The sequence below is a fragment of the Apostichopus japonicus genome, chromosome 1 (genome assembly GCF_037975245.1).
Source record: "Apostichopus japonicus isolate 1M-3 chromosome 1, ASM3797524v1, whole genome shotgun sequence".
Taxonomy (NCBI): domain Eukaryota; kingdom Metazoa; phylum Echinodermata; class Holothuroidea; order Aspidochirotida; family Stichopodidae; genus Apostichopus; species Apostichopus japonicus.
The window spans coordinates 11,053,843-11,187,640 of record NC_092561.1 but is presented as its reverse complement, the minus strand read 5'-3'; the positions used below and the strand labels follow the sequence as shown (position 1 = coordinate 11,187,640).

General features: G+C 36.3%; 3 protein-coding genes and 1 long non-coding RNA gene across 7 annotated transcripts; 1 reads left to right on the top strand and 3 right to left on the bottom strand.

Annotated features, from left to right (window-relative positions):
• Nucleotides 1-8,610: 8,610 nt before the first annotated feature.
• Nucleotides 8,611-26,761, bottom strand: LOC139967493 (uncharacterized). Of its 4 annotated transcripts, none has more exons than XR_011793018.1 (7): nt 26,536-26,761; nt 19,808-24,900; nt 17,600-17,775; nt 16,396-16,548; nt 14,678-14,755; nt 13,619-13,788; nt 8,611-12,427 (listed from the first exon to the last, which is right to left on the bottom strand). It is a non-coding gene; the product is annotated as an uncharacterized lncRNA (long non-coding RNA). The 4 variants fall into 4 exon arrangements; XR_011793017.1 differs by having other exon boundaries at nt 17,600-21,122; nt 21,158-24,900; XR_011793015.1 differs by having other exon boundaries at nt 17,600-24,900.
• A 31,402-nt stretch (nt 26,762-58,163) lies between these two features.
• On the bottom strand, nt 58,164-91,330 carry LOC139967269 (protein kinase C-binding protein NELL2-like). The gene is made up of 17 exons (XM_071970873.1): nt 91,091-91,330; nt 76,412-76,552; nt 75,487-75,637; nt 74,045-74,315; nt 73,325-73,480; nt 71,527-71,655; nt 71,110-71,203; nt 70,316-70,410; nt 69,126-69,240; nt 68,135-68,389; nt 67,494-67,616; nt 66,708-66,803; nt 65,077-65,217; nt 64,538-64,722; nt 63,033-63,203; nt 62,049-62,282; nt 58,164-61,471 (listed from the first exon to the last, which is right to left on the bottom strand). Exons 1-17 carry the CDS (start codon nt 91,140-91,142, stop codon nt 61,421-61,423), a joined length of 2,460 nt encoding a protein of 819 aa, XP_071826974.1. The 5' UTR covers nt 91,143-91,330; the 3' UTR covers nt 58,164-61,420.
• Nucleotides 91,331-99,180: 7,850 nt separating this feature from the next.
• On the top strand, nt 99,181-125,499 carry LOC139967288 (uncharacterized). The gene is made up of 24 exons (XM_071970916.1): nt 99,181-99,339; nt 101,347-101,517; nt 101,837-102,175; nt 102,607-102,674; nt 103,606-103,738; nt 104,477-104,546; nt 105,940-106,013; nt 106,994-107,102; nt 107,527-107,651; nt 108,828-108,986; nt 110,239-110,355; nt 111,006-111,110; nt 111,775-111,878; nt 113,505-113,622; nt 114,126-114,278; nt 116,827-117,015; nt 117,447-117,509; nt 117,879-118,052; nt 118,293-118,385; nt 119,050-119,190; nt 119,815-119,968; nt 120,479-120,648; nt 121,456-121,638; nt 122,102-125,499. Exons 2-24 carry the CDS (start codon nt 101,362-101,364, stop codon nt 122,270-122,272), a joined length of 3,168 nt encoding a protein of 1,055 aa, XP_071827017.1. The 5' UTR covers nt 99,181-99,339; nt 101,347-101,361; the 3' UTR covers nt 122,273-125,499.
• Nucleotides 124,000-130,990, bottom strand: LOC139967364 (ciliary microtubule associated protein 1A-like). The gene is made up of 5 exons (XM_071971076.1): nt 130,830-130,990; nt 127,413-127,826; nt 126,580-126,842; nt 125,987-126,092; nt 124,000-125,559 (listed from the first exon to the last, which is right to left on the bottom strand). Exons 2-4 carry the CDS (start codon nt 127,810-127,812, stop codon nt 126,000-126,002), a joined length of 756 nt encoding a protein of 251 aa, XP_071827177.1. The 5' UTR covers nt 127,813-127,826; nt 130,830-130,990; the 3' UTR covers nt 124,000-125,559; nt 125,987-125,999.
• Between the last annotated feature and the right edge of the window lie 2,808 nt (nt 130,991-133,798).

Here is a 133,798-nt window from a genome sequence, read left to right as displayed (position 1 = left end):
TTAATGAGTCGAAGGCTAAAAACAACACTGCCAATCACTAGTCAACTTCTCAAGCCACAAATTCAAAACAGTGGCAACAATGTCATTGCCAAATTACAAGACCGACAAAACAAACAGAAATTGTATTACGACAGAAATACAAAACCTCTTTCAACACTGAATCCAGGTGATACAGTCAGAGTCAGAAATTCAAATGGCACTTGGGATCCAGCCAAGGTGCTTAGTCAATCAAAACAACCAAATTCATTCATTATTGAAACTCCAAACGGGGACCTTAGGCGAAATAGGCGGCATTTGATGAAGACAAAAGAGGCAAATGTTGTCTTACCTCAAAATGTGAATGAAGATGATTTGAGCTCATTTGAAACTCCCACTGATAACCCTCAGGAGCAGCTTCAGGGGACCAGTTCCAGGGGTAGAGTCATTAGTAAACCAAAAAGGTTTATTGAAGAGTACTAAGGTTGTTCAGTAGTGGCTGAGTTGGAAGTTTATCAGTTTATAGACTAACAGTCTATACTTTGTTTTCTTTTTACCATTAAATCTTCTGTAGTTTAGTTTTGTTATTACCATATCGTGTCACCATAACTATTTCATCACCATTCAACATATTATATTATTCACACCTTGATAAGGGAGATGTCACATATTGTACTAGCATAGCGCCATCCTTATGTTAATCTGTTAATATGTTATCACCGAGACCCCACCAAGACCTCAAGTTTTTTTCATCTCTCAAGACAAGTTATAATGTGGCAAGTTGCATTGCCTCGAGAAGTACGGTATTGCATGATACTACATGACAAGTGACGTACACGTAGAAAGCTGTGACGTAACCATCGAATGGGCGTAACCAAGCATGGACCTCACTGTACTTGCGCAACTGGGGTATTATTTTTACGGCGGCTTCTTCGAACGATTGTACCGTGATCACACAACAGCGTAAAACAGTGTGCCTTATTGGTAAAAATCGCCCGATTTCTGTTGTAAGTAACCAAAATACTCATGCCGTATCATCTGAACTAAAATAGCTAACTTAAAGTGGCATAGGCCTAAAGTCGAAGATAATAGTACTGCCTGGCCTAGTACTACTGAGTACTCTAGTAGCCTACTAATACTTTTACTATAGTTAATATAGTAAAGGCTTCATAATTGACGAACCTTCAAATATTACTAGGCCTACTGCTAGATTGTACCATAGCATTGATACAGCAGGCAACCTAAACCATTTTGCAGAGAAGCAGTTACATATTTCATGAGATTGAAATGTTGAATCCATTTCAGGGGCATATGCCACATGACGAACAAATTGTGTTTTCTTTAAAGCTTTTTCCACCTCCCCCCCCCCCCACTAATTTTGGCATTAATTCTAAAAGATATAGTTGATTTGGCCTTTGCTCCAGTTATTTCTGTTGAAATGCTAGCAGTACTAGATAGTACAATAGCTGATCACTTCTTACTTTTTAAGGAGTTATTCCCAGAGGAAAGGTTAAAGCCAAAGCAACACTACCTTTTGCATTATGCTGACCGGCCAATTAAAAGCAATCTGGTGTATGCGGTTTGAAGCAAAGCACCAAGAGCTGAAATCGTATGCCACTATTTCCAAGAATTTTAAAAATATTTGCTTAACAGTTGCAAGCAGAGTTCAAATAAAGCAGGCATGTTATCTGTTTGCTGAAAATTTCTTAAAGCCAGAACTTGAAATCAAAGTAGCTTCCAAAAATTGCTGCTTAGAAAAGGATATCACTCAATGGGTATCAATACAAGGTATAAAGGTTGATGACTTTGAAATTTGTCAGTCTATTAAGATTAGTGGTGTTGACTATCAAGCATATGGCAGTTGTTATGAATGGAGACAACAAGAACGATTTGACATTGGTCTAATCAGGGTGTTGCTGGCAATAGGAGAAGATATGTGGTTAATTGTTGAAAAGTATGCAGTCCAACATATTCAAAAACTGGTACAAAGGAAAGGTTTGTGCTTTGTAGGAATAGAAGATCTGAAAGTTTTTATCCTTTAAGCATTTACAATGTTTTTGGCCAGTGTTTTGTGGTCCTAAAACATAGAATATGCTTGGAGTAAATCAAAGTAAAATCTGACTAGAGAAATTTGTTCAAGAATTGACTTTCTGCTGGTATTTCATGAGGTGTCAGTTTGCCAAGGTATATTTCAAAATTTGGTGTTTTATTTTGTTTCCCAAAACAGGTGTTGGAGCTAAAACTATCACCACTTTAACATCACCCACCACCATGAAAATTCTTGTTGAGTATGGTCATTCTAGGAAAGTAATTGAACTAGAAAATGAAGATACACTGTTCTCTGAGTCATTATACAATACTCTCTGCATAATGATGAGTGTTCCATTTTCATCAGAAGAAACATTTTTTCCAGTACTTTGATGAGGATTTTAAGTCATGGGTTGACCTTGAGCTTCGAACCAAAGTTTCCTAGATTGGCCAAAAGTATCACCTTACTGGGAAGATGCTACCTCAAGAGTGTCAAGAATGGTAATAAACATGACAAGATCAAAGAAATTCTACACAGGTGTGACAGGTAAGTCTTCAACTTTAATTTCAGTCAGTTTAAATCTCTACCAGTGTTCTTGACCTACTAGGAGGCTTGGGTGCTTAGCCTTACGCCCCTTCAAAAGCTTTACGCTCCCAACGATCCCCACTCCAGTATGGACAGACTATACCCCCACAGACCCCAAGAAATCGTTCAAAGGTAAATAAATAGGAATGCGTAATAGAGTGTTCTTTTGTGTTCATTTTTATCTTTTAAATCACAAACAGATCTAGTACCTTTCAAAAAACCTATTATCCCTTATATAAAATATTAGTCCCCTAAGGGTGCAAAAATGTTTTTGTTTTGTTGCGATTGAGGAAATCCAAAACGTTTCAAACGCAAAGACCACATTTCTTTATTTCGTGGGCCGACCTGTTGCTATGTTCATTGCGTGTACTTATGACATTTTTTACCCTTCTTAAAATCATGAATCGTGTATCAAACGTAAATCTATGTATGACGCAAACTATCATATTGTGTTCTTCACCATTGTTATTATTCCAGGAATATAAGAAGCTCTGAGGTAGACAGAACAGAGGAATAGAATAAAGCAGGGTTACAGTTGCTACCATTGCTGCTACGGGAAAATGAAGAAGACTTTGTTTCCTTCACAAATGTAAGATCAAAGTTTGAAAAGAATATTTGTGATCTTGGCATGTTTGGTATCACCTGTTTTCATGTTCTGAGTAAAATAGCATATCTTATGCAGGTGTAGATTCAGGGTGTGATTAATCATCCAAAGCCCCTTCCACCTTCACATGCTGATGAAAATGCTTAAAATTTCATTATCCTGATTATGATTATGAGTCAGTATCCAGGAAATTGCATATAAAATGGGCTTCTTTAGTTTCAAAATTCTGGCAGAAGACTCACAGGACATAGATAACAGGCAAGTCTTCGGTGCTCTTTTGGCCACCCACCACTTTCTACAGAACCTGCCATGACGTGTGTCATGTCAAGTGTCATGTCATGCTTGTAGTTATAGGTGAAATCAAGTATGATGCATTAATGGATGCAGAATTTAATTTACAGGTTCATTTTAGGGCATGTTTAGTCTTATTGCATTTAATAGTTTTCAACATGAAATCTTTGAAGTATCTCAAACCTAAGCATATAGGCTTTATGCCAGTGTCAACTTTGTGCATCTGATGATATGTATAGGGTAGATGTACAGTGTTCTTTGTCAGCAGGGCTGAAAAAATATACCAGATTATACAAAAGTGTATATAACTTGAACACATGTACAGTATTGTAGTAGATGTCATTTGATCATTTGAGGTAACAATCTATCTTGTAGTGATGTTAGCTCAATATTACTCACTTAAGTGATCATCTTTATTTAATTATCTTATTTAGTTTATATTTAATATCCCAATGTATTGTGAATCTATTGATCGTTGAAGACTTCAACGCTGATTGGTAGAAAGCCCAGCTATGTTAATTTTGATTAGGCTGCCACTTGTTGTGCTGTTCCAGTGGTCTGCAGATGGTCTCTGCCACCTATTAAGAGCAGGCCTACTCAAATTGCCATTAGCAATTATCAAAGCAAACCAAACTGAATCTTTACAGAAGGGATTTTGTCTCTCATCTTATTCCTTACAGCGAGATGAGTTAGCAAGTAATATTTATGAGATTTATGTTTTGCAACTGTAGCCAATGTGTTGCTCCTGTTGTTATCAAAGATTACAATATACTTATTGCATCCATTGTAGTCAACTCCTCAAGGACTTAAAGTGTTTGTGTGTAAATCATAACCTTTCTTGTGTATTCTTTATTAATAGTCTTCCAGCATGACAACAAGAACAACATCCCATTTTATGATTAAAGTTTAGTTGGTTGTATATATCATTACTATGGGTAAAACTTACCATAGAAGCACCAATGAGTCATATAGGGATGCGCACATATAGGGTATGGGTTAGGACAATTGTCCACGCATGGATCAAATGTAATGCACTGCAAAGAGAAAGACATGTCTTATCCTGTCATTATAAACCTGTTGCATTATGACATTTTGTATGTATGTATTGTTTTTATTCATTTCAGACTTCAAACGAATTTCAAAAGATTGCAGAATCAGTGTCAACCCCAAAAATTCTAATCAGTGAAAGTACATGTGCCATTGCTGCTGAGTCCCAAAGTGGTCAAGGAAGGTGATTCTGTGGACAGTCTCATTCATCTCAGTAGTATGTTTTATTGTGTAAATATTGAATACCCGAGATCATGTAACTGTACATTTACATATGTACAAAAAGAGATTTTTGAAATCACTGACAACCAGGCGCGAAGCCAAGGGGGGGCGAACGGGGCAACCGCCCCCCCCCCTTGAGCATTTTTTTTTTTTTTAATGTTTTTATGATATCGCTAGTATATTCAAAAGAGAAATGCTAAGATGCAACTTCCATTCCTGGGAAGTGCCATATCCAGCGATCTGGGAGGCATTTTCAGCCAAAATTTTCCCAAGCGGTCTCACATGAACATGCAACATTAAGCAAATCCAGCACAGCTACTATACGATAGCAGGAAAGAGAATTAGCATGTAAAAGTGACTATACAAAAGCTTGGAAGCACAATCTAACTGCATGTTTTTCTTCAAAGAAAGTTTTTTTTAAAGTTTTGGAATTCTTTGCTAGGCCTGGTGTAGATTCAGCATTGTTCATTAGGTTGATAAAAAAGGACTGATAAAAAAGTAATGCATTGAAAAATGAAATTTTAAAACATTTTTTGAGGGGGTGAGAGGGTAGCAAATTTGTATTTTGTTGAAATATATTCCTCCAGGGGAAAAGCCCATTAATTGCAAAGTTATCATATAATGAACTGTGAGAAAAGAAAAAACTGTGGTCATTCATCAGGTTGCCCCCAGCTATTTGAAAATAATATATGATAGAGATGTGTAATACTATGGGCATAATTTAATTAAAACAGTTGATGAGACAACAAGAATATCCTGCACTTCGGTTTAATAAACCTTTTAGGTAGGGTGACATGATCAACATCTATCAATATCTGGGGCAGGGGTTTCACTCTTGGATCACTAGGAAAATCGTTGCTTGTCGACTGACAGTACACATGGGATGCTATGTGGTGTTGCGATTAATTATTTCAAATAATGGTGACATATAATATTTGTATATATTTTTAAATTGTAATTGACTGCTTGTTCTTGATTCATATGACACTTTGTTGTAAACACCTATTTTGTCTATGGGGAGAAGGTATAAGCTTGGTTAAATTAGGAAAATTGTTGCGAGTAGACAGGTGGTATTTAAAAGGTGTTCGGTGGTATTGTCATTTTTTCAGCTTTTCATTTTGTTTATTAATTAAATAATGCTTAACATATAATCTTTGTGAATGATTTAATTGTAATTGATTGTTTGTTCTTGCTTCAAATGATAGTGTTTGTTTATATGTAGCCTTGGGTAAATAAGAAAACAATTGTTGGTTAGGCATGACGTGCTATAGTAGGTGTTTAAATGTGAGATTTGCTTGTAATAAGGTGACCTGATATGAATCAATGTTATATATCGAGAAGCTCTTTTGAATTCTTGATTGTATGGTCACCGCATCCTACACCGCATTTTGAGAGATTTTTCATGCTGTATTTTTATTTTATATAATACTAGACATAAATGTTTGTATATTATTAAATTGAAATTGATTTATCTCTTCTTATCTTTATAATTTGTAGTTGATTATGTTTAACTTGTTTGAATTCGTTTTTTTTCTTTCTTTATGGGTGAGGGGTGTAATGCTAACAGTCCCTTCATTCTGACACTGCCAAGGCATGAAATGATGTCATTGGAACGATTTTACTCAGTCATGTATATAAGATGGGTGTTAGAGCTAAAGGTGGTCGGAGTTAAAATAAGGACAAAAGTATTGGAGACCAATTTTGTCAGTTTCAAACTCACTCTCTAAGTTTCACTTGTAAAAGCAGCCCACCCTTTACCACATATAGGTGCTTGTTTCATGTGTTGTTATCTTTAGTGATACATATACAATACTTAACTGTACATTTATAAATTTTCATTGATTATCTTTGCATGGTATTATTTGTTGGGTTTTAATAAATATTTCTTACTTTAAAATCAAGGTTGAATCATGTTCAGTCTCACAGCTCTTACTATTCATTGTTATTATTCTGTACATTAATCTTGAGAGGCAGAGAATTCCATCATATACATAATTTTCCACGTAAATATATGTACTGTGTAAATAGTATTCTGAACAGATAATTGAAAGATGATCCCTAAATTCTATAATTAGGAAGACTAAAACTGAATCCGTTGAAGGTAACTCCAAACGTGGTAATATTTCAGGAAACACTTGCGTTTTTAAGGAGAAAATACCGTTTACGGTTGCAGCAACTCGTGATGAAACACGCAAAACAGGATGAACGTTTAACCAAGATACGGTTAACATCTCATGGATTAACCTGAGGAAACCTCATGACTTTTGGTTGCAGCAACTTTAAACCATTTTGAAGTAAACGTTTACGATTTCTATTTAAAGTGTTCCGGATGAGGTGTTATTTGTTCGTTTTTGGAGACACCCCTACTTGGGTCCCTGCCCCCCCCCCCTCCAATGTTTTTTGCCCCTCACGTCCTAATGCAAAAATAAACTCCGTGTCGAGCGAGCACTACCAGATAAGATACACATTGCCCGTTTTTGCGACAATAGGGTTTTTGACCTAAAAAACCTTGCAGTTTTGGCCAAAATTGGCTAAAAAATATACTCGCCCAAATGACGTCACAGGGATTAATCGATTCCCAATCCGCAGCTCCCAGGTCCATTATCTGCTTCAGTTTAGTAGGTATGGGTCCCAAAGACCCCTGTAAACATACGTGTTCTATATTACGTGCAAATTCGGGAAACCCCCTCTTTTTGACCCCTCCTCCTGTCCCCTCTGAAAGACCCATCGACTTCCCAATTTCAGGTGGAGTAGAAGAGACGCATGTCTTTGATATTTACCAATTACGTGTCATTATCTGGTCAGGAAAGGTATTTTGTCTATACCATTTCTATTCACCCAAAAATAGGTGTTTTTGTATTGAAAACTATAAAAAAGTACTTCTTTTGGAACCCCCTCCTATCCACTGAGGGTATCTAACGGAGTTGCATTTTTCGTATGTGGTAGACTAGAGGTTCAGTTGGTTGTAGACACCTCATACAGTTACATTTAATTCTCGGGAAGGGGGTATAGCCTATACGTTTCCGAGGCTCCCCCCCCAAAAAAAATAGGTGTTTTCACCGGTAATACTGTTATCATATATGGTTAAAAGCCGACTTTTAAACTTTGGAGCATTACCATGGTTACTGGGGTGGTTCGATTACGCAGTTCTTTTCAGGGCACCACCGCTATGGTGTCTGTTTTCTATTAGCGGAAGTCCCGTTCCCATCGGGTCCCCCTGTCGATGTAGCGTGACATCAAAGTGACCGCCTTTTTCACATCTTTTCACTCATACCTCAGTAATGGATTCAGCATGTCCGAATCTATTAGGAACAATATTTTCATTGAGTTTGCGCGAGGTCGAATTTATGACGTCATCTGGCGGGGGCGCTATTTTCAGCTGGAAAAATAATTTAGCCAAGTTGCTTTAAATTAAAGATTTAGTTAGAACTGATAATAAGAGATTATGTAAAGGCTGTTTGAGCTGCTTCCGGTCTTTGGTTGGATTTTAATAAAAAAAATTAGTATTTTTTTATGAATATATAAGTTACGCCGCCATTTTGTCAAATGTAAAGGAACAAAATTAAAACTCAGAGAGTCGATTGGCAATGTCTAGAAGTAATTTTACTGCTATTTATGAGGTGATTGATGATTTAGTTTTGTAGAAATTAATAATAACGCTTATGATGGCGTCACTTCCGGCCAGAACAAATTGGCAAAAAAAAACGGCACATATTTTGTACATCATAACGTGATAAGTCTTCAGTGTAAGTTACAGGGTTATAACACATTCCTCCGCTCTCAAAAACGCACCCCTAGAACATTTTTTACAGCGCCCTCATTGCCAGAGTAAACGACTTGACACAAGTTTAAAGGTATCACGTAATAGTACGGATCAAGTTACATCACGACACCAATTTGTATCACGAAAAATTATTTCGTGTACACACAGGAGTCGGATATGCTAACCCTCAGCTAATCCTAGCTAACCCTAGGGTTAGGGTTAACTTTGAGTGGTCGCCATCTTGATTGGTATGACCTTATGTCAAAATGAAACTTTTTGACCGTTTTTGGAGGTCCGAATTATTATCTCCTATAAAAATTTGAATTGTTGGGGGACTTTCATTTTTTACCTCTGATTGACCTTTGAACCGATGACCTCATCGCCGAACTTTTTCACGTGACTGTTTCTTATGACGTCACACGTCATCGCTGCAAGTTTCGTGAAAATCGGTCACTCCTACGTGTTTTAACATATCTTTGAAAAAACGACACTTTTGACCTTTGACCCAATATAACTCCTGAACCGGAAGTCATATATACTTCCACTTTGGATATGTTAGTGCCTTATTGACCGTCAGTACCCAAAAAAAACTTGGAGGTCAAAGGTCAAAGGTTACGATTTTCGACCTTTTACTCTAGGTTAGTCAACTAAAAAATTAGATTTACAGGTAGTATAATAGTTCACATTCAGTTTTTTACTTTATAAAAAAAGTCATGTGACCGGAAGTGACCGAAACTGTTGGGGGAGTGTACAATAACATCAGACCCACCCCGGACAATATATTGGACCTCCCGACCCCCCAATTTTTGAGATTGCCATTCAAAATACACTTTGGACGTGAGACTATAGACAATCGTCTCATAACTAAATCTTGTTCCCCAATTTATTGTCTTTGTTACAGTATGTCATTTTTAGAAAAAAAAATCCAAACAGTTAGTCACTCCAACGAGGATGATACAGTTGCAGTTCCTTGTTTGTAAAACACATACCAAACTAAGTTGTAGCCTACTCTATAATACACAAGCACTGACTTGTTTAAAATTGCATATAACCCTGTATTTGAATAGTTCATTCCCTTTCATACATATAACAAGGCTATCATGAAAATATGATGACAGTAAAACTGCCAAAAATTAGGATTAACTTTCTGTAACATTTTGATTACAAAACACTGGTATTTACTTAAACACTTAAGATAACGATCTAACACGGATAGGGTTTCAATTAAGCTACTGTAAGGCTTTCTGATCCTTGGGTCTCTAAACTAAACTTGAACTGTTGATTTCGCATCTCTGAAATGGTAATTCTCGGCTGCCGTACATTAAAAACTCACTGCTATCCAATCAGAACGGATTTTAAGTAACCCCGCCCACGTTAACGCCCTCCCAATGCCGTGTTTTGGTCGGTACTAGCTTAGTGGTGTGACGTTTCAAACAATGTACAGAATCCTTTAACAAACTTTACTTGAAGATGTTCTCTCGAAAAGCAGGGACATGGTTATAATTTGGGCCCTACAAACTGAATTCTACATGTGGTACATCAAACAGTTCTTGTTGTCCTCAAAATTGTGGGTTTTAACTAAGATAAACCTTCTAAGATAAACTAAGATAAAGTCAATAATTGTTACTTTTTCTTCAATTTGAGAGGTGAAACTAAGCCGATTACTATATTATCAGAATGTTCTTTTTTAATATGGGTATTGGAATGTGATATCAATTGTGCCATATATGAACAGAAATCTTAGTGTGGTACACTGTTTCAACCCAAAATTGTGTTTTAAACTAAAATTAGTCTATGAAATCAAAATTAGTTAACTTTTTTTTCAAATTTGAGAGGTGAAACTAGCACAACTCACTATTAGCAAGTTCTATCAGATTGATGGAAACGGGATGTGATTTTGGCTTGTATTGAATATGTAAATCATAACCTTATTTTTCTTTTCTTAAATAATTACCTATTTTTTTCCCCTGAAATATATCTGTCGCACGATACTATTTTATTAAATTAGTATTGTTAACGTTGATCATTCTGCAGTTGGTTCCTCACAATGGATTGTATCAACATTGTTACTTATATTGTCTGTGGTTTTGTTCCATGATAACATCCAATACAGTCAGTCTTCACTCTACATGCTTCGCCATGTTTAGTCAGGATATCAGACCATTGATGGTCATCATTTGCATTTAATAGTGATAATAAATGAGAAACTCAAACACTGAAAAACAAATGCAAGTTGGCAGAGACAACCAATTCATATTGTGAAATAAACCTTGTGTGTTTAATCTGCTGAGAGTTTCATAAATATATGTTTGAATGATATGTTAAAAATTTGTAATAAATACAAATATGAAAGTCTGGCAAAGTATCGAGCTGCAATAATACATCAAAGGGCATAATATGTATTTATATCACTGAATTTAAAAATTGGACGGTAGTTCTGGATATAAACATAAATTTATATAACAGGCAGTACTCCTCAATTGTGTTGTAATATGAGGAAACCATGTAAAAGAATATAGTTCCATACCTGTATGAAAGAGCAAAATTAAATATGAAAGATTGGCAAGGTGTGTAACCACACTCCCATATCAAATGGCAAGAAAATAATATTCTAACAAACAAAGCAGCATTTTGCGTTTGGTCGCTGTTTTCTACTTTTTTTACATGTCTATCAAGTTTTATACATATATCAATCACAAAACAGCAAACTAAGATATTAGCCAAGTTTTTCCCTGCCAACAACGTTAATTTGCGAGTAATTAAGGATATTTGCAGATAATGAGAAGAGTGTCCACGACAAATTCCACAGTTAAAATTAATCACATACAGTTCCCGCAAAACCCATTAGTTTGAATTCAACCAATCAGAGATGCAGGTTTAGTAATGAGGCATTGCTAAAAATAGATTTAAGACTTTGTGTTGGTACAACCAGGGAGATGTATGGAGCTCCCTGGTACAACTGTCATATAGACTGTACACAAAGCATGGTGTTGTATTACATAGACCTATTGGTCAATGAAGTTCGTAGTTTTTAAATATTCATATTATGGGCGAGGTTTCTTGGGTTCTAACAGAAATATCTTGTGAAAAACAAAGTTTAAAGTTGCAATTTTTCGACTTTTATGCCACCATTTGAAGTAAGATTTAAATAGATAAGCTAGTTATATATGTCGTTATGGCATAGTGGAGTCAGTGAGGTTGAGAAAAATCATAGAAAAGGACGCAAAATGCTGCTTTAAGAAATGAGACCCTTTATGGACGATGAACTGACACTGTCGTACTGCACATTTGTTGAGAAAGGTCCAGGAGGATCAACATGTTCAATATATATTTTGTTTACTCCATAAATCAATTAAGTATGTATAAAACATATGTATAATATGTATAAAATGGATGGATGTTAATTTTGAAACATAATAGTAACAACAGTATAAATGAAAACCAATACTAAATACCTAAAGGAAAATATACCTTTACACTATAATAGATGACAAATTGGCAAGGTAAACATAGCATCAATCAATTATCAAATGGCAAGAAAAATTCTGGTTAGGCAATAATCTGCCTCTTAACATGCAGTAAGTGGCCAGGGGAGAAGATAGGTAGCTGAGGTAGGTAATTGTTGAGGTAAATGTATATATTTTTGTCTGCAGCTATAAAATTACACCTGTGTTTAAAAGGTTTCATTAATTTGAGCCCTAGTAACCAAATGTCCAATGACCTCCACAAAAGCAATAGGCTTCTTGTAATTAACATCTACCTAATAAATATGAGATTTGTCCATGCTCCTCTTTTTGAGATATCGTATTTATAGAACAATTAAAACTGGTGGCTGAATTTCCATGGACCTTAAACATATCTCTGGTACGATAATACAATCAATAGGACCCGTCCGGTTGTCCCTGGTGATCTGCACAGGTGGAGAAATGGAAATACAAATACAAATTTTCAATAATTTTGTTTAAGTAAAGTACTGAAATCATCACATTGCAAGGGCCATGCATACTAATTTTCATTCCTTTTATGTTAACATTGACACTAAAGAAATAATTCTAAATAAATGATGATATACATAACACCCATAAATATTTGAATACAATGTAAAACAAAGAATGAATATTTGTTTTTGCTAATTAGTTGCACTATTGTTTGATATTGAAATAATGTAAAAGCATGAGGTGGCAATAAGTCTTACTTAATCATAAGACTTAAACCTTACTGAAACAAAGCTGTGTACTTGTTTGTTGCAAATGTGTCCAAAATTATAACCCAATGAAACTCCATAGCATTAGCATATTATTAGAATATGGATTATTGTGGATATGCATAAAAAATGACATACTGTGCTCTTGAACACCAGCTTGTTGAATGCAATCAATTTTATAGGCTCCACATTTTCATACAGGAAACCAATGAAAAATCTCATATTATAGCCTATGACAGGGGTGGGCAACCTTTTTGAATGAATGGGCCAGATAGAAGGAGTAAACAATTGATTGGGCTGCACCTAACCAACAACCTGCTGTTGATTTCAAACCTTTGATTCCAAGGACTTTCAAGCAATAGGTGTGTGTATTTAATCTGTATTCACAAAAACTTAATGTCAATACAGTACTGTTGATAATTAATGGGGATAATAGGCTTACTTGACAGCCTTAGAGCCGATAAATTCTAAGCAGCTAGCTTTTTTTTTTGTGATGATGTAAGATAGATTGTTTTTTTTTTCTTGAGACATCTCACGGGCTGCAAAAAAATCACAGGCGGGCCAAATGTGGCCCGCGTGCCATAGGTTGTCCACTCCTGGCCTAGAAGGACACCACAACTGTTATTCAAATGGTTAATCAATATATTTGCAGATCCAAAATATGTGTAGAAGTTGCCTATAAAATACATGCGATGGGGAAGATGTAAAGGAGCTTAGAATGAGGGTAAATATATTTGAGCTTTTTGTAGTTCATTCTCAGTACAATTAATTCCAATAAATTAATGACAGTTTGTCAGATCTAATGTGACATCACCACAGCTTGCACATTATTTTTATGCAATTATGACTAGATATAACTTGAATCCTTACAGATCACATATAATAGCAGCAACTTACTAATAACACATCTAATCACATCTTGGCAGCATCAATTGCTCTTAGCTGCCTCGGTTCATAAGATGATGGATGTCTCAGTAAAAATCCTGGGGGCATCCCTTCCATTTTCACAATGCCTTGCGTCACCTTGGAGTAATGCATCCTTCTGCCACTTACTCCACATGCATCAGCTTCAAATATTATAAAGGAAAATGGTCATTATCAATTACAGTTCACGTTGTGACGTTCAGCTTTAATGAATGCTAACTTTTCAGTGTGCTAGTGTAAAAGCTGGCTTGGAGTGGTCAAATACAAAACAGTTTGTACAATTCATGCATCAAAAATTTATGTTCTGATTGATGTCATAAACTAATGGCAAACAAACCTCAATTGCATCACATTTTAATACTTAGCTTCTATTGCTTGTAAACTTAACAATATTTCATGCTTAACAAAGAACATAATCAAAGACCAACTGTTAAGTGGTTAGAGAAATTCTGAGCAAGATTAAACGGTATGCAAGAAAATTAAAATCTCATAAACCTAGAACGAGGCATAAAGAAAATAATATGAAGTTTCCATATTATGTGATATGTCATTTCATGCCATATTAAAATGTGTGCTGTAGCCATGTGCAAGTGATTTCAACAAACACAATTAATTTTACAATGTGATATCTGATTTTATTAATAAGGTAATTAACCTAAAGTACATCTGTCCATTATGCACTGATGTCATACGTAAAAAGCATTAAAAATCACGTTTTCTAGCACTGCAGTCTGCAGCCTAGGAGTAGTCAGTGTCCTTTCTAAGGAATTCATCAAGAACATAGGTGGTACACCTAAACAAGACACCAGCTGAGCAAACACCTGTCTAATTATGTATAATTTTGTGACAGACATGACTTGAGTATAAAACAATATAGCATATATATACTACTGACATGTCACTGTAACTCTCTTTGTTCAGAATTGAAACTATCAGTTATTTGATTAACATATTTTGTTGAAAATGAATGGCAAGATCACTTAGAAATAAGAATGTTCTAACAGTGTTTGTACAATCTCATAAGAAACTTACAATATTTCTCATTAAAAATTGGTTGGATGACACTGATTGTCACCTTTTCTGTTCCAAGAGCACTGGATGGAAAACCCTCTGTTTGGTAAAGAAAATCAAGAAACATGTGGAAATAGTTAATGGAAACAGCTGCAAGGTCGCTAATGAAAATTTAATTCTCTCGAAACACATCCACACAATACATGCATGTAAGGCAGCAACCCTTCTTGTTAAGTTCAATAATTGTGAAATTATATATGTGACCAAGGACAGAGGTTAATGTATGGACATACAACTCCAGTTCATAGCAAGTTTTGTGGTTTAACTAACAAAGTAATATTTTAGGAAATTGGTATGATTATGGCACAATTCCCAAGTACTATAATCAGTATTGTGTTTTTGAATAATAATAATGATAATAATCAGCAGTTATTTTTACGACGCTTAAGCGACCACAAATGTGGGAGAAACCCACAGGGGCTTATGGATTACAACTTAAACGTCGAGTGGTTTCCAATTCAACATTTTAACTAAAATTTGGAATTTTTTCAATTTAGAAAGTCATTTCAGATGGGTAAACCGTAGATTGCTCTTGGATGAAAAACCCACCATATGACCCAGCCGGGAATCGAACCCGAACCTCCCGATTGCTAAGCCTCATTGCTTCAAATGCCACCGCCTTTATCCATTCGGCCACAGCACCGGTCAATTTTAATAATTGTAATTTAAAGGTAGTCTGTGTTGGCCCCAAATTATAGCATGCTACAATTTCTAGAACTTTTAAAAAGTACTTTTCTGGAGGTCTTTACTTCCAAATTGTTCTCAGACATTCTACATGCACACACAAGATGACTGAATGCCCGGTGTGGTGAATTTCATCAAGGGTGGTAAAAAAAACAGTTAAGGAATTTTGATTAAAGGTGACCATATTTGAGAGTCTAGCATATTTGGGGCCAATGCAGCATTACATTAAATTTGCTATAGACCCAAAAAATCATAAAATAAGAAAAACTTCTCCAAGAACAGGTTACATTTCAATACTGTGGGGTCAAATGGAAAGGGAGGGGGGTTGGAGGGGTTGCTTGTTAACTAAGTTGACTGGACTACCTGGTGTTACATACTAAATGAGCTCTTCACAAACTAGGTGAAACTCAATGCAATAACTTTTACCTTTGTAGTCTTGAGTAACATATTTTAAATGCATTACAACTTGTCACAAAAATGAATGGTTTTGGAATCCTTCATTCTTTAGTCTGTTCAATTAAAGCTGGAAGAAAACTTCCGGTATCAGTAAGTAAAACTTATAAATGGATTCATACTTAAAAATAAATCTGCACTAATGAGATGATATCATTATCGTACTGGCGATATGACCCAGATTCCAACATATTCCAAAGTGAATGGTTTCAAACAAATCAGGTTTAAAAATCATTCAAATTCAACGTTTAAAGCAAATAAGTGATCCAAGACTGTCCTTTCAAACGGCATAACTATGTACAAATAGGTGGATTCTTGGATTTCACTGCATTTAATATTTAAATTCAGGGCATAATATGGTACCAATTATATTTGGTATAATTACATGTGTACATGCCAACAGTTACACTGCAAAGTTAATTTTCTTCCTTGTTCAATATCAATAGTGTACCTTGGTCCATCTGTACTCTTATCAAGCCTTCAAATATTGTGAGTGATGGACTTTGTCGCTACCCCAAATGCTTTCTCAATGTATCACTTACAATTAAGGAAGGCTCTGAATGACTCTTTGGCCAGTCCAGGGTACTCGTTAAGGAATATTGTTCCTTTTGATGTTCCGTAGGACATCATCTCACTTCCGGTACTCAGGACCAAATATCCCTCAGTGGTTGGTATATTTCCTTTAGTTTGTCAATCTGTAGTTCAATAAAATAATTGATATCTGATAATGTTCAATTTATGTTACATCTCATGAGATTTATAATTTTAGGAATTTCTGCACAAATATTGCAAGTAATATGACAGGGAAAGTAAAAGGCAAAATGCTTCATACAGTAGGATGAGCCCACCAATGTTTCTTTGGTAAGACTTCCATGAAATGCATTTGTCATACTTGCATGACTAATAATTACCATAATTTTCTTTTCATTTTGATCAGGAAGCAGAGCTCAGATTAAAAAGTATCCTGTTAACATGTTACAACTATGCTTAATTATAATTATAATAACCTATCCAATAACACATCTGCCAGCTGACTGTGGAGAATGGCTAGCCAATAGGCTGTATGATGCTTGTTGAGTACGTTGATATACATTGTACGTTGATAAACAAAGCCAATGAACTAAGCGAATTTTATCTTGAATTCTTATCTGACCTTATATTTAAATTTTATGTCATGTACAGTACAGTATGTAAATAGACCTGTCTGACATTATCTGTGTCAAGATGCAATATTTTCCTCTGCATGCATACATATTAGAATGTAGTCGTACATTTTCCCATTTGGGCTAAAACTTAAAGCAAGTTGAATGTATTGTATCCCACATTCTTGCCAAGGTGTTAAATACTTGAAGTTATCCAACAACTGTACAAGCCACAAATATAACATATTACGTGACACAGTTGCATTGCTTATATGGATTTTTTGAAGGGTACTGTATAATAGGTAAAATGGTAATGTGAAATGAAACAACAATTTGGAACTTGATTGGCTAACTTTGAATTATCACATTTTCACCAACATTTTTGGTGCATTGGACACAGTACAGGGATGTACTGATAAAGTTTTTATAGGGAGTGCAATGATAGTACAGCTAACACTACAGCTGCTGACACTATACCTAGGACACATTTCATTTATAAAGTAAACACAGTTTGAAGTACAAATCAGTAGTTTATGGCAATGGGATAAGATTTCTCATATTAAAATCGAGAATTTTTTGGCATATTGAAAGCATGAATATTTACCATTGATAGTATTTTTTTTGTGGTCTGCGTCCATTCTTTCTTCCTCCATTTCTGGTATGTGGGTATTGGGAGGCTTCTGGCCCTAGCTCTAAACAGCGCCCTCTGATCCTGACCTAAGGTCCTCCAGCTCTTTCCAAATCTCTGAAGCCTCTCGCTTCTGGTAAGGTGTTTAAACTCTTCAATAAATGTAAATGAAGAAGGGGACAAAATAAATTCAACCTTTAAAACAACGGTACCCAATTGTTCAATAAGTTTAAAGAACTTGATAAAATGACTGTACTTCACAATTTTGTGGTTGAAATATTTCACAATTGATTCTGTAATGTCAACAAAATTAAAGCTCTCTGATTTTACCCATCAATAATGACATTTGTTTAAAATCAATATTCCTTTCTTTCTACTTTTTCAGTACTCACAATGTTAATATGTTTTGGAAACACTGAAATCTTATATAGCGTGTAAGCCTAGGATACCATAAGCTTCCTTTGATGTAACTGTTTGTTTTGTTGGAACAGAAGAAAAAATATTTTGGGGTCATTTTATTTCTAAGATATACACAGAGCTTAAGTATGATTAACTGTCATTGATTTGATACACAAAATAAACAGGACACAATAGTTGAGGTAGTCATGCAATGCATTCAGAAATATAATGATGAATAGTGATTGGACAAGAAGATGACTGCAGTGCTTCAAATTCTGTTTCTGCTCACAAATCCATCAGGCTGGAACAGACCAGCTGTACTGCACAACTGGAACTATAGTTTAAGAAGAGGTCTATTACTTAATGCAGACCTAGCTAAAGAAAACTGGCCAATTTGGGCTACAATATATACAGATGGCATAGTCTTAGAACATACTGGCATCACATGTTCATTAAATGTCAACATAGGTTCTGGCTTTTTTTTTCTTTTCAAATTGAATGATGTAAAACCTGAAAATAATCAAAATACAGTCCAATCTTTTCCTTCAGCTTCACCAGCTCTTTTATTGGTTTGAGCAATGTAAATGTTGCACAAGTTCGTATTAATTTAACAATCAGGGACGATACTATGCCACAATCTGTCTACAGTAGGCCCGAGCCACTTTCCTGGTTGTGAGAAGACACTCCAACCAGAGGGGTTCCACTTCCTGAACATCTATGAGCTTGCATCAAAGTTTATGAAGATCAGTGCCCAATCCATATGCATGTGCCTCGTCCATGCCTATTCCTAGTCTTACTCTATAGGACCTCTAGGCCTAGAGTATTTAAAAGACTTGGGTTGAGTCATATGGCTCTAAAGGCCCATGCCACGAAAGTATCCATTAGCTATAGGTTGCATCCAAAAACCCGCCGTTTGTACTGAATGGCAGGTTTTTTCCAGTTGGTTAGCTGAGTGATCAGTCCCATCTTTTCGCACCTTAGTTGAGCTGCCTATATTCATCTATTATGCAACTCTTCACACAGCTAGTAGCCAAATCACTATCAGATTAAGGCAGACATGGCAAGGTGTGAACAAATCAACTCTTCCAAACTAACCAGTCTGTTTGCAGAAGACATAAAGTTTCAGTAAGTTGAGGTCAAGAGAGCTGAAAAATGCAACCTATGGTTAATGGACTTATTCTCGCCATGCTATAGCTGTTGCACTTTGCCAGTAAGGCTAGTGCATGACCTATAATTGGGATATAATGCTGCTATAGCAGTAATAATAGCACAGACTAAAATTGGTCATTACAGTCAGAATAGATAGCCTATATATGGCTGAAGTACAATTTACGTTATGAAGTTATGCTAGGCCCTATACTGACATCTGTTGAACACTTATCGAAAACAGAAGGCATGAATTACCCGATGTTCCTTCATGATCTAACACGGATAGGGTTTCAAATAAGCTACGTAATTTGGGGTCCTCTGCTATCCTTGGGTCTTTAAACTATTATTCGCAGGCTTAGTATCTACTTAAATAATAGAAGTAGCTCACATAGCCGGCATATAGGCTGGGCTGTAAATGTAATGTAGGCCTATGGCCCAGGCCTTAACTTAGTTAAACTAGCCTAGTATTACTTATTATAGTAATTACTTTCTTTTTACATTGACGTACTTTGCTCTTCAGTTTCCTAAATGAATTCTACCTTAGTTATTACTTTTCAATAAAAGTGATGGAACTATATTGAAAAGCTCTATAAATTCAAATTTTATCATGGCCAAAATATCAGACCTGTTGCTTACCTGGTTGTTTACACACGATATGGTTTGTGTACAACCTCCGTACCGCCGTACGAGTAATACCTCAAAAGTTCGCGGGGTTTCCCATGTCTACAAGATACGTCATCCATTGGGTAGTATCATACATGATAACATTTCTCGAGATACTAAACTGTGTGCAAAACGGTCTTCTTGAGAAATACTGTCACGTGAGGACTGGGTGGAGACCCAGAGGCAATACACGTGCAGTTATCTTAAGAACGTCTTCGTGTCTTGATTACATACTCGATACCACGAAATGAGTCACGGGAATGATAGAGGAGGAAGAATAATGAAGTATATGGTATCACTGTAATCATTTTTACTGCCCGCAAACTTGAAAAAAAAAGATAATAAAACTGTAGGCATATGCCCTAAGTTACGAAAAGGGAATATTATGTACGTATAATGTGGACCTAGGTTGTATGACATTCATAGTAGTAGCATATTACCTCCTAGTAAAGGCTGTTAGAAGGTCGGCTGAGGTTAGTTCCAAGGTGTTTCGACAACAGAGAAGTTGACCTGTGACGTACTTCCGTTTTCAAGAGCCCTCTCTAGTATTGCTATGGCAATGGCGCGAAATGGAAAGTGTAAATTACTTGTCCAAGTTGTTGATGACGGCTACTCAGGCTGAAGATTAACCTGAAGATGACGGCAACTGGGCAGCATGGGTTTGAAGCCTGGACGTAAAGATTAGACCTAAATGTATGCTCTTGACTTGAACTTTTAACGTTTGAGAAAATTATATGAGCCAGGCTTTGTTGCAGGTTGTAGCTGCCACAGCTTAGGCCCCAAGACGTAGCCTAAGGTACTGTAGGCCTAACGGCATAACCGTTAGCCTAGTAATGGTTGGTGAATTACTCTGTTGAACAGCTATGTTTAAACGAAATTGGGGGTCGATGGGGGCAGGCATAAATTTTGATAAGGATTATATTTCTAGTGGAGGTGCTTATAGGTGTTTTGAAAGGAAGGAAAGTCATTTCTAATAATATCAGGAGGCATGCTAAGGAGTAAGGTACACCTAGGCCTAGGCCTAGTTACACTTACACTACAGGGGTAAGCTGAAGATTGTCTTTACCAATGCTAGAAGTATTTGTAAAATTTTTGCTGAATTTACTGTTCTTCTTGAGGATCTGCGAGGTCCGCGAGACCGAAAGTAAAAAGGTCCGCAACACCGAAGATCTTCGAGACCGAGGTCCGCAAGACCGAAACTATTACTAAATACTATGCCCCGCGAGACCTAAACTACTAGGCCTATAATATCACTTGGTAAGACAAATCTTACTACCGGTAATATTACCTTGATAAAGCGCATAATTTAAAAGAATTTACAACCATTTCTTTTCATAATGGATACCAGTGAGTTGCGCAAGGGGGCTGGGGCGGCTTGCATTGATACTAGGCCTCCACCAGTGGCGTAACCAGAGGGGGTTGCAGGGGGCAAAAGCCACCGCTCTCAAATGTCTAACCCCCCTGCTGTGTGTTTGTGCTACAAAGTGTACAAATTTTAGGAAGTAAATTAGACGTTTGGTTTATTATGAGGAAATTGTGTCAACTGTTACAGGCTAGAGGTTAAAAGTTGACCCCTAATTAATCCTGATTTCATAGTAAAGTGGGATAATAATGACAGTATCCGCTATAACAAGGGAACATGTTGCGGTTTTCGGTTCTACTTCTGTAAAGAGTCAAAATTCTTTAGACTACTCGAATTTCAAATAATATTTTTGTAATGTGACAATGTTAAAAAAGTGTTTTAAACTGGATTAAATCGCCCGTTTTCCCTTACCTCTTCAGATTTTAAGGGGGGGGGGGGCAGGGACGTCCACCAGTGAAGAATTTACAGTAGGGGGCATGCTGCATAGACCATCGGTCTCACGGACCATCGGTTCTCGGAAATTTGGTCTCGCAGACCTTCGGTCTCGTGGAATTCCCCTGGACGGGGTATGTTGTGTATTGTCAGGACAGGAGGGATACTCGTAATGGAATTGGTGGGTAAGCTTGCACGGTTTTGTGAAAACTTACAACGGTTTGCCTGAGAAAGTTGTACTTGCAAGAAGTGTGAATGGGTTAAGAATGCTTTGGACAAGCACTTTAAGCATTGTAATCTGGTCTGAGTGTTTATGTCTTCAGATTTTTCTCTCCTATAGGGTCCTTGGCAATTGAGTGCCCCTCCTGATCCTTATTTTCTACCAAACTAAACTAATAATAACAATAAATACGTTCAGATAGGCACTACGTTAGGTCTACAGAAGTCTGGTAGACCTAGCTAATTTCAGTATTCAAGGTGCCAGTGAACTGTCAATCTAAGTAACTTATTTCTTCTTGGTAATTTGTTTGGCCATAATAAAAGTCTGTTCAGGTGATGCAGAATTTATTCAGCAGGTGGTTCAAGTCCACCAACAGATAAGATTAAGCCACTCAGTTTCCAAGAAGAATTTGATCATTTGTGCATGTGACTTAATTGCTATGGAAAAAAAGGCTAATCCCATGATAGAAATTTTGTTTGGCAATTTGGCAAATCAATCAATGAATATTCTGACATTCCTTACAGAGGAGTTTTGTCTGTGAATGTGTGATATAATTTTTTTTGTTCATCTTGGTTCACCATACACTTCGAAGTGCAATTCCAGTACAAAAAGGTCTCTTAATTTACAGTTAACTTGATACAACAATGTAAAAAAAATTGTGTAAAATTCTTCAACAACACATAGGACAGTGCCCGCCTTTTTAAACAAGAAAACTGGGAGCTGATGTTGTTAAAGCTCACTACCAGCTGCTTTTGATTGGCAAGAAAACCTTGGGGGAGTGTGTACGTTAGGTCTAAAGAAAATTGCAGCAGCTCAGTCCAGCAAACTTGGAAGGATCAAAAACATTGCCCGCTTCAGGAAGGACAAAGAGTGTAGGAACTTCTAACAAGCAGATAAAACTTATTTATTTTATATTTCTTTGTTACACATACAATGCAAGAATCATAACATACTTAACAATGTGAAGTTTTTATCTGGTACACAAGGGGTACAAACAAACCCACTGACAGGAATCTGGGGGTTGGGGCAGGTGCACTCTATAAGGTCTTGTCCCACAGTTTCCCAGACCTTGAGCAAATTTTCAAATACACAACTAGAAATACAAATTTCCCAAAGGGGATGGGTGGGGGAGAAGCCCTTGTTCCCTCTCCCAGGTTTTCCTCAAAAACCATTACTTGGAAATAAGCTTACTAAAGCTTCACCATATTATGTATAGGGGCTTAATAAAACCACAATTTTCTCAAATGGACAGAGGCACCTCCCTTATTTTATTCTCACTGGTACCCACTTCAGACCCAACATCATGCTTCACTTGTAGAGCTGCATAATATCTAATTGTGAAGGGAGAAGAGGCCCTGTATAGCCCAGATGAACAAGCATCAGGCCACATATTCAAGAAACTGATCTAGGCTGGTAGAAGTGTTGTATAGGATCAAGTCACATTGTGACATTTGTAAAAAAAATTCAGTTTTTGCTATATTCATCGTGAAGTTAGGAACAAGATTATATCAGGAATTATGGAAAGACACTTGAGCATTTTGTCTATAATGAGCTTTGTCCTGACTCCAATCCTCTGAAACATGACAGGTGATATTTTCCCACAAATAGAACAATAAGAAACTACATACAGCTGGCACTATGTATAGGCAGGTTTTCACAATTTGACCAACTCAATCTAGAAGAAAAAGTGAAGGCATGGCAAAGTGAAGACAACCGAGATTGTTTTTTTTCTTCGCAAGTGCTCAGACAAGCCAAAACAAACAGCTATCTCAGATGTGCGGATCCATATGTAAATTTAGTGGTTTTCCATACTGGCGTGCCCTCCCAAAAGTATGATGACTCAGGGGAGAGAAGTTGCAAAGATAACGCAGAAACAAAAGATTAACGGTTTACTTGGATAATTTAATAACTCAACTGGAGCAACAGTTTACTTGAATAAATTAACAACTCAACTGGAGCAAACTAAATATAAAATATAAAGCATAATTTACTTACAAGTCACAAGCTCACTACATATGAATCAAACGTACTCACTCACTCACAAGTCTTGGCCGGTCAACCATCCGTACTCACCGCCTCATTCATAAGCTCTGCCAAACCTTTTCATACACAAGAAAGTTCTATCACACCACACGCACACACTCACACCAGATGCACGCACGCACCACAAAGAGCGCACCGCGCCCGATACATTTGAAACCTCTGTTACGTAATTAAACAGCGATGCGTCGCTTACAAGCGCACCATAGCCTAATGCTACACTATATACATGTACGCCCACACAAGAATACACCTATCGTTACAATCGCTCATTTACACATAGAAAGCCCAAAACACAAGGTATTGTCCAAGAAACAGATGATAGGGATGACATGGAAGATGACAGCTATGACACCAGAGAAAGCACTACTTTCCTGTTCATCCATCAGACCAGCCAGCAACAACTGCTTTTAAAGCGTTATGGAGACATGGTACTCATTGATGCCACCTACACGACCACAAAATATGCTCTGCCTGTTCTTGGTATTTGTGAGGACCAAGGTTGGTTATAGTCCTGTGGCTGAATTCATCACAGAGAATGAAACGACTGTTGCGATAACAGAGGCCCTTGACATCATCAAAGATGGAACCTTGATGAACCCCAACTTCTTCATGCTTGACTATTCCGAACAAGAATACCAAGCACTGCATGCAGTGTTTCCGGGTACACAGAAGTTTTTATATGCCTTTCACATGGAACAGGCATGGTTGCATTGGAGCAAGGAAAGTAAGTTCACTCAAACCTACACAAAGTTATTAGTACTTTTCTTTTAAATGTTTTTAGCAAAGCCGCACAGCAAGAGGTTCCTAGTTTGATTCCTGGTCAATGCACCTGTGTTATGTCCTTATGCAAAGCACTTATCTCTCTGCCGACAAAGTTGGTGAAGAGGGGACATAACACTGTTACTGTTCATCTGTTTATTTGTCTGTTGGTCCATTTGTCTCTCTGTATGTTCACACGTTAGCCGTCCTTCTGTATGTATATCTGTCAGATCAACCTCCACAAAGCGTCTGGAAAGAAGTAGAGAAAAACAATACTGTCAATAGAATAGAGTGGAAATATAATAGACTTTTATAACATTTGATTTGGTTAATAGGTAAGCCCTATTTGGTGTCTATGGGAAAAAAGTTGAGCATGTTTCTTTTAGAAACTTATGTCAGACTAAAATAAAGGCTAGGTGTGTTGAATTGCAATAGAGTGAGTAAAGGTTGTAATTAAGGTTGGACTGACTAAATGGTTAGAAGTATATTTGGTAGATCAGTGGATGGCAAAAGGTGGGTGGGGTTAGTAGGTGAAAGAATGGAGGTACAGTATGTGAATGGTGTGTTAGTTGAATTGCGTATGGTAGATTAATGGGGCATGGTGAGGAATAAAGATTGGGGATTAATGGAGCATGGGAAGTGAATGAATGATGACTTGGTATTGCATTCTGAGGGTTTCACTGAGATTAGTGTCAAGGTGTTTCGACAACACAGCTAGTTGAGGCTAGTGTCAAGGTGTTTCGACAACAAAACTTTGTATTGCATTCTGAGGGTTTCACTGAGGTTAGTGTCAAGGTGTTTCGACAACACAGCTAGTTGAGGACAGTTTCAAGGTGTTTCGACAACAATACTTGGTAACGCATTCTGAGGGTTTAATTGAGGTTAGTGTCAAGGTGTTTCGACAACAGAGCTACTGTAGCTCAGGCTAGGTTCAAGGTGTTTCGACAACAAAACTTGGTATTGCATTCTGAGGGTTTCACTGAGATTAGTGTCAAGGTGTTTCGACAACGCAGCTAGTTTAGGCTAGTTTTAGGGTGTTCCGACAACAAAGAGATTAGTGTCAAGGTGTTTCGACAGTGCAGCTAGTTTCAGGGTGTTTCGACAACGCAGCTAGTTGGTCAAGGTGTTTCGACAACGCAGCTAGTTGAGACTAGGTTCAAGGTGTTCCGACAACAAAGAGATTAGTGTCAAGGTGTTTCGACAACGCAGCTAGTTGAGGCTAGTTTGAAGGTGTTTGACAACAAAACTTGGTGTTGCATTCTGAGGGGTTTCACTGAGGTTAGTGTCAAGGTGTTTCGACAACACAGCTAGTTGAGACTAGTTTGAAGGTGTTTCGAAAAAAAAACTTGGTATTGCATTCTATGGGTTTCACTGAGATTGGTGTCAAGGTGTTTCGACAACGCATCTAGTTTAGGCTAGTTTTAGGGTGTTCCGAAAACAAAGAGATTAGTGTCAAGGTGTTTCGACAACGCTGCTAGTTTCAGGGTGTCTCGACAACGCAGCTAGTTGAGACTAGGTTCAAGGTGTTTCGACAACAAAGAGATTAGTGTCAAGGTGTTTCGACAACGCAGCTAGTTGAGGCTAGTTTGAAGGTGTTTGACAACAAAACTTGGTGTTGCATTCTGAGGGGTTTCAATGAGGTTAGTGTCAAGGTGTTTCGACAACACAGCGAGTTGAGGCTAGTTTCAGGGTGTTTCGACAACAAAACTTGGTATTGCATTCTGAGGGTTTCACTTACCAGGACACATTGATTCAAACACTTGGAATTCCATGCAGGGTGTTTCGAAACCACATCACAGACAGTGATTCAGACACCTGGTACAGCGCACTGAGTGTTTCGTGTACCATCTTTACCTAGGGCCTAGATCTGAGGGTTTCGCATACCTTAGTGATGCAAACAGTTAGTACCGCACACTGAATGTTTCGTTTTCCATCATTTGTTGACTTGATTTTATGCATTTCGTTTTAAAAATGCTCTAAAAGTAACTAGCATCTTCATCTCTATCCCCAACACATCCCAAAACTCCACAATACGATCAGCGAATCTGAAACGGAAGTGACGTTACAGGTCAACTAGCTGTGTTGTCGAAACACCTTGGAACTAACCTCAGCCGTTAGAGGTCAGTGCTCGTAACGTACACGGTACAGGTCCACTGGAATGATTAACGTTCTTTCGTAACAGAGGAAGCATTTGCATTCTCGGAGACAATTAAATATTTTCAAACCTCAATCATTCGGTACCAAAGAATTTTCGTGGAAAATGTCGGTAAATTTCGAGCTTTAGTATTTCGTTTCCGATAATGGTTGAAAGTTGCGTTGATGTTTACTATTTAGCGTAAGCCAGTCACGTATACCTAGGCCTAGTCCTGGTTCCGCGAAGTGGTTTAATTGTTAAAAAAATCACTCATCAAAGTTATTTCCATATTTAATACTCGTTAATTACATTAAAAATCACAAATTGCCAAACATTATCACATTAAATAAAATATTAGCTTCGTATCGTTCCTGTAGTCTGTTTTCCGTACGTCTCATTTCCAATTGTTTCAAATGTTTCATCTCCAATTGTTTCAATTGTTTCAATTGTTTCAAATGTTCCAAATTGTAGGGAAGATCATACGGAGTTGGGCGCAAAAGTTGGGGCGGCGCAAGGATGACACGCAAAATCGTGAAGCGTTCCATATTTTTCACCAATTTTTTTCACCCATAAACTAGGAATGACCTTTGACAAGCACCAACACAATAGCAACCATGAACTCACTTACAGGAACATACATACCTAGTACGAGGTTACACCCCCCCCCTCAAAAAAAAATTTGAACCTCAAAAATGTGGTGCCCCAATTGCCCCAAACAATCGGGCCCAAAGATTGTGTCCCAAAATGCATTTGAGGTGCAAATAACATTTGGGCCCACCCAGCACAAAAGTGGACCCGGGAGTTTTTGGGGCACTGATGGTCCCAAAAAAATTTGCCCTACAAGTAACAGCTATAAACCAACGACCATATACAAAGTTTGGCTACAATCTGACTTAAGGTTGCAGAGTTATTGCAATGTAAATATTGTTACGTTTTTTTACGGTGTATAAATTTAAGAAATTTGAAGTGGTTGTCCCCAGGACAACCAGCTCACCAATTTTTGGTTGTCCTGCTGAAATTTTGGTCGTCCTGTAAAGCTATAGTAATTTATCTTCAGAAAAAAACTTGTTTGGGACTCCTAAGAAACCATGAATGTTGAGCGATTTCATGTAATCTAGATCAAATTCTGTGTATATTTTCTAATAATGCTGAATGTAGCAAAGATTGTGAACATTAGTTAGGTACATGATGTTTTGCTGCAGGGCGTAACGATACAATAACCACGTGGTAAGCTGTAGGTGCGTCATAGTACTGGTCTAGTGTTTCAGTTTCAGTAATGTTACTAGCGAAAAAAAGTTTGCGTCCCAGCAAGCCCTCGAAAAAGTTTGCGTCCTGTAAAAGAAAGCTTGCGTCCCGATCGAGCACCAATTACGTTTATTGTATGACCTACTGTACTAATACTAGTGTAGTATCACTGCCTATACTTTGTGAATTATACACAATATTATAGGGCAGATGGTTCAGTGTCTTAGCTTCGGTGTTTGACAGGGGCGGCCCGGCCGACTCCTTCCGCCCACCCTGCCGTTTAAAAAAAATACCCCCAGCCCCCTCCTTCATCCGCCCTTGTACTTCCCTACTCGCCAACTCAGTAGTAGCTCCATGCTCTGACCTTGCAGCGCTTCCAACAGCCAAACTCTTCAAAATCACTGTACCTAGAGTGTGCATATCTCTCGCTAAATTCCACACTGTACTACTGCATTTACATAGGACTGTTCGAACTTCATTTTCAACTACAGTTGCGCAAATCTTTAAAATCTGATCCAACATTTATCCTGGGTTTTTTGCAAACAATCATCTGTGCGAAAATTACAGTAGGCCTATGTGAATAGATTTTTACGCAATAAAAACATCAAACTTCAATGTTCTAAAATACAGAAGTAAGTTTACACACGAATGTTGCTCCAAAATAAACTTTACTGAAGCACGTGGTCAATTGAGCCGCGAAAAAGTTTGCAACAGAAACTACTGTGGTATAAATGCACATTTCACATTAGCAACTCTTATTGCAGAGAAAAGATATTCTGTGAGATAAAATATCCTTTCCGGATCAGATATGTAAGCATCCCACAAAAGTCATAACATTTTCTGATCAAAACAATGATTAAAATATTAGTGATAGTCTCAGAAACAATTCAAGTGCATCTTCGTACCAGCAGTGATTGTTGTCAACATGTACGTTACAAATATGAGACAAGGCCTAACGTTATGATATTTGAGTGCACATATATTATAGCCCTTACTACAAACTTTGTTATCTCTACACAAGGGAAAGTTAACGTTGCAAGTAATTGTTGTTAAACAACTTACTTCTTGTTCATTGAGCACTGAAAATGCAAGAATGTTTGCAAACAATCGGTAGGGACTATTAGCCAATCAATCACGGGAATCTTGGTAAAGCGTCATTGTCTATTTTTAGCATGAAAATATCTGTAATGAAGTTTTGGTAACCCTGTACCTTGCAGTTGATTGTTATGATATATTTATTTTCAAACAAATTTAATGATCTGTAGGAGTAGGGAGAACTTTTGGTTCTTGTCAGAAGAAGTTGTGGTTTTTTGAAAAGAAATAATGAAAGATGTTCGTTCAAAAATGTGTTTTGTTATGTTTTCCGTTGACCTTGTTGTGAGTGTGTACTTGGTGTTCGTTTATCAAAAAAAAAAAATGGTGGATGGGCGGGGTCTTTGTCCGTGGGGGTAAACCTGAACTCTGATTGGCCTTTGTTGACAAACGGACGGAACAGAAAATACCATAAATGATAAAGCTTGGTTTGAGTGGTCCATGTCAATGTCAGGGCTTGGCCTTACTACGTATATTATTTATTAGATGAAGGCGGAGTTTGGAATGAGTTTCTTCCTATTTGAAATGTCATTTTAAGTTTTTGGTTTCACGCTCGTTTCCGTGTCTTTTTCCGTTTGTTTCACGGAACATTAACCAGCCTTTTTGAAAGTTTTTGGTTGTCCGCCGGGCAACCAGTACTTCACGATTTGACAAGTTTTGGTTGTCCGGCAGGTAATTTGGTCGTCTCGGACGACCGGACGACCGCTAAATTTACACACTGTTATCCTATAACCTCATTAATATTCATAAGGTCAGCGCCAGAAAACAAGAGGGCACATTTTCTCACTAAATACATCTACATAGCAAGTGTAACAAATATCCATCACTCCGTTGTTGAGTTATCGTGGACCCAAACAAGTGTCACAGGCTCAAACACACACGCCAACCTGACTGCATGGGTTCCTTTGTTTCCAGCAACAACAAAAAACAACCTGAAAACCAGTTAGCTTTGTGATTCCATGCCATACAATCTGCTCAAAATTCAAATAATTATCTGACTAATGTAGAGCAAGTGAGTTAAATTTGTTCAAGAATTAAGTGAGAACCAGAAAAGATATTTAGCAATCCCTTGTGGGCATCAACCATTAGGATTTTTACAGTTGAGAATTTTAAACCAAAATGTTTCCATATCCAGAAAGAACAATCTTCCTATGTGGAAATATAGACACATTTTGAGCTAGCAATCCCTAAGTTAACAATTGTTGAGAGTTACATGACATTGTTTATACATTGTGTCTGATTGTGAAATGTTTTTGAGAAAATGGCAATTTTTCTGCCATCTGAGGTAACCGTTTGACCCCTTGACTTGACTTCACCAAAAGATATTCATCGCGTTGGATAATTCACAGATGAGAGGCATTGAAGACTCGCCCCAAACCGCGTGCCGCCTCTGAAAAAAAAGTTAACTTTCCGTTCCTTGCTGGTGAAGTTTTTTTTTTGTCACTACAAAATGCAGACAGTAATGAAACGTGATACCTTGTTATCTTCTATCTGGACCTGAGATGTCCATCGCTGCTATGTACACTGTGTTGTGGGTACTGACCGTAGCTGCATGTATTGACTGTATACTAGTGTCTAATTAGTAATTAATTACCGACGGTAGCAAGCTGTGTGTAATTTCTGGGATCGATGGTGGTGTCTAACACTTCTGTTACACCTCATTAAAACTAGGTCAGATTACCGGCATCAGACGTTTCTTTGTGTGCGAGTCTTCACTCCATTTAAGGTCTCAGTACGTGTTTTTCAAATTTAAGCTTCGACCTTTCCAGCATACTGCACTAAGAGTTCAGTGAAAATGACACCGTTCTATGCAATTTTCATATCAATATTCATAAGTTTTATTAAGTTATCTGTCGTTAAAAATGTTGAGGTGACCAAAATTCGCGATATTTATGAACGAGTCCGTAGATTCTACAAACTTCAATTAACATTTGCAAGCCCCGCCCAACAGATCATGCGTCAATTAAATCTCTCTTTTCTATTTACGTCCGTTCGGCCTAGGCTTACTTTTAGTTTCGTGGCTTAGTTTTAGGTCCCTGCTCTCGTTTCTTTCTCTCGTTCTTAGCGATCGTGTCATTTCCTTCCATTATGATTGCAATGAATAAGCAGGTGTTATCACTTTTCAGACATTTCTTCCGTGGAATTGTAAAAAGTGGATGATACGAGTAGGTTATTGCCTATAGGACTGCGTTAAAATCTTGATCGGGCCGCATGTGTAGACTATTTTGTTTACATTTGTGTAATGAACATGCTGTCATGGGCGGTCGCAGTGATTTTACGGTAAATTGTTCGCGCCATAAGGGCAACAGAAAATAAATTTCTTTCTTTCGGATGCGACAACTTTTCTCCATTAAACCCACCTGGTCAGAGTGCATTTAGAATAAGAAATATTGAATCAACTTCGGAAAGTTTGTTTACCGAAATTCATCAGCAAACACGTATTGAGACTTTAATTGTAGCTACTAGCTTTGATTTTAAAGTTATCATGTTTATAACGGTTTTCAGACTTTCACGCCGGTTGACCTCGTGTGACCTTTGACCTCTACCCAATTTCAGTAGGATTCCTGTACTCACCAAGCTGGATCTTCATACTAAGTATAAAATTCAAGAAATATATGCTTCTTGTGTTGTCGTGTTTGCAAGATTTTCATGGCTTTCACTTTAATGTTGACCGCAAATGACCTCTGACCGCAACCAATTTCAAAAGGGTTCTTGTAACCAAACTTAGGCTAAATCTACACACCATGTATGAATTTCAAGATAGATGTAATCTAATTTGTGAGTTAATGTGTTCACAAAGTTTTCAGACTTTTACCTCTGTTGACCCCAAATAACCATTGAACTTCACTGAAAACAATAGGCTTCTTGTACTCAATAAGACGGATCCACATACCAAGTATGAAGTTAATCCAACAATTATTTATAAGTGTCACATAAATGTATACACAAACACGCCATCACCTCGACAATAAATCAAAAACTGGTATTAAAATAATTGGAATACTTACCGTAACAAAATTGTCATTCGCTGCTTTTTGTGTTCCAGAGTTATTCTTGCACGAATGATCGCATCACAAAACGTTAGAAATTTATCAGCGTTGGACGTTATGATCTCATCCACAAACCAGTTGTAATCTTAACACAGTATAGACTTGGTGTTCCCTTCCTATCTGTCTAACAGGGACCAATTCCACCGAAGTTTTGTGGATCAAGTGGATGTGAAGTGTTTGTCAACCGCACGGTTGCTAATCACTTTCGCTAGACAGAGTTCAAAGGTCCAGGGCAATGTGGCAAACCCTTCGAGAATTAGAAGAGAAAAGTCAAATAAATTGAAAGATTAATCACCACATTTCGACCACTAATGACGGCAAATATATATATATTATGACGATATCCAGCTGGTGCAAAGTTCTTCGCTGTGAGAACAAGGCTAATAGACTTCAGCTCTGATCTAAAAACTTCGACATAATGCATAGATTTGAGTCTACATATCAATGTGTTGATGTATACTTCTGTAACAAGGCTAATAGACTTCAGCTCTGATCTAAAACTTCGGCATAGATTTGAGTCTACATATGACTGCGTTGATGGATACTTCGTCTATTTAGACAATTGTTTACAAATTCGGTACACCTCTGCGTTGTGCGTGGTAGAATCATCTAGCATCCTGTTGAGTTTCGCAACAACCTGTACAAAGACTTCATATTTTTGTCACTTCTTAAATTAATACTTTGAGCAGTTTACCACCAATTAACACTACCGAAGGAAAATAATAAAGAACAAGCTAAGATGGGATAATTTATCATGTACTTTGTTGGTAACATGGGGAAAATATGTTATGATAAGAGTATTTCTTGTGAAGAGTGGGTGGGGGCGGGGGTGCAATTATGCATCAAGGTTGTGAGTGACTATTAGTCTAGTACACGTGAATGTACAGAAGAGTGCCTATACACATATGACGATCTGCATGCAGGGCGGATCAAGGATTTTCACAAGAGCAGGCACTACGGTTCCTTGCTTAGTGGAATCTTAAAGTCTTGTATGTCATCAACAAATATCATGATATTTATGCCCACTTGTAAAAGCTATTAACTAACAACTGTATTAAAATTTAAAAGTTTGGATACAACCTGATCGAAGGCCCCTCATCCAAAAAATTGTGGCCGATAACATTTTGTACCTAAATGGTCCCAAGAATATATGGCCCAAACAAAGTGAATTAAAAATTTGGGCTCACCCGGCCCAAAATGGGCCCAGATTTTGTTGGATCCAGATGGTCCCAAAAATTTAGGCCCGAAAAGTGCATTTGAGGTGGAAAATAAAAATCGCGCCTGGTATGTACAGATAGAACCACTGGGTATATGTGAGGTGTGTGATCATTGGCAGTTCACCTCTTTTAAACTCTCAATACGTGTTTGCTGAAGAATTTCGGAAAACAAACTTCCGAAGCAGATTCAATGTTTCTTATTCTAAATGCACTCTGATCAGGTGGGTTTAATGGAGAAAAGCTGTCGCAATATAAAGAAAGAAATGTATTTTCTGTTGCCCTTATGGCGCGAACGATTTACCGTAAAATCACTGCGACCGCCCATATAAGCATGACACAAATGTAACCTATATATATTCTTATCATCCACTTTTTTTTCACGGAGGAAACGTCTGAAAACATCTGTTTATTCCTTGCGATGGAAAGAAATGACACAATTTCGCAAGCTACATCAGTAAGACCGAAAGATAGATACTATTCAAGAGAATGGACCTAACACAGACTAGCCACGAAAGTGAAAGTATGTCCTAGGCCTAACGATCGTAAACAAAACAGAGAGATTTGATTGGCGCATGATCTGTTGGGCGAGGCTTGCACATATTAATTGAAGTTTGTAGAATCTACGGACTCGTTAAAAAATCTGGCGAATTGTCTTCATATCAAAATGTTTAAAGACAGATAACTCAATACAAATAATGATTATTAATTTGAATATCGCATACGGTGTTATTTTCACTGAGCTTTTAGGGCAGTAAGCTGGAAAGGTCGAAGTTAAAATTTGGCAACACACATTGAGACTTAAAGTGAAGAAACGATTTTCCAGTGTACTTTTCTTTTCCTATCAGAGCCTTATACCGATCCTTACGAAGGCCCAGTACAATGTATATGTATTAATTCTACTACCTCGTCAAATCCTATTTGAGCTCTATCAAACAGGTTTTTGCTTCATTCAAAGACGATCAGTCTGTAGGGAAATCGTTTAAGATACCCTCATGCTACCTTTTTGTCAACCCCCCCCCCCCAACCTTTGATTTGTACTCACTTCCTCCAGACTTCCCAGCTTACCCAGTTTCCACCTCCGTAGGTTATTTCAGTTACGGAAAACCTATGTGCCAAATATTACCCCATGTTTACCCTTGGCACTGTGGTTAAATTTCTAATGTTGAATATGGTCTAAGACCCCCTTTCCCTATCTTGTGATTCTAGCAAAGTCATTTACATATTCTACTGTGTTCTTTGTAAAGAGGGCGATTATGTAGGTGAAACAGGCTCTCGCTTCTGTTTTATAAGTCACATATAATCAATTCATGATTAGTTTGTAGGTTTCCCTGTTTCCGAACATTTTAATCTTCATAGACATTCTCTCACCAACTTAAAATGTATTTAATTTGCTTCTTACTTCAAAATCTGTAACTGAACGTAAACGGAAAGAAATCGATTGGATCTTGCGTATTAAGTATCACATCGGCGGTCTCAACAAAGACCTGGACCCCTTAACAAATACCAGTTCCACAAACAAATCCGTTCTTCCTATTCTTTGCTCCTTAATCCGCTTCCTGTATAGTCATCGTTTATTTGGTATACTATTCCGTCAATGCCACTTACATTTATATATAGCGTCACTGCGTCATACTTTCGTTGTGTTACATTTTGTACTTTCATATTGGGGCATCGAGGCTTACCGCAACCTCGATGCCAAATATGCCCCCATAATACCCCAGGCACCGAGGTCAAAATCCCCAACGTAAACCATAGTTCCCCTTCACTCTCTTGTGATTCTATTGATGTTATTTACATTTTCTATTGTATACTTTGCAAAGGGGGCAATAATGTAGGTGAAACAAGCTCCCGTTCCACTTACGGTTTATTGCAGGATTCCTGGTTCCCGAACATTTTAATCTTCAAAGTCATTCTCTCAAAACTTAAAATGTATTTTAATTGCCTCGAACTTCGAATCCGCTACTGAACGTAAACGTAAAGAAATCGATTGGACCTTTCGTATTAAAGGCATTGAAAACTCGCCAGATTACCGGCATGAGACGTTTCTTTGTGCGCGAGTCTTCACACCCTTTAAGTCTCACATCAGCGGCCTCAACAGAGACTTGGGACCCCCTTAACAACTATCAGTTCTTCAAAAATATGTAATCCGTTCTTTGCTCCTTAATCCGCTTCCTGTATAGTCATGGTTTATTTGGTTCTAATTCCATCAATGCAAATTACACTTATCTAGCGTCATTCTTTCTTTGTGTCACATTGTACATTTCAATCGACTGCCAAGTATTGCTGACGAAGGTCCCAGGGGGACCGAAAATTCCAATATATTTTCTAAAACATTACTCCTTATCTGTCAATTCTGAGTCATATTATTTCTCTGGTTTTCTCTAATAATATTTTCTTTTCGAGTTAACCTGGATTTTCTTTATAATACACACACACACACACATATATAAATATATATATATATATATCAAATACAGGTGTCAGCAGTTTCTGATGGCTGAACTTCAATTTGTAGTTGTTAATTCATATACAGATAGTTGACAGAATCTTGAATGGTGTTGCTTGAGTGAAATCAGCGCACAGAGTGTGATCTTTATTCTGTACTGTGTGCGGTCTTACCTGAGCCATCTCTCCAGATGTTGAAGAGTGACTGTAATTTATTGTTACCTCAGCATTGGAGTGACCTGGATCTAAAACGACGAGCTTATTTGTGGCTATTACGTAATACTAGGGTAAAGTAAACTCCGGGCTCGTGAGAAGTGGTCAAACTCTGAGGCTTGTTATATTCAATGACAAGTGGACATGATTGATAACCCTGCATTTGGCGTTCACGAAGCATGTTTCTATTAATAGTTATGTATTTATTTATGTGGGGAATATACGTTTGTTTTGTGTGTGATAGGACCTTTTCGTGTGATAGGACCTTTTTCTTAACATTTCATTAATATAACGGAGACAGGTGTCTACACTCTCACCATTTGATCGTACAATTCTTTGTAAATATCTTTGCTCTAATTTTAAAATACCAAGTATCCTTGGAAGGTATACGAACATCTCTATCGAGAATAGAATATGTCATTTATGTACAAGCAAAAAAACTGGAGACGAGTTTCATTATCTTTTTGAGTGTAAGGCTTTTGAAAATTACCGTACACTTTATATGAAGTCATATTTCTGGAATAGACCGAACACATTAAAATGGAGCAATTGCTTCAATCAAGTAACAGAACAACCATTTCCAACCTTGTTAAGCTTTGCAGAGAAATTTACTACAAATTTCAGTAGTTTCTTGCCATAGGCATTGTAAATTAGTTTTTTTCATTTCTTTCTTCTTTCTATTTTATTTTTCATCCACTTATATGCATGTGAAGCCATTTATTCTTTTCCATTTCGCATTTCCGTCCACATTTCTTTTTCTTCTTTATACCTCTGGGGCCTGGCGCCACCATTTTCCATGTATACATTTTTTTTTATTGTATACATATTTATATTTTTTCCTTTTAATTCTTTTTGTCAACGTTGTTGTCATATGAACTTTGTAAGCATATTTGTACTCTAAATACCTCACACGAGTGAGGTGCACAGAGATTGAATAAACTTGTAAACCCAGATCAGATGCTGATGGTCCATATTTAATGTACAATGGCTTATGACTTTGGCTGTTCCGAAGCATGTTAAGCTTCCTCCCTCCAGATAAAGCTCACTATACCATATAATATATCCACATTATCGAAGGGGTGAGAAATCTTAAAGACACGGGGAAATGATGAAAAAAAATTACCACTTCCCTTTATCCAAGCTGTAATTGCCGTCCCACTGTGGTACCTTCACTGCAAATTTCACAAAACTCAGCTAGCAATTATATAAGATTTCACATTCGTGGGTTGAGCTAATAGCGTAGCGCCAATGACGCAGTAGCTCAACTACAAAGTACCTGATGTCAACGAGACATTGTACATAGAATGGTATGGTTAATTGAACGCCAAGAATTAACAAATAATGATGTATTGCAAGAATACTGTTTTGTCTTACACTGGTTTCTCATGTAGTGAAGCTGGTATGTACATGTATGTTGTGAGTGGGAGTGTGTTAGTTGGTGACATGCTGGCTTGTCAAATCATTATCTGAAGATGGCTAACTACTGTTAGATTTAGTAACTGAACATGCAGAGTTGAGCCTGCTTTACAGTAACATCCAGACTCAGCTCAGGCATTGTGTCGACAGAAATCCTAGTTGAAAACCTCAGTTCAGTTACAAAGACATGTACTCAGTAGGACCTAGTTGACAGGAGTCTCAGTTGAGAAACTAGTTGGGCCCAGTTGAGAAGGAAACCTAATTGAGAAACCCAGCTAGTGATGCTCCAAAACACACACTGACCACATTTGACCACATCTTTGTAAATGTTTCTGGGCAGTACTTGGAATCACTCAGATGACCTTTGACCATCTTACAAATTAATAACTATTTGGGCCCATTAAATGATCGTCCCCATGGCCCAATAAAATTACAATAACACAAAAACTGTCAGAGGAGTAGGTTTGATATTAAATTCACATTTTGACCTCATGTGACCTCCGCTGACCTTTGACATCAAAAGTAAGAACAAATTTCATGACCAATCACCAAGTGTACACTCTGACCAAGTGAGATAAATATTAAAAATTAACCCAAGATAAGCTTTTGCGTGATTTCACTGTTGACCCCAAATGACGTTTGACCTGCTTTTTGCTAGCATGAGTATCAACATGTTGATATGCGTCATTACCTCACCCAGTTTGACAAGAAACGATCAAACAGCATGCACACGGTGCCTTCCAACAATTGTTGACAGACGCATTGCCAAGACAAAAGCTCAATTAGTTGAGCTAAAACTAATAATCCATAAGTTTGGTCTGTAAAAGAGGAACATACTATGCAATGTCCTCGTAAATTTTTCAAACATGCCGTTTGCTATGTAGGTGCATTTGAGGTTAATAAGCTTAGTACGAAACTTGAACATAATACAGGTAGACCTTCACCTCACGACGTGTTCAAAACACCTATATGTATGGTAAACATAGGCGTACGAGGCGGGGGGGGGGCAGGGGGGCAGACTGCCCCCAAATTTCCAGAGGACAAGAAATTCGGGCAAAAGTCCTGGAAAATTCGGGCAGCATAAGTGGAAAATATATATATATATATATATATATATATATATATATATATATATATATATATATATATATGTATATATCACCGAAAGTGACCATGCACTGAAGAAGAGCTAGTTTTGCTCGAAAGCTCTGCAAAAACCAAACATTGGCTGTTTCACTTCCAATCACTTACCTAATTCAATTATTGTATCTCACTCGATCCAGCCTTTCTCTAAATGCAGCATAGTTGTTTAACAGTTTTTCCGTTATTCCTATATATATATATATATATATATATATATATATATATATATATATATATATATATATATATATAAATATATATACTACTATAGTATAAGCTACTGCATACAAATATGCAGTAGCTTGCCCGAATCTTTTTCAAATTTTTGCCCGACAATTCATTGATTTTCTCTATTTAGCATCATGATGCCCGAATATTTCCGTGTAACACCACCGTAAGCGCAGCTCACCTGGGCTACCACGCTTTTTGCACGATCAATTTTTTTTTTCTAACTAGTCAACTGTATACCTGGACATCTCCGACATGAGTGTGTATAAGAAACATTTTCTTTTTGATGGAATGGATGGTGGGGGGGGGGGGGGGAGTGCCTACAAGCCTAGAAGTACAGGTTTATCATATTCTTTGTTACATTTTATACTGATTTGTGAGACAAATTGCAGTCTCACCCGACACAGCGACATAATCCCGCCTACGTGTCGTTGAACAATGTATACGTTTTTCTGGAGGTAGCTGAGTACTGTGTTAAAATAATAAATACGGTAACTAAATATGAGCTTAAAAAATATACTGTCCTAATTTTCCCCTTCAAAGTGATGTAGCCATTTTTTCTTCTTCTAATTTACCAAATTTTTGGGGAAGTGTAAATTTCTAAAACGTGAGATTATAAAATAAAGAATGTTTAGATGCAACTTGCAAGGCCTCAGATGTGCCGTTTCCGGCAATCTGAGAGGCATTTTTTGCCAAAAATTTTCTTGTACGCTACGCGCCAAACTGATGGTGGCGCTCCGCTTAGATAGTGTCACGGGAACTTCCGGGCACAAAAATTTCTGCCCCCCCCCAAAACTGAAATGGTCCCGTTGTATTGTATTCCACTTAAGTGGAATTCATATTAGCTTAAGTTCAAACGGTTTTTGTCTACATCGTATTTTACTTAAGTAAAATACAATTCTACTTAAGTAAAATACAATTCTGCTTAAGTAAAATTCAATTCTACTTAAGTAAAATTTAATTCTGCTTAAGTAAAATTCAATTCTACTTAAGTAAAATGCTATTCTACTTAAGTAAAATGGCTTTTCAATTTCACTTAAGCTAAATTGCATTTTACTTAAGTGAAATAGAATTACGCTTAAGTGAAATGTGATTGGTCAATCTATTTCACTTAAGTAAAATGCAATTTAGCTTAAGTAAAATGTGAGTGGTCAATCAGTATATGCTACTCATTGCGGTACGGTACTTGCTGCGAAGTCCGACTCTGTATACAATTTTAGGTACCTCACCATATGGCAAGCCGTTTTAACATTTACCTCGCAATTCGACTTAAGTCGAATACATTTCACTTAAGTGGAATTCAATTTCACTTAAGCAGAATACTATTAAACTTAAGTGGAATTCTATTTCACTTAAGTGGAATACCATTCCACTTAAGCTTAATTGTATTTTAATTAAGCTGAATTCATCAACTTGTCACTGCATTTTACTTAAGCTAAATTCTATTTCACTTAAGTGGAATTGCATTCCACTTAAGTGGAATTGTATTTCACTTAAGTGGAAATGCATTTCAATTAAGTGGAATTGTATTCTACTTAAGTGGAATACAATTCCACTTAAGTGGAAATGCATTCCACTTAAGTGAAATGTGATTGGATAGTCTATTTCACTTAAGTGGAATGTGATTGGCTAGTCTATTCCACGTAAGTGGAATGTGATTGGCTAGTACATTTACCGCCAAACTTTGCCCCATGCCTTTGCGCGCCATTATAAACAACTTGCCGCGATACGTGTACGTAAGCACGTGATGTCGATATGTGCACAATGAATATCGGCTGTCCATCAGGATCCAGCTAGCACTTAACATCCGTGCAAGGTGTGTACGTACGTACCTGACCTGGTACCTGACGAATACCATTACCAAAATAAAGCCATGGCAAATACATTATAAGTGGTTGGAGCTACAGCCGAAAACGCATTGACAAGGGCAAGAAAACGTTTTACTTTTTGTGGATTTTGGGTTTTGGATAGAATCTTTTATTTCGTCAAAAGTTACCTATCTAAAAAGTTAGGAATTCTGCCTATGTTACTTAAACAAGATGTAAGTCGCCTCTGTTGTGCATCATACTGATTGTTCCCCTGTGCAAGTGAGGAAACAACACTTCTCAATTGTGTCTCTAACAACAACAATTATTTGATCGCATTCTTGCAATGTTAGATGTGAATGATTAGCCGTAGCCATGATGTACACGTGCAACGAGGATCGACTAAATCATCATATGTGATGAGCAATTGAATGCGTTACGACGAACATTACCCTAAATTGTATTTATATGTAAGCCACATATCAACATTTCCACTTAAGTGGAATTGTATTTTACTTAAGCAGAATAGAATTCCACTTAAGTAAAATTGACGCCCAAAAGATGTTATTCCACTTAAGTGAAATTGTATTCTACTTAAGTGGAATACAATTTCACTTAAGTGGAAATGCATTCCACTTAAGTGGAATTGTATTCCACTTAAGTGAAATAGATAGGCTATTTAGCTTAAGTGGAATACAATTCCACTTAAGTGGAAATGTATTCCACTTAAGTGAAATACAATTCCACTTAAGTGAAACAGAAATGTCCATTTCTACTTAAGTGAAATTGAATTCCACTTAAGTGAAATTGAATTCCACTTCAGTGGAATACATTTCACTTAAGTGGAATTCCATTTCACTTAAGTAGAATGTATTCCACTTAAGTGAAATGTATTCGACTTAAGTCTAATTGCGAGGCAAATGTTAAAACGGCTTGCCATATCACCACGTGTTCATATGGCAAGCCGTTTTAACATTTACCTCGCAATTCGACTTAAGTCGAATACATTTCACTTAAGTGGAATTCAATTTCACTTAAGCAGAATACTATTTAACTTAAGTGGAATTCTATTTCACTTAAGTGGAATACCATTCCACTTAAGCTTAATTGTATTTTACTTAAGCTGAATTCATCAACTTGTCACTGCATTTTACTTAAGCTAAATTCTATTTCACTTAAGTGGAATTGCATTCCACTTAAGTGGAATTGTATTCCACTTAAGTGGAAATGCATTTCACTTAAGTGGAATTGTATTCTACTTAAGTGGAATACAATTCCACTTAAGTGGAATTTCCTGTCTATTTCACTTAAGTGGAATACAATTCCATTTAAGTGGAAATGCATTCCACTTAAGTGAAATGTGATTGGATAGTCTATTTCACTTAAGTGAAATGTGATTGGCTAGTCTATTCCACTTAAGTGGAATGTGATTGGCTAGTACATTTACCGCCAAACTTTGCCCATGCCTTTGCGCGCCATTATAAACAACTTGCCGCGATACGTGTACGTACGTATGGCAAGCCGTTTTAACATTTACCTCTCTATTCTACTTAAGTAGAATTAATTCCACTTAAGTAGAATACAATTAAGCTTAAGTGAAATGAATTGCACTTAAGTAGAATTGTATTTTACTTAAGCTTAATTGTATTCCACTTAAGTGGAATTCATATTAGCTTAAGTTCAAACGGTTTTTGTCTACATCGTATTTTACTTAAGTAAAATACAATTCTACTTAAGTAAAATACAATTCTGCTTAAGTAAAATTCAATTCTACTTCAGTAAAATGCAATTCTGCTTAAGTAAAATTCAATTCTACTTAAGTTAAATGCTATTCTACTTAAGCAAAATGGCTTTTCAATTTCACTTAAGCTAAATTGCATTTTACTTAAGTGAAATAGAATTACGCTTAAGTGAAATGTGATTGGTCAATCTATTTCACTTAAGTAAAATGCAATTTAGCTTAAGTAAAATGTGATTGGTCAATCAGTATATGCTACTCATTGCGTCACTGTACTTGCCGCGAAGTCCGACTCTGTATACTATTTTAGGTACCTCACCACGTGTTCATCCGCTCAATAGGTTTACCATTGTCAGAAAAGAGGTAAAAGTACCTAACGTAAAGCTTCCTTAAGCATGTTATCATTTACTGTCATCGTTTTTTCTGCCTTTATACGAACGAGCATAATTATAAGTACAGATAGTGTGAAAATAGGGAGGATCGAAGGTGATATAAACCATTTTAAAAATCTTTGGTTAAATGTTGATATTACTCCAAACGAGCATATGGAAAGGTTCAGTGTGATAATCTTGCTCCTCTTCTAGCTCATAATCTAAACGGTCATGATATGGAAGTTTGCAAGTGCCATGATAGGCCACCAGAACACAGCTATCATGTGGTAGGTAGGATATACCAGATGAAAACTTCTATCTATGCTTTGGCAGGTCTTGAAAGTGATGAGTTTAGTGTGTAAGTCAATGGAACAATTAATTTTGATTCGAGACCTATAGAGTTACGTTCAAGACGTACTAGTTACGTAACCATTTGCGGCCATTCCCCCATTCTGCGATACTTATCCAGCTTTCGTTGTGTATATACGAAAATAACACCATACTTAGCAAATGAAGCAAAGCTTTGTTTATCACTGAGTCTGAACGTTAGACATTTGGTAAATGCAGCCAGCCAATCATCCCTTGCAAACTGTTGCTGATGCTGTTGGAAGGGCACTTTTGAGGACAAGGGAACGACTACAACACGACATACCACCAATCAGTGGTACTAGTAGTAGAAGTACCACAAGATGTGGTACCATGTAAACATTGCCCCCAGACCAACCACTTCTCCGCACGAGGTAAATGTTATAACGGCTTGCCATATCCTTCAATTCCACTTAAGCTAAATTGTATTTTACTTAAGTAGAATTGAATTTTACTTAAGTAAAATGCAATTGTATTCTACTTAAGTAAAATACAATTCTACTTAAGTAGAATACAATTTAGCTTAAGTTAAATTCAATTTCACTTAAGCTTAATTGTATTCTACTTAAGTAAAATACAATTTTACTTAAGTAAAATGCATTTAGCTTAAGTGAAAAAGAATGACACTTTTACTTAAGCTAAATTAAATTTTACTTAAGTAGAATACAATTAAGCTTAAGTGAAATTGAATTTAACTTAAGCTTAAAAGAAAGTGGTAATTTTACTTAAGTGGAATACAATTAAACTTAAGTAAAATGCAATTCTACTTAAGTGCAATTCATTTTACTTAAGCTTAATTGTATTCTACTTAAGTGCAATTCATTTCACTTAAGCTTAATTGTATTCTACTTAAGTGCAATTCATTCTGCTTAAGTAGAATAGAGAGGTAAATGTTAAAACGGCTTGCCATACGTACGTACGTGGTGTCGATATGTGCACAATGAATATCGGCTGTCCATCGGGATCTAGCTAGCACTTAACATCCGTGCAAGGTGTGTACGTACGTACCTGACCTGGTACCTGACGAATACCATTACCAAAATAAAGCCATGGCAAATACATTATAAGTGGTTGGAGCTACAGCCGAAAACGCATTGACAAGGGCAAGAAAACGTTTTACTTTTTGTGGATTTTGGGTTTTGGATGGAATCTTTTATTTCGTCAAAAGTTTCACTATCTAAAAAGTTACGAATTCTGCCTATGTTACTTAAACAAGATGTAAGTCGCCTCTGTTGTGCATCATACCGATTGTTCCCCTGTGCAAGTGAGGAAACAACACTTCGAATTGTGTCTCTAACAACAACAATTATTTGATCGCATTCCAGCAATGTTAGATGTGAATGATTAGCCGTAGCCATGATGTACACGTGCAACGAGGATCGACTAAATCATTATATGTGATAAGCAATTGAATGCGTTACGACGAACATAACCCTAAATTGTATTTATATGTAAGCCACATATCAACATTTCCACTTAAGTGGAATTGTATTTTACTTAAGCAGAATAGAATTCCACTTAAGTGAAATTGACGCCCAAAAGATGTTATTCCACTTAAGTGAAACTGTATTCCACTTAAGTGGAATACAATTCCACTTAAGTGGAAATGCATTCCACTTAAGTGGAATTGCATTCCACTTAAGTGGAATTGTATTCCACTTAAGTGAAATAGATGGGCTATTTAGCTTAAGTGGAATACAATTCCACTTAAGTGGAAATGTATTCCACTGAAGTGAAATACAATTCCACTTAAGTGGAATGCAATTCCACTTAAGTGGAATTCATTTCCACTTAAGTGAAATAGAAATGTCCATTTCTACTTAAGTGAAATTGAATTCCACTTAAGTGAAATTGAATTCCACTTAAGTGGAATACATTTCACTTAAGTGGAATTCCATTTCACTTAAGTAGAATGTATTCCACTTAAGTGAAATGTATTCGACTTAAGTCTAATTGCGAGGTAAATGTTAAAACGGCTTGCCATATGTTCATCCGTATGGCAAGCCGTTTTAACATTTACCTCGCAATTAGACTTAAGTGGAATACATTTCACTTAAGTGGAATACATTCTACTTAAGTGAAATGTTATTCCACTTAAGTAAAATGTATTCCACTTAAGTGGAATTCAATTTCACTTAAGTGGAAATGGACATTCTATTTCACTTAAGTGGAATTGTATTTCACTTAAGTGAAATGCATTCCACTTAAGTGGAATACAATTTCACTTAAGTGGAATTCATTTCCACTTAAGTGGAATACATTCCACTTAAGCTAAATAGCCCATCTATTTCACTTAAGTGGAATACAATTCCACTTAAGTGAAATTGTACACGTGCAACGAGGATCGACTACATCATCATATGTGATGAGCAATTGAATGCGTTACGACGAAAATTACCCTAAATTGTATTTATATATATGCCACATATCAACAATTCCACTTAAGTGGAATTGTATTTTACTTAAGCAGAATAGAATTCCACTTAAGTGAAATTGACGCCCAAAAGATTTGATTCCACTTAAGTGAAATTGTATTCCACTTAAGTGGAAATGTATTCCACTTAAGTGGAATCGTATTCCACTTAAGTGAAATAGATGGGCTATTTAGCTTAAGTGGAATTGTATTCCACTTAAGTGGAAATGGATTCCACTTAAGTGAAATTGTATTCCACTTAAGTGGAATGCATTTCACTTAAGTGAAATACAATTCCATTTAAGTGAAATAGAAATGTCCATTTCCACTTAAGTGAAATCGAATTCCATTTAAGTGGAATACATTTTACTTAAGTGGAATAACATTTCACTTAAGTAGAATGTATTCCACTTAAGTGAAATGTATTCAACTTAAGTCGAATTGCGAGGTAAGTGTTAAACCGGCTTGCCATACGGATGAACATGTGGTGAGGTACCTAAAATTGTATACAGAGTCGGACTTCGCGGCAAGTACCGTGACGCAATGAGTAGCATATACTGATTGACCAATCACATTTTACTTAAGCTAAATTGCATTTTACTTAAGTGAAATAGATTGACCAATCACATTTCACTTAAGCGTAATTCTATTTCACTTAAGTAAAATTGAATTTAGCTTAAGTGAAATTGAAAAGCCATTTTACTTAAGTAGAATAGCATTTTACTTAAGTAGAATTGAATTTTACTTAAGTAGAATTGCATTTTACTTAAGTAGAATTGAATTTTACTTAAGCAGAATTGTATTTTACTTAAGTAGAATTGTATTTTACTTAAGTAAATTACGATGTAGACAAAAACCGTTCGAACTTAAGCTAATATGAATTCCACTTAAGTGGAATACAATTAAGCTTAAGTAAAATGCAATTCTACTTAAGTGCAATTCATTTCACTTAAGCTTAATTGTATTCTACTTAAGTGGAATTAATTCTACTAAAGTTGAATACAGAGGTAAATGTTAAAACGGCTTGCCATACGTTCGTCACGCTATGGAAATGGAAACTGTATCGTTCTACGTATCATTCGTCTCTTGACCAAGCTGGAAGCACGAAGCACAGCAGTGCAGAATGGAACAGTCCAACTAAGATGGGCGTGGTCCAAATGTACTTATTATTACCTGCATAATTATGGGCGTTACTTCAAATGTCAAAGAGTTCGATAGATCACCCAATCTGTGTCGAATCCGTAGAGTTCAAGCCAAACAAAATGAAAGAAACGTATTTGGGACCAAAAACTAAGGTTTTAAATAGAAAAGCTGGATTATCTTTTATCTGATTTGTAGGCCTACCTTGCTCGCTTCTCGGCATTTTGGCTTATTATAATGAATAGTGTTTATAAAGATTTTCCTTTCAAAACTTCAAAGCACACGTAACACTTCATTATTGACGCTTAGATTAAAGTAAACGATTTCTTCACATATGTTTTACAGTATGATTAAGACCATACAGTATAGCTAGCACTGAAGGTCAAAATCCCAATATGCAAAGGGAATGGTGCTAAAAGTGCTCCAATACATATGAGCTTGTTTGATTTTCAAACATAGGTTTTACCTTGGATCACAGGATGACCTTCTTCTTCAATATTTTCTATAATTTTATACATATCCTAGTGTTATTACTATCAAGGGCAATAGTCGGAACTATATTAGGGATTGTGTAAAGCAATTCCGAGCATACCATTAATTCAAGATCATATTTTTCATTACCATGTACATGCGACCATTACGAGTTCAATCTGGTTAGCCCTCGCTTAGTTAATACCGGGAAATCGACGATTTTTCGGGTATTACTTTGGTTACTATACGTGATACCCGGAAAATCGCCATTTTTCCGGGTATAACCCAAGCGATGGCTATATTTGAACAGGTAATGATGATGGTGAAATATATTCTCTGTAATAAGCAAGTCCTCACTGATTGTAAGGTTGGGACAGATGGTCATTCCGTTAATAAATCGTTTTCTTAAAATCATAATTCAAACACCAATCATATATAGAAATTGTTAGTTTAGCTCTGCCACTTGTCTAATTATCGAGGACAATACAATATTACAATACACAATGTCGCAACCGAGTACGTTGATATGCTTAACATTTTTAGGGGGTGGGTATGAGGCCTTATACTCATTGACGTAGAAAGCTATGAAAACATGGAGGGGCGGGGAGGGGGGTGATGGGGGTTTGGGATCTCCTTAGACGAATGTTAGTTTTGCAGTCTAGATACTGCAGTGATCAAATAAGTTTTTCTCAATATTATGATAACGATTTTATGTTTACCGAAATTGATCACTTTCATCTCAAAATGTTGATACTGTTTTCCCGAATATTGTAAATTTATTTCGAAATTTCGACTATACTATCTCATTGTTTCGATAATTTCCTTGAAAGCTCAAATATTTGACATTCTGTATCAAAAATTTCAACATTTTGTTCCTGCTCAATTTTTCTTTCAACAAAACTTTGGGTTTAAAAGATGTGTTTTCTTCCAAATTTCGACTATAAACCGTGTGACTTCGGCTTTTGCGAAGAAATGTTGGCCTGTCGTATCAACATTTAGACGGTTTATCTCACCATATCGACTTTTCTTCAAGTTTGGATTCTATCTTCGAGAAACTGGGCAAAAATGCTGCATGCAGACAAGTTTTCTGCGATCCACCGGCTTTCAAAACCCTGTTAATGCCATATTGAACCTATGATGTTAACAGTCGCTCCTTGCCGTGTTATAAAACACTGCACAAATTGTCGACGTTTTGACGTCAAATGACTTTTTGACTTCCTGAGAAAACCATGAAGTTATGTTACACACTAATGTTCTATGTACTTTACACACTTAGCGATTTGATCCATATGCAAAGAACGAACTTTGTCTTAAAGGTATTGTCCCTAATATTAGAATTTGAGAACTTTAAAAAAGTAGCAAAAATCGAAAGTTTGAGACAAAATGTTGAAGTTTTTAATATTCAATCTATATCTATATCAATCTATAAGGCCACCGTAGCATCAGCAAAATTGAAAGTTCGTCTGGGGAAAATAGTCAAAATACACAAACTGGCCACCGGTTTTCTACCTCCCTTCCTCTCTCCAGTCCCCTCCCCTCAACTGCTTTCTACCTCCCTTCCTCTCCATTCCCCTCCCTACAGTTTTCTACCCCCTTCCTCTCCCAGTCCCCTCCCCTCCACTGTTTTCTAGCTTCCACCTACACCACTGTCGTCAGTGATTTACATTTATCTTTGGACTTCACAGAGGGACCGTTAACGTTCGAGTAATCTGTGATTCCGTCCTTGCAAGCCACCCCCCCCCCTCCCGTGGATCCGCCCTACGTTCCTTTTAGAAGCAATTGTTAACACTCAGTAACGCATTTCTTGTCAATTCGTAGCTAGTTAGGAGTTGGGAAGAAATTATGACAGTCTTTGTAGTGAGAACACAGAAAACCTGCTAAATACAACTAAGTTGTGCGAGAAGTACTGTAGAGTGTACACATTAATGTTGTGGAAAGTAGCATACGGTTGTCACTCAACTTGGAAATGTTACCCTCCACCCCCCGCCCCCCCTCCCCGTGGTTCTTCGCGGTCTTCTAACCCTCTTTTTGCACTACTTCGTCTTAAGTCTGATTTTCCTCTCGATTACACTACTGCAGGAATTGGGAACTCGATTATTCAATTTAAAATCTGAATAACTTACCAACAGACGGCTAGCAAAAGATTGGTCCGTCTTGACAAGTTGTTGAAACACGACTTTCAGTTTTCCGACAACGTTGATCGGCATGCTTTCAATTTGATGTAGCAGTGGTATTAGATGATTATAAACAGCAACATTGTCTACACCTGAACGCTACCAGTCCTGAAATAGCTACGGAAGCCCATGACTGCCCTTCGAAAATATATAATAATTCGCTGATTTACGAATCATTCATTAGTTCGAACGAATTAATTCGTAGCAAAAGTTAGTACTGGTAATCCGTAGCAAAAGAATAATATATAACGAATTTATCAATTAATTAATTGTCATAGCAACGAATTAATAGCCGTAGCAGCGAATTAAAACAATTCGAACGGCACTAATAGGCTCTCGTATGATATAGCTGAATGTGGAGCGGTGAACAGGCCACTTCACATCAACTAATTAAATATACCTTCTTGAAGTTTACGTCGTTTATCCTTCTATATTACATTCCATCGTTCGGATTAAAACAAATAGACAAATGATTCAAGTACAATTACAATACACAACCAACTTCCTGTCTTTGGAATTAGACACCATTGCAGCCACGCCTGGTTGAACATTCTCGTTCGAATTAAGAGATTTGTTATTTCGGATAAAGCAACAAGAAGAAGCCTGGATTAGCGTGCAGGTGTGAGGTCTCCTGGCAGTCATATTACGAAACAAATTTACACCTATAGCCTTTTCTTATCACCTGACACTTTTCTAAATCTGGGTTTGTAATAGACAATGGGGATCGTATATAGCGAATAGTCAGGTAGACAAGAATAGCAAGACCACACTGGCAATATATGAAATGTATATTTGGAGATGTTTCCATCAATTCGAACAATTGGAAAACCGTTTTCATTGCAATTGGTAGATTAAGCATGGCGTTGCTATGGTTCGGACGGATTGGCTGATATTTTTCTCCTACAAAAGTCTCAATTAACGCCATTATCACATTCAGATGAATGGAATAATCACAGTCTACAAAGCCTTAGAACTATATACTGAATAGATATATGTTGACTCCATCAAAAGTCGCACGATGGTATCCATGGTGATTCTGTCAATTCCTCCCTGACAGGACAAACCGGGCACCAATGAATGTACCCGACAGCCTGAGATGGATGATTGACCCGAGTAAATCAAAACGAATGTAATGACAGTTTTTTTCCCGACAACCGACAATCTGACCCGACGAAAATCATTTCTGACACGGAGTCTCACCCCCTCCCCCACCCCATAATCATATGCGACGCCCCTGAGAATATATCTAGTCAAAGAACCATGCAGTACAAATCCTGAACAAGTTTTCAAAACCAGCGGGATATCTCAAAATTACGTTTAATTCTGTGGAGTGTTAGTAATCATATTAAAGCAATAAAACTGTTAGCAATCTGCTTATTATCCACTAGACAGCCTGTGTATAAGAGTGTTAGTAATGTGTGATGCGATTTTCATTGCATTGTTGCAGTGTTTGTCTTTTCCTTTACCTGGCGAAGCACTTCTTTGATTCTTGTATAACAGAGAGCACCTTACTATGACTTTACGGTCCCCTTCCCCTTGGTGCACCCAGGGGCGTAGCGAAGGTTTTTTTGTTGGGGGGGTGTGGAGAATTTGATTTGCCGACGGATCTGGAAGTGGTGACTGAAATGGGGGAGGGGTCTAAGGGGAGGGGGTGTCCCCCTCCCCTTTGGCAATTTTTTAGTTTTGAAACGTCCTTAGATGCAATCTGGTGCATATTTTAAGTCAAATATGATTTGCCGACGGATCTGGAAGTGGTGACTGAAATGGGGGAGGGGTCTAAGCGGAGGGGGTATCCCCCTCCCCTTTTGGAAAATGTTTAGTTTTGAAACGTCCTTAGATGCATTCTGGTGTATATTTTAAGTCAAATTTGATTTGCCGACGGATCTGGAAGTGGTGACTGAAATGGGGGAGGGGTCTTAGGGGAGGGGGTGTCCCCCTCTCCTTTTGAAAATTTTTAGTTTTGAAACGTCCTTAGATGCAATCTGGTGCATATCTTAAGTCAAATTTGATTTGCCGACGGATGTGGAAGTGGTGACTGAAATGGGGGAGGGGTCTAAGGGTATAGGGGGTCTACCCCTCCCCTTTTGAAAATTTTTAGTTTTGAAACGTCCTTAGATGCAATCTGGTGCATATTTTAAGTCAAATTTGGCACGGAAGAAGCTCCCGTTCATTTTCTCTATTCAGCTTTCCTTCTTTCTTCCCCTTCCGCTCTCTTCACCTTTTCTCCTTTTGCCGACAGACCCAAAATTTGCCGACAGCGACCAAATTATAGGGGGGTGTGACACCCCCCACCCCCCCCCGCTCGCTACGCCCCTGGGTGCACCTTACAATCTCTTAGCTAATAGCACATACAGGAAGTCCTCCTACATCACACTTCCCAGAAATATTACTAACAGTTTCTATTTGCAAGCCATAAACAATATACCGTTGCAAATCCTAAGTCCCAGTAGATCACTTACACCTTGACCTCCACAGAAACTCTCTACAATATAAACCCTACACTATAGTCTGTGCATTGAATATCTCTACACAGATCTTTTCTCTACCAAAAAAGTAACCTCCTGTATGTCATTGACAATGAAGTTCACATAGTGTGGTCATTACTTATGTTTCTTTACGTCTTTAGAGTTTTACCCAGGCATATCACTAATGTGCGACGGACTGGGTTAAGGAGGCGTTGGTGACATGCCCGACAAATATTTGTCCCGACAAAAGGTCTCGAATACTAATCCTAGTTCTAGCGTCATGGACGCTGACATCCCTGTGAACAATTGTATAGTGAAGTATTCCATTTAATCTCACAGGCTAATCCGTAAAATTTTGAGGCGCAATGTCGAAGTTTTGAGATAAAACATCAACATTTTGCGATTAACGTGGGAAATTATTAACTATCATAGATCGACTTTACGGGACCCCAAATTCTAAGACAAACGATCTAAATGATATTATGAATCTCCACTGTACACGTCTCGTCTCCCCTACCCCATACCGCTTCATGTAGGAAATTCTCTTTACTCCAGTGTTTTTTAGGTATCTGTGATCACGAAAAAATACAATTCATATATATAGGCCCATAAGCCACTGTTGCTCAAATCTGGGCAAAGTTGTACATTAAATAGTAGAAATGGCCCGAGAAGAACAAACCAAAATGAGTATATTAAGCTAAAGAAAATATGCACAGAAACGAGCGGAATGAATTTTCCTTGATTAGGATGAAAGGTTCACTGTTACAATGAGGCTAATATAGCAACACGCTATCATGTAGTACTGGAATACAAATCATGTTATAAGATAGATGTATGTAATATACTTAATTTAACTTGTAAGCTCCTATAACTATACCTCCTGCAACTCTGAAGATAGTCCCCAGATTTAATGCATCCGTGGAAGCGTGTTTATACTTGTCTGTTCTCACGCTAAAAAATAAACAAATAATTAACAAACTTGTTTTCTAATCACCTCCATTTAATCCATGTAGAACAATGATAATTTATAGGTAGGTGTTTACGTCTAGAAGGCACGCATTGTAGGCGTTGCTTGCTTGAAGATGCTTGAAGATATGTTGCATGCACTTGGTATTGGCTCTTTACAGCAAGGGTAGTATATAATTATAATATAAATATTGTTGTGTGTTGTTATTCGACCAATCAACAGTTCGGATACCACATATCCCATCATAGTAGTCTCCCCTTTAACTAGCAATCTCGACAAATCTGAATAAGCATTCGAATCAGAAGAATTTCCTCGTAAATGTTATCTTAGTCACGGCCGTGTTATATACGGTACTTCATTCTGTCTGTTAATCGAATCAGTATTAATTTGAGAGAAGAAATCAACAGAAAATTATCTGGAACTTTTCCAATTATTTCGATTGATCGACTATTTGTGTATAATTATAGCCTTCATAGCCAAACCGTTATTGGACCCTCACGCAAGATCCGCCAACCGTACCCTCTATCTGCATCTACCGGGAGCCCAGTGGCGTAACCAGCGGGGAGGGGAGCTCCACAGTTCAACGCCCCCCCCCCACCCAATGACATTGTTAGGCAAACACATTTTGGACGAAATCTACAAACAAAATGCTAAATTAAACCAGTTCGCGGTTGACGTTAATCCGTAATTTGACATGAGTTCTGAAATTAATACCTGCCAATTACGTCTCAAGTTAAATATTATAATATTATTTTGCCTTCTGTCAACGCTAAGAGCACCCCCCCCCCTCCATCCCTCCCTCCTCGCCACATACGCTACCCAACGAGATAACCTGTTACAATGCACCATGTGTACGTTTATAACTTTATACCATCGATATGTTGACCGTCCTAAGTTAATCCGATATTGTTATTTGGAAGCTGCAATATGATATATTACGTAACTTCAACACCGCACGTGTGAACTCACACAGGCTGATCAGTGGTTAGGATTTGTCTAACCGAAATATTTTTTGCAACAGCTAAACAGATTTAAGCAGGTTAATGAAATAAAACCGGTGGACTAAGACGCTGGACAGAAAGTTTTGTAGTGACTGAATAAATGAAGCCTACTTCGATGAAACTGAGCTTCATAATTATTTATATCATATTATTATCATAAATCAAGATAAGATAACGTTTGAAACTGTACTGTTGAAAGAATATTCCAGAACAAAATGATAACTTCAGACAAAACAATTGAAAGGACGAGATATGGGAAAAGAACTGTCAAAATCCCAAAAAACAACTTCTAAATTTGATTCGGCACATACAAATTTTACTGGAAAAAAATTATCCAATTTTAAAGAGATACTTAGGATTTTGTAGACAGGGTGTGAACGATACATTTATGTCTTTCTCTACGATACATCAAGTTCTTATTTTTAGTTGGACTATCTTTTCAACATTTTAGCGGATAGAACTCAGGAATAAACATTCATAACAGTATCGTACCATGGTTACAAGTGCTTGGTAATGGGACCTATTGCAAAAGTGGTCGCGCGCGAAACTGGCTCCGCCCACTCAAACTCTTTGCCCTCCCCATCAGACCCCCCCCCCCTATGAAAAAGTCATGTTACGCCACTGTAATCACTGTAGATCTACTACATCCCTAGGAAATGAAACCTTCCCGAACATGCGTTAGCAACGTGATTTATCACACCTACCTATCTTCTTCCAGTCCCCTCCTGGCCTCCTGGTTCACGTCCGTCCAAGTCTTGCTCCCCAGCTCTGAGGTTTGTTAGAACTGTATATGCAGCTTACAGCAAATATATCATCTGTAGTATAAACTAAGCGTATACGCTATATCATTGCTCATGCATGATCCGGTTGTAGTAGGGTGAGTGTTAGCGGATATACGCGTTATATATGCGTTATGTACCATTTTGTAAATAGCTGAAACAGTGTACAAATCTTTATCGCAGGCAGACCACTGATAACTGAACAAAAGTTCACTCACCGTTTTGTCACACAAATTCTCACGTCTTCTAAATACTGCTTCAAACAACAGTTTGATGAATGTACAGTTCCCTTGTCCTGTGGCTTAGTCCTAGCCTCCTAACAGAATATCTGCACATCACTTCCCTCATGATAAATGTTTACAAATAAAAGCGTGTATCCCAACGCCTATGGAAGCCTGACAACCAAAGCAGGAAGCTGCGTTATAGTAGCACACTCCTATTATGGTCTATATCAGTCCGCCCGGATGTTCTCCTACCTCAGAAAAAGTCCCAAAATGCAGTAGAAAAACATCTTTTTTGATACGTTATCAAACAGGAGTTTTTTTTTGTGTGGCTTGTATGTTGAAGAGCATACATGGAAGTACATGTGGTGCAAACATTTTATACCCCTTTAGGCCTCACAGGAGCAGCGTACGAAAATTGTTTACTACTGAGTGAAAAGGTTTGTTTACAAGTGACGAAAACTTCCGGCCCGAATAGCAAAAAATCTACATGGTCATGATACAGAAAATTGATAGTGCCATGATAGGCCAACTTGTCAGCTATATCGGGTTATGTGTAGCGTTTAGCTAGTGATAACTCCTATCTAGACTTATGTATAGACCACATTACTTTTGTGATTTAGTGTGTAAGCAGGGAGTTGTATGTTCCATAACAACTCCCTGGTGTAAGTCAATGGGGCTTTTAATGGGGGCATGCTACCATGAGAGGCCATGAAGACTAAGGATTGTAGTTAATTATAACCTATTTATTTTGATTGTGTGATTTTTTTCCATATTGTGTGAGCGTTCTTATGTTAGTGGTATGCTTTGAATAGTTGTCTTTACATGATTGTAAACAGCGGTGTAACGATTAACGTGGGGGCTCGGGAATGAAGGATTAGATGGACCCCTACAGCGAGCCACCATTCGCTGGGTGGGTGTGGAGGGAGGGGGTAGTTTATCTTCTTATGTCTAAACATGATAAAAACCGTGCGTTTAGATAGATAAACAGAGACAAGATGACAACAGGTTGTGATATTTATTAATGCCCCGAATATTTCTGATCGATATAGCAGGGCCCTACATGTAATTTCTTATCATCACCTCAATGGCGAAATAATACTATGCATGTACAGTGTGCTGTGTGCAACATATTTCGTTTTGGGCTTGGGCTCTTGACCCAGCACCGGATTTGCCCCACCCTCAGTCCCCTGGCTTATGTCGCAGATTATAAATTTATATACGAACGATGTCCACGGTTAGTATACTGTGAGAATTTAAAGGTTTGCTGTATTGGCCCCAAATATGCTTGATATTCAAATATGGTCACCTTTGGTCAAAATTCCTAACTTTTTTTATTACTACCTTCGAGGAAATTTTCCTCACTGGGATATTCAGTCATCTTGTGTGTTACTAAAAAATGTCTAAGAACAATTTGGAGAGTAAAGACCTCCAGCTAAGTACCTTTCGACAACTTCTAGCAATTATAGCGTGCTATAATTTTGGGCCTATACAGACTACCTTTAATTGGTCAGATGCCTCGGACTCGAGTACTTATCGCCTCCATGATTTTATTTTTCTTACTTGTGACCTGACTTGAACGTGAATGACTTGACTTGATACTTGACTTGATACATGATCGTGTTGTTACTTAACGTGGACGTGGACGTGACTGACAAATTTGACTATTACCAGCTGAACACACCGGGTCCGCACGGGACAATAGAAATAAACAGATTGCTATGTCGAACTCGAAAATTCGAGATGTAGTTGAAAACGCTGACCTCGGGGATCCGTGAGGAACTTTGTTTGTGGACCTAAACTTTGACAAGTTAATTAGAACTTCGAGATGCAAGATAAGGAGACCGCGTTCTTCGAAACTCCACAAACTCTTCTTGATACGTTAACGAGAGGTTGGAAATGACTAAATTTGCAGATTAACCATGTACATTTCATATTTACAAAGAAATTGGACACAGGATTAAATCGATTCAAGATCACACGGTTTTTGACTATTTTGATTTCTGGACGTCTATAACAATGATGCGTGACAGAATTCCCGAAAACGCGTCATAAAAATTCGACGACCCGTTGTAAAAGATTTCCACGAGAACATCTTGTAATTTCCGCCAAAACTATATATACAGTAGCGTTCTCGAATATAGTTGGCCACATCGGACAAAAATCAGGGATTAATCAGTTGTGCCATATATTCGAATTAATGTTACCATTAATTCGAATATATGATACCATTAACTCCAGCCAATCAAAAAACAGTTTCATATCGATTATATGGTTCCATGAAATTGAATATAATATATTCGATTTAATGGTACCATATATTCGATTTAATGGTACCATATATTCGATTTAATGGTACCTATATTCGATTTAACGGTACCTTATATTCGATTTAACGGTACCTTATATTCGATTTAATGGTACCATATATTCGAATTAACGGTACTGTATATTCAATTTAACGGTACCATAAATTCAATTTAACGGTACCGTACATTCGATTAACGGTACCATATATTCCTTTTAACGGTACCATATATTCGATTTACGGTACCGTATATTCCCTTAACTTTACCATATATTCCATTTAAAGGTACCGTATATTCCATTTAACGGTACCGTATATTCCATTTAACGGTACCGTATATTCCTTTAACTTTACCATATATTCCATTTAAAGGTACCCTATATTCCATTTAACGGTACCGTACATTCCTTTAACGGTACCGTTTATTCCTTTTAGCGGTACCATATATTCGATTTAACGGTACCGTATATTCGATTTAACAGTACCGAATATTTGATTTAATGGTACCATATACTCCATTAGGGGAATATGATGATGTTAATTTTTATATTTTTTTCCCCCAAATAACCATTGATTTGGGTAACACCACTTCCTGTTGGTAAAGGTGTTTCTGTGTGTATCTTTCCTTGTGGGTTATCCCTTGCTCGTGTGCATTAGGAGCTAAATTTTGCTGGAGTAATAAAGCGAGGAAGGGGATGGGGGGGTCGGGCAAATTCCAAATTTCCCGATTGATTTAGTTTTCTTATTGAGGAGAATGCATCCATTGGAATGATTTATCTCTCATTTATTGTAGGGGGGTGGTGGTGAGTGGTGTCTCGATATATAATATGTATCAAATGTTCATAATCATATCTATGTTTCTTTGTTTTTTTATGAGGGCTTATCAATTTGCTGAATATTCTCATGTCATACTTATAAAACAATTTCAGGTCACTACAATACCTCTGGATAAGGCTTTTAAATATTAAAGAAACCAAAAGCCTCCAGTCCTTCATCATTTCTGCCAAAATGAGTGAAAAGATAGAGAACTTGATCAGAAATGAAATAAGTAACAAGACAACAGATATTACTGAACAAAACAGAAACAAATGAGCAACACCAACAAAAGTATACATTTCAAGTACGTCTTAGTTTAATTTATCAGATACATATACGTTGCTATCACAAGAAGAAAAAAAATATATATAGATATCATTAAAAGATGAAATGAAATAAAGAAAAAGCATAAATAGAAACAATGGAAAGCATAACATGGACTTATTAAATCTACAAATGCCATCCACTCATTTGACCAAGACAAAAATATTACTCATTAGACAAATGTTGATCTAAATATTAACACCAACCACAATGGAAATTGGATTTGGATTATGAAATAACTCCCTTTGAACAAAACAGACCTCAGTTTTGTTTAGGTACTACATCATTATTCATATATGTAAAGCTTTCGGTATTTATTTTGACCTTTACATAATAAAAGGGGCTTTGAAATGTTTTAAAGAAGCTTCTCTAATTAAATAATTCCGCTTAACTTCAAAAGAAAACTTGAAATATGTGGTTACGTGTATAAACACCATATTTTTAATGGCTTAACTGTTATAAACTGATGAATTCTTCAGCAATAGAAACAATATTATTGTGATGACATTAAACCACTGACATTTTTAGTAAGAATAGAATTAAGTATTCACATCACATGAAATGCTGCATATTTTTAACCCCCCCCCCCCAAAAAAAATAGTTTCAGCTTGGTCAGGCCATCATTTTATGCCTCTGCAACAACTAGCTAGGCAATCAAATAACCAGAAATGGGAACCTTGGCCTTTGAGAACAAAGGTGTTTTACATTCATTTGACTGTTCCACAATTTGCATCTGACAATGGACGTTTATGTAAACATTTGTTATCACTCTATCGATTTATGCAGTTACTAAAATACCTTTGAGGTGAAAGTAAACATCTAACACATAGAGTAAAACAAAAGTGATTCCAAATCTCAGAAAGATGTTGAAATGTTTTACCCACTATGCTGCAAACTTAGCCAATAACTTGTTTCTTAATTGGAGATGTCTCTTGAAATAAATGTTACCTTTACATTGTAAACATTTGTCTTAAATATTTCTAAAGACTTGGAAGGAAACAGTAGTGGATATTTCTCTTCCTATTTATGTTTAAAGCAGAGATGCAAATATTTGGGAGTCTAAATGGTCTGAAATGATGTATGGACATTTTGAATACCTCACCGAAAATAGGAAACAAATGATGTGACGACCTGGTAAAGGCAAAGAAACAAACCCATTATCTGTATCTTAAATGACAGAGGAACTTTAGATAAACAATTATCCCCAACAGCACACCAACCCCCAACCCCCCCCCCAAAAAAATCATTCTTGTTCAAATTAAATGATATGCTGCTTCAAAAGGCATTGTGCAATGAAATCTTGAGGTGAACTGTTGTTTTTTAAATGAGTTTACAACTTTGTCACTATAATACTTGAATAATGTTAGAAAAACCATCATAAGCAAGAATAGAAAGTAAATTATAAAAGGAAACATTTCAATTATGGCATTTGTACTTGTTCAAGTCTTCTTATAGTATATGATGGAACACTGAGAGATATGTTTGCTTAGTTCAATGCTAACGATTTACTTTATTATTCATTTTTAGCTGTCCGAAGTGTTAAAATTTGATTAAAGTTTCCATCGGACAGATTCTGTTCCATAAAAAAATGGTATATTCCTCCTTCTATATGCACCTACAGAGTTCATTCCCAACATGAAATGCTCTTTGCCTACTCATAACTTGAGTTACCAACAAACTATATCATTACCCTAAGTCATTAATTTCTCATACACCTTGTGTGTTAGGCTACTCACATCGCCAAGAGAACAGAAACATATGGAGATGGCTTTCTTCTAAAATGGAACAATTGTCTGCTGCAATGTTTGTTACAAAAAGATCTGCTGACTAATCAGAATTTATTGTTAATTCTGTACATGAAAAGAGAAAACATATTTACAAAAATGGTATATGACCACACAAAAAGGAAGAAAGTTATGGTAAGAGTTCCTCTGCAGCATAAACAAAACCAATTTAATCAGGTAAGTACAATGATAACAATGCACCGAAGAAATATCTGTACTGACCTCAAACCTTAGCATGCTGAAATTACTCAATGTTTTCAAAATCAAGCAACAAGTAATCCAGCTCTGAACAATGTTATTTACATTAATGTTGTCATCTAGTTGTTTCACTTATGACATATGTTGTGTGACTGGCAGTAAATCTATTTATATTGCAGAAACAATATAGAAATGTTACAGTGTGACAAGTGGTAACCATTTCTGATATCTCTAGAATTTCCGTTAGGCAATACTAATTAATTTTTAATGTTACAGAGATTAATTGTTTAGAACATGTTTCACTTCTAAGAATTCCACGGCTTTAAGAGAGCGGGTGTGTCTAAAGTAGCTCAATGACTAAATGTTTTGAAAAACTATATTATGTGTCATATGCTATACACCAATATGAAGCAAAAAACATTTACTTGTATTCAATAAAAACAAAACAATTGTCATATGTATTAAAACCTATATATATCTGTACACTATCTGGAAGCCTCTATTATAATATGCAGGTGGACACTGTGGAGACTAAGAAAAAGTTACCAACTCGGTGTTAGATTTTAAAGCCAAGTTTGTTGTTCAACTACACCCAACCCACACAAAACACCCATTATCTCAGCGTGTACTAAATATTTGTGTACATGCCTCACAACATGCTGAGACATAAATGGTTGTATTCACCCTCCTATGGTATCCTCCATGGGACCCCCAGTCATCCCTACCCCAACAAATTACAAGTTTACAGGAAGCCTGCCTTTCTCAAATTCCACCTCATGGCATTCAACTTCCTCATTTTACAAGACTTCCTTCTCCATGACCCATACTCTTTATTCACTGCATATGTATCAAATTAAAGTGAAAAAAGTAATATCTCCAAGAACCATCTTAAACAGACAGCAAACTTTGCTAACTGTTTGTTGCTTTACTGATTTAATATTCTTGTTCAATGAGAGAGAAAAGCAGCTGGATATATTAATCATCTGGTAATCACTAACAGCTTACATCAACCAGTAACAGCTAACTGTGAGGCTTACAGCCCAAATAAAATATATATTATGTAACATCTTCTATTAATCAGTGTACATAAGGGTCAAGAACAGGCAGGTCAAAGGTCACAGGGTGAATCTAGTAGACTGAACGGAACGCACCACTACTACTTCAAGAGTGAAGTTGATGGATGGATTTCCAGTCTTTTTGAATGAATCCATTCCCTTTTTTGATCTCTGAGGATGTGGTATCATCTTAGAGTCCAGACTCACATAATGAATTATAGTGGCAACAGATATTTCCTCCCTGTAAAAAATCAAATGTGAAATATAATTCGATTGTATTAACATTTGGCTACAAGCCCTTAGTTGGTAATCCTACATTTGTGGCTTAGAAAACAAACATTCAGTAATAGAATCTTTCATGGCTGTGTTAGCTGTGGGTCATAGTTTAGAGAAATGTTGACAGGTGGCAAACCTTCCAGCAATTGAAATGGGTCTTTTTCCTTTTTCATTTTACCCATTCCACAATTTTACATGTACTTAAATTGTCACAAACTGTGCATTTATTGACCTCATACTGACCAAACATGTAAATTTCAAGGTAAATTATCTGTCTTGTGCAGTATTAAAAAAGACCAGTATGAACATCACACTCACCAAACAAGTAAAAAACAAAATAATAATAATAATACTGAATTTATACTCACCAAGTATATGAATTTCTTAACGACTAAGACTATACTAAAACATTAGTTAATTCCTTTATGCTTTAAACCATACTAAAAGGAGTATTGAGCTAATACTCACCGTATAGATGCATTCGTTACAGAATTCCTTTATGCTTTAAACCATACTAATAGAAGTATTGAGCTAATACTCACCATACAGATGCATTCGGTACAGAAGTCCTCATCCATGAGCCACCTTTCGTTGCTACGATATGACACACCGTTTGCGGTACACCTGGTCTGCTCTGCGAGGTTCTGTGGTGAATTAATGACAGCATCGCATGATGGGTGAAGCTGGCATCTAGGACAGCATTCTCCAGTTGGTGTGTAAGTATCTCGGCAATTAGCTGTGGGACACTCCATCGGGGAACATTCCACGAATCCAGACTGTAAATATCAAAATATGGATGTTTCAGTCAGAACTGTGCACTCTTATAAATTAAAAGAATTCTATTTAGTGTTTTAGGACTTTCCAGTCAGAAATACACAGAATATCTAATGTTTAGCAGATAGATGATCTCAACTTAAGACATTACAAAGATATTACAATGCTGGCACAAACCGGTTTTCCCCCAAAATCCAGTGATGAAGTCAAATGACATTTGAAGTAAACATATCAAGTGTTTTGGGTTTCATTTTGAATAAGTCACTTTAAGAAGCTCTGATCCACTTGTTCCTTGTGAAAGACATTAATGTTAATATAGTATGTAGATCCTGCAGTACATAAGCAAAATATTTTCAGTTCAAAGTAAATGCAAAAGTCAAAACCTAAGAAAAACTTGCAGATCAGTAACACATAAGCTAATTGCCATATTCTATTCACATGGCTCCTTTACTGATTTGCATGTTGTAACTTCAATCTGGCTCTAAACACAAGGTCCTGCTAGGATGAAAACTTCAGAAACCTCAAATGTTTATGCACTATGCTCAAAATAGTGCATACACTTCTAGTGTATAGATAGTGTATACACTTCACTCAGTGCATACATATACACTTCACTATAGAAATAGTGCATACACTTCACTCAAAATAGTGCAATACACTTCTATGAAAACTCAAGCATCTTACATATTAGCAAGGAAAGAATCTTTTTGCAACACTTTGAAACAAAAGCAAGTTGATTTTAAACATCTTACCACACATCTGCAAATCTGACAATCATAGACCCATGATTCTTTGTCTTCATAAATCACTCCTGTGGACTGGTGCATGCACTGAAGTGATGCCTCACAGTGAGGGCAGCATTCAATGTCCACATTAGAATTGGAGCAATCACAGACTTTGGGGGCACACGACATGACTCCACGCTGAGCAAAAGAAAGAGAGAACACTGTTTGTAGTGACAATAGCAAATATAGCACAGTCATTGCAGCCCAGGAAAATGCATTTGAAATAAATTACTACAAACTATTAGTACATGCATATAAACCAATTCCTTTTCAAGCACCGAAATACTTAACTGATATGCTAACTGTGTACAAGCCTAAGAGAACATTGAGATAGGCCAGTTCCCTAACACTAGTGGTCCCCAGAGTAAGGACTGCTACATACGACGACAGACAATTTAACTTTGCTGCTAAAAAGCTATGGAATGCACTGCCAAATAATATCTGTGATGCCATACCATTAGCCACTTTGAAGAAATTACTTAAAACTCACTTTTAGGAATGTCACTGTAAATCTATATTGTTTTTTAAAAAATTTCCTTATAGAATACATATATATATTTTTATATTAATTTTCAAGCTGCGTCCATTTTATTTTTCTTATTCATATTTTAAGGGTTTTGTCATTTTGTTACTTAAATGTACTTAAAACTAACTTTTTTTCTTTTTTAGGAATTCCACTGTAAATCTATATTATTTTCAAAATTATTCCTTCGTTTTTACATATATATATATATATATATATATATATATATATATATATATATATATATATATATATATATATATTATATTAATTTTTAAGTTGTGTCAATTTTATTCTTCATATTCATATTTTAAGGATTTTGTCATTTTGTTGTCATTGTAAAGCGCTCTTGAACATGAAAGAGTACTATATAAATTTGGTAAATAATAATAATCATAATAATAATAAAACTCTGACCTTAACGTACTTTGGTAGATCGGATGGCTTACCAAAGCAGTTTATTTATTACGTTATTTATTTATTTAGTTTTTTATTCACAGATTATTACTTAAATAGCAACTTGACCTTTAATTTTGTTTAATACATACAAGAAATAAACATGTGTGTTCAGTATGAAGCAGGATTTCAAATTGCACATCTAACATGCCTCTTAACTTTTTGCTTAATAATTGAATTTGATTGATTCTTTGCAGGTCATGTACAAATATAACATAAATTTTACTTACATATGTCAAGTTTACCTTGCATCCACTGAATGCACCAAAGATATTCAATTTCCAAATATTTGATCAATTTCTCATTGTACATTCCATTGCATAAAGGACTCCTGAGAACTGTGTGGTTCTCAAGTTACATGAGTAATATGTGCACTCTCTTATATTCTCTGCAAGAACGTCAAGCAGAATAGTGGGAATAAATTTGGTTTCAATTTTTAATTCAAGTTTCAATTTCTGTAGAACCTTTTTTCAACAGTTGTGATTTTCCTCACCTCACAAGAACAACTCTGGCAACCTTGATCCCATGTACTTCCGTCTTTCTTGGACTTCTTCTTTGAAATCCAGCAATTGGGGTCACAGTTACCCCCGGGAGAGCATCGACACTCATAGCTACCTTGCAGATTATTGCAGAGAGTCCCCTTATGACATGTGTGGCCTTCTGCACATTCGTCAATATCTAACCATCAAATAAAAAATAAAGCATTCATAAGGCGTTCACCTTAACATTTCCATGAATTTCAATATATGCTTAATGTGATATCACAAACTTGCAAAGTTTTTGTGCAGCTAAAAAAAATCACTAAAAATAACTGCAAAGCAGAATAAACTGTAGGCATTCCAAAGTTTGGAATTCTTTGGCAACTTTGCTGCAGGCTTTATAAGCAAATGTTTGGTATAAACTTCACTCTGCTGAGTTTGTCTGTCAAAATCACTTCTCTTTTACACCTAAACCTTTAATTAGGCACCAAACATTTTGTATCTGTAACTCAGAGAGTGGAAGAAGCAACCACAGGTGTTGTTTCTTTCTTACCTACGCAGCTCTCCCCGTTGTCGGTGATGGCTCCTGTCCTCCCGAAGCCTACGTTACATTCGCAGTGGAAACTTCCCACCAGATTTACACATTGAGAGTTTCCTGTGCAATCATCAATTTGGCGTTCACATTCATCCACATCTAGGGAAAGGTAAACAAGTTTGAGTAAAGAATTTAATAGACAAAGCTTCCAAATTATTCCACAAGGTATTTAAGCATTGAATAAACTTGAAAACAGAACTTCAGTTTTGTTGCATTAGGCCAGAATCGATGTCTAAATCCCTGAGAAAAATGTCTTATTTCAAAAGTCAAACCAACTTACAGAGAAGTAATGGCCACACCTACTTCAATTGTAAGGGTGTAATGAGAAGAGTGATTCCTGACAAGAACTTTGAAGCTAGAATGAAATGCAACCATCTGCTTTAACATATATAGGATGATATATTATATGAGTGTTAGCTCAGTGGTTAATGCCGGTGCCTTTCAATCATAAGGTCCCAAATTCGAGTCACTCCAAGATTAATGCATGTCGTCCAGTTACAGAGTAGTTGACAATTGACAATTCATAATCATGGACGTTAAATATGAATCTAAGAGACTGACTTCGGTCAGCTTGCGGCTTTGATAAGCCAATGAGGCTTCTTCGCGAGTTCCTGCTTGCAGGAGGATCTAAAATACATACATAAAATACATATATGTACCTTCTGTATATGGAGAGTTTTAATATATTCATAGCTTCTAATCATGATGTGATGTCTTTGTAATTCTGCAAATAGTAATCTACTGTAACTATCCAATCATTCACAACATTAAGTGATCTAGACAACACATAATTTACATCTTTACAAAAGTATCAATCAACATTTCTATCAATCAATCATTCTCCATTTTCTTTCTCCATCCCATTTATTGGCTCGCATACATGTTATTGTCAATATGAAAAAAAATTCCATATCTGCCTCATGCTTAGTAAAAATCAGAGGCAATGTTTCCTTTAACTTGAAAAATGGAATAATGTATATCAAATATGCTTAGCTAAAACGAAAGAAGCTGAAAACAAATGAACAATTATAGGGAAAAAACAAGAATCCTTAAAACTTCTTTAAAATGTACAGAGTACTTATTGTTTCTTTATTGTAAAATAGTGTTTTACTTCTATTAAGCAGACAAACTGATAGATAACGAGCTGCAGCATCACACAGTGTGTCATCCCATATCACAATTAAACATGAAATATTTGGTGTCTTCATGTTTGGTATCATGTGGTCAGTCAGAACACTGTTCATGAAATAGTTTGTATACGATTGGTAACTCTTGACAAACTGAAAAATGGAGAAAAACCAGTACTGATTGTGTGACCATCTTTAACTATTTTAGGAGTGTTAGCTCAGTGGTTAACACCCGTGCCTTTCAATCATAAGGTCCCGAGTTCGGTCACTCCAAAATTAATGTATGTCGTCCAGTTACAGAGTTGTTGAAAATTGACAATTCATAAACATGGACGTTAAATATGAATGTAAGAGACTGACTTCAGTCAGCTTGCTTTGATAAGCCAATGAGGCTTCTTTGCGAGTTCCTGCTTGCAGGAGGATCTAAAATACATACATACATACATTTGAATTTCTGCTTACCATTCTGACATTGTTTTCCTTTAAAGCCTCTAGGACATGTACATCCCCCGGATAGTTCACACTGTCCACCATTCTGACAAGGAGGGAAGCATTCAGCTGTATAAAGAAAACCATGTAATATGAAACATTTGAATTAAATGAACATATCGCTGTTTGTATTATTTCTTCAACAGATGACTGAAATGTTACATTTTCCCTTACTGTAAAGGTAACATCACCTAACATGAAAGTTAGCATTTTTGTTACAATATATTTGCAGTTAAATGGTTGCACCTTTGTATTTTTGCCGTTACTTTCTTAAATTACATCTCCTTATTAATTAATTAATCCACCTGTCCCATCTGTTTTCACAACTCGTGTATTTGTAAGCTTTTGTCACTTTGCTAGTGGTCCTTAACAGGGGCCCAACAAAAGTTGGTCTGGACCTTGAACTAATCCGGTGTGCAGCCCTTGAACCTTAAGAACCCTATTGGCCTGATGTATAAATTGCTCAATCTAGTTACAGTGAGATTATAGTTCTGTGTGACCCTTCGCTCCAACTAATTTTCCCCACGTGGCCCATTTTGGCCTGTTATCTGTGAAATGACTAAAAGTTTGGCAATGATGTGTATGGTCATGATTATGTGATTATTAGCTACACAATAGTACCAGCAGAGAGTGTGGAGTTAGGAACAGGTTACTTTGTGTCTATAATGGAAGCATAACGATGCTTTAGTTGAGAACCAATGCTCTATCCTAATCATCATCATCATTTTATTACACCTAAAATGCTGCAAAATAACTTACGTATACAAGTTTCTCCATTGCCAATGAAACCATCGTTACAGACGCAAGAGAAACCGTCTACGGCATCAACACAAGTAGCATCAGCAGAACAGTTATGGCCTCCTTGGGAGCACTCATCGATCCCTATCGTAGACAAAGGAAAAGATATATGAACTTATCATATAGCATGGTTCACTGATCAATTGTATATTTTGACAATGTATCAAACTTTCAAAACTGTAACTGCTCCCATCAACTACAGCATAGCAGTAGGTAAATAGCACATGCCATGTTATGCTTGGTGGGTGTAGGATGGGGGTAGAAGTGGGATGGGATGAGGGTGAGAGTGGGATGAGGGTGAGTTGGGATGAGGGTGGGGTGAGAGTGGGGTAGGAGTGGGTTTTGGAGTGGGATGGGGTTTACACTGAAATATACAAATAAACTTTAACAAGATTCAATTTTTTTCATTACCCTGATAAACAAATAATTGCACTCAGAAATTTACTTACTAATTTATTAACATTAATAAAACTCCCAAGTTATATAAATTTTTGCAATTGAATAAGTTTACATCTGGTCCCAACAGATATCCTTTACAGTTGAAGATACCTTTAGCCCCAGTGGGTAGAGAAAAGGGTGTACAAGGAATTGATGAAACTTACTGGTGCAATGGGTATCACTAGCCCTTGAATAACCAGGTAGACAGTCACATCTGTATGAGCCCTGGATATTGACACAAATGGTTCCTTCCTGGCAGTGCATGACTGCATCAGAGCCCTCTGCACATTCATTGACATCCACACAGGTATCTCCTACTCCTTTAAATCCTCCAGGACAGACACATTCGTGGTAGGTAGAGTGAGAGAGACAGATCTTTGGTGCGGTACACAAGTTTTCAGCATTGCAGAAATCGTGACCTGTGAAAAATTTAAGGTTAAAGAAAAAAGCAGAGTCATTAATGGATAAAACAATGATATACAACTACACTTATAGGATAAGCTATTACACTAAGGAACTTTATAAAATATGTTTTAACTTTTAGGGCATAACTTTAACTCATTCATTCATATAATATTGAATTTTGAATTTGAATTTATTGTCCACAATTGGAAATTTGGCTTGCACAGGTCTTAAATAAAAAAAGAAAAGAAAAAAAGAAAAACAATAGTGTAAGTATCAATAGACTGCGATACACATACAGTAATACAAACATATATACAGCAAATCCTACAAATAAGTAACTTATCTTCTCACTTGTGTATTAAATATATGGATAGAATTAGGCACAAATGAGTATCTGTAGCGGGCCCTAAGTGTACGTGGTAGGCATATATGCAGTCCAGAGCGGTTGCAATTTTAGTGTTCAAACAAAGGGTGTATTGACATATTTGGATAGCCTTCAAATATAACTAAGACTTCTTCATAATTTCAACCATTTACACACTGTGCTGTTCATTAGTGAGTACATAAACAATAAATCAACTACAGTAAACTCGTGTATCTACTAAAGTCAAGCAATTCCTTAATTTCATTCGGTGTCACCGTCGTGGACTAACAGAACTGTCTGGGACTTTATTTATCACTAAACGTTCAAGCAGAGTATCCAGATTTGCATAAAATACAAACCACAAAGCAGTAGCAATACATACACACCTTCACAGAATTGACAGCAGCTACCAGGGATGCTGAATCTCTGATTAGCTGGACAGCTGGGTGTGGTACACACTGAGGAGATAGGGTCCTGTGATATCTGTCTCTTAGTTCCATCCTGTCGAGAGAACAGTTTAACAACTCCTTGAAATCAATAACAAGAAAACACTCATCATTACAGTCATGTGTTAGCTACCTATGGTTACCTTTAAAACAAATATACGGTGAAACTTTGAACCCCAAAGAACATTATACCAGTATCCCATGCTCAAAGAGGTTTACAGACTCCAACATTTCATATGTAGTAGTGTATGGTTTAACACAAGCTAGCTGTGTCGGTATGAAAGCATCTCCCTTCATACAACTATATGACTACAGAAAATACAGTACAAATAATGTTGAGAACCTAGGGAAAATATGTTACTTGCCTAATAAAATTATTACCATTTACACAAAGCTAGAAGATGACCAAAGCAGATACACCCAGGACTAACCTAATTAGCATATAAAATGTATGTGCTAAAATCATTGTCTTCATAAAATCAAGCAAATTGTCAAGATGATTACATATTTGAGGGTGTGAAGAAATAATTCATAGCAATCATACTGAACAATATAATAGTTACCTCAGGGAAATAAATGGTGGAGAATATACCAAATTGTATCATAATAATTTGAAAACTAAGATGCAATAGCTACCTAAAAGCTGCATATTGACGTATTGTAGACAACAGCTGGGAAATTCATTTCACCATCACTGTCCTTTCAAAGTTTACAATTTGGACCATCCTGCCCTTAAATTTGACGCACATGTGCAATCATTGTCCCTAAAATTATTTGTCCCTTGATGATAGATATTCCATATACATCTACAATCTTACGTGAAGCCCTGTTTCTTCTATTACATAGTAATGAAGATTGAATTAACTCACTGTAAGGAAGTGAAACAAATTGCAATCTAGTGACTAGGTTCATTCCCAACCAAAAGTGCAAAATGTTTTACACAACACAGACTACCAGAGTACTAAATAAATCCTACAATGTCTCCAAAGTTAATTCATAGTTCAGCTTTACAACTTCTTCAAAACTGAAATCTTCTTCAAAATTGAAATCCAGAGAGGTAACTGACTTGTAATAAACTGATAGAACTAACTGAATGTTTTAAGTTTCATCCTTCTGATGATTGCACTTACCTGACACTGGTACTTGGAGCAGAAGGTGCCACGATTCTTCTGGTAGTAATATTCATTGTGGTGAATCACAGCCCCATTCGAAGCAGAACAGTTTCCTTCAAAGGTAGAAAAGTGAATTTTTCGGTTAAGTTTGGTACAGCACAATATCCTATTCCTTTGGCATCCATCCAACTCACTTCAGTTGTCAAGTGAACTGTGAATGCTTTGTAAATTTGACTCAGTTAAGCAAAGTTTCAACTTTTTACAGCTTTGGAGAAATGTACAATGCAAATGGAAACCACTGATCACACAGACTGACCTCTCAGAGCTAAAAGTCTAGCAGGTCATGACCTGGAACTTGTGGTACTTACAGTTGGGCAAATTAACATATGAAGGAGTGATGATGAATGCTCCGTGACAATAAAATTCACAAAGCTTTGGGTAGCTCATAATGCTGTCAATTAGAGCCTATGTCAATGTTACCTCTTCACTGTGGTATTTTAACTTTATGACCACACCTGCCATTAGGCTGACTACATAATGTGGTCTTCTTATATTGCCAAACCATGTACCACTTGAATAAATATTGAATTACATACACAACCATAGTCACTGACATCTGCCAATCTATCATGGTAACAGACAGAAGGAAGAAGGGGGGGGGGGAGTGGGTAGTTTGCAAGAGCCAACATGAACAACACTGAAAATAGTTACCTATTAGTATGGTAGAAGTAAAACAATAAATCAGGAGAGTCATAAAGTGAGGATAAGATTAAATTTTGGAAGTTTGAAAGAGTGTTTAAATGGGCACTTACTGAGACATGATGGACAGCATTCGCCATCTTGATAAACTGGATTCTTACAGTACACTGGTTCACAGACAGCAGGTGCACAGACCACTTCTCCACCCTGAAAAACATAAACATCCAAAATATGATTTTAGATATTTACAAATACATACTGTTAACTATACAAAGAACAGACATATAGAAGCTGCCTAACCTATAAAAGTTAAATGTAGTGCATTATGCACTGCAACTGTATGCAACAAATATACACACTACCATACTATCAGCAGACTACTTATAGCACTGTCACTTTAAAGGATGGCTTGCAACAATATGTGACCCCTACAAGTATCAAAATGGGGGCCGGGGGGGGGGGGAACAGAGGAAATTTAAGCTAATTATATAATTTAATTCTTAAACATGTAACATGATTTTTTCCTTTACCGTGCATGTACAAGAGGTACAAGCTTCCATCCACTTGTCTCCATGAGCATAGCTTTGGCCGTTGTATTCACAATGCTTGACACATTCACAACTTTCCACATGATCCAGTCTATTAAGGGCTCCAGCGAGCTGTGGAAGAAGAACGTCAATAGAATTTATCACCTTCGTGTATTCATTGTGATCACAATTGAATTCAATCTGTACATTGCCTTTATATGATAAGTAACATCATATATTTATTTTCAAATGACTAAGAAAATTTGTGGCTATGCTAATCTGGCTTCATCTCTGTAATAATACAGCTGTTAGAAAAGTCTGAAGGCTAATTTGTCAGTAGCTAATGGAATAATTAATAAATTAATGATAAGTTTTCCTGGTGAGGGTCTGTTAGCTTCATCAGCTAAAACCATCTCATGAATGGAAATGTTTGGTTCCCTACTAGGCACAGCTCTGTGTTAAGTATCCCATGAGCCTGTAATTAGTACTTCAGTTTTAAAATTTCAAATATAGGAATATGCATATATCCCAGCACAATCATCAATGATACAATTGGTTGGTATGTTAGGCTGTCTGTGTGCTTCAGTTTGAGGCACGCAATGTTATTCATTAACATCCTCTCTCAAATAGTCAAGCATGCACATAGTTCTGTTCTGTGTGGTAGCACATTCCAAGGGAGATATTGATTTCCAACATAAATCTGTCAAAAACAGACTCTTTCTCACGTATCCATCATAAAAATCATATGGAATTAATTTCAATAATAGCCATATTTTGGTTGTTATGTTATTCAATATGTTTATAGTCATACAATTAACCATGTAACATGTTCATACTATCCATGAATACCAGCTTCAATAACAGTTTCTTTGGATATGCAGACCAATTTTCAAACGTTTCAGTTTCCACAAAAGAATTCTAACAATGTTAAGAATCAAACCAGAGGCATAATTTAAACCAGATCTAAGTGACATCTGTTTTAAACAACATTAGGAGAGTTGTCATAACATGTAAAGGCGTTACAATATGAAGAATTATAACTTACTGATTTTAGACGGAGAGTGACATTTTGGATTGTTTTGTAATATCAGGAACTAAACTTTTGTTTGAGATGGTGAAATGGGGTTTAAGGAGGGAGGGAGGGGGAGGGAGGGAGGGGGAGGGAGGGGGAAGGAGGGGAAGGGAGGGGGAGTTTTTGTAAATGAATAGATAAAGCCTCAGATTGTTCTTCATACCATGTAAGATGTTTAATCAATGTGTATTCCAGACAAAGACAATGATATATATATTATAAGTATTCCACACAAATAAGTTGCCTGTATTGTCATCCACATATACCTCAAACCCTGAGGCTGACAGTTAACGTCCACAGATAGAGAATTCAAGTGAATGGAAAAACAGGTCTTTCTTAGAACTAGCTTAGTTAGCTGAACAAATCATCATGTATAAATAGGACAAATGATAAGAACCACCAGCTACAGTTAAAGACCTCTATTATTACTAGTATAAACTAGTATATATACAGTATAATAATATAGTATAAACTATATATATACTAGTATATACAGTATATATATATATATATATATATATACAGTATATATATATATATATATATATATATACAGTATATATATATATATATATATACAGTATATATATAGTTTATACTAGTATATAACAATGATTGATAGCAGACTTCATGAATATTCATAGCAGAGACATTGCAAATATTTGCCGGCATTGAGTTATTTTACTGAAGAGAGTATAAAGTTTTGAAATTTGACTGATATTTTGTTACCTGGAATTCCATAGTTTTAACTTTCTTCTCCAGTGTAGCCACTAAGCCAACCAGGTCCATGTATTCACCGCAAGTTGGGCACTCCCTGGCGGCTGATGGGCACTGCGCCACAAAACCATGAGTACCAGCAATAATCTTAGCATCCTGCAAGTAACCCTGTTACTCAAAATCAAATCAAAAGAAAAAAGCATTTCAGAATTGGGTTTTGGTATGATAGTAATTGATACAGGATGCTTTGAATGCGATGCAAAAAGTAAAAAATATTTTCAATTCATTGTAACACTCCTAAGATATTGCAGACTTTTTACATGGTTTAGGAATGGTTAACAATGTAATGAAGAGGAAAAGTGAGTGAGTAGCAAAATAAGATATCAATATTCCATGAAGAAGATATTTCTGGGGAGGAGGGAGGCAAAAACAAGAAGTTAATGTTGCAGTTGTTTTGACTTCCAAAAACCAAGATATCAGAATATAGTTTTTTATTAATTACTCTCCCATGATTAACAAAACACATAACAAACGAAACACATAACACTTGTTTAGCTCTAGTCAGACAACTTTCATCATGTATCATCATACTACCACAAATAAGAGAAGCCAATTTTAATGAGCTATCTGCATACCTTCTCATACATGATATATGTGACTTTTGATATACATTGTAGAAACCCATCTAATGCCCAAGTGGACCCTCCTGGCAAACTAGCACTAAGAATTCACCTTGTACAATGCCTTTTCTGATCCTCTCTGTCCCAACCACAATCCCAAATCTCGTTTGCTGAAGGTTAAATCCGGTTCAGGTATCCGCACATTGATGGCCTCTTCACAGTCCAAGTGCAAAGTGACCTCTTGACCGCTGATAGTGATGGCGACCTGATGCCACTCGTTGGGCGTCAGATCAACTTCAAATGATTCAGACCTCACAACTCCATCATGAGAATAGTAAAATTTAATCTGGCCATTCCTGGTGCTGACAAACAGGTCCATATACCTGCAACGAAAAAAAGAAAGGAAATGAAAAAAAGATTGAGACAACTTAACTATCTTACTTTATGACCTAGGACTCTCCAAAACTTTCTGATTTGGGTATTTTAAGAAGAGCAATCTATACTGCACCCTTACAAAATCACACATGTTTGCTTCAAGGTCCCCTTTGGTGCAAATTTGAGAAATGTCAACTATTTATTTCTAGTCCACAGTTGAAGGTAACATATTACCCCTAAACTATCCTTTTAAAACTTGAACAAAACTCAGTTTTCAGAGAGTAAGATGCCTGCTGTTTCAGAGCATTCTGAAGCATCTTCTTGGATTATATCAATGCACACAGAAATGAGCCAAACTAACTTCTATATTTGACCATATGCAACATGTATACTGTAGTTTAACAACCGTTTATAGGAATTCTTTTGAATTGGTTTCAACCAATTAATGCCGTGATTGAAAAATAAATGCAAAGTCCCGATGGGGATTTTAAGTTTTGAAATATTAAATTGGACAAACATGACTTGTAACTTCAAGCAGGAAGCAAACTTTCCAAACTACCTCAGAATGTCAGAAAAACAGGATGATGAAGGACTTCCAGGTCTTACTGAAAGTGATCAAACATTGGATTGAAAGGAAACATGCATAAAATGACTATTAACTATCACTTCGCAATGACAGACAGATGAGGAAACAGGCTCTTGAAGTCTCAGGTGAATGATGTGACATGTTTGATATATAGATCAATGCCTGTGCATAATGCTTCATTTTTATCCAATTAACAAACATTAACTTGACCCAATCCTTGTTCAAATTATATAAAGAGATCACACTCATAGTCCACACTAACATCAAAGGAGTTTAAACCTCATCAGTATTGTCAGATATTGTCAGATATGCTAGAAAAGTCAAATAATGGTCACACATGTTCAAACTCAAAGAACCATTACATTGCCACTCTCGAAACGTGTTTCCCTTATCGAGACAATTAGTTGTAAACTTTGTATTCTTTGATGATTAATCTTGATAATCAGAACCTCTAGGAGAGTACTCTTGAAAACTTTCAGCAAGTTTTAGCAAGCTCAAATTTGGAGGCAATCTTCTGATGACCTGTAAGTGAGAATTCTACTGTGTGAGCACTGTGATACAGGTTCAATGACATTGATTTATAATATGTTTACCTGTTATGATCCTTGGATATGCAAATGATGCTACCGCTGTTCTTTTTATCTTGCAGGAAGGAGACCATCATAGTGAATTCTGTACCAGTTGATAACATATTCATGAGCTTCATCATGTAGGAATCATCCAACATCACATTCCTTGTGGTACCTGTCAAACATTGCAAACGTTTACAGAATATTAAATTAGTTTTTTTCCTGTAATTGGAAGACTATACAAAACACATAGTAGCTCAAATTATGTTCAACTGTTGAGCAATAACAAAGCATTACTGTTAACAGCAGTGCATAAATGGGTTTTCGTTGCCGACTTTTGAAAAGCTTTTATCTCATTCAAGGGCTCATCTAAGATTTTCTGACTATATTTTCTCTAGCACAGTATAAATACTCACTAACTAGGCAATTATACTTTGCTGAGTTCGCTCAATAAAATATAAAAAGAATCTTTGGTAACTGTTTTTATTATCAACAGTTTCTCTGCATTTCCGTATAATAAAGAAATAAAATGCAATTTGATGCCTCTATACCAGTTACTGAGATATTCATTGCATTAATTTCATAATTTGCATAGGTATCAGGTTAACTTCAGTCAAGAAGTGATTGAACTTTTCTTGTTTATCCACCGTAAACATGAGGGTACAAAATTCAGTACTTAGATAGTTGTTCCAAAAAAAGAAAAAGAAAAGGAAGTCTGTGATTACATTACGGATCATTACGGATCATGAAAAAGGAAGTCTGTTTACATTACGGATCACACACATTCACCAGCTCTCCATTAATGAGCAGGGAATTGGAGGGTTGTTTCAAGATGCAGATTGTAGATTGTAGACAAGTACAGCAGCATAAGAGATGAGCAAAGTAAACTATGCTGAACACTGAATATTACTCTCGGTAGACCTCTCCAATGATATTACATGTATTTTACCTTCAAACAGGAATGCTGGGGCGTTGTTATGAAGTCCTGGGACCTGTTCCACCCCATGAAGGTTGTCGATATCTAAAGAAATGGCCTTTGTTAGGTCCAGCTCAGTGGCAGGGTCAATGCCATAGTTTCTGGCTGCCAAAACTGGGGAGAGAAATGAAAAAAAAAACACATATTACAATCTCAATAGAAACAGCAGAAAACAGACAGTTTCTAAAATATATTAAAAAGTTAGAAAGGCAGTACACTTATTTTTCAAATTTGGCATACTTTTTTGGTTTACTGCATCCAAGTATCTGAGTAATAACCATCCAGTGGTGACTACACCCCAAACACTTATTGGTCATTGCATGAAATAGGAAATGGCTCATGACTTGCATGTAAAGCTGACCAGTCCTCATATTTTGTATAGAGTTTTTGAGATTATGCACTTTGCTTCCAATAAAATGCTAAAAAAATACTATGGTCATGCGTACATGCAATAAGCTGTTCGCTACATTTGCTTTTTTGTAGCAATTGGCCAATTTTTGCATACCATTATGTGATACCAAATAAACTATTTATGAAGTCAATTGAGGATACCTAGTGATCCAGAAGACGAATTATTTATCAATATAATGTATTTCACAAAAAAAAAAAATGATTTCCATGAAATGTGTGACTAACAACATTGTCAACATATCAAATTAATGAGATGGTGAATTGACTTACTGTTTACTGTATGTTGGGAAGAGGGCATAATGTGAAGTCACTGTTTATCCTGTCTATATTTTACTGTACTCCATTTGATGATCTTAGAGGGAAAACTAGGAGGTCTATCAGAAGGGAAGGAAGTCCAAATCAATAGAGCTTCAGGGTTATGACCCTCCAACTTGTGACTTGTCACAAAAAATTCCAATTCGAACCACATCCAAACCAGAAAGCCAGAAGGTTTAGTGATTCCTAGCCATAATTTATTCACAAGAAAATTTAATATGACACTAGCTGTGCAAAAGATCTTCCAGATTTGACTGTTGTTACCAGTAACATACTTCCACTCATGAATGTGGACATGTATACATATCAGATACTGTATGAACTTGATGCAAGCTAAAATTTTTGAGCTACCATTGTCTGTAAGGTATTCAGATGTTGACCTTTATTGACCTTAAAATGACCTTTGATTTCCACCAATTTCAATAGACTCATTGTAATCACTAAGATGAATCCACATGCCAAGTAGTTATCTGTTTGCATAGCATTACATGTACACACGCAATGTATGTAAACAACAACTTGACTGCATGTATACTGTAGGTGGCTGCCTTTAGGCAAGTAATCTCCACAAAATTTTGAAGCCTCCACTTTGTTCCTTTTAGTTGGCCCCCACTGCCACCCTCTACCAGTAGAAGAAACAAAGATAGTGTGACAGACCTATTAGGCTTTTCTGTATATCAATATTTTCACTCCACTAGTCACTAAAACTCTGAATTAGATCTGCCATTAATGTCCAAGATTCCTAAATATTCACCCTTCCCCTTTCCATGTATGCTCTCACCCAGCAGGGATCAGAAGATAGACAGAAGATTCCAGTTATTGAATGATAATTAGTGTATACTGGTGCACCCTGTCATGACCTTAAAACATTTCTCAGTTGATAATCAAACCTTAGCTTTTCGTTACTGGGTTTTCCACGTAGCAATGCAATAGCCTCAATATAGCCCAGTTAATATTTTTCTTTTCAATTTTTTGTGTGTGATTAATTCTAATATGAAATAGTGTCAAGGCAATGAATAAAAATTACAGAATGGAGTCATTCAGTAATTATTCATATGGTGAGAAAACTCTAGGAAGATACGAGTACTGAAATTGATGGATTGCAATATTGTTTAGACTTTAGAATAAACCGCTGTAGGTTTGGTAAAATTCATGACCAAATGTAAGCCAAGAAATGATTTCATAGACAGTATATATAATGAATGAATTATAAACGACAAAAACATTCCTTTCATTTTGAAACCAGACCTTTCACACAAACAATGAAACAAGACACCAAACATTAATGAGGCAATGCGAAACCAAAACTTTGCGTCAAATTTCCCCAGGGTAGTTAATTATCAATAATGGATGAGGTGGTCATTACTCATTCAATTGCCAAGTATGCATACTGGAAGATTTGTGGCACAGGAGGTATGGCTGGTTGCTTTCCATATATGGGAAAGGAGTACTTTGACGGAAGTTGTCAGGAGACTGTCACAAGCTGCTTTTTCCATGTACAGTACTTCTGTTTTTTATTTTTGTTTTTTTGTTATGGTACTTTCCAACACAGGCATCATGTATGCCCTATGAGATAGAGATGTTAAGGAGGAACAGCATTCCCTAAATAGCTACATAAGGTTTTTTTATTGTGTAGATTCACATATGAGAATAAAGACTTCAGTAAACAAGTCTTAAATGATTGGACATTAATAAACAGGGCCAAAAAAGATTGTACTTTTAGTGTTCATCTTTATCTATTCTTTGCTGTGTTCTTTTGACAACCACAATAAAACAAAAACTTTTAGCAAACTGCTTATCCACTAAAGAGCTTGTGTAAGAACATGTGTAAAAGTAAGTGGGCCTGATGTTTTGATCCTAGCAGGAATCCTCTCTTTGTCCCTCTACAGTTTATCTCCTACCTCTCCTCTTCCCCCTGTTGGTTTCTTTCTTCTCTCCATCCCTTGTCTACTAATCCCCTTACATCTCTCTTTGTGTTCACCATGTTCATTAACCTGTCTGTATTCTGTGTGTGTATTTGTCCCTTCTGTTACTTTAAGCTGTCATTCAGCCTCTGCAGAAGATCCTGCTAGGATCGAAACGTCATTGTCTTTTGACAATGATGCTTTATCAAATATTACTTGAAATCCTACACCATTTCATTTAACATTAACCCATATACTTACTTTTTGAATGGTTTGCAATGACAACCTTCCACCATGAGTGCAAAGACACAAAAAGTATGAAATTTCAACTCCTAGTGGCAATATGAAATTACATGATTACAAACTGTCACCCCTGAACCTACCACCCCCCCCCCTACCCTCCTTGTAAGGATTATCAACCATGATATCTAAAAGTTTTAAAGAAAAGGAATTTTATAAGTTGGTGGAAATTGACTATCCATGTGATTGAATTTAAAGTTTTGGTTGTTAGTGTAGAATAACTTGCAGAGTTTATTAATGAATTGCATGGTTATGAGTTTAAGACTATAAGATCAGCTTTGTTTCACCACTGCAGGCTTTTTGATGTGTACTGTTGTAGCTAGATTTATCAGATGGTCGGAAAACATTTACTGATGTTGAAACTTACCACATTCTGGTGTCACACCATGCCATAAATAGTAAACCAATGGACGTGAACATTTTTTATTATTCATTTAACAAAACATATCTTTTTCCCCCTCATGCTGGCCATCATATTTGCAAGTGGGCCTCTGAGAATTAAGCACACTCACTGAACTACTGACACCGTTTACACCTGTCACAGTACATATTAGATTATTCATCTATCACCCCAGTTTGTGAGCTAGTTTGAGCTAATTAAACCCCCCTCTAAGACTAATTAAAACTTCAAAAAATATCAAACCATATCTGGATAATCGTTACAATTGTTTGCAAAGCATAAGTCATTGCGTTAATTTTCCGAGATACGTCAAGCCTCTAAAAGTGTGCTCGTTCGAGATCTGGCAAACTTCAATAGTCCCCTAATTTTCATTTCCTTGATGTCGATAAACTTCTGGGCCATTACATTTCCTTCCTCTACAATTAGAGATTGATAAAGAACAGGTCTTAATTTATGGATTGCTCATATGAAGCAGAATTACTCACATCTGCGAAAGAACACAGGGCTCCGTGAATCGTTAGCGAAGAAGTAAACAGAAGCAGTCATTCTTTTCCACGAATGAAGAATGACTGGTCTTTTGTGACATTTTGATGAATCACTTCTCCTTACAATCTAGGAAATGAAACCTGCAATGTACCTGCTGACTGATCCTGGGAACGATACAGATTGAGTTGACACAGAGGCGAAACTCATGATACTTGGTGCTGTGTTTCTACGGCATCGAACAATTTAGAACCGTACATAATGCACTTGGCAGGTTAAAGAAAGCTAAGGTACAGGATTATATATCGAAAAGTTAGTGTGCTGTTCAACAAAATCAAAATAGAACCAATGAAATTAGGCATAAATTAATAAATTATACAGCATGTTACATGAAAACAAAAGGTGGCATTGAATTGGTGGGATGGACTTTTTTCTGTATGGGATTAAATCATTAAACAGTCAATGATTCAGTTTAAGGAGAAGCAGAATGGTTGTAACCAAGATTGAAGGATACAATTATTATGAATATGACAGGGCTCGCTTAATAGAAGCATTTTGTAAGAAACCTGTTCAACGTTAAGTTTACTAAAAAGTCTATGGACACCTATGAACAACAATGTCCTAATCACTCTTAGAAATAATATAAATAGCTGCAAATCCCATCAAAATCCATCAAAGATTGACCATTTTACAAGTCTTTTCTTAATTCTAATTTTATTTATGAATAAACATTAGCTAATTATGCACATTGATTAAATGTAAAGGAGTGACTGCCTGTTCAACATTCATTTGACTTAAAGCAATTGCTTCCAAGTTTGCAGCTAAATCTTTGTCTCCATTAAATGTATCACAAACAGTTGCTGTTGCAACGTCAAGTTAAATAAATGCTTAAAATCTTGAGAATTTTCTGTTTTACTTCAATGGCATCGATCAATAAACTCTTACACTGGCAGAGTTATATATCCTCATTTACATACAAAGATCAGGGCTATTTTAATTTGTTAAATTGTCATGTTAGTAGCTGAGGTTGCCTATTGACTGACCTCATAGAAAACATTTTTTTTCAAAATAATTTCAGAGAATCCAATAAGAAATGGCATATAATAATAATAATGATAATAATAATGGACATTTATAATGCGCCGGTATCCGTCAAAAAAGACGCTCATGGCACAGTCTCTATATGAAAGGTTACCATACAGCTATACTGTTAAGTGTACCATGGTTTCAAATCTGCCCTTCCTTAATGTCTGAGGTATCCTTTTTACTGCTATTAACTGTCTATACCCCAACATTCATAACAAGTTAACTTTGAATTTCCTCTTACAATAGTTATATGGTTCCTGTGTGTAAACACTGCTCAATGGCTTTGCCCTTCTAAATTTTAACACATACAAATATATCAACATCAACTCAAAGAAGTGCTTTACAATATACCTAAGGAGAGTCATTGGGTGACAGTGGCAATAACTTTCAGCTTTTGGCACTATTGGCAGTATTGTGCACGCAGAAGCACTCTACCACAGGTTAAGTACATAACATGTGCATTCGGAGCTATACTGTACACAGCTGTTTCACTCAGTTGTGTTACATTAACATCTGCTTGGACTGCTTGCTACTGTTATTCTCACCTTTACATCTGTGCTTGTTTATTAGAGCATCAAATTTTTTTGGAACCCCTGTACACACTTTCAACTTTGGTCAACTGGTTATAGCTTGTTCCTTTCAATATAAAAGCTTGCTGACCTATTTTTTGTTTCTTAGTCACAAACAACAGTTTGGGTTGTATAAAGATCAACATCATATTCTAATATCGATTTCTCTTTTAAAAAAATTATATGCATCATATTGAAGATCTGGAAATTTTAATTGTGATCTTGAAATATGACAGATGATTGAAAGCAATACTATCAGAGCAGATTGTTTTTCAATACTAACTACTCTGTTGCATTTTCCAGACAACAAGTTTACCACACCCACATTTATCATTTACACACAATAGAAACACCATTATCCTGGAATAAATACATCCTACTACTGTAGATTTCATCACAAAATGGATGTTATTAAACAAACAATTTTGTCACTAAGTCACTTCATTAGAATAAGTAGTACTGATTTACAAACCAGAGTTTGTCAAGCTTGACAAACTAATGGATTTACTGGGATTCCACACTGGACCAAACTCAACAATTTAACCAACATTTCAATTAAGTTGATGATGTTACTCTCGTCAAGATGTATTGGACATCACTTCCGTCTATGACTAATTCTGTTTCAAATGCGACATCTTTCTGTTATTGCAGCTCTATATAACTTTATATCAATGACACACCATTCAACTCACCAAACACTTCATCATCACTTGCACACATATTTTTGATTTAATCAGACCAATGCATAGTCTGACTAAACAAACCAAAACACCAAACTTGTTAATGTTTGGTCAAGTTCAAAATTCTTCTGTGAAAATAAAGCTGTCTGCTTTGATTTTGGGTCAGAGGACAAGCACTCTCTCGGGACCCATCATCAAGGAAGTCATTGGAAGGGTGGGTTTCCTCATGGTGACAGGTTAACCATTTGAATTCACAATGTGAAGAAAGTGTAACATGATATGAAAAGTTGTAATAGGCTTTCCCATGTGTAACATGTGCAAAGCTTGTTCAAAGAAAACCACAAACAGCCAAGAAATGTACAAACTGTCAGTTACAGTGCTGACATTTCACTTTGTATTGGACTTTTCACACAATAGCATAATTCTTTATATACTAAATATGTAAATAGTATTGTAGTGCAGAAACTTGGCCATAAGGAGATCCTGAAAAAATCATCAAATTTGGAAAGGATACTTTAATATAGAGAAACAAACACAACCGCTTGCTTTGCACATGTCACTTGAGGCAGCGTAGATTGAGGGTGCTTGGATTAAGAGGGGACAAGTTAGTGATGAACAGAAATATTCCATAGTGTTGCGCCGATATTACCAATATCGGTTTTGGCCGATATCCGATATTATCATCCCAATATCGGTCCGATACCGATACTGATACCGATATTTTTTAACAGACAAAATAAAGGCAAAATCGTACTTTTAGTCATGCATACATTCACAAATAAATCTTCAAGTAAACAACAAAATATGGTGTTTTGTTTTCCTTTTGTCCTAAGTTGAAAAGAATGACTTTTTTCCTGGTTTTGAAAAAGAGAATGGTAATTGAAACCCAACCGGAATCTTTTTCACAACAGAGCTGCACACGATAATAAAATGGACGCAGTAAATGTGAGCCTTAACATCGTAGACTTACAAGTAGCTACAGTGTTAACGTATGCTTGCCAAATTGCATATTAATTAGTTTACGAACTGTCGATCACAATTAGTTTTCAAGTAAATCACGATTTGTAGCACCCTTCTCCTAAAACTTTTCTTGTTATTTCTTTTTTTTTTGCCTATTGATGATTTGAACGGACCTGGGTGATTCCATTTCTAAAGCAAATATTTCCCAATCCCCAATGTGGCGCATGCCATGCAACCGTAGTATACCGCCTGTGATAGTAAAACTCCGTAGTCGACCCTGACCTACCCAGTCCGCATCTCTGATACTGGTATTACGTGGGGGACAAAAATTATTACTGCTGAAATAACACAACTTGCAGTAGCTGCAGTGCTCGCTCCTCCCTCAAATATGTCATCCGCTTCATTCAAGATTCTTGGCTTATTTACAAACAACTTACAAGGCTAACCAATCAGAGATAATGTAACAAGCAACTTCAAAATGAATATTCAGATTGTGACTGACAGTCACCGCTTTGCGCGCCCCATGCATACACGATCCGAAGAGCTAGCTAACTGTACTGAACGGTGCAGTTTTGCATCATGTTCAAGGTTTTCACGGAGGCCTACGAGAAAATGAATGGTTAGTACAGTGTATATATGCTGCACTAATGTTGTGTGTAGGCCAAGGTTCACGAAGGTCATTGGTTATATTCGCGCGCCGTAGACGTGTTTTAGAGGTTACGGAGGGTCAGGTTTCCATGGATATTAATCGAAAATGAATAAGAGTTTCACTGACGCTAAAGAAATGGATCGTCTTGGGCAGATTAACAAATCATTGCAAGTATAAATAAGTAGCTCTGCTGTGAAAAAAAAGTTCAATATCGGCTTGCTGTTATCGGCAATTAGGCAAAATTTTACCGATACCGATATGCTGCCGATATTGCAAATATCGGCCGATACCGATATTGAAAACGATTATCGGCGCAACACTAATATTCCATGTTTTATCTCACACTGAATGGTTGTTAACCATACCTTTTACTGACTATAAGACTGCGAGATACTGGTCCATGCATTTGTGACACCAAAGCTTGACTTTCTAAATTCACTTTTATTCGGCCTTCCTGATTCGACCATCCAGAAACTTCAAAAGATCCAAAACACCGCTGCCCGTATTGTGAAAAGGAATGGAAGAAAATGCCTAACCACTCCACTTCTGGAGGAAATTCATTAGCTCCCTATCAGCTACAGAATTCAGTATAAACTACTTCTTCTCACCTTTTGTGCTCATCATCTGGAACAGCCTGCGTACCTGTTGCAACTTTTCTTGCCATATACTCCAACTCGCACACTTCGTTCCTCCAACAAACTGTACTTAACTGTTCCTAAACCACGCTTGAAGACCTACTGTATGGTTACAGAAGCTTCGAATACTCTGGCTCTTATCTCTGGAACAAGTTACCAGATCACATTCGAACATGCTCTAAACTTTCTACATTCAAAAGTCTACTTAAGACCCATCTTTTCACTTGTTATTTTGTAAATTCATTTGCTTTCTTTGTAAAGCGCCTTGAGCAGTGACTTTTGTCTACTGATTTGGCGCTATATCATTTATTATAATTATACAGTACACTGTGACAGATTTCTGTAAACATATACCAGTAACCTTATCTTTCTTTTCACTGGAAAGATTGGTAACACTACTGTAGGTCATTGCAATTTCCATAAATAATACAGCTTTGAATCATCTACTTCAGAAATGTGAGTCACAACAACCCAATCCCATTATAAGGAATTAAAATTAAATACACCCTTTAACAGGTTATACACTTAATTTAGTGGAAATTTCTAACTAAAAAGGTTAAAATTTTGATTGGTAGCTTATCTCTACCCAGGATCAAAGATAGAACCCTTATCTGTAATCAATTTAAAATGCTTTTATAAAATATTTTGAGTAAGCATTTTCTTTGAATCACAAAACAAGAATACTTTGCACAGGCTGTGACAGGTCCTGAAGAGAGCAACAGGTAATTAGGAGCCTGACTATTAATCAGTTTAAACAATTATATCAGGATGTTGATCAAAATTCTGCATAGTTACCCTAATTGTTTTCAAACTAGTTCTGTTTTTTATCTACAAAGTGCTTTGCATTGTTTAAAAACTGGGCAGAATGTAGGATTTATAATGAAGTAATAGTAAGGAGTGCTACACACAGTTGCTGGAGGTGGACAGCCTCAAACCGACATCAAAGATGGTGTGACTAACTCTGCTACTATACTGTGTGAATTACTCATAATAAACTGTTGAGTAATTCCACAGTCCTGATGTGAATAGTGTGCCTTGGGTTTCCCCTTCCAGAAAAATATGTACTTCTTCTTTGAGTTATCTCCATCCCCTCTTCCCAATACCCCCCCCCCCCCTCCCCTTCCAATTTTGAAGGGGACTATACAGTAGGGTTCTGTCAGTCCAATCAAGAGCTCCATGTATTATCTTGACAAATATGTTGTTTTTTGTTCAAGTTACAAATTATACTGTACTATTGAGGATGAGTAAGAAGTAAACAGGTAGAGCTGTTCCCAAGTTGATGGAGACTTTCCCACATTGCAAAAGTTACTGTACACTTCAGGGTGTAAGTCGATTACAACTAAAAGTTACTATGTACACTACAAAGTGTCAGTCGAATACTACCAAAAGTTACTGTACACGACAGAGCATCAGTCAAATACTGACCACCATCAGTTCATGTCTCAGTCTTTCACAGTACAGCAGTAGATTACAGTACTACTAGTAAATCATGACCAAAGACACCAATACATATCACTCTTTGCAATAACACAACATCCCTGAGAAAGTTACCTGTTCTCAAGGATAACTGAATAGAAAGTTCAAAGTAGAAACAAACATAAAAGATAATAAACAGATATACTGTATGGGGATTGGAGAATTGCATTTGAACCCACGCAAGTTTCATTTCAGTGCAACTACGGATCTGATAGGGGTGGGGGGGGGGGGGAGGACACGTGACAGCTATTTAAGAAACACAATATCTCATGACTAGCACATATTTTGGGATTAAATAACTACATTAAAACTCTGAAGTTATCAGGTACTGTAAAAACAATTTTGCCAACAGAGACCTACGGAATTGACCTAATATCATATACAGGTCTGTGTTATTCATGGCTTTAGTATGCAAAGACATATTATGTTCAAGATGACCTTACAAGGGAGCTTAACATACCAGTCCTCAGGCAATTGTACAGATTTCAGGGAATTATCCCTTATAACAACAAGGCCAGGAATGTTCATGTCCATGATATGATATTTGCTCCACTTTGGATGTCAAAGTCAGTAACAAAACCAGAGTTTTCAAGTATGGTATCACTGTAAAATACTGTAAGCCCTGAGGGAATTTTAATCGAAACAATTTTTACTATATTGATTTGTTCTTGGCCTGCATATTCCGTAACTCTTCCTTTGTCCTATTCCGTTGTCTGAATTGATTGGCTTAGCAATCACAGAAACTTCAAAAGAATACCTCCTATTTGACTGCTAAAGAAATCTTGTGGCTTTGTAGTTCGAATTTCAATGATGCCACTTATGCAGTCAGATAGCACTCCTCAAAGGGTATGGTGACATCCAGTACGTTCATTTTAAAGACACTCTTTACAAGGATACATGATGGTGCAGAGAGTCATTCCAAAAAAACTGCACAACTGCCAGGAGAACTTATGACAATATAGCAAAAACACAGCTCTTCTGGGATTATATTTACCATGCTGGTGTTACCCTGTGTTTGCTCATCAAACAAACTACACACCAACCACCTGACTTAATTACCCTGTATGAGTACTCACATAGCAAATATGGATCTAACCTTTAGATACACTATCAAAGTACACATGTATACATGCATGTTAACAGTTTGTTCCTGTCAATCAATTCTAACAATGTATTCATGTTACCATACCCAGGCGCGTATCCAGGATTTTCTAACCCGGGGGGCGCGAATTACTATCTAAGCGGAGCGCCACCATCGGTTGGCGCGGAGCGTACAAGAAAATTTCTGGTTTTGATACCCCCCAGATCACCGGAAATGGCACTTCTCGGGCTTGAAAATGAGCAACCAGATGTAGACTTTTGCCTCAGAACCAAGTATTTCCCAAAAGTTTTTTCCATCCATAACCTTTTTGAAGATTGTCACCAGTCACACATCATGTTCGACCTCATTGCATGTTCTATGGATCATTGCTTTTGTAGGTTATTCTACGTCACGGCCCACAATATCCGAAAGCCCCACTTTTCAAGGTTTTAAGCCCATTACTTGTTGCGAATTTGAAAATTCACTTTTCTCCTGAATAAAATCACTTGAAAACATACCCATAATGTTGCACAAAATTCAATCTATAGACAACCAATATAGAAAAACCTCATTGAACCCCTAACAGACAGGTCAAAATTGAACGAGTAGAGGACAGTTTGATGAAGAATGTTGGTGAGGAAATTTTCGAAAATTCCGACACAGTTAATTTATTGCTGTAGAAATATTGCAACCTCTTATAATGGCTTTTACAAAACTTGGTTGAAGGAACAGAAAAATAGCAGATATTTCCGATATGAGGTATATCGAAACCGAACACTTCACTCATAGGCGTAGGTCCCGTAGGAGGCGGGGGCTGCAGCCCCCCCCCAATTGTTTTCCCATATTTTTTGGGCACCTACTGAAAGAAAAATAAATAGCAATGAATAGCTTAAAATAATCTCCTTGGTAATTGAAATAAAGTTGTAAGCTTGGACGACATTACCTTTGTAAAAGAGAGTTTTGACATAAATGGATCTGTATGCTTTTTCTCCATCTACATAAGACATTTGGTTGTTTAAATTAGCATCCGGCGGTATACTGTGCAACTTTGACGGACCGTGCGGTACACGATGCCATACAATGTAATGACCGATCTTGCCTATATGATATTGGCATCGACATGTTGAATGCGCACTTTGCGCGTGAAAAATTTTGGCTTTTTTTTCGGGCAAGTCATTACAGCCCCCAAATCCAATCTGGCTCCTACGCCTTTGACTACACACATTGACAGTTTTTGAGGCTGTACATCGTGGAACATGCATTTCAATGCTCATTGATATGATGTTATATCTGCTCTTTGCTTCACAAATTCGAACAGGCGTGTAGCGAGTAATTGCCAAGGGAGGGCGAAGCCTGTAGGCAAACTATCTAAGCGAAGCGCCACCATGAGTTGGCGCGAAGCGTACAAGAAAAATTTTGGCCGAAAATGCCTCCCAGATCGCTGGAAATGACACTTCCCAGGCCTTGTAAGTTGCATCTAAGCATTGTCTATTTTGAAATTACTAGAGATGTCATAAAGAAAATTTGCTCCGGGGGGGGGGCGGTCGCCCCCTTCCCGAAATGCGTTATGTTCCCCGACGACTCGATCGAGTTCAAGTACATTAGTGAGAGAGGAAAAACGGAAACGTCAAAAATGGAGTTGTCGGGGTAGGGGGTAGGGTGAGGTGCACACCCCCTCCGTAATCCTTGATCTGTCACTGGCTACCCTGTGTATATAATAGGGATCTTTCTCTTCCCGAGGTCTTGGCTATCTTCTACTCCCTCCTTTTCTCCTTTTTCTCTCTTTTTTCTTTTTCTTTTCCCTTCCTTCCTCTCCTCCTTTTCTTTTTTCCCCTCCTTTTCCCTTTTTTCTTCTCTTTTTTTTCTCTCTTTTCCTTACCCGGGGGGCGCACGCCCCCAACGCCCCCCCCGGATACGCACCTGATACCCGTCAACGTTAAGTATTCACTACCAGTAGCTCTCCATAATTGCACTTGGTGTTTTAAATCACAAGTAAAACATACTTGCGTTGGGCATAATTTAAACACCAGTTTGAACCATGCACCAATGATGAAACTCTATGTACTGTACGACAGCATTACTGTGCGTTCTAAGATGGTGGAAATGGTTTATGAAATGGTTTATTCGCCTTCCCAGTGTACTTGAGCAGACTCTCATTTCCTAAACCCAAGTTGTTGTTAGTAAACTTTGGGTTAAATCCAGGGAAGTTCAATCAGTACTTTGTCTCGCCATAATTTGGATGTGATACAGTTAATTACAGGAAATGGTTAAATCCTGTTACCTTCCTGGTTCATTAACTTCCTGTCTTTTGGCTTTCTTTGCTCTTCCGATCAGATGCAATGAGACTTCAAAGACAATTTTAACATCAGATGCAATCAAAGATGATTATTGGAAGGAGAACTTAAAAAATGCATTTAAAGAGGACGATGGTAGTTCTACAGTATCAAATTTAAACTACAATTACTAACAACTTTTGGAATACTCATACAAATTTTGCACAATATACAGTACCCAAGCCCCAAACTACAGTACATAGGAATCTGAAGCCCTCTCCTCTCCTTTCAAAAGAGACAATTTTTACTTGGTTTTGGATCCATAATTGGGACAAGTTTATCAGGAAACTAACTGATCAATGCCTTTTGAATCACCTTAAAACTTGTTGTTGAACTTTTAAATGTGTAACCAGTGTAGCAAATTTGGTATCACTATACTCTTTAGATTTCAAATGCACATGGGGTTCTGAAGCCTACAAATTTAACAATTTTAACTAAAGCTAAATCTCATGACAACAAGATTGTACTTTCCATTTCATGCATAATAAGGTTCTGCAAACTTAAAACTAATAACTAAACGAACAACACATCACTGTTTGCATGAAATCCAACACTTCCGTTGAATAATAAACAGTTTAATTTTCAACCTTTGAATACAATATGATATTATCCACCAGTTTATTTGTACATGCATGAAACTGATATGTTGTACACTAACTTCCGTGGATAAATGAGATGAAAATGCAGGTTATTCTAGGCACAGTGTAAATCATAATGTTACCAGAGAACTGGGCAGTGGTTGCCATTTGTCTATGAGAATCAGCTCCAAAAATGTTCTTATGTGTAGTCAGTATTAAAGGTCTACTTGTGGAGTACAGTAGCTCCAATGACCACTTTATGATGTAACTAAAACAAATACCATATATGCATGCATAACTTGTAGTGGACAGATACATATGTGCTTAAACAATCCTTGAAGAACTAATCAAATCTGACACACTTCTGGCAACAGGTGCAGTGGTGCACTGGATATGACATTGTCTAAGCCTTATAATATTTGTTAATAACAATTAATAGGTACCACGCAACTGGTCACAAACGATACTTCACCCATCCAAGTTCCAACTTGATACAAATTAAGTGCTCATTTTTAATGATTTCAATTTGGGTAATTATGTACAAAACAGGTTATTTAATGACCCATGTAGCCTGTGGTACAATTAAGGCCTAAGTTACGAATTTTATTTTACAGACCTGGGCCAATTGCGATAGTTGACTGTCAATACTGACATTAGTAAAGTCCATCTAGCCTGTGCCTAATGTTAGGCCTTAGGCCTAACTTAGCCTAGTAACCATTTGGCACACAACCCTGATTGAACAGCTCAATTATTTCTAGCAGTTTACAAGAGAACTGCTGCAAACAAACTTACCGAATTTGAAAAGGAATAGCAAACAAACGGTGGTTGGCGTGAAACCTTTCATGGTCGAAAATCTCGAGAGGAACGTAACAATGAAGTCTTCTTAACAATTTGATTTCGGTACGGTAGACTCGAATTAGGTTTAATCTGCTTCTGACTCCTTCGAGTTACCAAAAGTTTACTTTTTCCCACTGTGCACAGTAGTGAACCTCTCAGCTTCGTATCCAGTCAGTCACTTACAAAATAATCACTTGTCAGTGTTGCGTAGCGTGTATATATGTGATGCGTGTACTATACTAAAGACCCACCGTGCGAACAGCTGATTGAGCCTCTTCCGGCTATGAATATTCAGATAGGTTAATATACTCTAAATATCTCGTGGCAGCGCCTCGATAGAAGGGTGAGAAAAACGAACGGTATGGTAGAAACTGGGAGGTGTGGGTGACGAGTGAAAAAGAAAGCACTGTCAACACTAGATTTTCCAGTTCGAATTAAAGGATGACTTTAGACAGAATTTTGGTCTTCATAATTTATAGTCAAGGAAGAAGAAGAAGCACAGTGCTTAGTAATGTTTCTGTAGCTATTCCAGTTCTCAGATATTCATCTATCAATATGTTAAAAGTCTGGAATCCTCCTTTAATGCTAAATTGTTGACGTCGGCTCCTCAGTACAGACCTTATTGTTGATCTTAAGCTATTGCATTTAAATTCTAATCACTCACCTGAAACATGTTATTTTAACTTCGTGTGAAGAGGGTGTTGTTGGGGCCCTGATCTAAACAACAGACTTAACACATCACCTTTGGATGACAGTCAATACCATTTGTCCATGAAAAATGGCAAGCTTGGTAGACATGATCAACATGCCATTTGAGGTCACAGAGAAGACTTATGTTTTCCCATTGAGTTCTGAGTTGCATCTGAGGAACTGACCCAATGGTCTGTGAATTAGACTACAAGATCTGGTCACATTAAATGATAAACTTCAACTGTTTAAAATGACATTTCTATAAAACTTACATGTTGAATATAACTACAAACAGTTATGACAGAAGTGGTCTTTAACGGTCAATGTAGCATATTCACATTAATGTTATCCTAGAGCCATCAGTACACAACGATGAAATGAGAAGTGGCAACGTAAAATATTATCGTCCGTGTGCTTGCTTCCATTTCTGAATGAGTGTTTTATTTAGCTTACCTATTGGACATAACTTGCGGGAAACACGGATAATACTCCCTTCTCAGTGCTAAACTTAATCCTTTCATCTTAAACTTGGCGAGTCGTTGTCGTAAGTGGCAGTTCTCCTGCATCCGGTTTCTGTTTCGCCCCACAATATGACGATTTATCGGCACCCATGCAGACGCATTCGCTAATCAGGGTAATGGTTTATGCTGTGAACTGGTTCATGAAACGGGTTTCAAAAATCTTATTGTGGAAAGTAGAGCGCCTGTGAATTGCTTTAAAGTAACTTAGCCTTTCACTTTCAAAGCTAACGTATTTATGCAATAGTGTGTTGGAATCTTGGCGAAGTTACTTTTATGAAGTGCCTTTAACCCTTTAACAATAAGCCTATGTATTTAATAAGTGAAATAATCAATAAAAAATAATATTGTAAGACTCCATTTGAGAGGGGTGTACTAGTCTAATTAAGGCTCAAGTCTCGCTATTCTTTTACCAAATACTTTGTCTGCTTTTCACACTTCGGTGGTTCAGCTGGAAACGAAAGTGACAGCTATGACGTTATGCTTGCAAAGAGGATTTTGAGCCTACAAAGTGAGCATCGTAATTGGCCTTAACGCAGGTGCCATATAGCACATGTCTGCCTCAAAGGATTAGCCTATACTCGGGAACATTTTACCCGATCTCAGTTAAATATGCAGTTGCAGTTGAACTTTTATACTACTACCTGGTCGTTCAAATAAGCCCACCCCCCACCAGGGACGTAGCCAGGGGGGAGCAGGGGGAGCGACCGCTCCCCCTTTCAGTGTCGATTTTTTTTTTAAACTGTCGTTTTTTAGCATGGTATTTTGTCAGTGCTCTTTTGATATTGAATACTCGTCAGCTCCGTTAACTCGATTGTAATCGTAGTAACATTCACGCCTACTGATTCAACTACTTACTTAGTTTGGCAGATGCAATTAGCTAAATTTAGCTTATAGCCAAAAACAAGCCTACAGTTGGCCACTGCGTAATAAAATACATATTGCCTACCTAACCGCACTCTATGGAATGTCACGAACTGTATGCACAACAACGTCGACAACGTTCATTCAATGAGTCGTCCTAAGTTGTTGCACGAACAGCATGTTATGAAGCTAAGCTAGCAATCGTACGTGATACGCACTTCTTATAAATAATTATTACACTGCTAATACACTGCGATAACGATATTTGTTTTTAGGCCACTGCATATCTGGCTGTATTACAAAATATGAAAGTTTATATTGTCCATCAGTTAAGTTCGTCAAATGTATTAAAGTCCAGACATTGGACAATAAACAAGAATCATCCTACTGGAAAACTTGTAAAAGAGCACTATGTTTGTCTTTCTGATATATTATGTAAAAGAACATGTAAAAGAATTTAAATAGGAAACAAAATCTGCTGATTATGATATCATATGATCAGGGCGTAGCCAGTATGTAGCAAGATAGTTTCATTCAACACTCTACCCGCCGAAAAAGACTATAGGATCCGATCTTGTCAGTTTTTTTAACATGTAGTTAAGAACCCGTTTACGCAGATAATATGTTAGTTGAGAAAACACTTGAGAAATTTGCATCCGATGGCAATCGTCGGATAGCTCTCGCCTTCTCTTATTAGGCTAACTTAAACATTTACTAGCTATACAGTTGTATCAAAGACATTTCTGGACTATCTTTGTATCTATACAAGTATCAGAAGTTGAAAAGTAAGACTACTTTGTACATGTACCTTCAAGGGCGGCGGAACCGGGGGGCACAGGGGGCAAGTGCCCCCCCACTTTTCCTCAGGTTAAAAATGTGCCCTTTTTCTACATAAAACTTGTACTCTTGATCACTTATTAGATCAGCGATATTTCAGTAAGAGATCTAATCCTAATTACAACTATCAGGGGCGTAGCCAGTATGTAGCACTGTAGGCCCGGGCCTACACTTTTTTTGGCCAAGTTATCTCTTTTATTAAAACAGCCATAATTCAAATCCATAAGCTTGCTGGACGAGTTTAAGACACTAGACAGGAAAAACTATTGAAATGGAAATAGTAGCAAGATTATGCTAAATTAGGTGACCTATTCTTCTGCCATCTAGGCTGTCATTCATATCGCGTGCCGTTTCATTCAATACTCTACCCGCCGAAAAAGACTAGGATACGATCTTGTCAGTTTTTTAACATCTACTTAAGAACCCGTTTACGCAGATAAAATTTCAGTTGAGAACATTCCACAGTCAAATAAGCCTATCGTTGATTAACAGACTTTATATGTATAGAGCTGCAGCACTTTGTTGCCTGTTGTTGTCGCGATCGGCGTTCCAAGTTCCAAAACAGCCTTTTCGATAAACATTTACTAGCTACAGTTGTATCAAAGACAATTACTGGCTATGGTTGTATCAAAGACATTTCTGACCTATCTTTGTATCTACAAGTATCAGAAGTTGAAAAGTAAAACTACTAAGACGGGGGGGGGGGGGGGGCATTGATGGAGTGATGTGTATACGCAAATAAGATAATACAATAAGATTTATAAAGGGTACTAAATATCAGGCTGCATCAGTCCAATCGAATTTCTGCAAAGTGCCCTTTGACATCGGTGCCCCCCCCCCCCCCCAGATTAAAAGTGCTTCCGCCGCCCTTGTGTACCTTGCTAATTTTAATACATTATGTATTATATACGTACTATTTTAACTCGTTTGTTTTTTGGGGGTTTAAAAGTGATATTGAATGAGGTGTCTCAAGTTAGCAAGAGGCCAGGGAACCAGAATGAACATTCGGGAAGGGCCGTTTCCGGCCATCTGGGGGGTTTGTAAAACCAAAAATTTTCTTGTACACTCCGCGCCAACCGATGGTGGCGCTCCGCTCAGATAGTCGTGCCTACAACTTTGAAAATCCATATCAATCGCAAAAAGTGCTCCCCCCCCCCCTTTCAAATTCCTGGCTACGTCGCTGCCCCCCACCCATCCCCACTTCGGTCGGGTGAAGTATTCAAGGCCTGTACCATTAAACCAATGGTTAATATGACTCACATTTAAAAGGTAAGCAGTACGGTGCTGTTTGAAATCACGATAAAAAGTATAAGTAGTAGGAACTGCGACTTAAGCTCCCACTCTGTATCCTTCTTATAACTGCTCTTACGAAGGTATACCCGTTCAAAAATACACGAAGCTTTTCGTACATATATGTAAATATGTTGGAATTGGTTTAAACATATTTAGCACACTAGTATTTTTTGATCTACTTTGATCGAAGTTTTCTGTGAAGGCATTAATCAATAACATCGCACTGTGAAAGTTTCGTACAGGGTGCATCACACATGCGCTGTACACCTATATGTATAATAACTGTGTACACAGTGCAGTGACAGAAATATATCATACTGTGGATACTATACTGTTTTGCGTATATTATACTTCATTATATATCATGGGGTTCTATCAGTGGCAACGCCAGGTATCACTGTGTTCGAGAAACCCTTTCATGACGATAAGCCTTAAACGTTATCCATTATATACCCTGTTTGTCCCCCCCCCCCCCCCAAAAAAAAAGACGTTTTGATAAGAATGGCAAATATACATACAGCCTATAAAATATCCTCTCATTCATGATGAGGAGAACAGTACGGTATACGTCATCAAACAGAAAACAAATGCGCCGAACAACTAGCTATAACAACACCATGATGACGTCACATGTTCGTCACAGCTAGATAATCAAACAGTCGGAAATCCTTACAAGGACGAATTTGGAAGTTGTTACACGGAAAGTTAATCAATAGGTATAAAGGTATATAGATTGGTATATATAGTATATATCGCATACTGTGAGGACCCAGCATGTATCACAAAGTCTATAACAAAACACGGAGCCTATTCATGTTTACTGTCATGTTTATCCATGGTAAGGGAAGAACTAACCATGGAGAAGTATCGGGATACCATATCATATGGTCGTAGAAGATACAATCAGTGGCGTCGCCAAGGGGTGGCCTGGGGGGGGGGGGGCAACGTGCCCTCCTATAAAAATCGTATATTAATATATATATATATATATATATATATATATATATATATATATATATATATATATATATATATATATATATATATATATTTATATATATATATTTATGCATTGATTTTGTTAACGAAAAGTTTCATATTATGTTCACTAACCCCTCTCTTATCTGTTAAACGTAATTCAATGTATGTTTATTCTTCTCTTTATGATCTTCACTTGTAGTATAGGGTTTAAAGGTGATGGATGTTTCACTACCTAGTCTGTTTTAATGACGTCATAAAAACGGTTGTTATGGTAACAATTTCAACAATGTTTGTTCCGTCAACAGTGCTTATCAGTTATAATACTGACGATGCCGTATAGTTTTCTACTATTAATAGTGTTAATAGTGTTATTCTGAATTAGCGATTAATGTTATCACACTTGATGACTAACTTAACGTGCGTGACACTCTGAGCTCAACCAATATATAACTAATTAACACGCAATCAAAAACAAAAGAGGTCAGACATGGCGGAAGAATACATCCCATTTATTGTTTATATGTTCTAGATCTGTAATCCTAACGGAGCCTCTGAAGTGGAAAGATATTTCATGTTTATAGAGGGAAACTTAATATGAATTTGAGTCACGTATATAACTGATGAGGGATAATTTCTCTATAAATAATGGTAAAATGATGGATATGCTTTTTTATTATATTTCTAATATACTTGGTTATTCCCTCCTTTTTTTTTCGAAATGGTTTGATGATACGCAACATATAGTACATTGCGTGCAGTGGCGTCGCCAGGGGGTGGGCGTACCCTCCCAAAACAAATCGTGCCCCCCTCCCAGGTGCCCCTCAGATGTGATTTGTAGTGTTAAACAACATACTCAAACATAAAATTTATCTGCCTCAAATAAAAATATCGGACAGACTAAGCCCGAAAATTCTTGAACATAAAGTTACTTCAAGTTACAAAATATAGCACCAGATTGTATCTAAGAACCCTTAATTAATCAAAAGGTGAACATCCCCTCCCCTTACATCCCTTCTCCAGGACGGCATTCACAAACAAAAATTGTGCCCCCAATTAAGTGATGTGCCCCAGGCCCGCCCGCCCCCACCCCCAAGATTGAAATGTCTGGTTGCGTGATTGCGTGACTCATTAATCACACGATCAGTAGTAATAGGGCTCACCGTGCTATCCTTTATTTACGGCATTAACAAGGAAGTCAATAAACATGCAAGCATTATTGCTTTATATGAAAGATTGAGTTCATTAACCCTGTACACCACTCATCAGCTACACACATCTTTATCTGAGTAATATGTCCATGACTATTTCAAGTCCCAATGAGGTTTACTGTATATAGATATTATGACGTCGCTTTGTATATGTCAACAATCCGTTGCTTGGAATCGCACCACAACTTTACGTTTTCGAAGAAACGTACTATACGTTTGGAAACATCGTGGGTGTTTCATCGGTGGACTATGAAACGGGTAAATACATATATACTGATATTAAATAAACATGCTGTATCATCAGTACAGGTGTATGCTTTACTCTCAAATCGTTTAATTGTTCATGAAACTAGACGACATAATTCATATGCATTTTTAATTCCATTCCGTGAAATTGACCAACGCAGTATTTACATTTTGTTCCCTTTACTCAATTATGGGCAGTCCTTATGCCTAAGTTTGTTCTGTACATAACAACGATGAAAGTATGTAATGTTGTATAACTGGGTGACTTCAGACACTAATTAATTTCGATATGTTATAGACGGTTAGAAAATACTGCTAGCTGTCCACGTTGTATTTTGAGAAATGACCCTTTAATCAGCTGAGGTTCGTGGCTAGATTATTTACTCCAGCACACAGACCATGAGGTCATTTCCTCAGATGCAACACACAACTCATTAGGAAAACTTAGGACTTTTGTGGCCTCAAATCCATGTTATTAAAATTACTCAAGAAACAAAAGGTGTTGGATGTCAATCAAGGGTGATCTGTTATTTATTTGTAGTTGAAAGAACATGTTTCAGTTCAGTAATTAGAATGTATAAACCAATGGATAAACATTGTAAGGTCTGCACTGAGGAGCCGACGGCAAGATAAAGTTAGCACCATAGAGTTTAATATGTTTTAAAAGACAGTGCATATCTTGAAACCGAAACATGGAAACTTTTACTAGCATGCACTTTCAGTTCTCTTGTTTTCTTGGACTAAGATATGTTAAGTCTAAAATGTTGCATAGAAAGTCATCCTTTTTAACTGATACAGCGTAGGTGTGGCTTCTTTTATCGAGACGATCATAGAGGCGTAGCGAACATTGCACTGACTTATGCAAAGTACGATATGGTTATATACCGTATGTAATTTAATTATTCAATGTAATAAAGACCTACAAACATGCACGGAATGTACTTACTTCGTAAAAGACAATGAACAGACACTGATAATTGCACTGTTTAAACTTTTATTTTTAAATTAATAATACCTTTAACACTTTGATCAGCATTTTTTTACAGAAGAGTTTCACTGACATTGCAGTGAAATCATCTCTCCCTTGCTGATGAGAAATAAACAAAACGCATTTTACTTATGATTCAGATCTATCAAATCTGAAATGTTGAATTAATAAGGACTCGGGATGAGTGTCAACTGTCAAATCTGAATCAGTTGAGTATTTGGTCTTGTCAGTCCCCAATTCTCCAACCTGCAAGCACCCCTCCCGATATATCCCCTGCCACTTCATATGGATAAATTTAAGATTTCAACTGGTCGAATAGATCAAATGATTTTTTGACAGTACTACACGTAATTGGCGTCTCATAGTAAGTTCGTGAATCTAATTGGATGGAAGTTCAGACGATGGTCGTCTGTTCTGAGAAACAAATTGCATAGCAACCATTTCTACCGTCTAATAATGGTGTGACATGTTCGAACTATGTTCGAACGTATACTAAAAAACCTAGCTTGAAATACTTAAAAGAAGCAAAATAAACCGACAAAGATTATAAATCATACCGACTTCCAGCTCCATGTCAAGGTATTCATTCCTAACCGCTAGGTCTGAACGAACTTATTCTAAAAATCTTAGATTTAGCACTAGCCTAGGCCCACACCGTTGGAACTCATTAATATTGTTGTTAGGCTAGTGTAGGCCTAGGCTAGTCTAACTTGCCAACACTGACTACTTAGAGTCTAACGATGTTTTATAACCCGTCACATCACTAAATTTTGTTGCTTTTAATTATTGACGTTTATTAATTAGGGTACGATATGTGTCTGTGTCATTTTTAATCATCCGTGTGGTATAGCGATGTATAGGCATCGGGTAACTTGCGTGGTCCCTAACTTCTAAGTTCTAGGCCTAACGTTAGGCTACACTATGAAGTGTGAATTATGAATTGTGTGATGGTTGGTATGGTGGTCTACGGGAACTAATCCACTAAATTAGAATACCGTGTTATACATATGCAGTTGTTCTGATAGCCCTCGTGTTTTCGCTGTGTTTGAAGGTGAAATTGTAACCATTTTATAGGTTGCAATATTAATCTACAAAGCCTTCGCCAGGCCTAGGCTAGGTCTAATGGAACGCCATATTTGCCACATTCAAAAAGTGGTTACAATTTAACTTATGAACAGGGCAACTACCATGGCTATCAGTGCAACTGTATAGGTATAACACAGTACACAAATTAAGGGACATATTTTCATATTTATATTAAGGGGCAAATTTACCGAACACTAGCATATTTGGTGAAATAATTCACTAATGTGTTTTTAATACGAAACTGATGTTTCCTTGTTTCACTTTAGCAGTTTTGGATGTTTTCATTAAGCTTTAGGCTTTGTACTTTATAGATTAAAATTGGAATAGATAAAGTGGTTATATTAATTTGACTTGAAAACATGTGTCTACCAATGCAGCTATATGGATGGAATTAGTGGACACACATAGTTATCTTACACCACCATATGTGGTGTGTTCATGTACAGAAATTGAAAATAGTTTCTGACTTTTGCCTGAAATGTTTAATCTTGATGACAGTCAAAAAAAGTGATTTAGAAGGAACCTCAGATGATAGGTAGGCTAAGCACTAAGTAAGAATACAGGGCATGAATCACAAACAAATTTGAGACAAGCTGATTGCTGCAAAAATATAGGAATATAATATTAGGCTTTTCCTAGCAATAAATGCGTCTAATTACCTGAGACTTTTTACCGTTCAATTATGACAACGAAATAACAGAGTTGCATGTAACTTTTCTAGGCTAGTTGTATAGCCAGTGGATTGGCTGAAAGTGCACACGCACTATGCAAATTGGCCACACTCAATCGTGGTGTTCTAACAGCAGTAAAGATGTTGCACAGGGTCCCTTTATTGTCATTTTATTCAACACTGTTTTCAGTCTTGTCAAAAGTTTATCAGTGGTGTTTGAATTTGAAGTTTCATAAATCATTTCAATCAATAGTTTGTCAGTTTATTTGTTTTCATGGTCCCAGGTCTGCTAATAGCATATTTTGTAATTGTACATTCCCTTTAGATGTATGTTTAATGACTTTTGCACTAATTGCATATAAAAGTTAGAATGCTGAGTGATACTCTAGGGTTCAAAATATTGTGATATTTTTTAGCGGCATTTTCCCTCTGAAATTTAGCCATAATTGTCAGAGAATTGAATGTTTTCAGCGACTGAAGTTACTTGGAATTGATATTTGGTTTGAGGAAAGTGCTCTATATTCAAACTAAAATAAATTGTTAGTTCAAGACCCAAGTTAGTACTGACTTATTCCAGCTATGTAGGAAACCCTCAAGGGTAATAGCTAAGTGAAAGCTCACCCTCCTCAACAAACTGCAAGACAACAGTATTATTTACTATTAGTGCTATTATTTTGTGAACATCTTGATAAAGACTGATGTAATATGTGGTATCTCCATCACAAAAACTTACGTAGGTTCAACTAGCCCTATGACTAAGTCCTAGATCACAAAATTATAATGAGCATATTGCGTACCTCAGTAGGTGTTTTGTAATCTAATATTCACAGAAACCTCACTGCATTATGCTGATGTCTAGTCACCAAGATGAAGCCCAGGATCAACCATTTTTCAAAATTTCATCACACAATAAGACAGCTAATCAGCAACAAAGCTTTTTTCTCCTTTCAAGTCAACCTACAAAGGAATCAGCAAAGTCAAGTGCAGTTTCCATGTTTAAGGTAAGAAATGTAATATTTATTTTCATGGAAAACTCATGTGTATCTTACATGTGCATAAGGTACATTCACAGAAAGATTGGAAAAGTTATCAGTTACAAATGCATGCAAGTATTTTGTTCATTTTTTGAATTCAGTTTTGTCTCCCAAAGTTTAAGATATGTGAAGTGAATTATGAAAAGAACATCTTCTAAATCAAACTTCAACCTTAAGTGTAGCTCATTGTCAATTTTTTATTTGTTTTGAAAGACTGTAGTTGAATTAATTAGATGCTAAAGTGTTCAAATATCTCATAAATTGATATGAATATTTCTTACACAAGGATCCAACACCATCTCCATTGCATCAAGGAAAGCAACATCCTCAGTTTCAACTCCCTGCACCAGCCACGACCACCACAACCCAACCTAGCTACCAAACCCTGCAGACCAGACATCAACAAAGGCAGGGGATTGAAGGAGTTCAGAGGGAACCAATAACTGAAGTAGCCTCTCATAACTATGAAAAGCTTACTACACTACATTCTCGTCTTCACCAAGAAGCAGAAAAAATAAGGCGATGGAAAGTTCAGACAGAGATTGAACTGAAACAACAGGAACAGAAGCTGAGAGATTCGTTACAGACAATAGAATCTCAAAGGCAGTCTTTATTGGAACTGCAGGCTAGTACCACCTATCTTCAAAATAATTTCAAAGATAAGATTGTGAAAGAAGTTGGACAAAAGCAAGAAACAGCTAGTGTATTCTGATTGTTGATGGTGCAAGGGTAGCTAAAGAGTTTGTTGTCCTATTGATAAAAATATAAAAGTTGCTGTGCATTGTCATTAAATAATCACTTTTCCATGTTCATTTTTAGCTTTTTGAAGCTGTATAAGATACAACAGTCACATTTTGAGAAAACAAAGCAATTAGGAGCTCACAAAAAGAGATATTAACGAACAATAAAGGAAAAACATTTTCTGTGTTTGCGTGGGTTACCTTTTTTTTACAATGCAATGTTACACGAAAAATTCAGGAGGACACTATGTTTAATTGCTGCGGTTTGAGGAAGGTATAAATTTGATTTATCTTATTTACTGCTTTTGCATTTCAGCTTCAAAATGAGACGCTTAGTGCCAAACTCAAGGAGGAAATTGATGGCAGATCAGATATGGAAGAGAAGTATAAAATATTTGATTGCATAATTGAAATTAGAGAAAAGGCTGGTGTTTTCTACTGTTTGGTCTTGAGAAGTCATGTATAATCTATAATTTTGAGCGACAAGAGCTGTATACAGTTCTGCATGTTGTTGTGTACCATTGATTCATAAGACAGTTAGCTGCTTCAAAAGATAATCATACCATAACTTTTTGCAGTTTGCATTTCTATTTAAGGTAAGCTCCTTTCAGGCTTGGTATTAGTCAGAATATATAGTAATAAGCAAAAATTCAGCCACAGTAACATGATCATCAACATATCATTTGTTTTCAGAAGGAACCACCTGTGTTTACATTGTTAAAAAGAACTGTTTGTAGTTAAAACAAGTGAACCTTGCAAAATAAAAAAAAAACTAATCTATACTAATTCAGGAAGCAAATGTGACAGAGTTGGAAATGAACCGTTGTGACAAACTTCCTATTTATGTGTGGCCTTGGTGACGGATACCCACTAAGAACCACATACCAAAATAGCCAGTACTCTTGCATGGATAGACGGAACTAGTTCAGTCCTAATCACTTCCGTCGAGGGTTCTAGATAAATGGGCAATTCATTGAAGTCATGACAGAAACTTTGTGAATTCTGGAATAGTGTATTGCCCTTACTTTTGCAATGCAGTGAAGGTTTACCAAAGTTGTGTTTCTCAAAATTGTGGTCATCAGTTGTCTTTGGAGATGCAACAAAGAATAATGTGCAAATGGGTGGTTGGGACATAAGAGATGTAGTCAACTTCAGATTTGCTGAGAAAACTATTTCCTATTTATAAGTTATATGCAACCTTCAAAACTTTTGTAGCTGTTACATATTAGTTCATGTCCTAGAAATTAGAGGGAAGTTTTATATTGTCCTTCCAAAAGAATGGTATTCCCTGACAATCTTCTTTTTCCTATACAAGAATTGAAGCAACTCGTGACTTATGCTCAGTGGTGAAAGATTACTCTGTTAGACTGGAAGAAAAGCTAACTGTGTGCGAACAAGATCGAGATGACATTCAAGAAACCCAAAAGAAATACCAAGAGGACTTTGTGGTAGGAATTTAGTAGCAATGTGTTAAAGGCTGCATTGACAATATGTCCAGTATGTCCAATATGCCAATATGACAATATGCCAGTATGTCCAAATTACTGTCCACAATTTCCACAAGTATGCAAATTTGAAAAACCTCAATTTGATCACAAAATTAGTGTAGACTAATTTTCTAGTGTAGACAAATCACACTTGAGTGTTAGAGCTGTTACTCTCTATGTTAACCAGACTAATACTTTAGAGACAATTTTTTCCCATTTGCATGTCCACTTGCCACAAAAAAAATTCTTTCTTTGGATATGTGACACATTGTTGTCATCATTGTAAATTATTAAACACATTTTTACACAGGTCTATATTAATATGAATAAATTAACTTTAGTCACTCTATGGACTGAATAGGTTCATTTAGCATAAACATTTAGTGTTGCCAGTGTTTAATTATATATTTCACTTGGGTTCTGTTTATGCTGAAAAGATTGGCTCCATTGAACATTTATTGTAATGCTTTATTTATATTTCATTGACAAATCTTGAATTGTTTGCCTTGTTTCATCGATCCTTGTGCAAAAATGTTGCATATTACCATCCAGTGTAGTGAATTCAACACAATTTACAGCTTTGAAGTAGAGAAATGTTTAGTTCCAATGAAAGAAGTATTTGTCAAATACCTTTGCTAATGGACATGTCTGACCTTACAAGTAATTCATGTCTGAATTTGCAAGTATTTCTTTTCATAGGTTTTAACAAACAAATTTGAAGAATTGAGCATTACACATGTGACAAAAGTGAACAAGCTCCAAGCTTTGAGTAAGTAGTACATCAATTTCATTTCTTAATTTTATTCACTTGTTTACATGTAACAATTTCACAGGCTGTCCAGCAATCCTACACTGTTGTATACTGGCCTCAATCCAGTTTTCCCCTTTTGAGCAAAACAGAACAGATCTTTTTCCAACTTTTGTATTTTGTTATGTAATGCATAATTTTAAAATGTGGCTTATACTATGACAGTTTGCTAATCACCTGCATGATTATGAATATGAACAATTGTGGAAAGGATTATTTTTGTGATATCATAGGTAGCAGCTGAGGACCAGTGTATCTTCTCACTTTTAATCATTGTCTAGATTGTACATGTTGTCTTATCCAGTGTGAGCATGGCTGACATTGCTACATGTATCTCTGTTTCAGTCATACTTAACCTCCTTTTCCCCTCTGTTCCTTAGTTTCCTACTACATTGTGTACATTCTCATTCCTACATTTGTCCTATATCAATTAAATTGTGTGCTGATTGTATATTCATATGAAACATGATAATAAATATTGAAGGAAGCTGCATGTGAAAAGATCTCAAAATCTACAGTCTAAGTATTGCAGTGTCAATCCAATTTCTTTCTGCCCCTCAAGCTGAGTTATGTGATATAGGATCTGCAATTATTGAGGAACTCTGTGTACATGAAATTGTATAGTCATGCCTGTACTTATTATTTAAGATATTTGTAACCATTACCACACAATAGTTAATTACCCTATATTATTATGAACAAGAAAAATGAAATCAAATGGGAAAGTGAATTTAAAGTCACATAACCCAAAAGCCCTCTCAAGGATAAGAAATTTAAATATGAATTAAGGTAATGTTAAGGCACATACTCACTGTCACACTTTCCATGCTGCCCACAAAACCCCTTTGACACTGTGCTACAGAAACCAGTAGCAACAAAACCTTGTTTTTGTTTTTGCTTTCTAGGGTGAGAGGTTATGCTGATATAAAATATTGTTTCCATATTTGCATATTGTGAGACCAAATTTGAGCCTATGAGATTTCTAGATGCCTTTTGGAAATCATAGTACAAAGAAATTAAACCATTATTGCATTTCAGAACTGTGTTATTATAATCGTAAAGGATTATGATGTTACTGTAGATAACATCACATAGGTTCATTTCAACATGAAATAGTTCAATTGATGTGGAGAAATTGTATTTATTCATATTGGTAAGTGCTCATTTGAGTATGTAAAGAACTTGCAGATCATCATTCATACAAACAGAATTCAGAATTGCAATCTTTTATGGGAATGGAATTTAAACTGCTTCAGTTGGTCAATACACACAGGATTTTGTTGTGTTGCCATTAATGCCACTATTAGGCTCTATGACATACATTTTTGCAATGGTTGTTTATTCTCTTTTTAAGTTGAAGAAAACAAAACTAACAGCACTCAGTTGGAAGTAAAATATCAAGAAAATATACTAACTCTAGAGAATGAGGTGAGTTGTTTTCTGGCATTTCAAAATCCTCAATTCTCACTGCTCCATATATGAATTTGTTAAAGGCTTGCTGAACTTTAACCATTTTTATCAAGGGCATAGGCGTACGAGGCGGGGGGGGGGGGGGTGGCAGGGGGCAGACTGCCCCCCAAATTTCCAGAGGACAAGAAATTTGGGCACATGACCTGAAAAATTCATGCAGCTTAAGAGGAGAAAAAAATATATAGATATTAATATGCAGTAGCTTGCCCGAATCTTTTTCAAATTTTTGCCTGACATTTCTGTGGAGAGCGTTTTGTGTTACTTGTTTTGTGACATTAATATTAAGATATGCCTAATGACTTTCTTTATTTAGCATCATGATGCCGGAATATTTCTGTGTAACACAGCAGTAAGCGCAGCTCATCTGGGCTACCACTCTTTTTGCACTATCGCCTAAACTTTCTAAAACGTGAGATTATAAAATAAAGAATGTTTAAATGCAACTTGCAAGGCCTCAGAAGTGCCATTTCCGGCAATCTGAGAGGCATTTTTTGCCCCAAAATTTATTGTACGCTACGCGCCAACCAATGGTGGCGTTCCGCTTAGATAGTCTCACAGGAACTTTCGGGCACAAAAGTTTCTGCCCCCCCAAAATGAAATGGTCCCGTACGCCTATGATCAAGGGTATCAAGACCTTGCAATACCAGCCTTTTCCTTATCCATCCCTAGATGTAAAAACAATTCAAATAATTCATCAGCTTATAATATACCAGTAAATAAAAACTACTGATGCGTAGAATACATTTCATACTTTAGGCTGTTTGCTAATCTTTATTATTATCTTGATTATTTCTTTCTTTCTTAAGTCATTTTTTTAGAAATAAAGTTTTCCTTGGACAATATCACATACTGCATAAGACACAATGTTGCATTATTGTCTTAGTCTAGCATAGTGTGCATATATTTAATAATTTGTTGATATTCATACTACCATGCAGATTAAGATGCACCAAGAAGATTGCAGATGCAAAGAACAAACCCTCTCTCAGATTGCTCTAGAATTGCAGACAAAAGCAGATTCATTGAATGCTACACTGAAAGAGAAAGGTACTTTCTTATTGTTGCTCACTCTTCAAGTTAACAGTTAATACAAATTGACTGGGTAGGGGAGTTATGAGAATTTGCTACAGCATGGCCAGCTCATTGAAATGGTAATATTGAATTAGGCTGAATATCGAATAAAGATAACATTGAAAATATTTATTCATTATAATGAATAAACATGTTTCATAATCTGCTTCTTCAATCATTGATTTTGTGTCAAGTTAGATGTTGTGAAATGTGTTCAGCATCATACTAAAGGCTGAAGATACATGTCTCATATCAATATACTCATATCTGATGCATTTGTGCCTAGAGAACGATTTGTTTGTTTACTATGATTTGATACATATTTAAAGCAAGGTAATGTTTCAATTATGATGCTAATCATGTAATATCAAATTATGAATTTTGTTCCATATGTTGACAGAATCAGTTCTAACATTACTGGACAAGTCAGAGGCCTCCTTGCAACAGTATAAGACACAAATTGGCAAGTTAAATGAAGAACTCTCTGAATTGCAGAGGCAGTTAGCTCTATCAAAAGATGAAAAAGTAAGTGTGAAAGATGTTACATGTAAAGACAGTTACTCTCAGTAGGTAATTACTATCTCTCTCTCTCTTTGTCCATCTCAGGAGTGTGCATGTGACCAAAAGAGGGTGTTTTTGAGGCCTGTGGCTGTAGACCACTTCCACTGTACAACAAAAACAAAATGTTAAATTTTAGGACTATCCTCAGTGACCTAATTGTAGGGAATAATCCGAATGCTAAAAGTATGCCCATGGTATAATGTTTACAATTTAAGCATAATGACATTTAGAACTGTACTGGACATACATATATACATACATACTTTTATAAAGCGCAAACTCCATATGATCAATGCGCTAAAATTTACAAGAAAAATAATACCAACAAATAATGTACAATAATAAACAATAATGTACAATAATAAACAATAATGTACTGTACTTCAAAAAAGCTGTTAGAATTAGTATTGCTTTTTCCTTGTCTTTCCTTTGTATGACACTAAATCTGGAGAGACCATCCAGAGTGATCCCAATAAATATTTGTAATTCTGCTGTGATATTACAATTTAAGCATGGTGACATTTAGAACTTCACTGTACTTCAAACAAGCTTTTGAAGTTAATATTGGTTTGACCTTGTCTTTCCTTTGTATGAAACTACATATGAAGAGACCATCCAGAGTGATCCCAATTAAATATTTTCATAACTCAGTAAATCATTGACAAATATGTTTCTACATTCTGATCAATTATGTTTTCATTTTTTTCTTAACCATAAGCGGATTTGTCACAAATTAGCTTTAATCTCAATATTTCTATCATGTCACACCCACACCACCACTCAGGAATAGGGATGTATTCACTAGGTGGGGTAGTTATCTTAATGGGTTGTGGACAAAGAAGGAACCATCTCACATTCCATCTACAAAAGCAAAGGCATGTTATATTTGTGTACAGAATTCTAAATTGCAAGAGGTTTGAGATGTCACCATTATTCCATTAAAGTGCATGCATTCAATTTATGTAATCTTTGTAATTCTGCTGTGATATTGCAATGAGTAAGAAGTATAGATGGCTGTAGTTGTATTTCAGTCATATGATATACACATTTGTAAGAAGTCGTATGAAGCTTTCCTAACATAAATAATGTACAATTTTAATTAAGTTCATATATTTCTTTCTCTGTCAAACTTGAACACAGGATGATTTACATCAGAGGATGAAGGCAAAGGAAAACAATCAGCTAGAATTAGATGGAATTATCTCTAAGCAGATGGAAGATGCAGCAAAACTCACTGAAGCAAGAGACAAAATGAGTCATGACTGTACTCAATTAAAGGAAACAGTTGCTGGAAAAGAGGTTGGTTGGAAATTTTACTTGAGGCTACTTGGAGGTTTCTATTTAAGAACTTTTGACTGTGTGATCTTCTTTTCAATGAACAAAGAAATCTAGTGCTTTTTACAATGATGAAAAAAGAGAAGGAAGTCTCTATAATTTTATTAACAGAATCACCAGTAAGGAATATACCAAAACCTGTTATTTGTATTGAGTTTGGATTTCTTGGATTGGTTGCTTTCTTACTGAATAAACATCTTTATTGCTTTCCTCATGCAGACTGAACCTGATGTGATGTACAAACCTACATGCAAAGCAATGGTTCTTTTGTATTGAAGACAATAATACATGCACAGTAGTATGCCAAATGTATTTTGCTTTAAAATGCACCAAAGTCATTGAAACAGAATGATGGTCATATTTAATGGACTTTTATATATTCTACTCTCTTCTTTGTTAAAAAGACTTGGATGTTAATTATCATTTTGGAAATGGTATTGAAATAGAACAAACCACTTAAGCTATCTCTTCTTTTCACAACCATTCCAAGGTCGTGTGTACAGTGAGCAACAACAGAAGCAGAATCCTTCAGAGAGAAAGAGAGAGATCTACCTGGGGGGGGGCATTGAATGATGGGTGGGGATGCTGATATAGTTTGGGGCAAACTAAGGCCCTTTCTCACCCTCTCCTGTCGAATGGGTGCAGTTTGCTTGTGTAAAGAAATCTGCTAATTGCGCATAATCATATTTAAACATTTAGTTTCTTTTATGCTCCAGTTAAAATTTTGGTAAATCAAATATATTGGAATAACTCTCACATTCACATCAGCAATTAAGTAGGTTTTTATCCATGTTCATATACCTAAGATGCTAAATTGTGACCTCTTTGATAATACAGGTAGACCCCTTTTTCCAAGGTTCTTAAAATAAGTTTCAAATCCCTGATTTCCCTTCCAATGTTTATTTGGGTCTTATAAATAGCATTCCTCCACTTTCTAGACATTACCACTGTCAAAAGGATGAGATAACCAAGGAAAGTTTCTATTGTTTGAAAAGATAATGCAGACTGTCAATTTATTAAAGCAAATTAACTAAATGAATGAAAAAAATAAACATTTGGTCCAAGCCTAATCAAGTACAGACAATAGGTAACTGAAGCATGTCAAAAGGAAACCAAAATGCATCCTCCCCCCCTCACCTCATCTCCACTGTGTGTGGGGCATAAAAATTGGCACTGGTGCTTATTTGTCATATTTTTCTAATTTTTTTTCTAACAGCAACAATGTGAGGAACTGAGACGTAAAATACTACAGATTGAAGATGCATCTGGAAAGTCTATTGCAACCAGAGAAGAAAACATTGACAAACTTGAAAAAGAAAAGCAACAACTTCAGGTAATAAATAAATCTGATGAGAATTTCAGAAGAAATTATGGAGACATTGAATTATGGCAAAAAGTGAAATGGTAAAAAAATCAACTGCCTTCGTAACTAGAACCTTGTATCCACAAATAAGCACAAAAGTTGAAGACTACCATTGATTATATCTGTCAATAACAAGCAACAACTTTTGGAAAATGAGGGCGCTACGGTAAAATTCATCCTGAGGAAGGAAAGTTTGTCAGTAAAATATATTAAATAAGTATTTGCTGCATAATGTTGACACTGAGTTCACTAGTTAGTTATGGAGGATATTGCATTAGGACTGAAGTACTAGAAGTATTTTATCAATATCTGAGTTAGTTCCTAACATTGATTTTCTCTTTTATTCCCACATTTTCATCTTATTTGAACAACACTAGCATTATAGTTTCACTCTGGAGGGGAGGGTGAGGGGTAACCCAGTTCAAATTGCTTCAAATACCATGTTATAGAGATTTCTGTAGTCAGTACTTACTGTCACCTTGCTCATTGTAGTGATTTTCTTTATTTTAAATTGCACAATTTCACCATCTAATGTTTTCGTACAAATGATCAAGTACATAATCTAATTTAATTTGCCTGGAAGATTCAGTGTTTTTCTTTTCAAACAACTTTCAATTAAGAGGAATTTGGAATGTTTAGAGAAAAAGATGAAGGAGGTACTTGAAGAAAAAGATTATTTGCTTAAGAGCATTGAAGAAGGATTGCAACTGACACAGAGAAAAGAGGTATTTTGAATTAATTTCTATTATAAGTATAAAAAATGGTGCCTTTCAATGGTGCCTTTCAATCATAAGGTCCCGAGTTGGAGTCACTCCGAGATTAATGTATGTGGTCCAGTTACAGAGTTGTTGACAGTTCATAATCATGGACGTTAAATATGAATCTAAGAGACTGACTTCGGTCAACTTGTGGCTTTGATAAGCCAATGATGGCTTCTTCGCGAGTTCCTGCTGTAGGAGTTTCTAAAATACATGTGCTAACATCTCTGATTGTGTGTTGGAACCTGAGGACAAAATGCGGGTTCATGATAAACATCTCTCTTCTCTCTTATCTATGTGTGTCAAATAGTGCTGCAGAGATCTGTCTGAAAACAGACCCTATGAAGAACATGTACATCTTATTGAGACATTTAATATTCATATATTGTCTCAGTGTTCTTAATATCTTGGAAGAATTTGTAGGAACCTCCAGGAAAGTATTTTTAAAAACCAGGAATTCTAACACTTGGTGACAATACTGATGATCTTTAACTTAGAGTTGCTTGAAAATAAATTGTAGCAGGTGTGGGGTGATGTGGAAGAAAGCAGGATGGATGAGTGTTCTGAATAAAGAGATAAATTAACAAAATGAAGGTGTTGAATATTGTAGTGCTTAATTGCTTACTTACAGGCTGATATAGCTGCCCTTAAAGATGAACTAAAAGATGTTTTAGAAAGAGAGAAGGCAAGTTATGACAAACTGGATCTACTTAAGAAAGATATGGAAAGGGCAAGGTAAGAATCAGCAAGAGTTTTTCTTTACAACTTGGCATTGGGTTCTTGACAAACCAGTGGGAACAGTTTTAGATATGTAATGCTTTGAGGATGTGAGTATAAGGCAGATACATGGCTGTGTACTGTTGATTCAGCTATTGAAAGTAGAGTAAATATGGTTCCATTTACTGGATAAATATAAAAGTAACCAGTAATCCTTCACATTATAATTATGAGTACAACAAGATTGACATAAAACAATGAATAGTATTCAATAGAGAGAGCGACAAGTTTCAAGACTGCTAACTATAAAAAGAAAATCAACTGCTACAAAGAAGAGTAATTTGACGATCTAGCGTCCTCCAATTTAGCCATCTTTGAAGGTTGAAATGTTTGTGTTGTTGGTGTCATGTCATTATTTCATAGAAATTTCTTCTTTTCTGTTATGTACTTCACAAATTAAAATTTGTTATGATTTTTGGTTTCGATGATAATCGTAACCTTTGCATTCATGATGGCCTGCCTGTATATGTATGTGTGTGTGTGTGTTTGTGACGAGCAGCTTGTAAACACGATATCTGAAGTAGGGAAGGTCGGACCAATTCCATATTTGGTGTGTTGAAGTACCACATTGAGTACAAGAAGCCTATTGTTTTTGTGGAGGTCGAAGGTCATTTTGGGCTATCAAAGGTCAAATTGTGAAAACCTTGTAAACATTATATGTAAGAAGGGAACCTTTGGTACCATATCAAATTTAAGGAGCCTGTTATTGCTTTTGGTGGAGGTCAAAGGTCATTTAAAGTCATCAAATGCCAAACATTTACCTCACTCCCCTCTAACCTGTCTCCCTATACTACCGCACCTTCCTAGACATAATATTGAAAGGGATGCTTGGACAGATCACATATTTGGTATGAAGTTGTTCCACATTGACTACACGAAGCCTAATGTGGGCAAAGGTCAATGGTCATTTGAGTTCACCAGGGGTCAAATTGTGAAAAACATGTTTCACACTATATTTCAACAAGGACAGATGTCATATTTAGTATGTTGATGTATCACATTTAGTACAAGAAGGCTGTTGTTGAGGTCATGAAAGGGTCATTTCAGGACAGCCTGTGTCATTGTGAATTTATTGGTTGTCACATCACACTGTTTTTCACTGTATTACTAAGATCATATATGTTGTACACCCTCACTATACATTGCATCAGATTCATGAAGAAAACTGCCCATGTTCGACATCATCGAAACCACAATGCATTATTGCATTCTGGTTATGTTTTGGAATCAACTGGGAAGAAGTAACCAAACTGTTGGTTTTTATTTTAATAAATAATGGGAATGTTACACAGTTGTTTATACTATTAAAATGCAACCAGTGAAGTTTTTCAAAACAAGTGGATATGGCTTCAAGATACTCATGTTGTAATGTAATACTTAATCTGTCTTGTTTATTCTGTGCATGTGCTTTCCTATAGGTATCCTGATGTGTCTGCATTTATGCTGCATAAGATTTCAGTTGAGTAGAGTTACTCATATAAAGTTCTTTGCATCCAAAGATTACTTAATCAATTGTATGAAAATTACTATTTCTTCACCTGTCTTGCAATCTTTAATAATGATTTTGCATACCATTTGTGTTAGATCTGAAAGTGAAAATTTGCAGAAAGAGAAACAGGCCATCGAAAAAGAGAATTCAGAGCTTGTTGAAATGCTTAAGTCATCTGAAGAGAAATCCAATGAACTGATAAAGGAATTGCAGGTAAGTTCATAGTGAATGAAAGCACCATAACATATGACTTCTTTTGGATCTAACTTCTCAGACCTGTAAATTTTCCTACCTTCCTCTGGATTTTCCCCAGAGTTCAATTTGAAAAGAAATAGAAATAGTTTCAAGAAACTATATAACAAATGGGTTTTATAGTGTTGAAACACTTCAACCTTTTACTTGACTTTAAAAGGAATCATCTGAACTCCCTAGTGATTTGCCATAGTAGACTTTTTGTCTTGCTCCTCAAGTGTCATATTGGTTTTGAAACCCATTATGTGGCAACAGAATTCATTCCTTTGTGAATGGGAAACTCTGTGAAGAGCAAATTTGCTTCTCTCGATTAAAAGAATGCCGTGATAAGGAAGAGATGGAAGATGAAACCTTCTCACTCCTTTATATATATATTGTTTGTATTAGTGTAAGGATGTCAGTTCTATGAACTACTACAGAGCAAAGTATGAATCACTTAATGTTTTGTAATCCTCTCTTTGCAGAGTACAAAAGATGATCTAGCAGCACATAAGGAGCAACTAGAAGCAATGAGCTCTCTAAAAACTGAACTTATGGAAAAGATAGGAAAACTTTCATCAGAGAAGGATGAACAAGACATTAGCAACCAGATGAAAATGACTGAAGGAAACACACAGGTTATTAGTATTAATTTAACTTGGTACATGGGAGGTTGGTTCTGAACTGTCTGGAATGTATTTTTGATTATGAATGGCCAAATTTCCTCATGAAAATATGGTTAGAACAGCATTGTAGAAAGCAATACCATTCACAAGATTTTCACTACCCTGTTTCAATAAAATTTTGATATTTATCTATTACGCCGTTCCCGCACATGCAGGCTTGCTTCACCCTTGATCGACCTATTGAGAGGAGGGCAAATTGCTCCACCCTTTTTTTAGCCCAAGCTTTATTAAGCCACTCGTGAGAGGTGAGGTTAGGACAGCTCAACCTGGGTAAACGTTGTCAAATGTAAATAAACAATTGCTGGAACTTTGTATTATAAAATAATAAGAGGAAATGTGAAAAGATATACATGTTGCTTTGATAACTACTAAAAAAAGATAGGCTTATTCGCATTCTTCATTACATTTATAGCTCGAGATCGAGTGTAAAGCCCAGGCTACAAAGGTTGTGCCACGGTGACCGGTGACCGTAAAGCGTCTAGTCTACACGCCATAACTTGTTTGACGCAAAACTAGCGAAATACACTGATAGTGGAATTTCTTGTTGGGATCTTGCCAAGAAGAAAGTTTGACATTAATGTCAAGTAAAATCATACAGAATAAAACAGGTGTGGACACTTAGTTGCAGCAAAACCATTTGCAGCATGTCTCGAGCCCAACCCAACCATTTTGTGTTAGGGGTTTCTTTTTGGGTAAAGTGTGCAAACAGTTTTCTTTTCATGAGTTGTTGGAAAAATTTTACAAATGCAAAGTTGGCATATCTGGTAGAATAATACTGTTATTTTTAGGTCTTCCATTTTATTTGCTTTCAGATTGGAAACTGTGAACGATTTGTTTTACTTCAATGATTTTTTAATGTAAACCCGGCGACAAGTGGTACCACCCAAAATATTGCTTTTCAGAGATGAACAATGTTTCCCTGCGCAGTGCTTTGACTTTTTCAATAGCTGGTAAACGTCAGCTGTATCAGGAAAGTCCCGTTAGAAAATAGCACATGTGCCCTGCTTGGATGATGTATGCACATGCCGAACAGACTCACTGCCTAGCTGTTGACCGCTGCTCGCATTCTCATACAAGTACAGTAAATGCCTAATCCTTTGCCCACACTTGCAACCATTAAACTGGTATTCTTTCCAACAGTTAGGTTTCAATTACAGTCATGGACAGAAATCAGATGCTATATGCTGATCACATTGAATACGCTCTTAAAACTATGCCGTTATTAAGAACAGAAGAAGAGTGTCTATAAAGTGATACTGAGAATATTTTTAGTACAAAATAGCAAAAATATTTCCCGCGAACCTGGTTTGGAAGTTTCCCAAGGTTTTTCATTCATGCCGCTACGCCTGGTGTTAACTCGTTGAATTGCAGGTTCAAATTGCAGGGCTTATCTGTGGTTTTAATTTTAGCTCTACCTATGCATGCTTGAAGCAAGCCTGCGTTCGTGGGAACGGCCTATATGGTACCAAAACTGAGAAATGAGTTACTTTATTTGGTGTTTAATCTTGTTGGCTTTAAGTAGAACATACAGCTATTTAACCACAACATAATACGCCTTTTCATTGAAGAGTTAACCCCAAGTAAGATTAACTTTCACCAGGTAACAAGTAACAAATGAGAAAACTGTTAAATTTTGAGAAAACTGTTAAATTAAAATGAGAAAACTGTTAAATTAAAATGAGCTAAATTAAAACTGTTAATTAAACTGTTCATTAAACTGTTAATTAAACTGTTCAACTGTTAATTAAACTCTTAATTAAAATGAGTTAAATTAAAACTGTTAATTAAAATTAAAATGTTAAAAAAAAAAAACAAAAAAAAAACTGTTAAATTAAAATGAGAAAAATCAAATGAGAAAACTGTTAAATTAAAAAAAAACTGAGAAAACTGTAAAAAACTGAGAAAACTGTGAGAGACTGACTTTGGTCAGCTTGCAGCTTTGATAAGCCAATTAGGCTTCTTTGCGAGTTCCTGCTTGCAGGAGGATCTAATATACATACATATACATACATACATACATACAATTTGCTCTGTGTATATTCCCAACCAGACACTATGAATAGATAGTTCAAACAATTCTGCAGATTTTGAAAAGCCAATTTCAAGTTAATATCAGTGGTAGAATTCCACCTCCCAGTTGCAAACTTTAGAAACTGCCCATTTGTTTTCTTGGCAAATTAATTAATAGGTTAGATCACTGTATGGAGACAGTCCCTATTGTTCCTAGACTGAATTCCTCACTGCATCACTAAAATCGAGTGAACAAAGTTGCTCGACACACGGTAAATTGTTAATCAATAAATCACATAATTGGCTGTGAAATGACAAATGTAATGACACAGAATATTGTGGAATTATATGAAATTGCATAGGGTTCTATCTCAAGTTTATTTAATGCTCTTTAGTCATTATATGACTTGGCTCTTTCTTATTGTCTATCCTTTTTTATATTTACTAAGTCATTGAACTTTTTGTCTTCTTATTTTCCAATTTGTTCTAGATTGAGAAGCTGGAAAAGAACCTTCAAGATTTGGAGAAACAATTAGCTTGCTTGACAGAGAAAAACAAGTCTTTACAAGGTCAAATCAGCCAGAAAAACAAACTGATAAAGGAACAGCAGCAAGAATGCAAAGTGATAAAGACAAAAAATACTGTTCAGACAAAACAATTGTCTAAGCTTCAAAAAGAGGTAATCAAAATCTTCATTATTGATGATATTTATAGCTATTAAACATTTTTACATTAATTATGCATATGATGAGGATTGCATTCAAAGAACATATGGAATACAAAACATACAGTGTACTTTAAACACTTTCATGCAATGTTTGTCATTATGCTTCTTGTTATTTCCAAAGTATGCATTGAACATAAAATCAGCATGCTGCAAGGTTTGCCAAACATCTAGAGAAATGATTTCCTGCCTGTCTCTCACATCAGTACATTAAATATTTCTGATTGCTGAGGGGATCAGTTTGTATGATAAAATCTAATCAAATATTCTGAATATCTTTAAATAATAGTATTTATTTATTAATATTATACATTTATTCATCCATAATTTTTAATAATTTTTTTCATAGATTTTATTACTGATTCACTCTGCTTCCCCTCTGACAGGTTGAAAATTTGAATGACAAGATTACTCAGCAGAAAGAGTTGAACCAGAAACAAACAGAAGAGGTCAGTATATATAGGCCTACACATAAAGTACAATTTGAGGTTTTATAGTATACAGGAAAAAGTCCTTCCAACAGGCCACAATTATCACTATTTTGGTAAGACAACTTAAAACCACACATCAAACTGTTACTACAATTGGCATGTTTCTACAGAATGTGACAAATTAGTTATATACAAAGCTTCCCCATTTCTTCAGCAGAGTTCAAACTTGACGATTCCAAACACCTTGAACCCCACTTCCTCCCTGCACATATCCCTGTTCCCTAATTTTTTGGGTAATTCCTGGAGCATTCATTGTGTTGGTCCTAATTACAAATGCTCATGTACCTGATATGTTTCTTATAAATATCTCTTTTTCATCCCTGATAGTTGAAAGCAACTAAATTGCAGATAAAGGAACAAGAGAAGGAGATTTCTGAGGCAGAAGTGAAACTAGCAAAACGGACGCAGGAATCTGAAAAATGTATCAAAGAACATGACTCAGCAAAAGCAGCATGTGAGCAACAGATGAAAGAAGTTGGAGCGACGCTAGACAGATACAAGGTCATCCTTCTGTCCTACATTAAGTTACATTAAATAATGTTAAATAACCTGGGGATTTTCTTGACAGGATGGTGCTCTCTTGATCCTCAGAGGAAAAGGAAAGGCATACACAAAGAATGTTTAAATTGCTCTTTACTGATATATTAAATGGCAATAAAACATTGTATCACTTTCTGCTCATATTGTTTAATACAACCATGAAAATAATGATGTGACCATGTTAGATCTCTCTCATTGCAGTCTGAAAATCAGAAGATTGTTGCTCAGAAGGATAAAGAAATTGAGAAACTGCAGATACAACTTACAAAGGAATCCACAAACAAGAAGTCAGAGGTTAGTAGTGTAAAACCTTACTGAAACGAAATGTCTCCCTATTGTATATACAAAAAGAAAGAAAATTAAATATGTAATTTTGTTGCAATTAATGAGATAATCCATGTCTGAAGAAACTGTTATATTCAAAATGTTGATGAATAGTCGGTATTATTTACTGTAGGACCACAACACTTACCTACCCTAAATACCGATATTAGAATAAAGGCAGAATGAACATTATCATTAACAGGTAATTCTCATCGAAACCTTATTCCACTTTATTGAACAATTTAAAAAGTTAGAATACAACGTTCAAACTGAATGGAAGTTACTGTAGTGAATCTAGTTGGTAGTGGAATGAAAGTAATTTTGCTAGGGATGTGTATCCAGGACCTTCAGGATGTAAAATTAAATCAAGTTTAAATCAGTTTTTAGTGTATTGTTACTTAGTACGTTATCATTCTATTTTATTCATTTCTGTTCATAATGATATCTCTGCATTTAAGAACAAGGATGTCTGTATCAAACTTGGAAAGATTGTTCTTACAAATGCTACTGAAATTACTATCTCTGATGCTGCAGTTAGATAGTCAATAGTCAGTTATAGTTGCATGCAGATTTGGATGAGACCAACTGGTTTAACATAATGCAAAAGAACCATTCTTATGTCCTTCCTTTATAGGAGAAAACATTAAATAAGCAGGCTGAGGCAGAAAGAAGGAATTTGAAGAATCTTGTGGAAAAACTTAAAAAGGAAAAGGAGAAGCTCCAAAATGATGGCCAGTCTAAGTTAGATGAAATGATTAAGCAAATGAAGGAAAAGGTAATTGGACAATTAGTTGGTATTCTTTTATTTCATTTAGCTGTCCTGGAGTACTAATGTTGGCATTGTCATTGTATATTTAAATGGAAGTTGTTATTTTTTTGTTTTAATTACTTTCACTTTCTGCAGTTAGTTTGAGGAGGTTTACCTCAATTCACATGACCTGCCCTCCATTAGATTTTCTCCTGCTTATTCAACAATAGTGTGAGTTATTTAGTATTGCAGATTTCCCCCTTTAAACACAAGTTATCTAAAATCCTGTTAGGAATAAAACATCAGGCAGAAGAGGTGATTGTATATGAGCCAACAAGGTCAGGGATGTACTGTATTTGGACAACTCCAGGTAACATATACCAACTAGTATGTTGTACGATTTGCAAAACGTAAAATGGTTGGGTGGGGGAGGGGTGAAGCATATGATGTCCTAGGGTCTCATTGGTGTTGATCTGCCACTGGTCTGGCTGATTACTTTATATGCATGTAGAAATCAACTTACGCATGTCAACCTTTTTGGGTTGATAAGCACTTTGCTGATATTCGTTTCCTTCTTTCCAGTTGATTACTCTGACACTTATAAAGGATCTACATACTTTACTGTTTGAATGGTTTTCATTTATTAAACAGGAAAATTTATTAGCCACCCAGAAGAAAGAATTAGATGCTCTAAAGAAAAGTGAGATCCCTGCTCCAAATGTTTCCAAGTCACCTGTGGAAACAATTAAAACTCCAAAAGAACCAAAGAATGCTAATCTTGGCACACCTAAAACACCTTTGTCTGGTAAGCTTTGAAAACATATTTTAATACTGTATTTACAATTGTAGCATGTATTAAGCTTAAGTAAGGAATAGATTCCCTCCTCATTTCCAGATTACTTGTGCAAAATATTGTTTTCAATCATTTTAAAGTGACGTCTTGTTGTCGTTGAATGAAACATGATTTTGTAGCATTTTGGAAATAGTGGCTAAATCTTATGTTTTCTTCAGTCTGTTGAAATATTAAACAGACCAAACCAGCCACTAATTGGATTATCACATGCTTATATAGTCAATACTTTGTATAAAGAAAGAGAGAAAAGTCAATTTTCCATAATAGCACGTCATTAATTAAGTAGCCATAAGGAGAGTTTTATTTTATAATATAAGTGATATTTGATTATTTTATTGACTTAACCATACAGACTTTATTGATTAAATTAGACACTTACCTAATTGATTTAATTCTATTGTACCAATATAATTACAGCCATTGAGTAAAGGTATCCTTGATTTGTCATCTTTTGGATAATAGTGAGGCCTGTGACTCCCAGGATGAAGACACCAACACATGGTATCCTTAAGAGTGGAGACACTGCTAGTGCTAAGAAGAGAAGCCGAGTAATGTTTGCCCCAGATAAACCAACTGATGAAGAAGATGGCACTGACTCTGATTCATCCACATCTCAACTCATGGAGATTGAGGTGGGAATTAAACAAATTTATACCAGAGTAAACATCCATGCACTAAATATTAACCCTTTCTTGCTCCAGAACTTTATGTAGTTCAGCTCGCATACGTAATTCTTCAATTGTTTGTAGTTGTGGCAATATTTGCAAAATCCTCCGTTTGCTAATTGTCTTTAGTAATACTTGTCTATTGAACAGCAATTTAAATAGTGTTTATTTGACTGTAAAAGTATTCACTGTCTTCTATACCAATCCAATCTGTGGAACGTCACAAGACAATGGCCTGGCATAACTTTGAAATGGGGCAGGATAAATGTGCCACTTGTTGGCTAGAGCACCAATGGCACATATTACCTAAATTACACAATTGCCCAAATTTAACTTCCAAAGAGCATGGATGAAGTAGGTTCCTATTTGTTGCTTACAAATAGTAATCTTGATATTAAATTGATTCCTGAGCATCAAAAATACATGTTAGGTGCCCAGCCTTTCTTATAAACAAGGTGTCACTTTTCTGATACAAGTATGAGCAAAGGCATCTAAAGCAAAGAGATATTGCAACCTTTGGACTATCGGAAGATTGTTTGTTCCATGACACCCATTGGTACTTTTGAACCTGTAAGACCCTACCATAAGAACTTTATCACAATTTAAATGAACAAAAACTCTACACCTTCACAAGTTTTAAGGCTAGATATTTAAATTTTGCAAGTGTTTTATAATTGGTTTTATGAATATGTTCTGCATTGATATGCCTAGTGTTACCATGAATGCTGTTTTGAAGTATTGTCTTTTGAGCACCAATTGTTTATTTTCTATTAGTTGGATGATGTTCCTTTTCCGCCACTTCAAGACAAACCAAAGAAGAAACAAGTTCCAAGTCAGACGGTTACTCCTATTCATGTTCGCCCTTCTCCTTTCAAATATGGTAAATCTTCTTTAAAGGAGAAAAATTTACAACTGGTACCACCAGAGAAGACATATTCAACAGCACCACAACATGAGGTAGGTGCAGTGGTTAATCTGAGATTAAGAAATGAATTCACCTACATTACATGCTCATGTTAATAGTATGATTTTTTATATATTTCATAAGTTGTGAAAATTTGGGAAGCTGGGATATTGATTAATGTCATGTTTGTGTTATTTTCATTCAAAAGACACAATTATTTTCACAGTTTAAATATTCAACCATTTCTTTAATTTGTTTATAACCTGCCAAAATATCAGTTTAATATTTTCATGCTCATATTCTCACAAATAGACATTTTCATGAGGGTATGTGCAACATCAGTGTTGTGTCCTCATCCATCATTTCATTGGAAATTGTATCCTACTCTCTTAAATTACCCCCCCCCCCTAAGAATGCCCCCTTGATACATAAACATATTTCAAACACTACCTAAATCCAGTGGTCTGTGCTTGCCAAATCAAGTCTTCATTGGTGCATTTGTTTCTCTTATTTTAGGGCCAGTCTGAGAAAGCAAATACCAGGAAGACTCCCAAGAAAACCTTTTGTGTCAAAAGTTGGGGTGACTCCCCTTACAGGAAGAAGAAAAAGAGGATCACTACTAAAACATCCAAGAAAAAAGATGTCTCTTGGTTTGAAAATGATGCAGTATTTGGATTTATTGAGTAGTTAATAAAGATATAATCCAATCCCCCCCCCCCCTCCCCTCAAAGAAAGAAAGCCAAATGAAACATTGGTGAAACTTGCATCCAACTCCTACATGGCATTCTCAAGATGTTGATAATTCGACACAGATTGTACAATAAGTGAACTCAAGAGTAATCAGGTGTGATGTCATAGTTACACACTGAGCAACATTTTACAAATTTTACATTAACTTCATTGTTTTGAGCTTGAATTTGACAGTGGGGTATCATTACCCCAATGATTGGTGTATCCATATGTTAATGCATTCCAGCTTTGAAGAAGAAAATTGGATCTTCAATTTAAAAACACAAAACAAATATGTCAGTGCTTGCAATGATTCACACCTTATCTGCTTCCAAATCGCTTTTGCTGCTAAATGTGTTAACTTCAAATGTTGTCATCTCAAATACAGTACTTGGGAATTCTATGCAAATTTCACCAGGATGTTAAGAATATGTTCTTCTTTCATCTGTTTAATGTTATTTTCCACTGTACATCTTTTTAATTTTGATGTTGAAGACCATTCCAAACCATTGCTATCCATTTTGGTTGTATTTCTATACTATTGTCTTGACTAGCAATCAAATGTTACAGACTCACCTATGGTAGTGGCACTAGTAAACATACCATTAGCATATCATAAGCAATGCAAACAACTATATGAATAGCAATTGATGGCCACAAATGCCATCTTCAAAATTTGTTACAAAGGAAGAGATTCCCTACCAGGTAACTATCTGAATTAAATATACTTTTTTGACATAGTTTACGATTTTTTAAAACTAAGGATCCGATTAGCAATTAGTTCCTGAATGAGGAGATGATCTGATGATTGATTCAGTCGTAAAGTGTATTCCAGATATCTTGAAAATTGAAGTAGCTGTACCTGTAGTCATTTTATTATAACAGATCAACACTAAACTTATACCTAGAGTCAACCTTTGATAATTGAAATTGGATATCGGTTAATCTAGAGATTGAAAAGTAAACAAATCTCTACTTGAAATTCCCAAAATGTGCAGATTTATTAATTTCATTCCTCTGTTGTTTGGAGATGAAAGGTCTCATCTTTCTGATTTGTGGTCTTAGATGAAAGCAGCTGGACATTACCCAAGTAACATGTTCTGCTTCCAATGTGCTAGATTTGCACTTAACAGTGTTCCATATGAAGACAAGGCCCAATCAGGTGATAATTATCCTACAAGTTAATAACAGTACCAACAAAACAACTTGTTCTGTTACATTTAAACACGGCTGAAGAATGTAAATTAGCCATGAAAGTGTCATAAAGAATAGGGAAGGTCCCAATAGTTGGCTGTCATGGGAGCACTTTCCCAAAATTGTGAACATCAGTAATTGAAGTTTATGAAATGTTGGAAGAGATGTTCTATAGAAAACACAATCAGCAACTTTAAGATATCAGTGCTGCATTAAAACTTTCAAGACTTTTTCTTGTTCAAAATATTCTTTGTCTTTTGCTTCATCACATATGAAATGTTGCCTTGTTTTAATTTTTTTTAAATTACTTTACCAAAATGATACAGATGTTGAAGTATGTGTAATAGAAAAGTTACTGTAATAAAATGCATGGAAATAAAGTAATTTATTAACGATTGTTATTTGCTCAAGTTACATTTTGTTTTATGTTAGAGAGTTATGTGATGGACAGAACTATTTAATATTATTTATGAATCTTTTATTATTCGTGAATTATTTATGAATCTGATACAGATGTAGGAGTATGTGTAATAGAAAAGTTACTGTAATAAAATGCAAAGAAATAAAGTAATTTATTAACTATTGTTATTTGCTCAAGTTACATTTTTTTCTTATGTTAGAGAGTTATGTGATGGATAGAACTATTTAATATTATTTATGAATCTAGAACTATTCTATTATATTTATTAGAAATTAAATGGTAGATTCTGTTGAAATGGTTAAGTTTACATTGCTCTTGAACATGTTAGTAATATGTAAATAACTATCAACATCTCATGATGATATAAGATCTCAGTTGTTGCCACTCCTCTAGCCAGACTTTCATTTCAGCCAGTTAATCCTTGTCAAAAAAAGAATATAGGAATGATACGATAAGACATTACATTTGGTCATTTACTTCTTGTTCAACTTTTTACAAACTGTACACACTTCTATAGCACGTCCACTCAAAACGTCAATGGTTATATTATATAAAAGTTGAGGAAAATGTTGCATGCACAAGGTAAAAATGCTATTCTTAACTTACTTAGCATATCCAAGGGATTTAAATATAATTATAAATTTACCTCAGATGCAGAAAATAACAATGTTGTACATTTTGCACAAAGTAGGTTGGATTATGTGGCTGGTAGAGCTATTGGTGTGCAACCTCTCTGATTGTTTACCAGTTATGGTATGAAGGCAAGGCTAATGTCATGAAAAGTGACACAACATAACATCATCATCTCAAACTAATATAAAAAAAACAATCAACTTTGCACCAGTCTCTGCCAAATAATAAAATGTTACAAATGAAGCACTCCCACAAGTTAGACCATTGAAAGTCATATAAGCACTCGGAGCAATTGTAATATAACGCCATGGCACACTACAAAGTCTGGATCAGCATCAAGAGCTTGCAAAGTATATCATGTGACACATTGGTTACCAAGTGTACAAGGCATGTTACACAGTGTACAAGGCATGTACCCTGTCACATAGTATAGCTCTCATGGGCTTACATGAAACACAGTTTAGCCTCTCATTCCTGCCTACTATGTTACCACATATGTAATGCAATTATGTTCTATATGTTATGCCATTCTAATTATTGCTACATAGTGATCAACCCTCCATTATATATATTGAAAGGAAGATCCTGGAAGTGTTGTCATTGACTTTATAAAGATTATAAGAACCAAGTTTGAGCATGATATGGTAATAAAGTCAATTATCAGTGATTCAGTTATCTCAATGATACACTGCTAGCACTCTTTGCAGCACCATGTTTCAAAAAATGAGGTAACTAAACAATATTAGTCTTCTCTTATAATTTATGTACAAATATTTACAACTCACAAACACAGCTTGTGTCTTTCAAATGTATTGTCCATTACATTAACATGATTTCAAATTGTATTCAGTGATGATTTCTATTCAGTTTTCAAAAATTGTTCTTAAAAGTGTTCCTTCTTTCTCAAATTCTTAATATATCTGATTCTTTTCTCCAATTTCTGGCTTTGTTTCCTTCTTCTGCTTTATGAATATTTGACAATATTCTTCAACGAAACCTGCAAATATGAAAAAAACAGAATGAAAATATTAGATTTTTTGGGAAAAAAAATTAATTTGTGCAATGATAGTAAACGCAATGGTTGGAGGTTTTAATTTTGCCGTACCAATAACATGTGTGAGCTTATGTTATTTTAAAACTCAGTTAATTTACAAATACTTGTTGTTAAGCAAAACCACCATGGGCAGAACGTTTATGTAATATCAAACATGAACATTTCTTTCAGCTGATAACACAGCTACCAGTTGTGAATATAATTTCCCCCACTATTTCATGCATATTATACCTACATTAGATGAAATAACTTGTTGCTGGGGCACAGAGGGAGCAACACAGTATTTCAGTAATATTGATACAAGGAGGCAATATCTTTTTGTGCTAACATACCCAGCTTCTGAAACTACAGTATACATTATTGTACTCACCATTTAAAATGCATTAGTCTGTTGGTTCAAAGATATTTGGCGTTGTATATTCTGAATGCTTGATTCCAAAGGAAAAGGATGGATACTTCTGCTTGTTAATGTTAACCTGGAAAAAAATAATTCAGTTTTAAATTTGAGTATGTGCATATTCATCACCTTTTGTCATGAATTGAATTATTCTTGATTCCTTGATAAAAGAAAAAAAAGCACTACTAAGTTGGAGTGTGGGAGTACAAAACATGTGGAACTTACACACAAAAACATCATTATCATCACATAGAAATAATATTAATTCTCAAGAAACTAGTTCTTATGGAGCCCTGGTTTCATACAAAGTTTATAGACGATTAAGATAGGAGACCAAGAGAACAACACTTTTCTCAAAGTAAATGAGCTGGAGAGTCAGTGGACAACAGTTATCATAAATTTATGTGAAATGCATACATGAGTATGATCCTCCTATTATAAATATGCAATTCATCAACATTAACTAAAATGACTGGGTTTTTTCAAAGCATTCAGGCAAGTCACACTCACTAAGACACCTTAGGGTGTAGGTGAACACTCAAACAAACAAATTATAAAATAATTACCTTTTCTGGACTGTGCTGACCAGGTCCTGGTTTACGTGTGGCATCACTAGGCATAACATTCCTTCCTGTCATGGAGTACTGTGCACTTTTCATTTTGTAAATACTAGGATTGGTTACATTGTATGTACATGGGCCTGGTGTCTTCTGCAGATCAGCATCAAAACCTCCAATCTTACTCCTTCCAGTCATAGAATATACTGGTGCTGAAGACATAGCGATGGAACGCCCACCAAGAATTTGCGGCAATGAATAGTTGTTAGGTGCTGTGGGCAAGACAAAGCAGTGAGACTTATTACACTTTGCGATTGTAAGTGAACATTTATGTCCCTTTTTCCTTAGGAGAGCAAAGGCGATTGTTAAATATTCTCTCAGCAAAATGCATGACACATTAACTTAAGGTATTTGTAACTTTCTATTGTACATAGGCTTTTATCTTTATTTCTTTATATCTTTGTAACAAAACCTCCCACCACTGTGGAGATAGACTAAACATTTTTTCAGATACAAAGAAGTAGAACTAAAGTAATTTTACAAAGACACCATAGAACCACCAGTGATTGGATATTTGATGCTGTTCATTACTTAAAAAGAGTTCTACTGACAAATATCTGTGGATGTCAAAATACTGTATGCTGTTACACTAACACAGATTTCGGTAATTCGAATGACACCTTGCCTTCATATATTTTACAATAGCAAGCACCTTCATAACTTTACGTTCCTAAGTAATAAGTATGATGGCTGGGTTAACATGTTAACTGTGTCCCTCCTTACACATGGCAAGAAACAGTTTTAATGGTATCATAATTTATATCACAAATAGCACCACTTACCTGGACATTTGTCAAACTTTGAACCTCTTGTCCTGCCACCAAAGGAATATGCTGGAGCTGAGAACTTTGCTGATTTGCCTGCCTTCTCTGGAGAGTAATTTCCTGGTCCTGGGGTGCTGAATTGCTGGGGGTCTATTGGGCGACTGTATAGAGAATAATGAGGCTCTCCATTGCTGCCAAATCTAGATATCCTTGGGTCCACTAAGTATCTAGGGCCAGGGCTGCAATCATCTGTAAATTTGCGATGCCTCACGCCAAAGCTGTAAGCTGGTGCCTTTTTCTTTCTGATATCATGCTGTGTGGTGCCTGTGTTGCTTGGTAGGGCATATCTGGGGCCAGGGCTGGCAAACATGGCAGCAATGGGTCCCCTTGCTTTTGTTGGTTGGTAAGTATCAGTCATTTTGTTGTTGGTTTCTGTAAAGAAATGACTCCAAAGTTAAGCACAAGCACACAATGTTAAAGCATCTTATGGACATTTAAGGTACTTCTATATAATAACACTTTCCACGACAATCTCCACAGAAAACCCAATTTGCCCTACAGGTAAGGTAACCATAACCATACAAACTCTTAAAACATGAGAGCCAAAACAGCGAATGACATCCAATACAAATATGATGGTCAGCACAATTGCCAGTATAATAAGCTACTACATTTCTCCACCTGCACATTAACTCCAAAATTTCCACTTCTAGAAGATTAAATAAAACTTTGCTAATACATGAAAAGATTGTTGGATTACATAACCTTGCACCACTCTGACCAAGGAAAAATACCATCCACATGTTTAATAGAACACTTTTCAATCTTAAGGGATCTACCTGGTTACAACCATATTGCTGCTCCTAGTTAGTAAGTTTTAAATATAAATTGAATTAAAAAATAATTTTGTGTTCCATAATTCTATTCAGTTAAATATCGTTTCTGATGAGGTTTTGAAAATTTCAATGCAAAATGCAACATTTATGGTAAGCAGCAAACCATGCCGAATTATTGTTTTAACATTTTGTACATGGTACCAAATAAACAAATGTGGTGAATGTATTGCACTCAGCTAAATATGCAGTGTATCACTTCACGATATCAAACATTACAGTGTGAAAAATGCACATCTAGAATAACACATCTTGTGGTCTACAGATGATATAAATTGTTATTTAAAGCAAAGACCCAAGACCCACGGTTACTGTGGTTTGGACATTATCTATTCTTCACTAAATTTTTAAAATTTTATTCAAATAAAAGTCTACGATTGACATTGCTCTTACAAATGTCGGAACCATCAGTTCTGCTCATGTTTGTCTGCTCAAAACACGTCCTCCTAAGGGATGAAACTGTATTCAGTAAAACATGCTAAATGTGTCTCTTATCCAGAATAAATATCATTTCAAAATTTTCTTTACACTTTTATGAACATTGAATGGATGCATGTAAAACTCTTACTGTAGCAATAGTGTTAACAACTGAATGACATAATCTACAAATAATTTGAATTTATGTTGCATAAACAACATACTGCAGCTTGCAACTAATGCCAATGTAGTTGTATACATGCTTGGTCTATCCAGGGAGTTGTTATCAACTTCCTGATCTTTCAACTGAACTTCTGGCTTTAATACACAATGAATTCCTCTGTGTGGAAATCATCTCAAATTACCATAGTGGGTCTTCCAAGTGAAGTTTACACTTTGCTGCTTCAATTACAATCCAGTTGGTGAAATTGTTACAGTGTGGTGTCTGACATTCATGGTTGAGTGGTTATGATACATCACAAAGGATATACTGTGACTATAGTGGTCAGACAAAATGAAGTGTGGACAAGTAATTGGTCATCTGAGCCTTGTTTATGGGAGAATTGACCACTGCAGATATCTGGACCAATATAAGGTCACTTAAGGACAAACATGATGACTTTCATCAACTTTTATTTATTGAAGATGTTTCAACATGTCAATAGTTTAATTACTTACACTCGATTGGAGATCAATTTTATCACCTTGAAATGATAGTTAGGCTGAATGATTGTTGAGGTGTTTTAAGTAATACTTTGTAAAGCTTCTTCAGTACTGACACCAACAGGTTTTTTTATTAAGACTTTCTACATTAAGAGCACCAATTGAAAACAAACAACACTCACATGTACACCACAGCCTTGCCATTGTTAAATGCAAAGTTTTTCTTAGTAGCAGCAACATAAAGATCAAATAAATGTTAATTTCTGAGTACACGATCTGGAATGTCTATGGAATTTAGCTAGTAGCAACAACATACTGATCAAACAACATTGATTTCTGAGTACATAATCTGGAATGTCTATGGAATAGCTAGTTGCAACTTTTTTAGTGACATTCTTAAAAATTCAACAACTCATTACATCATCCAAACCTTGAGTCATGTTTCATAACTGTTATGCTGATATCATGTATGTTTTTTTAGATAAAATTTTAATGAGAAAGAGAATTATGCCTAGATACTTGTTGAGGTCTCAAGTGAAAGTTCTCTATGCACAAAAATGGTCCAAATATTGAGCATGCGTTAAAAACATAAATATATGTTTAATTTTAGTAAGTGGGGAGGGATGAGTGTGGGGGGGGGGGTAATGCTTGAAAGTGCCTCAGAATACAAAACTGATGTTTTCATCTTTTAACTTTATCAACTTCACTTGAGAAGACCTATTTCTGTTAATGCTGTTTGCATAAAAGACAAACATTTTCTATCAACACTGCTACATGTATAACACACAAAGTTAGGTAACACATGATGTATTACTAGGCTAGTAGGATCCAACCATAGTCAAATTGTCATGTAATGAGGCTACGATAGCTACATATGTTAGCAAACAAGGTTAGTAATGGTTAAGTGTTGTTTTGTATTCGCCTATTTCGGGGGCTTCGAAAATTTGTAGACATCTTTCCATTGGACCACAATAACACACTGCTGTAACGTGTCTAACTTAGATGGAGCTGGGTATAACAAACAATGCTTTACTTAGCAACGAAGTTAGAATCAGCACCATTGGGCTCAAGCCGAGACATAAAACTGTCTATCCTCTAAGCTGCAGAAAATAGACCGTACATACATAATGTAACTTTGTTAGGGTCTCAGCCGGTTCCAAGTCTGCCTAAACTAAGGGTAAATAGGTCCCTTAGTCTTAATGCAACTCGTTAGTTGTACAAGCCATCAATTTTATATATCAGAAGTTGTAACGATAGTTGTGTTATCGTCATGGTACTACATATTGTTCGCAAAGCCACGCCACGTCTCTATTCCTATGTACGCGAAACGTCCCATAGAAGAATGGGAACACCACAATTTTTATAGCAAAATATCTCACCATACTAATAATATTTTCCATTGAAAATACGCCAAAAACTATTTGATACAATTAGTTGAACTGCTTTATGAAAATTAACTTACCAAACGGCAGAAGAAAAGAAAAATTTGGCTTCGTTTAGCAGTGACCGAGAAAAGTCAGAACTGGATTCCAAGTACACGTCTTGTTTCCCCAATGTATCTTACGAGATTATTGCATTGTACGCTGCACCGTAGACCAACACAACATATGTAACAATACACCAAACTCAAGTAACCTAGCAACGAGGGCCTCCTGACGACGGTCGTGGTAAACTTTGAGACTTGTCATAAGCCGGTTTATTGATTTTACAAGGACTGACCGATGTGGCCACTGTAAAGCTAGAAATGATCAATGTAAGCTATGAATTTGATTTCAAGTTTGGAGAAAACTAACTTCTTGAGTGGTCACAGCAATGATTAAATTTACTGTGGTTCTGTGCGGTATAATTGATTGAACCCTTCAGGTTATATTCGGTCAACATGTTCTGCGGTCCTATTGCTCTTAAAGAACAGCAATGAAATACAGACAATGCACATAAAGTTACAGATCCCGCGTAAGTTAGCGTCCTGAACTGTGAGGTATTCAGTGGTAGTGGAGGAGCCTGTTGGGAAGAGGCGAGAGAACATTTCAGAGAGTGGACTTAGTGTTTGTCCATGGGGAATGAGTTACACGAACGTCGCAGCAGCTTACCAAGAAAGGTTCAGATGTTCAAGACAGGTTGATTAATCCTCACTCAGCTCTTCACACTAATTTCATATAACAATTTAAGGCGTGTGGAAGAGTTGATAAAGACACTTTACATGACTTTGACCATAAATTGTTAACTGAAGCAACCCCATCAATGATTCATCATCATTGGCCCATGCGATAGGGATAAGCTTACTACATGTAACTATGCAACTCCATCAATCAGGCAAACAAAAAGTATAATCCACGATTGCAAAGAGATATCACAGTTAATCATTGTTCCTTCACACATATACGACTGAAAACTTCTGACAATTATATTTTAAATAATCGAGCCATATATGCTGGGAGTTTTAATTGCTTTTCTTTATCTATTAAAATATGCTTACACTTGGTCATTTATAGATTTGCATTTGGGCATATTGTGGCAGAAAATTTATCAATATATCGACCTAAGTTTTATTGAATTTTTGTTTGGAATAATGGTGAATTAAGCGCATCACAAATATTAAAACATTTTGTTGCAACTTGTTAAAATGCTCCCTTTTGTTACATGAACAATACAATTGATCAGTTTGCTGCGAAGATTTGAATTGTAGAAATTTGATAATCATTTTATAACTACTATTCGTTGCTCGGTTAATTAAAGAGGAATTAATCTATTGAGTTGTTGCAAATCATTTTGTCATTATAATTTTAAAGTGGATTCATTCAAATGAAACCGTTTACACCATAGGCGAGGGTACGATATCCAGAGCTTGATCCACACCCATTTCTACGGCTGTAAATACAAGCCTGTAATTTTGCAAAGCTTATACTACGTACCTATTATACAATAATTAGATCATTGTGGCACTGGGCTCTCTGCATAATTACACTGTCTATGATCGCAAACTTATAGCTCAATTCTTTGATAGACCCCATGCAATATGAATTTTCTGACTCTTCCAATTCCATTGTTTTTATGTAGATCATGTATTGTTGTTAGTGTGTTTGTTTGCTAAACACCCCACGATCCGAAAGGAAAGTGTTAAAATTTAAGCCTCAAACATAATATTTCCGAAACCATTTCGGGAAGTTTATTTATCCCCGTCCATTTCCAATTCGTGATTCCGAATATTCATTGAGTGATATATCTGATATTTTGGGAATTACCCTGAAAGAATGGAACAGTTTGATTTAAGTGTGGAGGATCGATCAACAATTGCTAATCAGCATGAGATATATAATCGATAAGCGTGAGAAACGTAGTTATATACATCCGTAGTAACAGTGAGCAGTCAGACCGGAAATGACATCTGCTTCATCTAGAAATGTCCTCAACGTGGCGTGTGCAAAAGGGGGGGGGGGGGGCTTATTGGTCTCACAGTAATTGTGAGTGGCTCCTGCCTTCCATTTTTACATTCAGCTGTGGAAGAATGAGACTACTTCTATGGATGTGCACTTTTTCAACATCACACAGACACTTAATGAGTATTTGTTAGCACAAGTTTGCGATTAGAGCTAACTGTAGACTTTATTTATGGTCTAAATATGCCTCAGACTGCAGCATTTGAGGACCCCTACAACACGGGAGTCAGCTTCAATCACCCAGGGCCGCATTTTCCCTTTGTAAAGATCCTACATTCACCTGTGGCCCTTCCATAATTATTCAGCCCCTACCTAAATCAGTTGGGGACGTTGGCCCACTTTTGACTTCCTGTGCATGTCACTAGTCCTCAACAGACCGCGCAATGGTGTTGAGAAGAATTTGCACATGTTTTACAGTTTTGTTCATCGTTCATATTACCAGATTACTTTCATGTAATTTTGCCACTTTCTCTTTCAATTAGCCAGATTAGAATAGATAGTAGGCTACCTCCCTGGAAAAGAACGTGACGTCATAGATTTAGAGCTGTGACACCTAGCAGTTGACTTCCCTCAATCAGTGGCGTAGGAAGGTACTTTTGAGTGTGGGGGGGGGGGCTGAAGACTGATGGCCGGCCTGGGGGAGGGGTCTTTGCAATTTTTTTGCATTTCCAGGTGGCCTCAGATGCAATTTTGTGCAACATAGCACACTTCAACCCACCCACTCCATTTTGTATATAATTTTGCATTTTCACCTGGCCTTACATGCAATTTGGTGCTCCAAATGAGATTTTTTTCTCATTTGGAAATGAAAAAGGGGTTTTCTGACTTGCGAAGCAGGGGGGGGGGGGGCGGAATGATACTTCCACCCCTCCATATTTTTCACTGGGAGGGGGCTGGCGCCCCCCCCCCCCCGGTTCCTACGCCCTTGCCCTCAATACCAGATACAAGCACGTCACCTGAGCAAGTTTATGTACGAGTCCTACGACTTTACGAA

Coding starts and splice junctions, on each gene's coding strand:
- LOC139967364 (XM_071971076.1), bottom strand. CDS start 127,812: ATGACTGATACTTACCAACCAACAAAAGCAAGGGGACCCATTGCTGCC. Junction 126,843..127,412: donor AAAGTTTGACAAATGTCCAG/GTAAGTGGTGCT, acceptor TCTTGCCCACAG/CACCTAACAACTATTCATTG. Junction 126,093..126,579: donor GTCAGCACAGTCCAGAAAAG/GTAATTATTTTA, acceptor ATTTTTTTCCAG/GTTAACATTAACAAGCAGAA.
- LOC139967269 (XM_071970873.1), bottom strand. CDS start 91,142: ATGAAAGGTTTCACGCCAACCACCGTTTGTTTGCTATTCCTTTTCAAA. Junction 74,316..75,486: donor ATATCCAAGGATCATAACAG/GTAAACATATTA, acceptor TTTTCGTTGCAG/GTATATGGACCTGTTTGTCA. Junction 65,218..66,707: donor AGGAAAACAATGTCAGAATG/GTAAGCAGAAAT, acceptor ACCTTTCCCTAG/ATGTGGATGAATGTGAACGC.
- LOC139967288 (XM_071970916.1), top strand. CDS start 101,362: ATGCTGATGTCTAGTCACCAAGATGAAGCCCAGGATCAACCATTTTTC. Junction 104,547..105,939: donor GAACAAGCTCCAAGCTTTGA/GTAAGTAGTACA, acceptor TCTCTTTTTAAG/TTGAAGAAAACAAAACTAAC. Junction 119,191..119,814: donor TTAAGCAAATGAAGGAAAAG/GTAATTGGACAA, acceptor TTTATTAAACAG/GAAAATTTATTAGCCACCCA.